Source organism: Nothobranchius furzeri, chromosome 9 (assembly GCF_043380555.1).
Source record: "Nothobranchius furzeri strain GRZ-AD chromosome 9, NfurGRZ-RIMD1, whole genome shotgun sequence".
Classification (NCBI taxonomy): domain Eukaryota; kingdom Metazoa; phylum Chordata; class Actinopteri; order Cyprinodontiformes; family Nothobranchiidae; genus Nothobranchius; species Nothobranchius furzeri.
In genome coordinates, this window is record NC_091749.1 from 58,294,030 (window position 1) to 58,438,208 (window position 144,179).

The window sequence follows — 144,179 nt, forward strand, 5'->3', positions numbered from 1 at the left end:
TTAAAACATTGCTTATTTTATGCAAAAACAGTTACCTTAGAACATTTTTCTCATCTCATACAAAAGGTCCTTGACCTTCAAAATCTAGGGAGCTCTCTTTAGCCTCCCCTGCCCTTAACACAAAACCAGGTCCTCGACCTGTACTTTAGGGAGCTCTCTTTAGCCTCCCAGGGCCTCAACACAAAACCAGGTCCTCGACCTGTGGACTTTTAGGGTTCCCACACCTATGGACTCTCTCGCCAAGCTCTTATATAACCTCGTTATATATTCTATTCGCTCGTCAGCAAATAGTGTGGTCAGCCACGACCTGGAAATGGAACTTTAGGGCTCTTCTAATAACCCTGGGCCACCATCCCTTCTTCTGTACTATTTCCTTATCTCATTTACCATTAAACCATTAGAAAAATCCTCATTTCATTTCACCATTAAACCATTACAAAAAAAATCTCTTATTCTTTCTGCACTTGTCTCCACTTTCGTCTCCAACTATTATTTTAGGACCACAGCTACTATGATTCTGGACACAAAGGCTTTGGATAAATCCAATGAGCAGATTTTAGATAATAGGCTCTGCTTACCTTATTTCCACCGCGGTGTTTTTGTGCCAAGATTGTTCGCTGGGTCAGTGGGTCGAATCGTCCTCCAAAAACTCCTTTTTCTTCAAAAAGAAAAAATCCTGTTCGTGACGCCAAATTTGTTGGTCTTTCTTCTGTTAGACCAAGCACGGGTACGGAGAAGATGGAGTTAAACACCTTTTGAGTTGGTAGAATGAGGAGACAAATGAGTCCAGTCACTGTTTCACCGCTCGAGAGGGGGAGAGCCTTTGCAACACACAGCAGGTCCCGCGACCTGCTCCCATCAGTTGCCTCGGACAGACTCTCGCCGTTCTGCTGAAAACGGCTGATTTTTATTGAAGATTACAGGAATGTTACATACGTAGTTTACCATACACACACGTAATTCTGCCATCTGCACCTGCAGACGCACGTCAGCTAATAGCCTTGTTAATGAAAGACCAATTCATCCCAAGGACATGCAACCTTGAGATGATCAGGACACATCCTGCAACATCCTTTGCTAACAAAGACAGTTGTTCTTGTATTGAGGAAATGAAGGAAGGAACACTTTCACTCCCTTATGCAGCTGTTCAGCTTGAGCAGAAAAGGCACAGAGAGGTTTTCGATATTATAACAAGATTCCAAGAAAAGGCATATAATAATGTATTCATGATAATATATAAGGAGCATAAGTGAGAGATACATATTTGTTCATATAAAAGAGCTTATACTAATATAAAAGAGCTCATATGAGAATATATTTTCAGTCCCGTACATGCAGACTCTAAGGGATAGATAGTAACATATATGTAACAGTAAATGAAACGGTGCCTGACTTTTTAAAACTCCATTTACAACTTAGTGTAGCATCCTGTATGTTGGGGTCAAACTTCAAGGATAAAGAGCTTCGTCAATGTATACTTAGGCCGCGTTCATGCAGGCTCTAAGTAACATTTAAAAGGATGTCCAATAAAAGGAAGCCTCTTCATATGTTATGTTCTGTCTGCAAATATCAGAAAAATGTTCATGGTCACAACTTCTGACAAGCACATAACAAAATGTACAGACAGACTAAAATATATGACGAGGACAGCTTTTCTCTAATCTCCATAAAAATAGATTAATTTTGTGAGCTTCTTGCAGACAGTTTTGCCTTCTTTTATCCGGTCCGTCTCCTGCCGTGCTATATGATTTAATCTAATTTTGCAGTACCACGCTGAAGCCATCTTTACAAGCACATGGACATGATTACTTTCTTCTGAAGAATTTTGGTGACACTTTTCAAAGAAGAAATTCTTGCCTTCAGTCTCCTTGTCTTCCAGGATTGCAATCTAAGCTTTTTCTGAACTACGCATACCTTTTCATTCACCGACAGAACTCTCCTTTTAAGCGTTTTGGGAGACTCTGTGATCTGATAGCAATGGTCACTCAGGATGCTATTTGGCTGTAATGGCACAGCGTTAAACTGACCAGAGTCTGAGTCATTCTGGTGTTGAACACTGTGACCAGAATGAGCAGTATAACACTCAACTGCTGGCAGAGGAATGGCATCATGTGTTACATTTTGAGTAACAAAGACCTCTTGAGGTGACTCTTCACACATCAATATATTGCTCAGATCAACACCAACTTTTATGGCACTGTGTACACCTGCATCTACATCTGCAACCTTCTCAAAACTTACCTTGTCATTCCTACTTACCTGTTCTTCCCTTCTTGGAAGAGGTTTTTTGACCTTAAAGGATGAGAAGATTGTAGGCACAGCTGTGTCCTTCAGGCAAACTCTCCCCTAAAATAAAAAAACATAATTACTTAATAAAAAAAAAGAGATTCACATATACACACATCAGACAAGGTCAGCTTCTGAATCTCAAGAACACACTGGTACACCAGAGCACTGTGTGTGTGTGTGAGTGAATGTGCTTGCGTGCATGCATGTGTGTGTGTGTGTGTGTGTGTGTGCGTGTGTGTAAAAGGCATGTGTAGTGTTTGTTATTTATAAAGCATATGTTGTTGGATTTTATCCAGAATCGAGACTTTGAAAATATATAGTTTAATTACAGTTTAATTTATTTGACGTCTGTATAATGTTTATTATTTTGTTTTTTCCCCTAAATGCCTAACGTTTTAGTTTAACATGAATATTAGTCATTCATCCCAATACATAAAGTTACACATTTTAAATTTTAATAGGGGAAGACTGCAGGAGGGAGCGGTAAAATACAGGGGGTCCCCAGCAAAAACAAACTTTACGAGTCTGATGAAACTTGCTGGTGTTCTTTCAGTAGGCCCGGTGGCAGCTCCAACGGCCCAGTGGCTGCGCTTGGTCAATGTTATCGAGCTCAGTCCGGCTCAGCCGTGAACGAGCCGAGGCGACATCCTGCTCTGCTTAAGAAGAAGTGTTATTTTCCCGCTTCAGAAGAAGCGTCCGTGTTTTTACGCTTTCTCCGAGACATGTCACGTCGCTAAGTTGTTAGCGCCGCGTGCTAACACGTCAATAGTGCAGCGTAGCCTGCTGGAGGTTTTAAGGGTTCAGATGAAAACACCCTACCTCTCAGGCTGCTCACACATCGATATTAAGTTGTCGTTGTTGCGCTCACGCCGTAATACAGTATTAGATGCGGTTAAAGTCAGACATGAAAAACTAAATTTTACATGAAGAAGTGATGATTAGCCTGGTGGGGGAAGGAAAACCTGGCCTAGTAAGCACTGGAGGAAACCCTGTCTAGATCGTCAGCACTCGTTTATCTTAATGCTATTGAAACATGTAAACCAAAAGGCATTATATCCACTGCTACCTTTCTAATTTTAAACTCAGTAACTTCACAGTGCCAGGCCTGCTCCTCCTTGCTGCCCACCGGCTGTGATCACAAGCGACAACATAGTAGTTCCCGCTGCTTCTTCGGGAAACAGCGCCAACAAAAACAAAAAAACTTGGGATCTTGTCGGCGTGGCGGTGGGATTTAAGGGAAACCCTGTATGCCCTATAGACTTCTCACCGAGCTGCAGTATTTCTCCGGTAAGATCTGTCTCCCAGTCCGAGAGCTCCGAGCGGTCAGCCCGCGCAGCAGCTAGGCGCCGCATCGGTCAGGCTGCCCGGCCGGACCGCTGGGGAGTACCGGATGGAAGAATGGAACACAGAAGTGTCCCTCCAAGCGCTCCATCATATTTCAACCCATTTTTATCTTAAATGCACTGGGGTTTAACCTTTTACCCATCGAAATATGCCCTATTAATTATTTTACAGTATTTTACATTTAAATTTCATGGTTAAACGGTACATGCTACATGTTATAGTGATAGTTAGCTAGCTACTTCGATAAACTCAGCTAGTTTAAAGGCGGCAGTGACATAAAATACAAATATAGATTTTAACTTACCGAAAAAAATGAAGTGGAGACTCCTACGATCTATTAGTGCAATTAATACCACAGCAAGTCATTTTGTCCAACAATTGCACCAATAATATCCAAAACAGAATTCACAAGCACAGAGACTCAAAATCCCGAAACAGTTTCCAGGAGAGAACGAGGCTGTACTGAGGCCTTTCCACGGAGCTAGCTCTGTGGTCACGTGGGTCTGAGGCGGCAGTCACGTGTGTCGGATGCTCATTAATTATACAGAATTTTAGGCTTTCAATAGACTTAAACATAAGAGTGAGGAAAAATTTACCCTCCTCAGAGTTGTCATGAGTGTAAACTAGATAATTTAGACAAAAAACATGTTTTGGTACCAGGCTGTAAACATGTTTATTTCTGCTGTGAAAATGGCATTTTTAACATGGGAGTCAATGAGGATTTGCTCGCTTCTAGCACCAGCCCCCAGCGGATGAGGGTGGAACTGCAATTTTTCTTACTTCCGGGTTGGGACCATTTTTAGAGCCGCATTGTGGGGGCTTGGCTGTAACAAGTGAATTTCCCTACTATGGGATCTAAGTCTTTTCTATTCTATGTACGAAATACCCTGCAATCAGCATACAAAAGCATGCTGTAAATTTCATAAAAAGTGAAAAAAATTATCCCCACCCCCCGCCCGCCCGCCCAGCTTTTTTCACCAATCTCACTAGAGAGAGGTGTAGTGTAAGTTCAGGGGAAGTTCTGCTCATCATTACGAGATGAATGCTGAATGTATGCTTGCCCCTCCTGCTATACTAAAGTTCATATGGATAAAATTACTGCCTGCCTGCTTTCTACTAACTAGAAAACATAACAGCAAAATAGCAGATTATTTCTTAAAAATTTTTCTTGAACGATTTATCACGATTTATCATGATTCATTTAATTGTTGTTTCAGTTGGGTTTGGCGCTTCTAAAAACACTTTATACGGTTTTGCCCAGGCTCTGCTGTCTTGTCAAAGGTAAGGGTATAAATTGTGATGCTAAACCTCTTCGGACCTTCATATGGAGACGCTCCAGCTAACATTATTTCTGCAAGAAATGCAACTTATCAAGTATATTGTATAAATGATATAAAAACTGCCAAAACAGTAAAATATTAACTTCTAGTGTCCTTACTGTTCATAAACAATGCAAAAACAGTCCTTAAAGATAAAACAGTCAGTATACCTCATTCCTTGTGAGTTAACCTTACTGAGGCTGTCATATGAATTCACCTCTCTGATTGCTTTCAAGTAATTTTGTTTTCTAACTACTTTCACATCTACTAACTTATCACTTCCCTCTTTTCTGCACTTGACACGCTGTCCGTATGACTCGCATCCACATCCAAGGACGTCCTCAATTAGGTAAACGTCTGATTCGTTAATGATTTTTACCCCTTTCTTTAAATTTAAGGTTGATGTTTCCATTCCATGTTCTGATTCTGTCACATTTAAGGTCGATTCATCTTTGTCTCCCTCTGTACCACAATCGGCATTAGTAAGCTGGTTTTCTGATGGTATTTCATCTGCCTTTGTCACACGAGACATTAAACTAGTACACGGAAGAGGCTCCTTCGTTATGAAAGGGTGTTTTAACGCCTCATCTGGGGTTATTCTGTCTGCTGGATCCACCGCTAGCATCTTCTTAAGAAGGTCAATAAAGGCTTTTGAATCTTCTACTCCAGCTTTGTTTTCTTCATTTGCCATTTCCACTAAATCATCCAGAGAAAATAAATTATTATAGTACGGGTCCAATGGATAACACAACTTTCCTGTGTCTCTTTCGTATTCTCTCGTGGTTTTCAACCTCCAATAATTTCTTGACTGAAACGGCTCTAGAATGAAAAAATCTTTGACGTGCTTACTTTCATGAAGTGCTTTTTCATCAGGCAAACCACAAAGGTTTACAATTACCGTCATTACTTGGTAATCTTTTTCTGGAAACAGATGTGTGGCTAGGTACATAAACGCTAATGTACAGCCAAGACCCCACATGTCTATACTTTCATCATATGGAAGTCCCAAATAAACCTCTGGGGCTCTGTAACCATCAGGCTGCACTTTTCTAAAGACAGATAAGTTAGATGTTCCAAAAGCCAACCCAAAATCAATTAACTTGACCTCAAAAGGCTGCAAATCATTTTTTACCTGCATGATATTATCTGGTTTTATGTCTGAATGGACAACACCAATGCTTTTCAGGCCCCTGAGGGTGACCAACATCTGCTGAGCAATAGGTCTGATTTCATCCACTCTCAAAGCTTTCCAATTCCTTTTTTTCACAAACTCAAACAGTGATGAATGATAAAGTTCAAAAACTAGGCAAATGCAGTCCTTGTACATAAAACACTTAATAAATTTGATGATGTTGTTTTCGTCAGAGTTTAGAGTTTTGAGATGACGGTACACATTTATTTCCTCTATTGCATCCCTGTGCACGTCTTTTCTAAATATTTTAACAGCTACCATCTTATCTGTTCCCTTTATACTGCACTTGACAACTTTAGCGAAAACTCCACTTCCAACAACTTCCTCGATTCTGTAAATATCTGATTGGTGGATAATTTGAACCCCTTTCTCTAATTTTAAGGGCGATGTTTGCATTTTGTGTAAGGCTGACTTGTCCTCATCATCCTCTGAATCACTGAACATAAAAAGCTGATTTCCTGCTGGTGCTTTAGCTCCCCCAGTCATACGAGACCTTACACTAGTACAAGGAAGACTCTCTATTGCGACAGGGCAGCTTTTTGCATCATCTGATGGGATTCTGTCTTTCTCTAATTTTACCTTTGAGATTTTCATTTCATTTTCTGATCCTGTCTGGCCTAAGTCTGACTCATCATTATCTTTCTCTGTATCACTATACTGGCTAGTGAGTTGGCATAATTGTAATATTTTCCGTGACTCTGTCACATAAGAGTTCGTACCAGAAAGGTGCTCCATTGTGATGAATGGGTGTTTTAATGCATCTTCTGGCAGGATTCTCTTGGCCGGATTCACCACTAGGATTTTTTTAAGAAGGTCTATGAAAGATTTGAGGTCTTGAAATTCTGTAGGATTCTCTTCTTCTGACACCCATTTCAGTAGGTCATCGAGAGACTCGATAGTCTCATCCCAGAGTTCAGTTATCTCTCCTGTGGCCAGTTCATATTCCTCCCTTGTATTAATTCTCCAAGAATCGTCAGAGCCATTGTGGAGCTTCGTAAAGAAGAGTCTGACTCTCAAACCCTTATCTAGCAAATCTTTCTCAGGCAGACCGCAGAGCTTTATAATCCTCTTGACATTTTCATATTCACATGGTGAAAACAGGTGCTGACTTTTAAATAAGAATACCATCATACACCCAACGGACCACATGTCTATTCCTTCATCGCGTGGAAGACCGAAATAAACCTCCGGTGCCCTGTACATCTCATTCTGGAATAATGAGGTCTCAGGTGAACCACCTGTCCTATATGCAAAACCAAAATCTATTAGCTTCACCTTAAATGGTTGTGAATCATGATTAACCAGCATTAAATTATCTGGTTTTATGTCTGAGTGGGTAATGCCAATACTCTTCAGAGCTTTCAGGGTTACAAACATCTGTTCAGCGATGGGTCTAATTTCAGCCAGAGTCAGAGGTTTACAGTCTCGCTGTAATAGAAAGTTAATGAAATCTTCATCCAACAGCTCTTGAACAATAAAAAGGACACCCCTGTCGGTGAAACTATCAATAAATCTGATTATGTGATTTTTATCTGGGTCAAGACTACTGATAGCCTTTAATATCTCCACTTCCCGCTCACCATACTCTCTCACTGCTTTGTTAAATATTTTTACTGCCAAATCCTCTTCCGTTTCAACTTTTTTGCACTTTGCAACTGTTCCAACAAACCCCGTTTCTAGAAATTCTTCAAGGTAATATTCACTTTCCAATCCAAAAGTAACCCCTTTATGTATAATTAAATCTTCCTCTGTGTAATTATTTTCTTCGTCTGAAACATTGCCTGGTGTGCCCAGGTCACGACCTGAAGTTTCACGGCTGCTGGTTGAAAAGTCCTCTCTGACAAAACTGTGGTTCAGAGCCTCAGCTGGGGATATTCTGTCTTCTGGATTCACAAATAGCATTTGCTTAAGCAACTCGATAAAAGCTATGACTTCCTCAAAATTATAATCTTCTATGTCCACTTCAAAAATTAAGCAACTAAGAGATTTGAAGTCCTCATAAAATGAGTTGCCACAACAAACTTGTCTCCCTGACTTCTGTAAATATTCCTCTGGAGTTTGAAGACTCCAATCTGAATCTGGTGTAAAAAAATGATCGGTACATTCGCCCTGATCAAGGTACTTTCTGTGAGGCAAACCGTTAACCTCCACAATCTTTCTCATGTACTCATAATCACAGCACGTTGGATAAAGTGGATGGCCAAGAAAAATGAAAGCCAGTGTCATTCCTACACTCCAAATGGCCACTTTTTCATCCAGTTGACACTGTAATAACACTTCCGGCGCACTATATCCACAATTCTTTGGTATGGTCATTTGTGAAAGCATTGATGTTTTTCCAGCCCCATCAAATCCAGTCAGCTTCACTCTAAACGTTTGTGATTCATCGTTGACTACAATAATGTTCTCTGGTTTTATATTCATATGAGTGATGCCAACATTCTCTAGATCAGTTAAGGCTGTAAGCATTTGCCGTGCGAACACTTTGATTTCTTTCATGCTAAGGCGTTTATTAGCTCTGCTTTTCACAAAATCAGACAATCTCATGTCTAACTTTTCAAAGACAAAGCAAAACCAATCTTGGAAACCAAATGTTTCAATGATCTTGACAAAGTTACTTTCTCCTGGATACCGATCTTTGAGATAATGAAGTACCTTTGCTTCATGTTTGTAATTCAAAAGATGTTTCGTAGGAATGCATTTCAAATCAAAGATATTGCCCGTTTCTTCCACTCTGCAACGTGCTAAAACTGCACAGTTAGCATCCACATTTGAGATTTCCAAAACTTGGTAAACTGTAGACTCACTTATAATTGCTGCTCCTTCTGTAATCTTAAAATCTGTCGACATTTTCAAAGCTCTTGTTAAACTCTGAGATGAGCAATCTTCTGAGATGTTCTTGCCTGCAATGCTAAGCTGAACTGACTCCTAATGCTATGATCAGCTATGATGTCACAAAGAACGTCACTGGGTTCGATACCACGTGATGATGCTCCAAACGTTGCTGCGTCACGTTTGCGTTGCGTGCGGGTGTGCGCGACTATCAGTGCAATTTAGGGGAAATGCGCATGCGCAGACCGACTACTACGCCACAGGCTTTGAGATGCTTTTTTTTTTACTTTAAAGAGCTGTTTCCTTGGAGACGCGGTCCGCTGATTTGCCTGAATAAAATGCAAAGCACATATAAAATTATGAATATACCTTAATGTTCATTACCATCGCATTATATATACAGTAATAAGAGTAGGAACATACAATCAACTTTACCATGTTTATTGTTTTAACTTAAGCCTTGTTTTTCTTTTTTTTTGTCAGGCACCATTAAGCAATTTAAAATTGTTAAGGTCCGCAATCTAAACAAGGTTCAGAAAGCATGAAACTTGGGAAAGCTGTCGGATTTTATTCTATTTAGCTATATTTTTTCATTTTTTTTTAATTTAAAGTGATTTCCTACTTAATAGCAGAATGTTCGTCTCTTCACAAAACTTACTGGTCGCCTTCAAACGTTTCACCCTCGTCATGGTGAGCGTGACTGGATAGTTAATCCTGTCATTTACTTATAATCATTTGTTTTATTATAATTTTATTGGTACTTTTGTCTTATAGTCACCATTTTTATTGCTAATCAGAGTTGTTTTTATAGAAATTTAGTGTCACAACTGGAATTAATAAGAGTATTGGTAAAATAATGCTAATCAAAATGTTTGCTAATGTGTTTTTTAGGTAGGAGTTGCATCTGATTTATTGTACTTTTCTTCTTTAAAGCTTCTTTTCAGTAATTTTCTTGTAACTGATTTCTTAAAAATAAAATAAAAAAGCACATTTTAAAAAGGGGAATTGAATTGTAACTATTAATTGCATAAGCGATGCATTTAAAGTGTATAAAATATGAATTGTTTCCCTTGGTTTGTTAAAAAGCACATCATCACTTTAAGTAGTAGATCATGCATTTGAGTATTTATTATTAGTATTAAAGGATTCATTTATAGTTATTATTTTGCCCAGACAGATCAAAACAAATGCAGTTATAAAGAGCTGTATTTGTTACTGTTGGCCAATGTGTGACATTATTTTATAACTTTTTGATCAGATCTGAAAGAAAAGTCTATAAAAACATTGAGATGAGGTAAAAGTAATGTACTCTAAATGTGTACTTTGTAGTACGTGGGTACCAGCCCCTTTAAAGGAATCTACCATCTTTATGCAGATGATCCAACTGTACAACTCTTTCAAGCTGAATGAGATGTCTAAGCTGCAGCTGTTACACACCTGCTTAGACTCTATCAAAACCTGGATGGCTGGGAGCTTTCTTCAGCTGAATGAAGATCAGACTGAGATCCTCATCTGTGCCCCAGACAAGCTGGTTCCCAAAGTCAGCGACTCTCTTGGTCAGCTTGCTTCCCACGCCAAACCTCTGTCAGGAATCTTGGCGTGACCTTTGACCCAGCTCTCACCCTGGATTCTCATGTCAGTTCTCTCGTTCGCTCTTCCTTTTTCCATCTCAGGAACATTGCTAAGCTGAGTCCCATTCTGTCCCGCTCTGAACTTGAGACAGTTATCCACACCTTCATCTCCTCATGCTTAGACTACTGTAACTCTCTTTTCACGTGTCTGAGCAGAACCTCCTGGAACTGTCTACAGGTGGTTCAGAATGCCTGTGCTCGGCTTCTGACCAAGTCCTCCAAACACACCCACATCACCCCGCTTCTCCTCCAGCTTCACTGGCTGCTGGTTAACTTCAGCGTTCATTTAAAGATCCCGGTTCTGGTCTTTAGGGCCTTACATGGACAAACACTATCATACGCTGGTGGTCTTCTCAGTCCGTACACCCCCAGTAGGTCCCTGAGGTCCAGTGACCAAAGCCTACTGGTTGTGCAGCACCAGACTAAAGACCAAAGGTGACAGATCATTTGCTGCTGTGACCCCCAGACTCTGGAACTCTCTCCCCTGAGCCTGAGATCAGTGGACTCAGTGGACTCCTTTAATAAGCAGCTGAAAACTCACCTGTTCAAGCTGGCTTTGGCGTGACCTTCGTCACCACCCTCTCCTTATTCCGCTCTTATTCCACTATTCACTGATTCCCTCTTTCCTATTCATTTTCTCTCTTCCTTTCCTTACATTATTATTTTATGTTTTTTAATCACAATCACAATTTTTTTCTCATTTCGAACATATTTTTGATCTTTTTATTTTTTTAAAGCTTTTTTGTACTTGAATCTATTTTTTGTTGTTTATGTGAATGTGATTTTTATCTTTAGAGGCACTAAATAAGAGATTGTTTTCTTTCTTTCATTTCCGCTCTGAGAGAACACAAGCAGCTTATCTTGACTTTTGAGAAGCTGGAGATAAAAATGCTGATTCACTTTTTTGTTTCTCTTCCTAGCCTGCGGTAGCTGTGTGTAACGTGGGTCAGCTGGCTGTCGACCTCGTCGTTTCCACTCTCAACCTGAGCAGAGTGGGTTACTTAAACACAGACTGTCTGATCCCGATGGCCGGAAACGACCCGTACAGCAGCTCAGGAGGATGCCGAGGCGCTGCACTGTCCTGCAGAGGGTATCGTCTCATTACTGTCCTTTATTGGATCTAGAACTCTGCAGGGCGAACACTTCATTACTTCCTGTTAAAAATGAAAAATGTTTTGTTTAGTTTTCACAGCAGCAGAACAGATGTTGGCAGTTCTTCAAGTCAAAGTGCCGATTATTCAGGTGAATTGTTTATTTTTTTCTTTTTTCAGTAAGTTTTTATAACATCAGCTGAATTAATATCCTATAAACTTTGTTTTCACTGCAGATAAAGTCTAAGAAGTTCCGTCAGATGCTCGTTTCCTGGATCAAATCCAGCGGCTTCTCCAGGACTGTGGTCCTCTCCAGCAGCCACACCTACCAGAGGGATGACCATCCATGTTTTTGTCTACCTCAGCTGTTTAAAGTCTGTTCTAAGTGCTGATGAGTGAAATATGCCTGTTCAGGACTCCCTTGAGGTATCTTGCAACCCCGTCCCTGTTGAAGGTGAGCGCAGACTCTCTGAAGACGCTCGGCTGGAGGGACATGGAACTAGTGCCGGCATTTCCTGGAGTGAAGGACGCCAATGCAGAGCCAAGACAATGCATCCCGAGAGGATCACCAAAGGGCTTTACTCCGACAGGTAGAAGGAGAAATGAAATAACAAATATAATAAAACCTGAGGAGACGTTTAATGACTCTCTCCTCTAAAGGTGAGAGGAAGACAGCGGGGTTTGACTTTTTTTGTGATGTTGGGAGTATTTAGGCACTTAGGACACACCAAACCAAACGCTTTATAAAACCAATTTGATTCTGTTAATTACTTTGCAAACTTGGCTATTAGAATTTATTCAACTAAATACAGTGCTCATTCCAACTTACTGTTTTTAAATAATTTAACCTTAAAGAGTAACTAAACCCAAAAGTAAACTGTTCTTTTTACTTATAAACTGGGTCTTTACAAATGCAATCTTTCTGTTTCTGTGCATTTTTTGACACATTTGTGTAAACTTGATTAAATCTAGAATCTAGGTCTAAAAACGTCTTAGTGCTGCCCCCTGTGGGTTGAACTGTGGCTACTGCATTTAAAATTTGCAATTGACTGGGGCTGGTGCAATGTCACGTCATCAGTACCGTGTCCTCCCACTCCCCCTCCCTCCCAAGATGGAAATTCCCGGCACTTGGCCATGACACTCCGTGCCTCCTGGCAACTCCCACAATCATACCATATTTCAAATCTTGACTGGGTTGGAGTTACATTTTCTGATAGTGTGCAGTCCCTCTTGAAGATCCACGATTTAGTCAATTTTAAATTAACCAAACTATGTATAAAGCATCTTTTGCATCTTTTGCCCCGCCATGTTCTAAACTTATTTCAAGATAAAGATTCTCATAACTACAACTTACGAGGGAGCAAAAAACTGTATCAGCCTATAGCCTATAGCACATTCAAATGAATGTGTCTCTCAGGGAGGGGAGTGAAACTGTGGAATAACTTGGCAGAGGAAATTAAAAATGCAGTAAACTTTAAGCAATTTAAAAACCTAAATAAAAGCGATGTGATGACCAGGTATAATGAGGAAAGGGAGGCATTATCCCTACAACGGATGACATGAGGAAAAATCTAATAGCCTTTGAGCTAGGCATGTACAAGGTTAGAATATGGGTGACACAGGTGAAGATAGGTTTGTTTGTTTTGTGAATTCCAGTAATGCAATACTGCTTTGATGGTATTGTTATGGACAAAGTCTGTACAAGGAAGGGATAAAGTCACTGAAAATGTACACTGTATAGAGGAGGGGTATATATATATTTTTTTTCTTCTCTTTTTTATTTCATTCAAAATAAAAACAAATAAAACCTATAAACAATAAGAAATACATAAAAACAAATCAAATTTGAACGAAAAGGAGCAGAATGAAGAAAAACATCTTATAATTTCTGCCCCCTTTTCCAGAAGAAATAATCAATTTATATACAATTTGAATACAATTTGTCAGACACACATACAGATTAATTTTAAACGTTTTCTTGTTCTAAATTCCAGTGCGATCATGATCATTGATTTAATTTACCTTTTCATAATTATTTAGTACACTCAATTTGGTACATTTTGTGAATACATTAACTGACAGTTTTTTTTAATTTCCCTTATATATATATATATATATATATATATATATATATATATATATATATATATATATGTATATATATAGAAATGTTGCCTTGCAGCAAGATGGTCCTGGGTTTGCTTCCCGGCCTGGGATCTTTCTGCATGGAGTTTGCATGTTCTCCCTGTGCATGCGTGGGTTCTCTCCGGGTACTCCAGCTTCCTCCTACAGTCCAAAAACATGACTGTTAGGTTGATTGGTCTGTCTAAATTGTCCTTAGGTGTGTGTGTGCGTGTGATTGTTTGTCCTGTGTGTCTCTGTGTTGCCCTGGGATGGACTGGCAGCCTGTCCAGGGTGTACCCCGCCTGATTGCCCGTTGACCGCTGGAGATAGGCACCAGCCCCCCTTTGACCCTGCGTGGACAAGCAGGTTCAGAAGATGGATGGATGGATATTTTTATGCCTAGCTCAAAGGCTTTATATGTATATATATATATATATATATATATATATATATATATATATATATCGGACCGACGTTTTCTGTCATTCCAGAGCTTTTACAGGCTTTAATAACTTCTCTCTAAACCTCCTTGGATGGTAAACTGATCTGGGTGTTTGTATGTAAACTTTCTTAGAAGTGTACTCGCATACTGATAGCAGGCCATATAGTGTCTGTTTTTGCCACCGTGCATGCGCACAAAGATGAAAAAAGATGACAACATAACTTTTTTGTTTGTTTTTTCTCCATCAGTTTCATAAGGGGACACCTATGTACAAAACACCCTGCAATCAGCATACAAGTGTTATAATTTTCATGAATAAAAAGGTAAAAAATGACCCCCATTGCTTTTTTTTTTTTTTTTTTTTTTTACAAATTGCACACTGTATACAGCAACACTGAAATGAGGTTGCATGTCTGTTTTGTGATTTAGTTTGAAATGAATAGAAAACACCCCGATTTAAAGGCACTGCATCAATCTGAGCAGAACCATCAGGTTTGAGTGGGTGTGTAAATATTTTGTCCACCTGTAGGGGGCAGAAGAGTCACAGTTTCGTGTCTAAATGAGACTGAGGGGCTGCAAGTTCAGTTTTAATGATCTAATTTTAATTGGATAAATTTAGGCTTGATATTTGTAATATATAATTTAACTACTTGGACAAGAGTAAACCAATTATAGCATTTGAAATGTTTAAACATTGAAGTTCAGACTACACTAATAAGGATTTGTGAATTTCAGTATTTTGACTGACACCTGTAAGGTCAAAAGGTGGATAGAAGGAAGATTCCTCCCTGTAGGCTTTTCTCAGTAAGGAGGAATACATTTTTAATGAGATGAAAAATTATGTGCTGGCAGACAGTAACCAAAAATATTGTGAATTATTTGGTTCTACAGGTCTTTTAAAACAAGATGTTCATTCAGTGTGATATTTTATTGAGCTGTGATGAACTGAAAAGAGAATCAAGTTGAGACATTTTGGCAAAACATTTATGTGTAAAAGTTCCCATCTCACCCTCCGCAGGTGGTCTCATCCTTCCAAGCTTGGGTCTTCTACCAGAGGCCTGGGAGCTTGAGGGCTCTGCCAGTCCTCCAGTTTGGGGGTTCCTGCCCCGATGACCACGGTCACCACTGATGTCTTCACTCTCCAGGCTTTCTCAAGTTCTGCTTTGAGGCCTTGGTACTTCTCTAGTTGCTCATGTTCCATTTTCCTGATGTTGCCATTACTTGTTATTGCCACATCAACCACAATGGCTGTCTTCTGTTGTTTGTCCATCAGTTGGCTCCCCATCACCATTTTGTCAGTTTGGATCTAAAGTGCCACAGGAGCTTGGCTCTGTAGTTCTCAACCACCTTAGGTGGTGTTACCCACTTTGACCTTGGGGCTTCCAGTCCGTGTGTGTGTGTGTGTGTGTGTGTGTGTGTGTGTGTGTGTGTGTGTGTGTGTGTGTGTGTGTATGTGTGTGTAAAAACAAGTGTCCCTGACCCAGAGCAGCCTGAACATTAATAATTCACTAAATGGTGTTAAATGGACAGTTTGGTTGATGTGGACCAGAGTTAATGGATGGATGATCTGGTCCTGAAGATCCATCATTAATTCCAGTATCTAATTTAACAGGATTTTGATAAATGTTTCTATGTTGACTAAATGTGTTTTAAATCACCTAAGCAGCTCCTTCATTCATCTAGATCTCTTCACCAACATTTGATCATCAGCTGTTAAATTTAATTCAGAAGCTAAGAAGAAGTTTAGTGTCTATCAGGAAAGACTGACAGCAGATGAGTTTAGTTCTGGAAGCCATTTCTAAATAACCATCTGTTTATTTAATCTAACTTCAGGTGTCTGGTAGATTATTGCCAGAATACGCTTCATATTTATGACAGAATCCTGTTTTGCTTTGTTAGTTCCAACCATGTCTGGAGTCATTTTTTATTGTAGTGATGTAAAGTTTTTTATATGTGAATAGAAAGAATGTTTCCAGGTCATTCAGTCACAAAACTCCTGAAGGAAACTGGGTCTGCTGAAGTAAACTCCAAAAATCCATGTCCAAAAATATCTCTGCCCAGGGGAGCTGTTGGTAGAAAAATGTCAATAATGTTAGAAGAAAGCTCGGGCTGAGAGGAGAAGTGGGGGTGATCAGAGATCCTGCAGTGTGGTCAGCAGCAGCGCCACGCTGTGTGGGGTGGGGGTGGGGGGCATGAATAGATAATCCATGTGTAAACTCGTGGAAATGTCCTGAGAGGTGCTGAAGTGACACAGCAGCAGCAGCAGATGGTCGTTATTTGGAGCGGTGGCGTAACAGGGCTCAGGTGTGTCCCCCAGAGCAGACGTTTCTGACCAATCTCTATACAAGAAGAGGCAGTGAGGTTCAAACACTGATTTATTTAAAGAATACCATCAATCCGTGAGCAGCTTTATGTGTTGTTTAGTGATCAGATGATCAAGAAGCAGAGAGGTGAGGTGTTTTATTTTTCACGCCGGTGGAATGATTAGACCGACCTTCCTTCCTGCTTTCAAAGTCTCCTACAGACTCTGCTGTTTGAAAACAAAGTTTAAGAAGATGTTTTTTTTTGTTCTTTCTAAAGGACAAGTTGTGTTAATACGATCTTAAAACCATCTGTAAAGCTAAAAGTCATCAAGTCTGTTTTAGAGCATTTAATAAATAAAGTTTGGTACCTTTATCAGGCCTTCATTTTAAACTCTGTTTAGTCAGTTCAGTCTATTGATGTTATGCAATGTCTAGAAATGCATTCATGACAATAATACGTTGGTGGGTGGACTGAAAAAAAGGTTCAAGTCCAAACATCGTAGGAACAATGCATTATGTAACATACACAGTAGAAATAAAGAGATTTAAAATCTTTTGTTTGATTCAAGATCAGTTTTACTGTCAGCGCATACAAACGCGTGTTTAACAAAGATAAGAGATTTCTGAATATCTTTAAGCTTCCAAATGAAGGTGATGTTGTCAGTTTTAGCTCTGGATTGGCTTCGACACGCCCTCACACATCCTCCTCTTGTTTAAATCACTCAGCTTTGATTCAAAATGAGCATAAAATCACCTTTTGGATGACAGCTTGTGGTTTTCAACTGCTGCTGTTCTTAAATGTTGGCAACAAAAAAAATCCAGAAATACGTTTCCAACATGATCTACTATGGTGTGCATACATACATTAATCAGATTACACTAAATAACATTAGAGTTTATACAAACTGACATCATGTAAAAACTGGTGCAGCAAACTTTGTAACAGTAATTTCTCAAAATGTTTTCTGATTGCTTGTTTCCAGTCCTTGACCAAGAGTTCTGTTTGAATCAAAGGAGTCAAGTTACAAAGTACAAATACTTTATTACTTTACTTAAAGTGACAGTGTGCATTTTTCCTGGTGATAGGGGCAGTACATACCTAAATCATTGCAAACAAGCTGTGATTTTGTGTCTGAGTAAGATCTTACCAACGGGTGGCCATTAGGGTCAAAAATCCCTGGAAGCTCAATTTTTATCGAGTTCTTTGTCAGATCGTTCAACCTCTAGCAAAAAGACAAGCACATCAGACTCCCTTTCATCCCTGGCGAAGGAGCTAAGAGGTAACTGTATAAAACAACATTTATGCATGGTGAAAGTTTTGTAATTGCTTGTTACAAATCAGTAAATGCCTTTTGTCCTCACAGGCTCACGTAGAAGGAAACTGCATCTAATATGGCGTTGCCCAGAGATTTAGACCCCCATGTATTTTAGACCTGGTATGGTTATATATAACAAAGCCGCTAATAGTTTTCAACTCCGGGGTATCATTTAGTTAAATTTCAACAATATTTCGAATGATATTTCCAGAGATCAATGGTAAAAGAAATCTACACGTTGTCGCTTTAAGTTGAAATTTGGAGTATTTATACTTCAATTTTGTAATGATCCAACTTTACTTTTCAGGTAATTATCTACACTTTCCACTCCTTATATTTTAAAAATGTCTCCTCTTATTGAATTGCACCATCCACATGTGGTTTTTTAAATGTAATTTCTTTGCACTAAATGCATTATTTTCAATGGGCGTAGGTATGTGCAACTGAAGCAGGTAGCTTAGAGTATCTCAAAGTTGTTAACATTCACATCATTACCTCTAGTAAAAGTATTTGTTTGGTGAGGTGTGGTAGTGCTGTGGTGGTATAAACCTACAAACTTAGATTTTACTTTGATACTTTAAGTAGTTTTTACTCCAGTAAAACATTTGAGATGATGCAGTTAAAATCCTGTCTATAGTTCCTGCCTGAAAAAGGAATGTTAAGACTTCTGACTCCTCTGGGTGTTTTACACAGAAAATGTTTAAAGTTTAAGCATGGTGGGAGATATGGGATGGTAGTTACCTAAAATATTTATTTTCTTTATACTGGCATTGGTTTGTGTTACTATCAGAAATTAAGAGTTGGAGCACATTGGTGAGACATCCAAGATGCAAAACCGAATGCGACCGTAGGTCATTCATTCCCACTGCAGTAAAACTGTGTCACTCCACTATCCTGTCACATGCTAACATCAAAGCTATATTCAATACCTGTGCAATACCCAAATACACATTTTTATATCTGTGTCTTAATGCTGTTCTTTATGGAAAGTATTTTCTATTTCCTGCTTTTACTTTATTTTATTCATTTTTTGACTGCTGAAGGTTACGGTAATAGCCTCATTCCCTGTGTATTTACCTGTATTATTATTATTAATAATAATATTATTATTATTGTTATTATTATTATTATTATTAATATTTCCTAACTCTGTAAGTATGTGCTGCCTTAACAAGTGAATTTACCCATTGTGTAATCAATAAATTCTATTCTATAGGTAAAAAAGCCGATATTGAACATCCCAAATGATAATGAAAATCACAATAAACTTGCAAATTAGAAGTTTGAATGTTGCCATTTTAATTAAATCACAGCAAGAGTTAACTTCCTCTTAGTAATTTTCCCAACTTTCTTCACACCCATAAGCAAAGGTTTATGGAAGTGCCTGTCCTGAAGTTTGGAAAAATAAGTCAAAATTAGAGGGATGAGGGATAGAAAGTGCACAAATCCACAGACAAAGTATAGCACCTGCTCACTTTTAGTCTTATCCAATTTTTAAGAAAAATTGAGATGAACAAAGAAGATATCACGTGTTTTATGGATTTCAGCATCTGTGTGGAGCTTTTGTGGGCTATCAGTTGTTTCCCCTCCTCCTGTAACAGCCCACCCTCACATCCGCCCTCTACCGCCCGTCTCCTCCAGCCGAGCCCACTCCCTCCTCACCAGCGGAACCAATGAGACTCAGTGGAGAAATTGCAGACCAAAATCAACCAGTGTTCAGTGGGAGCGGATTAAACAAGAGTTTCCAGGAGCTAGAAGCACCAAGCAGGTAGGAAGAGTGTTTCATTCTTGTTCGCGAGCTTATTTTTTTATTTTTTATTTTTTAGAGAAAATAATCCCTGAGTGATGAATAATTAACCACCCGCTCAGATGCTTTTCTTCTCCGCTGAGTTGTTATCGCCTTCATGTTGTTCATTGGCGCTTTTAAGTTTTGCTTCGTCCACCGTGACGCCGGGTCCGTTTGGGGATGAAGTTCTGAGCAGAACCGGTTCTGCCGTCTGAACCGCGGACTCTGTCCAAGGTGCTGAAAGTAAAAACACGCTCCTGTCCCAGGGATCAGTCACTTTTCTGCGTGTAGGAGACTCAGATGGGGACACTTAGCCCACCGTCTCATACTCTGTTCTCGTTTAAAGCAGCTGCGTCTAACCGTGTTGCTCATGAGCACTTCAGCGGGGCGGCTGTTGGACGGCTTTAATGGGGCGCAGATGGTAAAAATAAAATAACTCATGAAATATTCCAATTTATTGTTAAATATATTTAGAATCAAAGCTAAATAAACAAAGCTAAATCAAAATGAAATATAAAGGAGTTCCTATGATTAAAGGAGCCTACCAAAATAAAAGTCTCTCGTTTAACATCTCGGTGTCCTTTTAGGTTGTGAGATATCATCATAGCCTGTATAATCATGGATTTGTGCAGCCCGAACCCATACAGAAACCTTGATAAATGATTGAATTGTCCCTCACACCAAAATGACTCTGAGACCTCAGGTAGAAGATCTCATCCTGATTTTCTGGAGGGCTGCTGACGTTCAAATTAAACCTAAACAAGGTGTTTAGCTTGTATGGTTAGATTTAACCCTTTTTAGTGCAAGTGAATATATTTGATCTTTTGTGTATGCTTGAAATTGATGTGAATATGGACAAAGTAAGAAAAAGTATATAACAAAACCTAAAATTAAAAGGAATAATGCAGAAAATAATTTATAACCCTTAATATGCTTAAACACTTGCAGTGTAAATCATTTAAAACTATTTAGAAAAGTAAGTCTAGATTTCCACAAATAGGCTCTTCTAATGTCCTGATTTTTTATGGAACAAGAATTCCTCATCAGCTCTTCTTGATCAGCTGTTCCTGACATTTTATGACATTTCCAGTATTTCTGGTCTCTACTTGTTTTTTTCCACTCATTTTCCATCCAGTCCTTGTTCCTGAATGCATGATGTGCAGATTTTTCTTTTGAAAAGAAAAGAACTTAGAAGACAAGTGAAGGACAAAAGTAGTCTCAGGTCTAAAACACAGGGTACCCTTAGTGCTACTGTATGTGAAAGTTAAGTTTTCAAGAAACCTGAAACATGACCTGAGAGATGTGTGATGTTTTTCCGCTGGTTGCTTTTTGTAAATTAACTCGTTGATGCTAAAATAAGATTTTATGTGTTATTGTGGTTTAAGTTTTCATGCACTCATATAAATAAATTGAAACAACTTGTGTCTTTGTCACACGTTAGTGGTAAAAGTGTCCCTATAGAATAATGTCTGCTAAGTTCTTCACCTGAGTGTTTCATAGATCATACTTAAGAGGTCTGATAAACAATAATGATTAGTTTTTTAAACCAAATTCCCTCTCAGTTTGGGCTTTATAGACGTGTCTTTGCAGAAATCTGACCCAGACTCTTAAAAGCCTGTGACCTTTATGTCTTGTCCCTCGTCCCCACTGAGGTGAGATAATCCTCCCCCCCAACGGCGTTGCTCTGACAGGCAGTCGCATCAGCTTATTTAATTATTTTCTCCTTTGACTCAAACAAGAATCTCTGTTTTTGTGACATTTGCACCAAAATAAAAGGGTCTGTCTCGCTTGAATCTGAACTCGGATCCTGCAGCCGATCACTTCATCTTCCCACCCCACCCTAACCCCCCTGGAGTGATACCATCTCACAGCACTGTTCTGCTGGTCGGCAGCTTCCTCTCACCTTGGACCACGATGAATGACGTGCAGGAAGCGACCTCTCCTGCGACCAGCCTGACCGGCCCGGCGACCTGCGTCACCAAAGTGGAGCTGCGAGTGTCGTGCAAAGCTCTGCTGGACCGAGACACATTGAACAAGTCAGACCCGTGTGTCGTCCTCATGGTGCAGAACAACGGGCAGTGGGTTGAGGTGAGCCTCTTGTCTCTCGTTGTGATAAAGATGCTGCTGTGACTTTTGTGACCTCTTCTCCTCTCTTAAATCTTAATGTAACAAGTAGAATCCATCTTCCATCTTTTGAAACATATTTAAAATGACTCATGCTTTGACTCACACATGAATAGAGATGCAGCATCTTTAGTTAATCTGTGCAACAATTTTTTTTCTGCATAAACAAGTCCAAGGATGTTTAGTTCACCCATCCTGAGGCTGAGATTGTAAGATAAATCCTTGCTATATTGTGTAATTATATTTCACATGTTGACATTTCTATCAGTTTTAATTAAAAAAAAGTTATAAAGGCTCAACCAGGAAGTGTATGGATCTGATAGAAGTCACAGCTTGTTGAAACTCTTGGAAAAGGTTGTGTTCTGCAGCCATCTACACCCATAATCAGCTATTTGTTGCTGCAGTCTAATGACATAAGGAAACAGAGAGTTGTCAGCCCCCACAGAGCCATTGTTGCTATGTGTTTAGCATAAATCTGTCTTTCATTGATCCCAAGCTGATCTCCAGTTTGAAAAGCAGGCCTCTCATCTCATTTCCCTCCTAATTAGCCAATTAAGTTCAGGAGGAGAGGCCAGAACTCAGGTCTCCACTAAGTGGGGGACGTGTTAAAGTGTGGCACAGAACATCTAATTATAGAGAAGCCTTAAAATGATAATAATTGTTTTCTTTTTATTCTTTTATTTTAAATTTTTTTTAGGAAAATGGGAGATATTAATTAGCTGCATCTCTGGCAAACGGCTGCGATGTGAGACCTATTTGTTGTAACATTTGGGCTAAATTAATGGGGGAATCTCAAGATGCTATTTATAGACAGGAATGGCAAGAACGATTGGCTGACCGAGCTGTGGAGGTTTCTCTCTGTTTCTGAGACGGGATGGGGAGGTTGTAATATGAGATCACTGACCTGGGCACCATGTCGTGAGTGAGTCGTGGAGGATGGCTGCTTATACTGAGCCAGGATTCTCTGGAGGTTACTTCCTGTTAAAAGGGAGTTTTCCTCTCCACTGTCGCTTTATGCTTGCTTAGTATGAGGATTGCTGTAAAGTCGCTGACACTAGTCAGTGACTTGATGCAATTTGCTGGGTTCCTTATATAGGAAACATTATTTCTGATTGGCTTAATGAACTGACCTGAATTGGAATGTTTATTATGTGAAGTGCCTTGAGACGACTCTTGTCGTGATTTGGCGCTATATAAATAAAATTGAATTGAATGTAGCATTAGAGAAAATAAAGGCTATTTTTAGCTTTGTGATGCAAATTCACACAAAATCTCTCTCTCTCTCTCTCTCTCTCTCTCTCTCTCTCTCTCTCTCTCTCTCTCTCTCTCTCTCTCTCTCTCTCTCTCTCTCTCCACACACATTGTCTGACTCCTGTTGTCAGATCCCTTCAGAACTCGGAGGCACTTCTTCAGTAAATTGTTTACTTACGTCAGCAACTGAGTAAAAACCAGAGCCCATTCATGTCAGCCTCTTTCTTCTCCCTCAGCTCAGGCTTCATGGTCCCGGTGACTTGCAAGTGCACTTATCTCATTAGGACAATTAGGAAAATAAAATCTAGAGTCATGGTGGAGATGCTGTGACATTATTGCATCCAGCGCTGCTGCAGATGTCTTATTTTTGCACGAACTACTCACACAAATCCGATCATTCTGTTCATGACGCTTCAAAAGCAGTGCTGGACGCACCTGCAGGAGTCTTTAGGATTCTGGCTTTGCACCAGCAGCAGAACAGGCATCACAGACTTCATCACAACCCATCTTATACGAGTCTGATTGTATTTAATCAACAAACAGACGCATTCCAAATCGGTGCATCCAGATGGCGCGATGAGCGAGAGAGGCAGGAGGAAAAGAATATCAAGGCCTGCTGTTTAAAGTGCAGCGTTTGTCTGAACTGTCAGTTTTTTGTCAGGAACTCTGGTGGATACTTAAAAACACGTTCATTTCAATGTTCGTTTAAACATTAAAAATGTAAAATCACAGACTGGCACATGCTGAAGAGAAAAAATATTTTGAAACATGTAAAATTAAAAGAGTAAAAGGTGAACAGAAGTAAACTAGAAGGACATTTATGCTTTCTGTGCCAACATAGGTAACTGTAGCGTTCTTTGTTGGAGTTTTGAACTAACATGATCTTATACTGGAACATGGGATTAAAGTCGAGATTTGTTTTTGCCATCACTTCACATTCCGAGTGTGTGAATTCCTTTCAGCACTATTTTGGCTCAATAGCTGTAAAACTGAATTTATGTGTTTGCTAGAGAGAGGTGAAGCAGGCTGAGTCCAACATTGAAATAAGATGCAGACATTTTTGCAATAACTCATTTTTGAAAAAAAAAAATCTAAATTCATCCTGTGATCTTACATGATCAGTTAGTGCTGGGGCTGCGAGCTAGGGACAACTCTCAGCTACTAACGCACTCAATCTTAGCCTAAAACTGGACAGCAGCTCATGAGGTAGAGCGGGTTGTCCAGTAATCAAAAGGTTGCAGGTTTAATCTCGGCTCCCGCCAGAGAATGCTGCTGTTGTGTCTTTGGGCAAGACACAACACGCCTTGTCTGCTGGTGGTCGGCAGTGGCGGCGCCAGGGGGGCGCTGTAGCTACCCCTGGATTAGTCATTGCACCCCCATAGCACCCCCCAAGTAAATATTAGATTTTTATTTTTATTTTTTTTTACAATTTAATTTTAATTGAACGTGTGGATGTGATAATATTTAACATACAAAACAAAAATAATCAGTAAATTATCATATAGATGGTAAAAACGAACTAAAACAGGAAATTGATGTTAACCTTTGACCTCATTTTCCACCTGCGAACGAGTGAAAGGTAGAGCTAGTGGTAAAATGGATCCGTTTTAGTTGCCCAAATTGCCACGGGTTCAGTCAGAAACGAATGAACCTTTGGAAGTGATCTCAGACCCACAAAAACCTACGGATCTGGATGAAGAGAGTCAACCCTCAACCGCCGCAGCAGTCGAGGGTTTTGCCGCTGGAAATGCTAACACTAACGTTAGCTAAACTTGCAACACTATAGATGGTTTTCTGTGTGGCTGTATGTGTTTATGATTTCATGGAAAAGTCAGCGATTGTTCACATGTTTATGATGTATATTAATGATTGTTTCAGGTGTTGTTGAGGTTTTGTGCACGCATGTGTATCTGCTAGTGTTGAAGGTGTAACGTGATGACGGAGCTGTTCCACCAAACCCTGTTTTAGAGAACAATAGGTACGCATGACCACTTCCTTCATAGCACCCTCAATAAAAAGACTAGCTCCTTCACAGCACCTGCAGAAAAAAAATTCTGTAGCCGCTACTGGTGGTCGGAGGGACCGGTGGTGCCAGTGTTCAGCAGCCTCGCCTCTGTCAGTGCGCCCCAGGGCAGCTGTGGCCGCATCATAGCTCATTACCACCAGCATATGAATGTGAGTGTGAATGATTGATTGTGTTATAAAGTGTTGGGGGGGGGGGGGGGGGGGGGGGTTGGAGACTCCCAAGAAGGTGCTATAGTGCTCCGGACCCCACGTGACTCTCAGTTAGTAGACACCATTTTGGCAGGGAAAAAAAGGTAAACAAACACGGATGTAACCATGAACGTGAACGGGATTCGCTTGGATTTTACTTCGTCGGAGTTTACACTTTAAAACCGAAGAAATCATTTTATATAGTCAGAAATTAAATAGACTAAACATCTCTGACCCTTACCGTGCCCCTGGGATACTTTTTAAAAACGCCAGAAGCTGTCGGAGCGGACTACACCGGACCTGGCCGGGGAACCCCTTGGGATTCCCCCGGCCGGAGGAGCTGGGGAGAGGTCTGGGACTCTCGACGCTACTGCCCGCTCCGACAGCTTCTGGTGTCGGAGCGGACTTCTTACTGGACCTGGCCGGGGAACCCCTTGGGATTTACACGGAGGAGCTGGCTCCGGCGGCTGGGGAGAGGGAAGTCAGGGCCTCTCGGCTACTGCCCCCGCAACCCGTCTCCGGATAAGCGGATGAAAATGGATGGACAAATAACAGATTTACACGTAAGTAGTTTAAATAGAGTGCTGTGCTGTTTGAATGTATAAACTGAACGCCAAGAGAAATCACTAGTTTGATTTTTTCCGTGAATAAAATAAATAGGTCAAGCAGGAGCGTCTCAGGATCTGTCTGAGAGCTGTCTCGGTGAGACAGATAATAGCAATCCAAAGTGCTTTTTATGTGTGATCTGACAATTGATCAACCATTGCTTAAAAATTCAATACAGCTTAGCCGGTTAATTGCTGTGATCATAAAACACGTAAACGGCAGCACGCAGAAATCACGAGGCAACATTTTACATGATGTTTACTTGTTGCTATGAGTAATAAGACAGAAAAAGCCACGCCAAAATAAGTTTAGGAAGCCCTCTAAGAATCGTAATAAAAGCATTTAAAATAAATACCATACACAGTTGAGGAAACGTTGGTTTATGTACCTGATATGAAGTGGTCGCTGCATAAGTGAAAACCTTTACTCTCAGGATCCCACAGCTTCATTTTAACCCGGTCACTAGCGCGTTTTATTACAATGATCCAATGTTTGCGGCGCTCCGGATCTTGGGGAATCCTGTAGATGGCTCATTCCTTATGTCGTCCGTGTCTGTTCTGCAACCTGGGGCACAACAGGAATCTACCATATTTCCCGTTTGATTGAGTTTTCTGACAATAACAAATAGTCCAGCTGCCGGCTTCTGCCTGCCAAATGGCGCCGTTTCGATTTGCACTGTTGCATGCCGGGAGAAGTGACGTCAACTCCCGGAGCTCTATACAAATACAGGCCATTTAAAACCTGTAAAAAATGTTGTGTTTTTTTGTGTGTTTGGAAACCTTGACCGACTGTGGACGCTACGTGAATTTACTGAAAAATGAATGAGCTTTTGCTTTTACACTCATAGCGAGGGATTTATACACTCCAGACAAACACATGCACACACACTGATAAGCACGATCACTTTTTTGTGTTTAGACTGCAGGTGAGAATGCTTAAGCCAAATTGGTGCACAATCTTTAAACAAAACCGCTAAACGTTAAATGAAATGTTCAGTGGTAAACGAGCACAGTGGGTTGTGATATTTCTAGAACATGTGCAGATACCTCCATGCAAGTAGGAGGCACTTTGTTATTTTGTTCCCCTCAGATGGGTGGATCAGCACAAGTAAACACAGTCATTCATGAGTCATCACCATTGTCCTACAAAGACATCTTTTTTCTCCCCACATCGTCAGAACTGATGTAAGCAAAAGTTGCTCTGTCCATGCATCCATTCAGTCATGCATCCAGTTTTTCAGAAGACACTTTGCAACGGTGGAACTCAGAATTATTTGCATAGAGGCACAAAAACATTCAGACTCACAGGTTAATTTAAAATCCCTGTTGGGCTTTCACAAGAGCTGGAAAGTATAATCTATGTTTTGCATGAAATAAATTAATAAACACATTTTCATGTCTAACAATAAATCATTATTTTTCATATAATAGGCCTTTTACCAATTAGCAAGTTTAGATATTGTGTTAGGCATTACTGCCAGTTAAGGGGGCCAGGTCATGTTATTTTAAACCTTTGAGAGCAAAGCTTGGCCCAATTTATGATAAAAGATTACCGTTGGCATCAGAATTTGGCATCAACAACATGAAAGCATGGATCCATCCTGCCTTGTATTAGTGGTTCAGGATGGTGGTGGTGTAATGGTGGGAGACATTTTCCTGGCACACTTTGGGCCCCTTAGTACTGATTGATCATCGTTGCAACGCCACAGCCTACCTGAGTATTGTTGCTGACCAAGTCCATCCCTTTATGACCACAGTGTGCCCATCTTCTCATGGCTGCTTCCAGCTGGTTAATGCTCCAAGTCATAAAGCTCCAATCATCTCAGACTGGTTTCTTGAACATGACATGAGTTTACTGTACTCAAATGGCCTCCACAGTCACCAGATCTCAATCCAGTAGAGCCAGTTTGGGATGTGGTGGAACGGGAGATTCACATCACGGATGTGCAGCCAACAAATTTGCAGCAACTGCGTGATGCTATCACGTCAATATGGACCAAAAGCTCTGAGGAGTGTTTCCAGTACCTTGTTGGATCTATACTACCATCATTAAGGCAGTTCTGAAGGCTAAATCTAAATTGGAGTCAGGAATGCTGGCCTTTTCTGTCAAAGCACTAAGAGACTGGAGCAATTTGCTTGTTTCCCTAAGAATCATCACTACAATTCATCAGTTTAAAATCTCTTTGTATGAATATTTAATACCCATCTGTAATAGTTTTTGATTTTTCATTTGTATCTTTCTTTTGTGTTTATCTTTTTATTTATAATTTTTGTTTTCATTATTATTAATATAATATATTATTTATTGTTTAAATATTTTTTATTATTATTTTTATTATTACTATTGTGGTTTCAATGTGTGGCATTGAAATTTGCAATCTTGGTTTACTATTTGTTTTGATTTGTGTAGAGGACCCACTTGGAAACGAGGTGGTTCATCTCAAGTGGTTTATCCTCTCGAAATATAAGTTAATAAATAAAAGTGGGTTCATCCCAGTACTAGCAAGGTGTACCCAATAAATTGGCCAGTGACTGTATATATTACAGAAAAATAAATCCTATTTGTCACAGTCTTTCTGAACTGAAAGCATCATTTTTATTCAGTTTTTTGTCTCCCAAGAATAATTTTATATTCCTTTTAGCATTTTACTTCTAAATTTTAAATATGGATCCCATAGTTAAAATGTAATCTTCATCTGCGTTTTCACATGGAAATAATCCCATCACGAGTCAACTCAGAAGGGAGCTTTTATGGAATGGTTCTGCAGCCTGAAAGGAATTTATTACTTATGTCGACAATATCTGTATCCTATTAGAGTGAAAATAAAACCATAAATCTTGTACCATTTTAGGTGAAAGTATTGGTGCAATGCCACATTTGTGGTTTAAATTATTAAACACGTCTTCACAATTTAAATGAAACAATCCTTAAACGTAAAATCTCCACTTTTGTCAACCTCTCTCCTCCAAGTAAGCCAAAATGAACCAACGACAGTCTTGAAGAACGAGACTGATCCCTCTTAATAGAGCCGACAAAATGCTGAGCTGCTGTTAAAATCTCATCTCTCCCGGAGCGACCTCATCCTGATGTCACAATCACAGAAAAGGCCTGGACCTGCTCCAATGACTGAATAAATGACCCTGAAATAACTTATAGATGTTTTAGATGACCGCTCAGAAACCCTCATGTGTCCTGATGATGCCTCTTCATGGAGTAATTTTCCATCTCAGCCTTTTGTATTTAAAGTCTTTCGTCATTATTTTATACATAAAACTGTTCACGGAGCTGTGTGAGAGCTAAATCCGACATCACAAACACACAGCGCCTCAGAGAGCTCAGCTTTTCCTCGTCAGGCCGAGTCAAAAGACGAGCATGGATGGTTTCTCTAGCTGAGATTAAATGTCAGAGCCCTCCAATCATCTCTCGTGTCGCCCTCTGGATGCAACATAATAACATATGCCCTCTCTGTATTTGCTGGAGTTTCTCAAAATAAGTGGGGAGATGAATATTCTGCAAGTGTTTCCTCTTTTTTGCCCTGATTTCTGATGTAACAAACAGTCTGTGAAATTGGTTTAAAATTGGTTTCATTTCCTCACAGACAACTATTGCTTTGATGATAATACGGTGATTATGATACAGAATATTGGAACGTTTTAATGTATTTGCTGGGAGTGGAAGTTCAAAGTCTCACTGGACGTTTTCCCGCTCAGCTGGACAGGACAGAGGTGATCAAGAGCAACTTGCATCCGGTCTTTGGGAAGGTTTTCTGCCTGGATTACTACTTTGAGGAGGTCCAGAAGCTGCGGTTCGAGGTGTACGACATCCACGGCACCCACAGCATAGGGACCCGTGACGATGATTTTCTGGGAGGAATGGAATGCACGCTCGGCCAGGTAGGCAGATGTTACCACTTATGTTTCCCATTTAGCTTTAGTTTTCAAAAATAAACTGAACAAATGAGCTGTAAAAGCTTCTGTCGGTGCATTTCTTCACCTGCTACTGTGTTTTTGCTGCGGAAAGGTCCAGAGTTAGTGATTGATAACAATCGCTGCTGTTGATGACTCAGATCCCGGAACACTCCTCTTCACTGCAGAGGCCTTAAGGTCAACATTTTGCTTTTCTTGCAGATCGTGGCCCAAAAGAAAATGGTAAAACCTTTGCTGCTGAAGTACGGGAAATATGCCGGCAAATCCACCATCACGGTAGGTTTCTCGCTGTGTGTCTGTGACCTTTCTGCTCTGCTGATCCAAACAAGTGCGGATTAAAGAATGAATGGATGGTTAAATGTTGGTTTTACTTATGCACTTTTTATTTTTCAGGCCCAAAACAGTAGGTACTTTTACACAGATGTGTTTAAAGTAGGTCAGATTAGTTTTCCTGATGTATCTTTTTTTTTTGGTCAGCAAACAAATCTGAAAAAGAAAATCCACACAAAAACATTGTGGATTAGAGAATGAATAGATGTAAAAAAGTAACTGACCCCTAAACACAATAAGTCTTGGCAAAAACAACTGCAGTCAAGCTTTTGAGATAGCTGGTAACGACGTTTAGTCCCACTTATCTTTGTAGAATTGTTTTTGTAGCATTGTAGTGGGGATGCTTTCATCACAGACTATTATGGTACCTTTCATCTCTTTCTCTTTGCTGCATCATGAACCCCAGCATGAACAAAGTTAGGCCTGCCGCACTTACTACAACCGTACTTAAGCTCAGCAAAAAAAAAAAGTACCTACGCCAAGTAGGTTTGTGATCTATCAAACGTGCAGTACGCACAGCTGCACGCAATCTCCACTTCATAAATCAGAGACTGATGAGAAAGGTTCTCAGCTGCTTTTTAGTCACATCTCGCCCTCAACACGCCCACTTTCTACTATAAATGGTCAGTGCAAGATGCCTTGTGGATCTCATGCATATACATAAGCCGGCTTGTTGCAACATTTCGATCCCGACCGCAGATCAAGGAAGCCTTATTTCACAAGCAGAAATTGAGGTACTTGTGGGTGAGGTGGGGAAATAAAAGGAAGTGCTTTTGCAAAACAAATAAGAGAAAATCCACAGAGAGGCACAGCGTTGCTGAAGCCGTCAATGCTGTGAGTTCTGCACAGAGAGATCTGTGGCAGATTTAAAAAAAACAGTCCAATCAGGATTCCATCCCCAGACTCCCGGGTGAGAGTCACACACGCAATCCAGTCAGCCAAACAGAAATCTCCCTTGACGAAGCCAGGGAGTATGATCAATCGGGTCACAGTGACAGGACACACACACTGTCACAGACGCATGACATTCTGTTTCAATCTGTCCCCCTGCTGATATTCAGCGTTCCGTATTCTGCGCCTCAGGTTGTGTGTGGGTGTGTGCGCGTGTGTGTGTGTATATAGGGAGGCTTGTTCTGTGTGCGCATGAAGTGGTGCAAGTGATAATGCTGCAGGATTTCATAATTGTATCCTTCTCAGCAGCAGCACTGCAGGTGCTCTCCATGTGTAAGCCAGGTCCTTAGTCAACTTAAAGTTGTGCACATTTTTCCGCTAAGTTTTCTTTCATAAATCCCAAAGTTTGCGTGGAAAGTTGCTTACGCAGTTTTCCGACCCCATTTTGTGCGTAAGCAAGCTTGATGAACGAGGCCCTTGGACCATGCTATTTTACAACTTCCAGAGCAACAGTAGGCACAACATATGATGAAATATTACCGTTTTTATTTGTGAGCCATTCCTTCAACCTGGAAATAAGCAACTGGATTCGATGAAACCCCGCCTTCAACCGGAGAATTTTCCATTGGAGAGTTTACGCGCGCACACACGTGCACACACGTGCACACGCACGCACACACACACACACACACACACACACACACACACACACACACACACACACACACACACACACACACACTTGGACAGAGAAAAGGCAGCTGGGAGGAATTATTGTCGAGTCCGTCTCTGGATGAAGTAATCCACCTGAAAACACACTCAGTTACTGGTGGTGGGTTAACTAGCAGTCTGTCAAATCACTGTCACGTTCTGGCTCAGCTTTGAGAGCTTCTGAGCTTAAAATCCAACCATTTCTGCTGATTCCTCAGAAAGACTGGACAAGCATCCTGTTCTATCACAGACAAAAATCCACTTTTGGGTTTTAGGTATTGTTTAGAGTGCAAGGAAGACATACGGTAATTTATTCAGGACTGAGGAGATTGAACAGGGAAAGACTGCTTGTTAGTGTTTACAGTCAAGGTGAGAAGGGATCCGGGCTCAAGGCCTGGATGGGAGGAGCGCAGTGTTGTGACTTAACAACGCCCCATCCATCCGTTTGCAGTAGCTTAGCTGAGTTTAACTGAGGCCTAGTCCACATGTAGCCGGGTTTTTTAAAAAAAGGAATATCCGCCCCTCCAAAAACTTGCATCCACACCACCGCGTTTTAAAAACAAACTCTGTCCACACGTACCCAGATAAATACGTTGTTATGGACATGCCAGACCTGTAGGCGGCAGTACTTCCCCCGGTCTTAACCTCGTCCTTCGTCTGTAGTCTTCCGCAAGGAGCAGTAATTCCGCTTGCAAAAACAAACAAGCAGAAAGCGCTTGGACAATTGATGGATCGGGTAGTGACAGAGCGCAGCTCTGAGGGCTTCCATGATGCCGGCTAGTGTAAACACAGGTCGCACACGTGATGTCAGCATTTTTTGTCGCGGAAAGTGACGTTGCGGACCTTAAAACTCCGGTTTTGTCCGTCCACACGCAGACACCCAAAACGGAGAAAATGCAGATCTTCACTTTGCCCGGAGTTTTTAAAAAGATCAGTTTTCGTGTGAAAAAACTCCGTTTTCGTGTGGATGACAGGCCAAAACGTAGAAAAATATCTACGTTTTGGCAGATCCCCGGCTACGTGTGGACAGGGCCTGAGATAAAGGGAAGAAGCTGCTGAGACAGGAAAATGCATGTGTGAGGCCAAGAGCTGCTTCTTTTCACAAGTAAATAAAAATATAACATGGTCAAAATCTCCAAAAAGTGAATTTTGCATGATATAGTCCCTTTAATTCCTATGACGTGCTGCTTTTAGAGATCTTTTAGCCCAATTTGTGCCGTCAGTCAGATTATATTATCATGATTTCCTCTGGTATTAGATACTAGCAGTCAGGTCTGGGTGTGATTAGTGGTGAACTTAGCTTTCCAAATAATGTTGTTAATCACAATTAATCCATAATTTGAGAAAGAAGTAGTTAGTTTTCCACACAGGTCAACATTGGTTTGGATGGTCAAAGCATCATGCGAAAACTGCGTTTTGTCTGATGTAGAACTGTGTTTGCTGATCTGGAAGCTTAAAGTGTGACAAAAGGGCAAAAGCAAAATAAAACTGTAGGAGGGCAAATCACAGCACAGCACGTGTTACAGTTGAAATATCTAAATGACTTTGTTTTTATTCACTGTGGAGATATTTTAATGAAGAGGACTTTTTTAAAGTTCATGAAAGATGAGTCTGCTCTGTTAAACAGAGCACTACAGACACAAGAGGGCATGAAAACCCATAAAAAATGATGGGTGTGTGAGAAATGATGTCTGGCCTTTGGGAGGGAGGTGCTGCTGGTTCATTAAGCACCATCTCCACTGCACTTTAACCCACCTCTCCTAATACATTTATTCCCAACAACATGCTTGGAGGTCTCTAAAGAGTCTTGACTGCACTATTATTTTGCTCGTGTTTAACACAGGTCTGATCATCTTGTATTTTTGCCAGTTTCTTATAAATTTGGCGTCAGAGAAGAATCAAAACCCATTATAAACACAAACAGGAAGTGTTTCCTCATCTGTTTTGGACTCATGCAGCACACAGAGGAGATCCATGAGAGATCTATTTCTAAATTTTAATAAATAAATCTATTTAAATCTGAACCAATATCTTCCAGAAGGGACACAGCATTTTCAAAAGCTTTTTATTTTATTTAAATTTTTTTACCATTTACTCGAAGCAAATAAGAATATATTTGTACGTCTGGAGCTTTGGGTCAGAGTTGCACAATATCCAGGTAATCAGCTGAAGGTAATTACTGGGTTCTCTGCTCATATCAAACAGTTTAGAGGATATAAACAGGGAAGATATTTTTGCAGGTTGTTATTTGTGCTGTGGGCTGCATTATGAGCTCATTAAACGGTTTCCAAAATTGCCCATCCTTGTTTGCAAAGAGATGCAAAGAGCACGACTCCTCACTGGATGATGGCTTCAAAGTGGTCATTCTGAAAATCTGCAAAGGACAACAGGGAAGATTAAATCCAACAGTTAATTTATTACTTCTTAATAATGAGTTGGCATAGCTTTGTTTTCCTGGCTTTTTCAGGCTTTTTAAAATGGAGTGTCCCAGGTGGGGCACTTATGCGTGGGTGGAACCAATGGTCATCCCTCACAAAATGATTCTGTTTTTCATTCTAGTGAATTTATGAGCTCCACATTGTGCCATGACCAATTTTCTCTCTACTTCTATTTCTTCTTTGAGCTGTTTTGTGGTGTTAGTAAGCCCCGTCGGAGGGACCAGTGGCGCCAGTGCTTGGCAGCCTCGCCTCTATCAGCGCGTCCCAGGGCAGCTGTGGCTACATTGTAGCTCATCCTCACCAGTGTGTGAATGGGCGAATGACTGATTCTGTTGTAAAGCGCTTTGGGGGGTTCCAGGACTCTACAAGGCATTATATCAAATACAGGCCATTTATCATTACCACCACCAAATGGAGTGGACTGGGACCATGTTCTAAATACTATTTATGTCAATATGAAAATATAATGAAGAATACAAAAAATGTTCTATAGCCTGGGACTGTAAACCAGTGTTACCCCTCTTTTCCACCAGATGCAAAACAATATAGTGACGTTTTACCCGTGAAATTCCTTCCAACTGGGAGAAATTCTGACATAAAACAGGAGCGAAAGCATTCCCCACAACTGATGCCTTGAGGTCAGAAAATCACAGGAGAACTGTAACTCCATGCATGATTTCAGAAGTCCACACAATAAAAAGCAAGGAGAAAGACAGCAGCATGTATGCAAAAGCTCTGTGGCTTATTTTCTGTTCTGTTTACATTGGCTTCAGTGGTTTCACAGGAAATGACATATTGCATATAACTTTTGTTTTGAAAGTTTCCAGATGTTTTACACTGCCTTTGTGTTTGACTTCCTGTCTGGCCAGATCTAAACTGTGGAGTTTGGCTTGTTTTGGAAGCGTAGAACGTACAAAATAGACTTGAAACGTTCATTTTTGTGACGCGTCCACAGCGTTGCACTTAGCTGCCGGTGGAAAGGACCCTGTCCACCATAACGACGGCTAATTGCCGTGCAGTGCATTTCGCAGCCATTTCGCGCCATTTACACATCTAGTGGAAAAATGGGGTTAAAGGCGTATGCTGCCACCTACTGTTCTGGGGTTTCAAACCCCAAGTCTTTTGTTGACAATTTAAAGTAAGTTTAAATGGGTTAGGGTACCTGGGGTTGCCAATCAGATTTCAAGAGTGGCATGGGCAACCCAAAGCCACTCCCTGGAAATGCCAGCACACCAAAAACAGGTTGATTCTGGGAGTATGTTGGTAATTACACCTGGGTGAGAGACACACACACTAACCAGTCAGTCAAAGGGATATCCCTATGGCCAAGTAGCCGGGGCACATGATCAATTGGGATAACGTGATGCTCACCCTTTACAAAATACAAATTATATTTGTGTGTGGTTGGAGGATTTAATGTCCGAAACATTTTATTATTGGATAATCTGAGATATTTGTGTGACGTTTTGTCATGTTTTTTATTTCTTTAAGATATATTTTTTTAAAACTTGTGTTTTTCGTGTAATGATTGCATTCTGAATTATGTTCCGAAATCTCATTAGATGTTACATTTCAAGTCTTGTTACTGTCTTTGGTTCACATGTGTTTGTGTGTGACGTTTGGGACATTGTTAAGCTATACAACGTTGTTATTACATTCTCTTAATTGCAGTTTTAGAAAGTTGAGCTCAGATTCGACTCCTGAATGCTTATGGCTGCATTATTTAAATGTCTTAGACAAACAAATGAGAAAAAAATACCTTCAGCTGCTTTTATGGAGACAGCATGCAGCTTTTTCTTTTAACTAGCTGTTTTTCTGTCTCGCGGTGAAAAATACTTCCTGAACTGTGACAAACAGATGGATAATCCCAACTGTTATCACAAACTAAAGCAAAACCTCATTTAAAACTACCACATGTTTAAAATCGCAGCCTTGGTCCTGACGAGGATAGAAATCGAATGGCACAGAGACGCATTCACACTCTTTCTACCTTCATGTTTCGCAAAGATGTTCACCGTCTCTTGTTGGTTGTGGAGGCAAACTGTCTGATAAAACACACCAGTTTCCACTTTGCAAGTCATCACTGTCAAGCTGCAGTCATGCTCGTTGCACAGCCACGGTTCCTGCTGCCTGGTGGGAGAGTTTAGTTAGACAACAAACTCTGCAGCTCTGTAAGCGGTGAGAACAAAACAAAAGGAAAAAAGCTCACTGAACCTTAAAAACTACAAACTTTTTCTTTTTAACTACCTCAAAACAAAAAGCATGACGCTGTTAGGAGTTTTAACTGTTGCTCCACAGTGAGACAAGGTGACTTTCCCAACACAGTTTGAAATGATAACTCGGAGCCGGTGGCCTCCAGATTTCAGCTAATGGCTTGGCCAACAAATTTTTTTTTACATGCATTAACTGGTCACGTTGTTGAAAGAGTTACAGTAAAAAGGTCAAACAAAGAGTTAAAAAAACTTCCTGTTAGAAACGTGGATAAAAGTTGAATATTTATAAAGGTCTACAAGGTAATGCGGGGGTGTTTTATTACGTTTGGTCACACAATCATACAGCGGTGTTAAGTCTTGTCCTTGTGTTTGGCTTTAGAATTGTTGTTTTCAGTGCATCTATCAGGTTGCTCATCACAGACTGCATTTATGAGCTTTCCTATTAAATTTGACCACGTCTGATGTCTAGATCACATGAATCCAGGGCAGTATCGACCATTTATGAAATGAAACAATAATCTTTTTACTTTCCTTTGGATCTATTGTCTATCATTCATTTTTAGAGTGAGCATAAACATTTAAAGATTGTATCTCTGAAGGAAAACGGTTTATGTCATTAAATCATTGAGATTATTTAGGGATTATTTCTAAAGGCAGCAAATTCTAATGACAAATCCTTTCAGGTGCATGCTGAGGAAATATCTGGCAACAACGGTTATGTAGAGCTCTCCTTCTGTGCCAAGAAGCTGGATGATAAGGTGAGTGCTTTTTATTTATTAGCTCTAACAGCTAATATGTTATGGTTTAACCTTGGTATTTTTTTAAAGAAATAATCAGAATACATTTTGCATCAATGTGGGTGTGAAACAGAAAAATTAGCTATCTATATTTATGGATCATTTAGTCCCCCCGGCTCATAACGCCAGGAGGGAAATGTGTTGGTGGGTCCACTTTAAGGCAGGATGCTACTGACCTCAGCTGCTCTGCCTCTTACATGCTCAAACTTTGCCAAGGGCATGTTTCAATCAGAAAGACAGCAGGAGCTTACATCCTCTTACACTTCTGATGATCCAAAGTCACACCGAGTTCTCAGGAACGAGCCTCAGGAGTCCAGAGTCAGGGGCTGACCTTGATTCCTTAAGGTACACACAGGCAGCTCATTTAGCCTGGAAACTGTGGTTTATAATTTACCTCGGCTCTGACAGTGAAATAAAACCACTTATGTTGCAATGTAGATTAAAACTAAAGGAATGACAGGATAGAAATGACATACAGGATGTTCAGTTTGCTGGAAATGTTGAGTTTTTGGTTCAGTCCAACAGAGGTAATCTGAAGCGACTGCCTCTGAGGTTTCTGCTTCTTCAAATAAATCACAGCTTCTTGAGCGGTGATCGTTTCTGATAACATGCCACTGAGACAAAGAGGTGCAGGTTTCTATCCTGAAGAAATGACCCTCACTGTGTCAGGTATGCTCAGGAAGTCTCTTTCTGGCTACCACATTGTTTCTCCGTCATTTCAGCCAATATGAAAAAAGAGTAGAGCTTTAAATCTGTTTTTGAAAAATTTGCTCTGGAATAATCACTTTTGCTGATCTGCCCAACACAAACATGGCCGTTAACTATGTTTGTCATCACCGTCGAGGGATGGAGTCAACACTCCCTTGGCTTTAAGTGCTGGGTTGGTGTGTGATGGAGTGATAGTAGTGCCATCTGTCGAATTTCTACTAGACAGATTAAAGATTAAAGTCCCATAGTTTTCAGACACACTGGTATGGTGTGGAGGAAATAGTCCTCTGCGTTTGACCTATCCCCGTGGGGAACAGTGAGCTGCAGACATGACCTTGCGCAGGAACTATTTGGTGGTTTAACCCCGATCCAACCCCTTAAAGCTGAGTGACATTGGGTCCCATTTTTATAAAGTCTTTGGTATGACCCATCCGGGGTTTGAACTCCAATTTCCCATTCCCAGCGCAGACACTCCACCACTAGGCCACTAAGTTGGTAGACAGAGGAAGGAAGTGATGGAGAAACCGCAGAAATACACGAAGCTGTTCCAGTGTTTTTTTTTTTTCATTTTATCTGATGAAACAGATCATTTATTCATTCAAAATGTAATTGCACAAGTTTGTTACTGATAGAACAAACAGGAAGTTTAAGTAACAACACGTAGCTTTGTAAACTTTAAGCTAGAGCTCCATCTTTGATCTAAGTGATTGTGGAGTTTGAAACTTGACGAGTTTCTAATTGGACACCATACAGCTCTCTGCTGACCAGAAACCGCACTAGATAGTTTTGTGGAGCAAGTAGATGTCCTATAGGGTGCTCTTTACCTGCTTTATGGCTGTTAGCTGTTATGCTAGCAGTTAGCATCACCAGTTTGCTGATTGTCGAAAACAGGCACAAGAAGAAGAAAAAAAAGACGTTTACTTTCTTGTCGGCGTCATGGCAGAGCCTGAAAGTAAAAGTAAGAGACAAATTTCTTTGGAGGTGAAGCAATGAGCTAAAACCAGACTAAACATTTGTGACCTGAGTGATGATGACCTGGCTTTGTTAATACTGGACTTGTGACTAATAGTATTTTTTGCCTAATAGTTTGGACCTTTTTACTTTATTTTAGTATTAGTTGGCTCATGTTTGTGTTAGCTTGTTGTTAGTGCTAGCTACAGCAGGCTGCTGCAGGGCTGTTTGCAGATACAAATCAGCTTATCTCATTTTTAACCAGTGTAATATCTGTTGTGCATCTTCCCCTATTTAATATAATATAAATTATGAACTATTTAGTAACAGCACTAAAACCTAACCAAGTAATTATGATAGATAATTAATGATACCTGAAGTCTTTTTTTTGGTATTATCTTTTTTAAATTTTATCCAAATTTTATCCAAACATGAGGCTGTTCTAATGATCCCATTTTGGACACACACTCGTCATATCTTCGGTTAAAATGTTGTGTTTTGTAAGCTGCTGAATAACGGAGAGTCCACTTGTGTGAGACAGGTTAGGTGAAAACGCCAGCCGCTGATGATGACTGAAGGACCAAAAATATTTCTGATGAGCGGCTCACTGGTCCTACCCCCCCCCCCCCCCCCCATTATTTATTATCAGGTCAGAGAATGCATGTCAGTGAACAGAGTTTAATTATGAAATATGATAGATTGTGCTCACCGCTAATGATTAACATCATTGTTAGCCTGAGATTAAATGACATCTGTGCCTCATCAGTCTGTGCAATAGAAGCCACAGGGCTACTGGTTACTATGGCAACAAAGAGAGGATACTACAGCTTTGTGTTGTTTATTTATTTACTTACACCCCACCCCCCCCATGCCTCAGGAGATGTATCTGGCTAATGTGGCGGGAAATGCATCCTTAGCTGTCTTATCCAGTGTACACACACACCTTAGTGCCCCCGTAGCCTTACACACACACACACACACACACACACACACACACACACACACACACACACACACACACACACACACACACACACACACACACACACACACACACACACACACACACACACACACACACACAGAAACAGCAATTATTTGTTTTCCTCCCTGAAGAATGAATTGACCTAAATAATCCATGCAGCCTCTGCTCTCAGACGCCCACACTGAAGATAAGGCTAGAGCACCAAAATGAACAATAAATGTTTTTAATCTAAAAAAGTAATTTTTGATTTACCCTCCATGATGGGGTGAATGGACATAACTGCAGCTGAGATCGTTGATTACATGAGAAATCACGCCTCGCAGAGAAGGAATGTAATTCTTCATTGGCACACTTGGGGAAAACTAATAAAGATGATTTAGGATTGCAAAACGAAAAACTTTATGGACATAAAGTTAATTAGGTTATTTTGCTAAAACAAAAGATGAGCAAGTGTGGCAAGAGCTTATAAAATATTCTTAATTTCAGAGCTGATAGTGATTCCAATAAAGCCACCCTGCTGTGCTGCAAACTAAATGACTGCTTCCCTAACCTTTAATCATAGAGACAAATGCCTCTCCCTCTTCCTCCAATCAGCCCTCTGAGGAATTCATTTCTTCTTTTTTATCTGACAAACTCGGGATACATTTTCAGTTAACGTTTTGGGAAATGCCAGTTACTCATCTCACTTATGTTTTAATAAAATTATCTGCATCCTCACCTGTTCTCATTAAGTTCCCCTCCTGAGCTGCGACCCACCCCTAAACCCACACTCATTAGGGTTTCTATCTTAGATTTGGTTCCTAAGAAATAGACTTCAAACTGGGAACGTCAACAAAGGAGGAGGAAATAATTGTACTTCTGTACTAAAGTCTGGGGAACTGTCTCATTAGCTCCAAATAACGAGACAGTCTGAGCGTGAAGTTGCTCTTCATTTACTTTCAAACAGATTTTGATCTCATACATAAAAAAATTTATAAAATTTTTTTTTTGATATTTTTTAAATATTTTAATATAAATGGAGCTAGTTGCAGACAAACTTTCACCTATATTATCATCATCAGAGACATCCATCATTATGAGACATTGGAACATTTTTATTCCTTCTTCTGCAGGATCTTTTCAGCAAGTCGGACCCTTTTCTGGAAATATTTCGAATCAATGACGATGGAACTGAGCAGCTAGTCCACAGAACCGAGGTAGCTTTGCTGCATTTCCTCTTTATTTTCACCAACAGCTGTTTCTGTCTTTGCTATCTGTGGGTTTTCTGGTGTGCTCCTAATCTTACAGGTGATTAAAAACAACCTGAACCCAGTGTGGGAGCCTTTCAAAGTGTCACTCATGTCTTTGTGCAGCTGCAACGAAGAGCGAAAGCTCAAGGTAGGAAACATTTGGTGAGCTTTTTCTTCACAGTGAAGCTACTGTGGTTTTAATGCCAGCCCCAGACTTGATATTTAGAGGACACATTTCTTTAAAAACTGCACGGCTGCATTTCCATTTCTAAAGTCATGGCATCCATCCATCCAGCGTTGCAATACTTACAATTAAAGAAGTTTCTCAAGTTGGCCATGCCAACTTGAGAAAGCTGTGTAAACATTCTCAATAACACTAAAGGAGGAGTTCATACAGAAGGGGATTGGAGCCACTGAAAAGAAAAACAAAGAAACGAAAGAGAATTCTGACTTTAAACTCAGAATTCTGAGAAAAATGTCAGAATGCATTAATGCTAACACTATTTCACAAGCTTCAACACTGTCAGTACATTCACAATACACACTAATTCTGGTGAAACATCATAAATATTTGACTAGACGTGAAACAGACTGCTAGCATTGTTGCTAACGTTCTCTGCAAATAAGCATAGATTTTATGGGAATAATGGGATGAAATTAGCTTTTGCATGAACTATTTTGAGATTAGAGTTGTTTTCAGATGGCAGTAATCTACTTTGTAACTGACCTAGCTTGCTAACTAGCCATTAGCTTTTTTGTTGAATCAGAAAAATTCTCCAAACTGAGGGTTTAAAGAGCTAACTACAAAAGAGGTGCTGGTGCAACCCGGTGTTATTAATAAATAGCATGGTGGCGCAGTTGTTAGCACTGCTGACTTGCAGCATGAATGGTTGCAGGTTGGAAACTTGGCTGCGGCCTTTCTGCGTGGAGTTGCATGTTCTCCCCATGCATGTGTGGGTTTCCTCCGGGTACTCCGGTTTCCCCCACAGATCACAACATGCCCTATAGGTTAAAAATGGTACGTCACTATGGGTAAAAGCGTCAGCCAAATAAATAAACACAACTAAACATAAAATGTTTCCAAAAAATCCCAGTTCTAATGATCTGAACTAGTGATGCACGGTTTATGTTTTTTTCAACCCGCGAGTACCGCAGATTTGATAACGTCTGACCCGCACCAAATCGCCCCGCATCACTGGGTCTATTTTTACAAACCGCGCCGCCCCGACCCGCCTCATTAAAAACACGTTATTGATTGAATGCACTTTTATTCAGACAAAGGTGCTTAAACAGTCCCCCAAATTGGCACTGGAAAATGGTAGTAACATTAACATTTTTAAAGGCTAAAATAAAAAAAAATAAAAAAAAAAGGCGGATAAAGACAGTTTAAAATTAAATTAAATGAGGGTTATTTTTGTTTGTTACCCTAATAATAATGCAATAAACAAATACAAAAACAGCACCTAGAGCCCCTGCTTGGGCAAACAAAATAGTAAAACATTTCACAACTTTTATCCAACATTTTGAAAGCAAACAAACACATTACCTGTTATGTCCTTGTTTTGTCCAGCCAATGCCGCCGCTGTTGTTGTCTGCGCTGATTACCTTGCTGAATCTTTCCCAAACACGCAATTTAGCAGTTGGTCCCTCCTTTCTTTTAACAATGTAAACTCCCAGATGAATTTTATCCAAAATATCGCCCTCCATCGTTTTGTTGACGTGGCTGCTTGGAGCTCTGGTGCACTTCACTGGCGCTTTCTGTACGTGCTACGTCATGGGGTCGAAGGTTATCTGCGCGTAGTTATGGGGCGACGGTGGCACAGGAGTTAAGTGCTCGCCCCGTAATCTGAAGGTTGCAGTTTCGAGCCCCACTCAGTCTGTCACTGCCGTTGTGTCCTTGGGCAGGACAATTAACCCATGTTGCCTGCTGGTGGTGGTCGGAGGGACCGGTGGCGCCAGTGCTCGGCAGCCTCGCCTCTGTCAGTGCGCCCCAGGGCAGCTGTGGCTACATCGTAGCTCATCCCCACCAGTGTGTGAATGTGTGTGTGTGAATGGGTGAATGACTGGTTGTGTTGTAAAGCACCTTGAGGGGGTCCATAACTCTAGAAGGTGCTATATCAAATACAGGCCATTTACCATTTATGTTTTAAAATGTGACCGTGTTTAAATAACTGTCTTAAATATTGTATTACAAAATAAACATTGATTAATGTCTTCATACTCAGTGTGCATATATATATATATATATATATATATATATATATATATATATATATATATATATATATATATATGTATATATTTCATGAACCTGCCCCAAACTGCACCGCACTGAAGTAAAAATGTATTGAACCGACCCAACCCGACCCGCGTGTACAGCGGTTTAGAAGTCAATCCGCGCATCACTAATCTGATTCTGGCAGAATCTCTGGAGCCACACTAGGCTTTTCATCTCCTTTGGACTTTCAACAGAAATTAGTTCAATTTAAACCACGTTCTTTATTTTAAAAATGAGTGCAGGAAAGCAAGTTTATCATCTGAATTTTATTGATTTTAAAGAGCTACTGGTAATCATTTTTTTAGTTCATTCCACATTTGAACAGAAATATTTTATTATAATTTTACAGATTCTACAGCTTTCCATGAGTTTTATTTAGTAGTTGAAATAATAAAACAATATTTTATAGTGAGAGGGTGCATCTCTCTGCTTTAGGGTGTGACGGAGGTGAGTTTGTGTAAGAAAGGTCTTACGCTCCCTGACCCTATCCGTCACAAACTTTCCCAACAAATCCTGACATTGGCATGTTGAAATGGGCTTGTGCAAGCAGGAAATAACTAGGACATTCGGTCAGCTGATTTTTTTGGTCAAACTGCAAGAGCTAAACCTCGACCTGCGCCGCTGATGCAACCCGGTGTCATGCAGCTGCTCATGAAGGTTTGCAGGATGGGTGCAGCTCTTGTCAGACCTCTAAAACTTTTCCTGTTGGTTTAACTTCCAGTCTATGTTTCTTTACAAGTCTCCAACTGGTTAAGCTGATTATTTCCAAAATACTGCTATTTTTTTTAAATTCTGCTGTTCAGATTTAATTTAGTTTTAACATTCATCCACTTTTTCCCCTCACAGATGATGGTCTACATTATTTTCCCATAAATGACTAATGTGTTGGACAAGTTTATTAGTTTCATAAATCTTCTTTGCTGCTTTATCTTTTCTGTGGTCATAAGAGACATTTTCTAACATCTGCTGATGAGAAGCTGCTCGCTGCATCGTTTAGGGTACAAAAGCTTGCTGCCAGCTGAAATGTGCTAAAACTAATTAATACTCCCATCCGTTTGTGTATTAAAGCCAGGTGGTGACTTCTTTCTCTTTATTCGGGAGGTGTGAAATGTACATTTTGTGTGCAGCAGGAGTAACAGTGCTGTCTGTGTGTGCCACAGTGCCTGGTGTGGGATTATGACTCCAGGGGGAAGCATGATTTCATCGGCGAGTTCTTCGCCACATTCAGGGAAATGCAGAAAATTTCCAGTGGAAATAAGGTCAGTGAATTTAGAAGCAGAACCGAGCCGAGGAAGAGGAAGAGTCGGCTTTGTGACTGCTTCATTCGTTTCCAGTGTGCTTCTCACTTCATGCTCCTGAATCTATCTGACATGAAACGAATGTCACAGTGCTTTTATATCATCAGAATGCAATAAGCTGTTGCTGCTGTGTCTCTGTTCTTCACTTGTTCTCCTCCAAGGTGTTGTGGGATTGCATGAATCCCAAGTACAAACAGAAGAAGAGGAACTATAAAAATTCCGGAGTTGTCATTCTCACTGACCTGAAGGTAGGAAACTGCTGCAGGAACATTTCCTGTGGGTGTCTTTTATCTCAGGGCTGTAATTTGCACCATAAACACAATTTAGGAACACATTCCTTTATCGTTTCAGGAGCGCTTTGAATTTATGGTGATAATCTGTTTATAGGCATTTTTTGCACTTTTACAAGATATGATGCTGTCAAGATATCACTCTGGAGGTTTTGCTTGAAAGAATCTTTTTTTTCCTCCTCTCAGCTCCACAGAGTTTATTCCTTCTTAGATTACATCATGGGAGGATGCCAGATTCATTTTACAGTAAGTTAAACACTCGGGGAACCTGCATTTACCATGTTTTGGAGTGAAATAATCCTTGAAAATTATCTACATTTTACGATAATTGTATTTTATTATGTTTTTGTCTTAGTGTGTTTTTTATGCACCTTTAAAGAACAAATAAAAACTTTTCCCGTCGCGTGACCTTTAGTCTGCCCTCTGTAAGACTCATGCCCATGTTGAGTTAAAGAAACAATGAATAAAACATGATTCCTGATAGATGCAACAGCCTGTATGTAGCTGCTTCAGTTTGTGTGGGTGTAACAAAAACAAGTTTTCACATTAAATCATAATTTATTCAATTATATTCTGTTATTTTCCGACTCCTTCACTTAGAGCTGCTTTAAAAAAGGCAACTGAGTTTTTGCATAAATAAGACAAAAACCAACATGATTTGTGATCTTGCACTCCCCCCCACCCCACCAGGTTGCCATTGACTTCACAGCTTCCAACGGAGACCCCAGGAACAGCTGCTCATTGCATTACATCAACCCGTACCAACCCAACGAGTACCTAAAGGCTCTGATTGCCGTGGGGGAGATCTGCCAGGACTACGACAGGTTTGTCAATCTTGTGTTTCTTGGAAAAGGCTCGTTGGATTCTCCAGGAGCCGTCATCGTGTCCTGATGCTGATGAGAGTTGCAGAGTGCTGCTCTCATGTGTTTTTAGTGGACTCTCCGACTGAAAACAGCCACTCCATCTGAACCACAACAAAAGGGACGGTGATGGAAGCTTTACAGCATGGATAAAAAAATACTGCAGGTTATTGAAATTCTGCTCACCAGCTAATGGAGCTGAGCTGTTAACCCCCCCTTATGTTTTCACTGAAATGTTTTCAACATTCTGAGTCCTCCCTGCCTGTTGAGCCACTCTGCAGCTCCACCAGGACAATTAAGTGAGGCAATTTTGTTCTCTTAACCCTCTTTGTAAGTAAGGGATGAGAAAATTACTTGTCTGGAGCATCTCTGGCCTCTAATGGTGTTATTTATTCAGGAGACGAATCTGTCCGCGGTGGTGGTTGTTTGCGGCACTTAAAAACGCTGACCCTGCTTTAAGGGTCCACCTATGGTCTGCTCTACCCCTCAATCTCTGTCCATCAATTCAAATCCTTCCGTCTGGCTGCTTGATGGATGGATTCTTTTTCTTTTTTTACATTATCACTTTCAGGCATTTCAATTTTCTGCAGATCCAATTTATTTATAACCAAATACACAACAACTGATAAAAAAACAACAACAATTACATATTTTACTTCAACAGATAATAAATTAAGTTAAATCAAATGAATAAACCTTTCCTCGGTCTGTGAATACAGTGAATTGTATTTGTCTTTTATGAGAAAATCTAGTGCCATTTGTGTGAATACCTACATGAATTACATTAGATTTCATTTTTTATGGTACAATGAGAATTTGACTAAATCTGTTTTTATTTAGCTGCATTTATAGTTAGAAACACAAAAGTAGACTCTAAGAAAAATTAGCTCAAATGACAAATAAATAGAGCCACCACTGTCTACAGTGCTGTACGTAAAGTACGATAAATACATGAAAAAGTTTAAATAAATCATAGAAATAATGACAATAAGAGATCATAAATGCAAGAGCATAGAAATACTTGTAAAAATGTTGACAGCAGGAGCCTCTGGGATATTGAAGAGCAGAGCAGCTGGCTTCAGTTTAGGACCAACGATCAATCCTCTTTTCCTTTTTATGACGCAGTCTGGTAGCCTAGAAATCCAGATGAACAGTAGCAGAAGCAAAATTATTTTTTCCTCTTCTTCGCATATATAGGATAGCTTGCCAGGCTAGCACTCTGGATCTTATGATAATAGTGCCTTTCAGAGTCAAAGGACTTCAAAGTGCTTTACACTACAGTGGTGATGAGCTACGATGACAGACAGAGGCGAGGCTGCTTAGCACAGGTGCCACTGGTCCCTCCGATCACCACCAGCAGGCAAGGTGCATTTAGTGTCTTGCCCAAGGACACAACTGCAAAATTCTCTGTCCAGAGCCTTCCAATTACTGGACAACCCATTCAACCTCTTGAGCTACTGCTGCTCCTTAGTATGACTAAAAGCAGTTGTATATTACATCTCAGAGACCTGGAACTGACATGAGGCTGCAGGAGAACAGACAGGTCCTGTCTGTTCAGCCTTTCAGGTCTAAAAGAGTTTAAAGTCAAAATAAACAGGGAGCCAGAGAAGGTTAGCAAGGGCAGGAGTAATGTATTCACGCCTCTTTGTTCATGTCAGCAGGTGAGCTGCAGCATTCTGAACTAGCTGCAGTGATGAAAGACAACCAACAGAGCTACAGTTGTAAGCATGGGTTACCGTTTCAAAGGCATCAAAAACAAACAAAAAAGATTTCCATAAAAAGTTCAGTTAAAAAGAGGATTTTTTTTTTTTTTACCACAGGTTTAAATTATTTTTAAAATGTAAAAATGGAATCAAATAATCTCCAGATGACAAAAATCAGTGTGAAAATAACTTTGGGTTTCATCAGTAGTAAAAAATTAAGATTGTGGACTGTCGATAACTGAAAAAAAAAAGAATTAAATTTGTTCTGTCTTAACAAAATCCTGGTACCTACACAGATATTTATTTGCTAGCATCTACCACTGACTGAGTTAAAGGTGGATCCATAGCTGACACGGGTCTCAAACCCAGAGGCCATACGCTCCACCGATGTACTCTTTATGAGCGATGTTGTGGCGCAAGCTGATTGATGAACATCTGCAGGTCAGCTACAGGAATTAGACAGGTGTAAACTGGCTAGAGGAAATGCCAGACAACTACATGTTGGAAATGGTGGTCTATGTCCATTGAGGATGCATTCAGGATTAGCACTGGGTGACAGCAGGAGAGCTTTAATCCTGACAGAAATGCCAGTGTGCTTTCTGTGTAGTCTCTGATGCCTTCTTAGCAGAGTGAGAAGTTGGAACCCCAATAGAAACAACAGAGCAGAGAATTTCTGGCATTCTTCATCATTACGTCATAACGTCCACAACAAAAGTCTATAACAGTTTATTTAAAAAATATTCCATTAAAAAAAAGTGGGAAACAGCAAAAACTTAAAAAGTGGGAAATGTAGAAAAAGCTAAAAGTAAAATGTGGGGAATGCAGCAAAAACAAAAAAAAGGGAAACAGTAAAAACTAAAAAAGTGGTAAATGTAGCAAAAACTAAAAAAGTAGGAAATGTAGAAAAAGCTAAAAGTAAAAAAATGGGAAACAGCAAAAACTAAAAAGTGAGAAAAGTTGCAAAAACTACAACTAAAAAAAATGGGAAACAGAAAAAACTAAAAAACGTGGTAAACGTAGCAAAAACTAAAAAAGTAGAAAATGTAGCCAAAGCTAAAAACACGGGAAACGTTGTAAAAACTAAAGTGGGAAAACTGGTCCCTGAAAATCTGACCGAATCTGGTCCCCATGCAGCGAGAGCTAATATCAGTCATCTGTATCCAGAGATTTATTTCAATTACAATGTCTAGACAATTGTCTAATTGTCTAATTACAATTAGACAAAAGTCTGATTTCTAGCCACCTTATTTTTCGGTAGGCTCATAGAAAAACAATGCGAGCAACAACTGGTGAGATAACCAAACTAGTGCATACCCATTGGTTTCATGGTGAGGTTTTGTTGCTAGTAGCGGTTTATTTGTACATTTGAAGAGGATTTAAAACAGTATTTACCCCCAAAAATTGTACTCACTCAGCTCGGGAAGATGTTGCACTGTTGCACAAACAACCAGAGAAAATAAAATTTGTAGCTACAAGAGCGATGTTTATAACATGCACCTCTGAGTAAGAGACAGTGCGGCTGCGAGCGTCGGTACAGTTTTCACTGTCTCCATGGAAACAAGGAATCCAGAGGGATGTGGATGTAAATTCTTAACTTGACAAACACCAAAAACTTTATTTGTGCGTTCCTTTCATTTTGTTGGGAAAAGACCCAGATAGGAACACCCGCATTCTACTTTGTTGTTGGATATGACAAACCTCCGGAGAAGAGATGCTGGGTAGTAAAGAGATTTGATAGCAGTCTCACAAGAGCAACAGATATGATCTGTACAATTTTCTGAATAGATTTAATGTAACATGCATTTAGACTGTCGTAATTAACCCAAAAGGGTCGTCCTGCTGTTTGTAGAAACTGAAACCCAGGCTTGGTGATAAGGGCTTTAAGGCCCTGACTCTCTACATCTGCTTTACGTAAATAAGATTGTGTACCACCTCTTTCAACAAAGCACTTATTGCTAAGTAGCTACTGCTTAAGATTATTTATTGCCTTGCTATCAGGTGTGATTGAGTTCAGAGAGTAGCTAAAATGCTACTGCATGTAAGCTTTGATCAGATTTTAAGATCGTCCTCCCACCCTGGTGCAGTAGGCAGAAGGAGAGTAACGCTGACAGCTGGTGTTCACACATTTTCCCTCTCTAAAAGCCCATTCGAGGATTAGCACGAAAGGATCGCATCGTCCCTATGTAAACAAGCTCAGACCGGAAGTCGGTTGCATTTTTTCACACAAAGACTCATGGTCAATAAGAATAGAGGTGAGGGTAAGAATAAAGACCGTTCAGTTCCTTCTTCACAAAAACAGGCCAAAATAGCACATTCATGTAGGAAGAAAACACATCATTCTGCTGGTTGTTCTCTCACAAAGGAGACATCAAGTTTCTTCAACTCCCCCACTTGAGACAAAGACTCCCTCTTAGTGTATGATGTTAAAACAATTAAACAATTATAAATTACTAAATTAAAGTAACTGATTTTGGTTTATCTGGAAAACGTTACTGCAAAAATGTAACTTGTTAAGTATCTGTTTTGTAGTCCTAGACCAAGAGAGCTTGGCTCATGTCGTCACAGGAAGTACCTGAGATGTGCTTCTGTTTGTAGTGCCGTTTTGCTTGTGTGTCGCTCTCTTTACTCGCTGTGGTAGATTTCCACAACTGTTTCTGAGACCGGTTCCCCTTCCCAGCCGTAGCTCATTACCCCAAACCACAGATGAGATAGGAGCTGACACCAGCAAAGCAGGCACTTCACAATGAAGTGGGAGGCTTTATGGCAGAAGGGAAAAAAATCAGCAGGGTGTCAAATCTGGAAAGACAGAGGAGGTGCAGCATAAAGCCCAAATGTTTGCATGTGGAAGTTCCTGTTGGTGCAAATATAAATACCGGCTGAGATTGTGGAACTATAGTAAATGAAAAATTTGAGTTACTTTAAGGAAAACTGGCAGGCGCTCAGTAATTAACGACAAATGATTCATAATGTGATCTGATTTGAAGAAAACCCATCAGTCATTTGTCGAAACTAAGCCAGATGAGGATTACTCCGACTCCTGATTTATGCAGATCCTCCTATTGAATGTCAGGGAGCACTGTCTTCCTCATTTGGACGCTGAAAACCTGCCTGAGAAACTCTCAGCTCCTCCTGGTAGCTTTATTCTGCTCATGTTAACATGTTTCAGACACGCAACAGCATCATATGGAAACATGCCTCTGGGCAAACGGTGTGGGAGGCCCTTTCCTCTGTAGTCAGAATTGTTACTGAGGTGTTAAAGTGTAGGCAAACAAACCTTTTAGCCTTTAGTGAACAAAGGTGATGTGGGATTTTCGAGTGCATTATGGAGTTGGAGTGACTCGTTTTTGTCTGTGTGGGCAGAGCCTCGGTTACCTCTCTGAGAAGTTACATGTCGCTCTTCACGTGTCGCCTAAAGCGAGACGACATGGACCGGCGTGTACTTGACAGAAAAACACGGCTCATTTGTAGGTTTCTCTGCTCTTTACTGGAGATGTGTCATTTCCTACACAACCAGAGTTCAATGATGTCATATCTTCAGAAATCCTTCTAAATCCCTGCAATTTTACCAAGCTAGCAAATGGCTGGGCTCAAGGTAAACACTCCTATATTTGTCTTGTCTGCAACTGAGAAAACAAAAGGTTTTCTGAGCAAAAGTATTTGCCAAATCTGAATGGTTAGATAAACCGTGGGAATTTATTAATCAGGACATTATAAAAATGATGTATCTTCACCAGAAGTCCAAAATGACTAAACTCTAGCCTCACATTTACAAAAACTGCAGATTTTACTGTGTTGTTATTTTGGAACACAAACAAAGCAAAGCATAAAAGCTGTGTGAAAAAAAGTCTACCCTAGTGAAACTCTCAGTAGTTGTTTTCTGTTCATCAGTCTCTCACGCTGTTGTGGAGGCATTTTTGGACAACTCTTTTTTAATTATGGTGCTGGAGTTTGTTGAGGCTTGCAGACATTAGTTAATGCGCAGATGTGTTTAGTTACAGCATGTCTGTCAGGTTTAGGTCTGGACTTGGACTGGGTCTTTATTAAACTGTGATCCCGTTACTTCCTCAGCTGTTCTATGCTGCTGTGTTGGGATTGTTGTCCTCTTTTGGGCCATCCCCATCTGTACCTGGTCGGCCCTGCCCGGATAGCATAGCTTGTTTACATACGGTGGCCTGGTATTTTTCCGGGCGCACCAAGGCTCCTTCTCAGCCCTCTTCTCGAGGGGGTCTGCTTCAGGCCTACCAGGTCCACCACGCCCACTCTCCACCGATTGGTCAAGTGACGCATTACCCTCCCCTTAAATCAAATCTTCTGATTGGCCTTGCGGTGTTTACATTTAGTATGTGTAATGATGTCACAGAATCGCGCCAAACTTTATCTTCAGCATCGCCATTTTTTGCTTGTGTTCTCCAGCATCTACATGTCTTCTGCCTGCTCGCAGACCTCAGCTTCGACCCCCTGAAGCAATGAGGAGGTTTAAATCGTCCTCTCTTTGCTCGCCGATGACAGAATCCAGCGCGAACTGGACGGTTCTTTGCGGAATGAAAAGATTTTTCAGGGGCTTGCACAAGCAATGTCCACCCACGGCTACAAACGCACCTCCAAACAGTGCCATGAAAAAAAAAAAAACTCAATGCTGAGTACAGGTCCGTCAAGGACCACAACAACAGGAGTGGGGCTGATCGGCGGCACTGGAAATGGTTTGCCGACATGGATGCCATTTATGGTGAGAGGCCTGCGAGTAACGGCCAGGAGAGTGGCGTGGACACAGCCACTCCAGCTTATACTGGCCCTCAGGACAACGGTGAGTGAGCACTTATCATAAGAATATGACCTCTCGTTTGTGCTACACTGTACTATAGTGCGGACAAAATGCTGTGCTAGCTTTGGGTAGCTCTGATATGCGAACAAAAGGCCAGGCTATCTTCAGGCTATTTGTGGTATGCCTACTAGCGACCTAGCTTGTCCATTGACGTCTTCGGTTAGTTATTTAACCCATTTGGTGTTTGTGCAGACTAAGTTATTTATTTTTTCTCTTTATAAAAGAGATAACTCTGGAACTGTGCGCCGGGGAGAGCCAGGACGTGCCCGACACCGGGGACATGAACACTGGGCCCTCATCTGGCGACAGCGGCCGTAGCTGCAGCCCTCGGTAGACGACCAAGATTCCATATACATCTTTTCTGCGTTTATTCATGAAAAAGGAGGCGGGGGAGCAGTATCGCGTCACCGTTGTTGGAGACGCTGGTGGAGAGTGATGCGGGGTTCCTTGAGGCTGTGAGGAAGATGAACTGTCTAACGGAGCAGCACATTGAATCTGAGATGGAAGACAAATGCCTGGAGAGGGAGGAGAAACATCAGGAGAGGGATGAGCGACGAGAGGAGAGGATAGAACAGCGGGAATTCAACCACGCTTTCTTGGATGTGCTGCGTAGTTTGGTGTCTGCGGTTGAAAAATCTACTAAATAAATGACCTGAATGTTTTTTAAATAGAGGTGCAATAAAGTGTTTGACATTGCAACGTGTAATCCATCACTGTGACTGTGTCCATTTCACAGAATGTGAAGTGGAAGGGTCCAATTATAATTTCAATATAAAAATATATGTGCTAAAAAAACATAAACCAGCCTTGGATATTTGCTTTATTCAACTTTGAGATTTATATAGGAATATATACCAGGTAGATGTCATTGTAGACAAGATTAGGTTATATGGTCAGCAGGAGTGTTGAGATGGATCAGAAGCTCAAACGTGCACACCACACTGGCTAAATAAGAACTTTTGTCAGTCAGGCATCAATGTAAACAAGAGTCCAAATATTTATTTGCACTTGCCTTAATAACCAGACTTGAGACATATGGGTAAGCCTTGGATGTGCTTAAAAACAATTGCTTAAGTCAACTTTATCTAGCTGATCTGCATTAATTTGGACACAATGTCCATATAATTTATTTGGATTTAAAAGATTGTAGTTTATTTTTTTTATTCATTTTGTCAGCAGGAGTGTTTAGAAGGATCAGAAGCTTGTATCCAAAGTCAACGTCAGCAATTTGGATTGAATGGTCAGGGAAGAGATTTCCACGGCTTGGCCAAACTCCAGATGGAGGAAAGTCTCAGTACTCTCTCGTCGTGCATGCTCCCTGCAAGCCCTGCAAAAATGTTCCAAAACAGCCCCCTTCCATCAACCACAGCTTGCAAGATGAGTGAGTGCCACCCTTTCTGGTTGAAATAGTCTGTGTGAAAGTTTCTGGGTGCTATGATAGGGATGTAGGAGCCATCAATAGCACCCACACACTGTGGCAAGCCCCACTTGCTCTCAAAATAGGACGCTATCTCCTGAAATTTACCCTCATCGGGTAAATGAATCAGTTCTGGCAACAACAATGCTTCTGCAGCAGCACAAAAGTCCTTGACACACTTGGCAACAGTTGAGATGCCAACACCAAGCATAACACTGATGGGTCTGTGATCTAAACCTGTAGCAAATTTGCACAAAGCAATAGCCACAATCTTCCTCAGAGCCACACACTCACGGAAGTAAGTGTCTTTTCGCTGCAATGCTGGCCGCAGTTTGTTGCACAAGAAAATGAACGTCTCCTCGGACATTCTGAAGTGCTTCAACCACTGTGCCTCCGTGTACAGAGGCACATAATTATCCCGCCAGTCAGAAGATTGGCTAAGTGACCAGATTGCGCATCTGCGGCTGGAGCGCTCCAAAATAGCCATCTAAAACAAATGAAACGTATTTTATTAACTTGAAGTGTAGTAAACACTCACACTAGAATTAGAATTTTAGCAGTTACCAGGATGTGTCGTCTGCGTTGTCGTAATCGCAGCAATTTGTTGTGCTGCTTCACAATGGCTTCCTGCATGCCTTGGCGACGCTTTGCAGATTTACTCCTCCTCTCATCCCTCCTCAGCTGGCGAAGGTGATGCCTTTCGGCCTGTCTAGCGCAGAGTCTGGCCCCCAAAACGAGCCACAAGCGCAGAACCAAGAAAAATAACACCACAAAGTTCTCCATTGTTTACAACACTACACACATATCAACACACGGCGGCTCAAATGGTCGCTGATAAATGACATCACTGACATCTTTGAGCCAATTTCTCATTCCGATTTCTGGAGATCGCCCGCATGCTCAGTCATGTCCGCATTCCAGAGCAGGGACGTGAGGAAGGTGAGGAATCACGGGGGGGTGGGGGGGCCGCTGGGGCTGCCCGGGCCGTGCGCAGCAGGTACGAGTGGAAATTTGACATTTTATGACCCAGTTTGGTCCCAGTTTCAGCTGTCATACAGATGCCTTCAGATTTGACTCAAGAACACTTTAGAATACAGGTAGAATAGAATAGAATAGAATAGAATAGAATAGAATAGAATAGAATAGAATAGACTTTATTAATCCCAAAATGGGGAAATTCACTTGCTACAGCAGCACATACACTTTAGTCCACAGAGGCATTCATAGTTGACTTGATGTCTGTAAGGTGCCCGAATCGTTACCCTTCCAGCACCGTGCTGACAGCTGGTATGAGGTGTTTGTGCTGATTTGTTGTGGTATGCTTCAAACATGGTGCTGGGCATTATAAGTGAACATCTTTACTTTTGTCTTATGTGTTCAAAATGAAATGATCTAGAAGTCTTGTGGTTCATCCGAATGCAGATATCCTGAGTCAAGCTGTCACGTTCTGCCCAGATATGTTAATGCATGCAACTCCCCAAACAAGCCATACATGTTATGCAAGCCATACATGGGCTGCATGGTGGCGCAGTGGTTAGCACTGTTGCCTCGCAGCACGAAGGTCGCAGGTTTGAAACTCGGCTGCGGCCTTTCTGCGTGGAGTTGCGTGTTCTCCCCATGCATGCGTGGGTTTCCTCCGGGTACTCTGGTTTTCCCCACGGATCACAACATGCCCTATAGAATATAAATTGTAAGTCGCTTTGGAGAAAAGCGTCTGCCAAATAAATAAACATAAACATGTTGAAACATCATGGCTTTGACCTTTAATTTACTAACTGAGACCTGTTGAGTTGGATGGATCTCTTGTCTCCCCTTGGCTGCAACCAAAAACAAGGTCATCGATCTGATGATGTCTCTCTGTCGGAGCGCCAGATTACCCGAAATCACAGCATTTTTGCCGTTTTTAAAGTGAAAACACAAAATATTTATAAGTATGCAAAAACAGTTATGAAACAAACTGCTAATACAAGTTTTTAGTAGCAAGATGAAGTTAAACTTGTCAGTCGGAAGTCGCTTCAGTTGAAAGTTATCGCCTGTCTTTCTGTAAGGCTGCATCCATCAAACTCTTCTGACTGTCTGAAGTGGTGTCGGCTACTCAAACAGCACAATCAGCTCTCCAATCACGGCTTCTTAACACAGCAAACAACCTCAACATCTCCTTATTTAAAGATATCATCTCAAATGTTTGGGCCACAAACTGTGACACTTTAATCTGGAGATTTTATTATGGATTTGCTCTGAGCTGCAAAAAATGGGGGAGATTTTGTCAGTAACAAAAGACGTGATATACAGCAAATGATCAGATAACACAACTGTCTCTGGGCAGTTACAGATGGAGGGAACACCATGTGACAGCTTTGCTTTCTATCTGAAGGCCACAAAATCATAAACCTTAAAATAAAATGAAAAGAAAATTCAAAGGAAAATACAAAACAGTTGAATTTCTGATGCCAAGGCAAACATCACTTTGATTTGCACATTGCACCTTATTTACTTGAAAAACAGTATAGCTCACAACATATGACAAAGCATTTATTACTAGGGATTGTGTCGTGATAAGTTTGATTTTGATGCTGAATTAACCTGTAGAAAACAACACGGACTGGTTCAGATTTTTAGGTGATGCATCAGAAGAAACCAAACAGCAGATGTGACTTAAATCAATGCACGAATAAGCAGAATTTGTTTTTTTAATCGACTGAGTGAAACTCTGTCAGGCAAAAAAGCTCCAGATGAACTGATGACAGCTGTGGAATTAAAACAGATTTCTCTGTTTTAGATTTGAAAACTGGCTCGCTAGCCCTTGACTTGACTGGGGGGTCTTAGCACACCTCTGTTGTTGCTTGGCTTCCCGAGGCTGGAGGCCAGAAGGGGGAGCTGGCCATCTGGTTGGGGTCTGGGGTGGTGGGTTGCTTTGCTCAGCGTTGGGCAGGGGTGCCTGCTCATCATCACCCCAGCAGAAAGGGGCGAACTCTGGTGACCGGTGATGGTTGTGCCCTTTGTGCAGCAGTACCGGGGCCAGAGTGAATAGGGTGTGTATGGGGAGCGTGAGTGGGTGTCTAGCATTCATTTTTGTAAGTCTTAGGTTTTATGTGTCTGTGTGAGCATGAGGGAGGGAGTGTGTGACTGTGTCTGTGTGTGACTGTTTATGTCAGGTGGTGTCTGGGACTCCTCCCCTCACCTGGGACTTATTGTGTTACTACACATCTTCGCCTGCCCTCCCCCTGCCACATTTGGTGCTGAATGTGGTGCCTTGGTCAGCCCGAGTGTTCACGGCTCCCATGTCGAGGGGTTTAAGATTTTCGGCATCTGTCTGACTGATCCCAGTGGCTGCCTGGTGGAATCTGTGTCCCTGGGCTCTGTTGGGTCCCGGGCCGCTGGGATCCAGGCTTGGCAGACTTGGGAGACTGCAGGCGGGCCTGTGGGCTTGCCACTGGCGTCTGCTGGGACTCTGTGACCCCTCGGGGCAATCCTCTCGAGAGGGGGCTGGGGCTTTTCTGGTTACAGTCTCCCTGGGTCCCTGTGCTCTGGGGCAACTCCTGGATCTCTGGAACTTGGAGCTCCCTCCATCTCCTGCACATCTTTGGGGAGCAGATCTGTGGCCCCTCACACTCTATTGGACGCTCCTATAGTGAAACCTTACACATACAAGCGCGTGAGCACACACAGGTGCTCACATGGTGCTCTCATAAGTATAGACTTGGGCATTTTCAACACTTGTCTTAAGGCTATGGTTGGCACTTAATGCACTGTGATTTATTATCATGTGACTGTTCAGCAAAACAATGTTGATTTCATATTTCCTCATGAGGTTGACGCAGTGATAGCTTGCTCCTGTTGTATTGTTGTGTGTCCCTTTTTTCTCTCTCTCTCTTTCTGCAGGTTGAGAAGCAGATTCTTGTTCATCATTGATTGTTTATTTTTGTGGAACCCCCCTCCACCTCTTCCTTTTGTCTCTTCCTTTCTCTTTCACCTCTGTCTCCGTGTCTGGTCAGAATTAAAAAGCATCCAGAAACACTAACAATAAAGTTTTTAGTATCAGGCGTGACATTAAAGCAGAAGCTTTGATATTCCACCTGAGATTAAATCTGTAAGGCTTGTCACCAACATTCAGACATCAATTCTGTTTGCTTCACAACCGGAAAGGATACGGGAAAAAATAAGTCTTTAGAGCCCACGCCCAATAAAAAACATGAATAAATAAAAAAGAATAGAAAAAATAAAATAAAGAAGTAAAAATAATTTTTGACATAGGATGTCACTTGAGGTTGTCAAACTTGAAAATATGACTCAAGAAACACTTTAGCAGATTGAAATAGGCTGTGACACCACATGTCCTTAAGGGTTAAACTGGTCAAGTTTGCACTTTGCTCCTTGTTACACAGTTTGTGAAAAATTTTGAGTATTTATTGCAGCAGTTCGCATCCGGTTCCTCCTTGTGTTTTATTTTCCTTAATTTCAGGTCACACCTGTCCTTCATCAGCCAATCACCCATCTCTCTTCTGTTCATCCTTGTTTCCTTTTATCTAATTATAAGATCACTTTGTTACAGTCCCTTTTTCCTCCGGATTGGGTTTTGTTTTGCCTCCATGTGACCTTCTTAAAAAGAAAAAATAACGTTAAATTCTTCCAGTCTGGCAAATTTTTTTGCTTCTTCTTTTTTTTAATAGATAAATTAGAAAAGTATTTCAGAAAATATTAACTTTTTGAAGTCACATTAAACCTGTAGGACACAAATTAAAGTAATTACTATGTAACTTTAGCTTCCATCTGTTTTTTTTTAAAGTTTTGCAAAGATTAAAAACTGAGTTTAAAAGAACAAAATCCAGAATGTGAAAGAAGAAGTGAGGGAAACTGGTGAGAATGCTGTAATGAAGAAAAGAGAACAGCAAATAAAAATTTGCAGGAAAAACCAACTTTATTTTAGCTGGTAAGTCATTTTTTGTGTTGCGCTTATGCTTGGAGCATTATAGCGTTTTCCAAAGCAGCATTCTGGCAATTCCATTTCTGTTTATTTCTAAAAACAAAAACAAAGAAAGTTTAATTTCAAGTTCTAATTAAAACCCACATCAAATAATACAGCAGACATTAGGTGCACCTCTCAGTATGAGTCCAGCTTTGTGTTGTTATCTAAACAATAATGTGCACCCTGGGCTTTAACTAGCAGTGCCCTGTGGAGCAGAGCGGCCTCTTGCAGCTCTATCTGCCCATCTAAATGGCACAATGAAACACGGGGAGATGAAAGATGATGAGACGCTCTTTGAACAGGTGCAAATGCTGGCTGCAGGGACCGTGGGACAGACTCCAAACGGGTATAAAAGCTTTTAATGTGTTATGAAATGCAAACAAGCAGGAGGTGTGACCCTGGAAATGGGAACAGATGGAAAAGCCACCTATATTTTCCAGTTATGATTGCATTGCACTGATTTAATAGATTTTTCTTTGTGTTTTCAGCGATAAACGATTTTCAGCATTGGGGTTTGGTGCCAGAATCCCTCCAAATTATGAGGTGAGTGTTTCTGGTCTGGTTTTGTGATTTAATATTATTTCCTGCCACTGAACTCGGCATTGACGTGAACATTTGCAGACTGTGTGTTTATTTGTGCTCTCTCTCTCTCTCGCTCTCTCTTTCTCTCGCTCTCTCACTCTCTGGGGCTCGGTATTTTCCAGATACCAAGCAAGGAGATTTCCATGTCCCACTCTACCACGCATGCATTTGTCATTCTGTCAAACTTTCACATTTAAAGTTAATTACCAAGTGTATTTTTATTCACAAGTGCCTTGTCCCAAAATACCAACTTGTCTTGAGTAAATACCACGTTCTGCTGAAAACGAAGTTGCAGACTGTTGAGTTGACGCTCGCTTTACATAAGATGCATGCATTTGTTTTAGTAAATTGGACTTTAAAAACTGAAAGCTCTCACTGACTCCTATTAGCACCCTGGGGAGAAGTCTGAGCTGCGAGGAGCGGCCGTGCACGAGTGTGTGCACACGCAAACACACACAGATGAGAACACCACTCGATAATGCATCAAACAGGAGCGGTCTGTGTTTAATGCAACTCCGTAATGTGCTGTGTGTCGGCGTGAAACACTGATAATTATCATTTCAATCATGCAAAGATTAGCTGCACAGTTAATTCATGTTCTGTACTTCAGAATTTACCGTGACAGTGATTGCCTTGTAGGGGTCAAATTTATCTCACTATGAGCTGGTGACACGTTGAAGTTGCTGTTTCAGCTGAATGTTAATTAACTCATTATACTAATCATGAACTGTGCTATGAACTAGAAAGCTACAGGCTCTGCTGCAACATGCTTACATGTTTGACAAATTAATCTCAGAGATTATGAGTTATACCTCATATTAACAAAAAATAAATTAAATAAAAAGAGGTAACCTGAAAGCCCAGAAAGAGGCTCGTTGGTAAAAAAAAATACAATTATCCCTTGAGCTGCCCATTTTGTTTCTAACCTTTCAAATTTACAGCTAAATAAGATTAAGTAAAAAAATTGCATTGAAAATCAATTGAACTCTTCTTATTTTCACATTTGCCCCCGTTTTCAAGTGCTCGTGGTTTTGTTAAATATCATTAAGCAGATGCATCTACAGTAGCAAAAGTTGTGCTTGATCACTGATAAATTATTCATTGCAACCGGAATACAATCATGAAATTCTTAAAACTATACTCTGATTCGATCACGTGATCGGAAGTTGGCCCCGATCATGCAATTTTCAAAGGATCAGAATCAGGCGAATTAACCATTTAAAACAACAAACATGACTTTTTTAAATCATCCTAAAATAGAGACTTTCAAACAGAAAAGCAATGGCTTACTTTTAAGGGTGAGTGGTATGGAAAAAAAATCATAACACCATTTTGTTTTTGCAAAATCCCAATCCCGATTTTATCAAGATTATTTTTCAATTTCTACAATTCAGATGTTTTAGAAGTTATTTACCAGTGAAATACATAAATTTAAAAGCATACTACTTCACACAAAATAGAATAAAATATTTCAAAATCCTAAAAAATAGATCTATCTATCTATCTATCTATCTATCTATCTATCTATCTATCTATCTATCTATCTATCTATCTATCTATCTATCTATCTATCTATCTATCTATCTATCTATCTATCTATCTATCTGTCTGTCTGTCTGTCTGTCTGTCTGTCTGTCTGTCTGTCTGTCTGTCTGTCTGTCTGTCTGTCTGTCTGTCTGTCTATCCATCCATCCATCCATCCATCCATCCATCCATCCATCCATCCACAGTTGAGAGCTAGAGACATGTCTCAAATGTGCGCCCATAGATGCGTCCAGAAAGAATAGCACTGGTGACAAAACGCAAATAGATGGTTCTAGGATCTCCGAGCTTTGGTAGATTTGTAATATTAAAGGTGTGATTGACTGAAAAACCATTTTAAAATGATTATTTCTGATTATAATCCATCGCTCTGTGTTTTTCATGTAGGCTGATTATGAAAATATTCTCCTACACCTATCTCCTGTACTAATTTCTGATGAAAAATAGACGATCAAAATCTAGGATTTGAAAATCCTCACAGATCTATCACACTGAATTGGGTTAGGGGACTCACCGATCTTGATTCACTGCGGGGAAGACTGTTGTTGTTTTAACATCCAGGAATCAACAGCGGATGTCTCGGCTAGCTTAAGCAGGGTATCCGCGGGTCCTTAAAAAGTCCAAATTTAAAGCCATAAAATTCCTTAAAAATTACAAATAATCATTAAATACAGTTTCCAAAGGTCTTAAATTACCAAAGACCCAATAAACAAGATTATGTTATTTCTATAAAAATTTTGTGAATTTCTAGTTAGTGTTCAGCAATTTTTGTGTATGAAATTTGCAAAATCAAAACCGTATACATTCAGTTGGTTGTGAAAGGGGGCTATTTTTAGACGAGCACATTAGCTGGTTAAGCTAGTGGGAGCTTGCGCCATGGGGAAGTGCACATTTAATGGTAACTGGATGGCTAATCTCACGTTCTTTAAAATTCTATCTGTCCACAGTTGAGAGCTAGAGACATTTCTCAAATGTCCCACAGCTGCTTTCATTTAATTATATATATTTATAATTAATGTATAATTATTTAAATTTTATCTAGCGGTGACTCATATCCTATCATCCAAAATATTACCAGAAATTATGTCTTGTCCAGAGAAAAAAATCTATCATGTTAAGCTAAATTCATGATGCATCCTCTGGTCAGGATTACACTCCCGCTAATTGGGCCTCACCGTTCTCCGTAGCTGTTATGTTAAGGGAGACAAGGCAGGTTTGGCTTGTTTTTGACACCCATAGTCTCTGTTTAACCGAGAGCAAAACTTATCTCCTGTCTGTTCGAAATGTCTCCCCAGCCATCATTAGCATCTACAGAAAGGATTCATCACTAAATCAAACACATCAGATGTGTTAATGATCTAAAACATGCAGAAAACATGCTAGAAGCCAACTGCAAAAAAATGTGAACATCCCTACTTTAAACAGTCGTTAAATACATCTGCGGATATCAAACTGCTCACTCATTTATGTACGCACTCATGCAAATTAATTTTGGTGACCAAGGCAACACAAATGCAGCAGGTGTATCATTTTACCTGATTGAAATACTGTAGATAAAAGCAAACTGATAAACTGTGTTGTGGTTTCAGTTTGAGATTTTTCTCTTCTTGATTGGTTTTGGCAGCAGTAAGTTTAATTTACATGATTTAGTTTAGAACAGATGTCATCTTAAATCACTTTGCAAAGTTACAGTCTATCTATTCAATTGAATGAAAATCATTTGATTTGTGAGAATAAATGCAGAAATGTGTTGTATCAAGGGGTCAGCAGCTAAACACGCTGTTAGCTTTCACACAAATTATGAAAAATGGATCAACCCAGTGTCAAAACCAGCTTCTCATTATGTTTAGTTTCTCAACAGCTTCTCAAAATTTTTATATATTTTTTTCTTTTAAAGCACCAGCTGGAGACGAGTCAGTTGTCACTGATCTAGCTGACAGTTGGTGTATGTAGAATCAGCAAGACCGGAGGGGTTGCCAATTAAACAGTAAAGTGATAAACACATTCTAACTGATGTTTGGACGGCAAGAACAGACCAGGTGACTAAAAAAATAAATACAACTGGAAGAAACTAAAGTAAACATGAGACAGTTGTATTGTTGTATGAATTCTTTTTGTTTTTCTTTGCTTAAAAGTTCTTCTAAATCTTAAAATGTGCTGAATATGAAAAAATATTTAAATTACTGCCGGGGCCACAAAAAAATGTTACCACCAAAAAAAGAGTCACTCTAATATTTCATTGAATCGCCTTTAACTTTAATTATGGCATGCATTTGCTGTGTTGTTGTTTCGATAAGCTTCTACAATTTCACAAGATTTATTTCCGTCCAGTGTTGCACGAGTATATTCCAAAATGACAATACCAGGATTCATCAGGCTCAAACGGTGAAAGAGTGGATCAGGGAGCATGAGGCATCATTTTCACACATGGATTGACCACCACAGAGTCCAGACCTTAACTCCATTGAGAAGGCTTTGTGCAGCGGTCAGACTCTACCATCATCAATGGCCGTGTTTTCATTAGCAGGAACTTCAGCATAAATTCTGGGAGGGGGAATTGAGAGGGAGATACAATGGCTCATTCCTCTCAACTGTTGTGTCTCCATTCGAATTGAGTCCCTTTCAGGATGTTGCACAGACATCAGCATTTCGCAACTGCTTCGGTATGGATTGATTTCACTGATCAGCACCAAATAGCATCCACAGTAACATTATTACCATTAAAGGTTTTATTATGTCAAAGTATTTCATAATTTGATCCATTCGGAGCACAGAGCACCTGCGTTATGTAAAATGTGGCATTCCATGACCAGAAGAAGATCTGTTTTTTATGGCACTCTCTGAAACAAAGCCCCATTAATTACGTCGCTGTGGGGGAATTTCCTTGTGCTTTCTGGTGTCAGGAGTTTAATAAAGACCGTTTAAAAACAGTGCTTATTTTCTATTGCTTCCATTTCTGCTTCACAAGCAACTCTTTTATTTTTACAAATGCTGTTTGCTTAAAACAGTATCTGCGGATGCAATTTCCTACTGAGCTTCAACCAATCAGCATGAGCTAACCAAAAGTTCTGCTCAGCTATTCCGCCAGGCCATTCCGAGTACCTAACCCTGATCAGGTACTCAGAAACATCTTTTGTATATTCATTCTGTGTTTTTCTTCTAAACGCTTTTTTAAGTATTTTTTTTGTACACAGGAACTTTTTTTTAACTTTGCTAACAGTTTTGATCTTCTTCAGAGGTAGCCGCTAATGACGGCGTCACTTCCTTCTCCGTGGGCAACAGAGGACAGTGTCGCCTTCCGCTGCCCACGCTCTTCTCACCAATGACACAGTTCCATGCATGATGCAGACCCCCTCGTCTCTGTTCATGGTTCTGCGCCCATGTCTCCATATTTCTATGGCTTCCTTAATCCATCTTTTATATTTTTGTTGTTCAGTGGTTATGATCCTGGGCTATACAGGGTTATGGGTTATATCTTTGGGCGACGGTGGCACAGGAGTTAAGTGCTCGCCCCGTAATCGGAAGGTTGCAGGTTCGAGCCCCGCTCAGTCTGTCGCTGTCGTTGTGTACTTGGGCAAGACACTCAACCCACGTTGCCTGCTGGTGGTGGTCGGAGGGACCGGTGGCGCCAGTGCTCGGCAGCCTCGCCTTTGTCAGTGCGCCCCAGGGCAGCTGTGGCTACATTGTAGCTCATCTCCACTAGTGTGTGAATGTGTGTGTGAATGGGTGAATGACTGATTGTGTTGTAAAGCGCCTTGGGGGTTCCAAGACTCTAGAAGGCGCTATATCAAAATACAGGCCATCCTTGTGTTGTCCCAGTCCATTATATGTTTGTTTGTTTGTAAAGCTTGGTTGAGGCGGCAGACCTGCCTATTTAAATAGGTAATTGTATGGTGTATTATATATTTTTGTCATTTGTAAATGTATGTAAATTGTACTAACTATCTGTCTATCTATCTGTCTATCTATCTGTCTATCTATCTATCATCTATCTATCTATCTATCTATCTATCTATCTATCTATCTATCTATCTATCTATCTATCTATCTATCTATCTATCTATCTATCTATCATCTATCTATCTATCTATCTATCTATCTATCTATCTATCTATCTATCTATCTATCTATCTATCTATCTATCTATCTATCTATCTATCTATCTATCTATCTATCTATCTATCTATCATCTATCTATCTATCTATCTATCTATCTATCTATCTATCTATCATCTATCTATCTATCTATCTATCTATCTATCTATCTATCTATCTATCTATCTATCTATCTATCTATCTATCTATCTATCTATCTATCTATCTATCATCTATCTATCTATCTATCTATCTATCTATCTATCTATCTATCTATCTATCTATCTATCTATCTATCTATCTATCTATCTATCTATCTATCTATCTGGTTTTCGCTTGTGCAGTGAGTGATCTGTTACGGCTAATTTCTTCATTGTGCTTTCTGCTTCTAGTCTTGTTGCTCTTGTGTGTCTTTGGCTTGTTTCTGTCTCACACCCCTTTCTATGTTCTGTTGTTCGTGTGTGAAGTTGGTGTCCGGTTTCTCCTATGTATGTTTTGTTACAAAGTTTGCAGTGTGGGTGCAGGGAGGGTGCTAGTTTAGAAGATGCTCTCTGAAGAGCAGGGTCTTCAGGAGTTTCTTGAAAATTGAAAAGGAAGCCGCAGTTCTGGTAGTGCTCGGAAGGTCATTCCACATTTGTGGAAGGATGCATGATGTTATCATGTTTGCTCAGTGGTATAAGGTATGGTATATGGATTTTTGTTCTAAGTCCTCCACGAAAACCTCGCAGAGGGTGGCTGATAACGGGTTACCCATGGCGAAGCCTTCCAATTGTTAGTATATTGTTCCATCATATGTAAAGTATGTGGAGTTAGCTACCAGTTTTATCAGTTGTGCTATGTCATCTGTCTCGGCCCCGCCGCTCCGGTCATCACAGGATCGTCGACTAGCAGTGCCTACACCACACTCAGGACAATCCAGACTCTTCTCGTGCATCGTTCCACAAATGAGGAATGGCCTACCAAGCACTACCAGAACGGGGACTTCCTTTTCGACTTTCAAGAAACTCCTGAAGACCCTGCTCTTCAGAGAGCATCTTCTAAACTAGCACCCTCCCTGCACCCGTCCCCCCTCTCTACTGTCCACTTCTTGTTCCCTCCTCTCCATGATTCATCATGCTGCCTCACTGCCACCTATGACTGACTGGAAATTGTTTGTTGTTGTTGTTGTTATTGTTGTTGTTAGCCTCAAGGGCAACATGCCGATTATCACTTGTAAGTCACTTTGGACAAAAGTGTCTGCTAAATACATAAACATATACATCTGTTGTGAGGTTTTTCCTTTCGTGTAGAGTTTTATCCTGTCTGATTCTGTTTACTGCTGTGTCGGTGCTTTTTTGGGTTGGTGTTTTTGTGAACAGGGATGCAGCGTCGTGTGAGATTATCATGCCATTGTCTTCTATTATAGCCTTTTTTAGTTCTTTTGCCAGTTCTGTGCTCATTTTTGAAATGTTTTAGATAGATGCGATTTTCTGTTATTTAGCCTTTTTCTTGTAGTGGTTTCAGTAATATTTGTCATGTTTTTTTAATGTCTTTTTAAAAAATTTTTTTTGTATATATTTTTGTTCACTAGCATCTGTTCCATCTGTTGATAGATTTTTCTTTGTTGATTATTACTGTCGTTCTTCCTTTGTCTGCCGGTAGAATAATGATGTGTACATTTTTGGATAGTACTGTCATGGCTGTCCTTTCTTCTTTTGTAACTTTACTGTGATGTATTTTGCTGTTCTTTAATATCCCAACTACGTAATTCTGCTTTCGTTCCATCATCTGTGATCTGTTGACATACCATTTCTGTTGCTACATATGGTATATTTTCGGTGTTATTGCAAAGTTTAACTCTCTCAGGCTCAAAATAAGTTTTGATAAAAGGATGAACACCCAAGTCCTTCAGGGGTTCTTCTGAGTTAAAAAATGCTCATGAAATACGTATGTGGAGTAACCAGGTAGGCAGGTTTTAACTGTTGCAAATCTGCAACGCCCACCTCCAGAGGGTTAATCCTTTTTTTTAATATGCTTTCTTCAGCTTCTGTTAGCGTGTGTTGTGAAATATTAGTATATATAATATATATGAGTTTTGTGTGGTGTTTTTCTTGTTGATGAGTTTGGTTAACTTCTTTATGTGTCTTTCTTTTACTTTTATAAATTTCTTTTCTTGTTGTTCTGTCATGTGTCCTTAATTTGTTCCTCTGTTTTTTCATCGAGTTTGTAATTCCTTTTTAAGTCCAGGTGTCTTCTTTTCAGTTCGTTTTTCACTTGTTTCTGTTTGGCTGTGATGTTTTTTGTCCTTTCTCTGAGTAGTGCTTTCTGTGTTCTTTCCATAATGTGCTGTGCTGTCTATTGGTGTTTTCAGCTGTAGGTTTGTTGGCGTGATGTTTCCGTCTCGGTATCTTTAATTGAAACGAAGGTGGTTCCTTAGACATGCTTGTTTATGATGTAAACATTCCAAACAGTGGAAGTCCTTTGTCCCTCATCATTTCTTAAAACATGTAACATACATAGGAGAAACCGGATGCCAACTCAACACAAGAACAAAAGAGCATAGAGAGGAATGTGAGAAAACACACAAGAGCACCAAGACAAGAAGCAGAAAGCACAAGAAAGAAGTCAGCAGTAACAGACCACTGCACAAGAAAAAAAACATATAATGGACTGGGACAACACAAGGATCATCACCACCAAACAACAAAAATACAAAAGATGGATTAAGGAAGCCATAGAAATATGGAGACGTGGGTGCGGAACCATGAACAGAGATGAGGGGGTCTGCGCATTAGATCATGCATGGAACTGTCATTGGTGAGGAGAGCTCTGAAGAAGATCGCAGGAGCAGGAGTGATTGAAACTGTTAGCAAGGTAAAAAAAATAAATAAAAAAAACCTTTCCTGTGTTTAAAAATATTACCTAAAAAAGAGGTACTCAGAAAGTTCCTGAAAACTCCATTCGGCTGGCCCAGTGACGTGGAGACACCCGAGTTTTTGTAATTTTACACAGAAGATCTGATAGTGAAAATGCACCTAATGCAAGATCTTGGTGAAAATTTAATGCCAATTGTTTGGAAATAAACCTTGTGACATTGTAGAAGCTCATCAAAACAAGGCCACAGCAAAAGCGTGCCATAATCAAAGCTAACGGTGGTCCAACAAAACAGAGTGTGTGCAAAGTGTTCCCTCAGTCAAGAAAATACAGGAACTTTTTTTTCTCTGTCTTGGTCACAGGTGTCACATGACTTTGCCATTAACTTTAACCCAGATGACGATGAATGTGAAGGTAAGGTGGATCCATAGTTAAATACACATGAAAGTATTACAATGTAAAGTTCTTTAGAGTCTATTTCGATGTTTCCTTCGTTCTGCCGTCTTTGATCAGGCATCCAAGGAGTGGTGGAGGCATACCAGAACTGCCTCCCAAAGATCCAGCTGTACGGCCCAACAAACGTTTCACCCATCATTAACAGGCTAGCCAAGGTGGCAGCAGGCGACGGCAACATTAAAGATGCTTCTGTGAGTCCTCCTTTGGTCTCTCCAGGAAGATCTGGCTGTAACACAAGTGTTGAAATGCTACCATATGCTGTCAAAGCAGATGTGTGCAGGGAATTCCAATTATTTCAATTTTGCTGTTCTGATGGTTTTATTTTACTCTCCGTTTAGTTTGGTTTTTGTTTCACTGAAATTTTCAAGTTATTTTTGGCATCCTGCACTTGGAAGTGATGTTGGAGTTCATGAGTCCCTTTTTATTTTCCTTAAAGTCTTTTGAAAAAGCAGCACGTTCTAGCTTAAAATGTAAACAAACGGGGTCTGACCTGAAAAAGCGAGCCATGAGAACCAATGGATTCATTTTTATTCTTTGTTCATGCAACTCATTGGGTTAAAAGATTACACACACACACACACACACACACACGCACACACACACACACACACACACACACACGATGGCGATTAAAATAATTTCCCTATTTTAGTGTAAAATCGTATTAAACAGGTAGATTTAAAAAACGTTTTAGTGTTATAGTTTGGAATTATACATGAACTTGTTTTCCTGGTTCTTTTTACTGATTTTAGATGGTTTTTAAAAAGCTGCATGTCCCCCTAATGCAGCGGGGTAATCAGCTCAATCAGCTGCAGGTGTGTGGAGGGTGTTGGCCTTTATAAGAAGTCCAGTGTAGGAAAATGAGTCATTGTGTCGTCGTAAGCAAACAGCCCTGTGTCTAGGTCTAGCAGGTGGTTTTTACCACCCTGCCAGCGCTGTGTTACAGATGTTTTAGCAGAAACATAATCAATTGAATGAAGTTTTTTGTTGACCTGTAAAGAGTGTGCTACACTTTCTGAAGCTTTAATATTTTAAATCTTCTTTCCTAGTAATCAGCACCTCATTAAGGTTTTCATGCAGCTGTGTTTAGCTTAGGATTAATGAATTTTCCCAACAATAGTTAAGAAAGTTTTACTTTCTGCAGCATTTTTAAAAATCTGAACCTCAGCTATATCACTTTAAGACTCCTCACATCATACCTTCAGTGTAATGATGACATCATTCAAATGAATGACCAAATCAATTACAGTTACTCTTTATTGTCATAGTTCAGATTAAAACAACACTCTCGTGATAATCTGGATTGTAAAATGACATAAAATCATGCTAAAGATGTTATTCATGGGTTGACACCTGGCTTTGATGTCAAACTGAAATGTCTTGTGATTGAAGCTGAATCTGAACACAGATTAGAGTGTTTTGTTACATTATTTAATGTTCAAACTAAATTTCATTTTGATTTAAAGCCAAACCAAACTGCCTGTTCTTTAGCCTTCATTATGGGTGACTGAAAGCACCTTTTTACTTTTATGTTTGAAGTTTAGGAGTTCTAATGTGAAGATTTTAGACTCCTTGATGCGTTTCCTGTAATTAGTGTTTCTTTTTGACTTTTGTCCAGCCTTTGAGTGTTTTTGCCCCAGGGCGTGTGTATGACAACAGAAGCTCAGCGGAGGCTGTAAAATAATCCAAAATGCCATCAAAGTCTTGCCTCAGATGACAATACACGCTGAGAGATGTCCTTGCTCATGAACACATATTGGTGGTAGAGTAGTTTCACAAAAATTAATTAACACAGTTATTGTCCTCCATGCAGCGATACCACATCCTGCTCATCCTCACAGACGGTGTGGTGACAGACATGGCCGACACGCGTGAAGCCATTGTTCGAGCCTCCTACCAGCCGCTTTCCATCATTATCGTTGGCGTGGGAAACGCAGACTTCACAGACATGCAGATTCTGGATGGAGATGATGGAGTCCTGCGGTCACCGAAGGGTGAACCTGTTCTCAGAGACATCGTGCAGTTTGTGCCATTTAGAGACTTCAAAACGGTCAGTGTTTTTTCTCCATCTGTCACTTGTTCACTATCAATTCACTTTTCAACCTCGTGGCATCTAACTGCTTTGAAGCAATTGAATCGAATTTTTTTTCTGATGCAATACCCGCAGCTAGTATAATTTAGAACAGGGTTATTCAATTCTGGTTCTGGAGAGCCAAGACCATGGTTGCTTCAACACACCTGGTTCAGTGATTGAGTCACCCATCAACATCTCCTCCAGAAGGTTGTTGATCACTTATTGATTCAAACCAGATATTTTGCTGTAGGGAAACATAGAAAACATGCAGGTAGTGTTCCTCAGTCATCAAACATTCATCGAAATATTTTGCTCCATAAACGAAATTTAAAATGTTGGTACGAATGGTCAAAATCCTGTTTTATGAAACTTGCGGTGGCCACTTGTACGCATGTTCCTCCATAGTTGTCTGTAGATATATCCCATCTGTGCATACCCAGGTGCTCGTGTCTGTTCATGGTCACTTACATACAGGAACACCCTCAATTGACCATTTATGGTCACACTATGTCCTCAGTACGTGAAGGGATGGGGAGCCTAAGTCACTTCTGCATCATGGATCCCCAGAAGAACAAAAAAGTGAATGCAAGTCAACGGGGCAAAAAACGCTATTTTCTAACCCGCTTTGCCTTAGGCCCTGGATCGCACATGTGTTGTACTGCAATTTAAATGAAAGGTAATGATGGGTGTTTCGACCATGACAAGTTCGTAATTAGCATGACTACAAACTAAAAATTGGCACGTTGCTTATCAATTCAATTCAGTTCAATTCAAAAATACTTTATGAATCCCAGAGGGAAATTAGAGTTTCAGTACACACAATTCTGAGATCAGACAAACATGCATAGACACATGACAAGAATTGTGACTGTGGTCATTCGCAACCCGAGTCGCGCTACGTAATAGATCTAGAAGGTTTATGTGAGGACAGAGTCAGGGGGAGGGAAAAAAAGTCACTTCAGAGTTACCCTCAACAAAGAGGGCAGCGTTGCTATGCAAAAAAACACCTCAGACAGATATGCTCACAGACTTCAGACATTACACAACAGAAGTGTCCACTAGGTGGGGAGGTAGGGTTGGGACTCTCCTCACTTCAGTGCATGCAGCCGCATGAAGCAGCGCTCATCACCTCCGTTTGGACAGGGGAGGGAGATAATAAGTTAGAGTGCACATTGACTGCTAGATACGGTTCCACGGCCTTCACCGGTTGCAGTCCCGCCCAGGCTGCGATAGGGAGAAAGAGTTTCCATAGCGACGGCAGCACTCCACATTTCTTCTGAGGGGAGTTTACACTTCAGCCTCACAGGCTTCAAGGGCACCAGATTCAGATAAGAATTGTTTGGGGACAGACAGAGATAATTTCCTCTCTGCCTTAGAGTTCTGTTGGTCTTCAACCCCTCTAGATCCAATAATGGTGTAATGAATCTATCCCAATCCGTGCTGATCCGTCAACTCGCTCCTTGATGGAATCCACCTTCTGTGCCAGAGCCTGAATCTCAGCCAAAGGTTCAAGCTGACGACTCATCTCAACAATTATATGAGTTTGTGTGTTCACAGCGCGATGCATTCCATCCCTGAGCTCTGGGATTGAGCCAATATTCCTCGAAAGCTCGTTAATTTTCTGGTAAGCCAGGTAACCGCTCAGGCCAAACAGCAGGAATCCCGACACCAAAACTATGAATATCCAGATGTTAAGTAATTACATGTGGGGTAATATTTAATCTCCATAACCCTGGAACCTGAAATAACACACATGACAATAAGGGAGACATTTTACCCTGAGTCCCCAAAATAATGGAGAGTTAATGCAGGGAAAAACCTCCTCCGAGGCTTTTCCCCCGTCACTCCCAAGTCTCCTCAGTTTCCCAGGGGCTTTATTCAGCAAAAGGATGGGGGAGAAGGCGGGCCTTCTCAGGTTACAGAGGTACAGTTTTCAGTTGGAAACCCACAATCAACATCCTTGCTCAACCTTTCATGAACAGCAACAGTTGGCAAAAACAGAGATTCATTTTGTGTTAATAACACAAAATGAGCATCTTTTAGGCCTCAAAAAGGTACAATTATAAAAATACCCAACACCAGACATCTTCAGAATCCTCTACAGACAGTTGAGAGAGGCATATCAGGTTCCACTGTTTCCAGGAGTCCATGATATACCCAGCTGGCTCTGTCCTAGAGGGACATCCGGGAGCCCCTTCTCCCGTTCTCATCGTTGAAAAAATTTTGCCTTGAGAGACCAACTGACCAGATCCATTTTTAATAATTTCCAGTCTCCAGAAAAAATGTAGAAAGCGCCGTGCACACAAAGACAGGACAAAGAGCCTTGGGATGAGGAGGGAGGGAGGGAGAGGAGAAAAAAAAAGCGTCTGCACTGTCCAAGAGCCGGAAGAAAAAGACGTCACCACATAATCTGCTCTCCCCTAACGTGGCTGCTACTTACCAAATGTGCCAGATTTAGAGTGGCTCTTTCCTTCTGTGGGAAGCTTGCTGAACTTACAGCCATTTCCCCCAGATTTCTCCGTGTCTGGTTCGATGACGTCACTTTCGTGAAGCACATTTGTAGTCCTGGACTTATTTTCACACAAAACCTAAAATATCGTTCCCCCATTCAAAAATAAACACGTCCCTGGTATCAAAATGTGTCTTTAAAATTCACAGACATCACGTGTGAAGTTCATGGCACAAAACAAGCGGAATTAGAAAATAGAATTTTTAGCCTCTTTGACTTGTATTCATTGTTTCATTCTTCCAGTGGCCCATGGTCCGAAAGTGACTTAGGGTCCCTATTCCCTGGGCTTTTCCCGAAAAAAAGAAAAGAAACTTTTATTGACAGCAAGATCAAAGATGCTGGCTGTCGAAGTGCAAAAGAACAAAACAAGTTGCAGAGGTTATAAATGTGGTTGGGACAGAGAGAGGTCCTCGTCAGAAATAAAAAAAAATTTGAATGTGATAAATCGTAGAGGAATGAGTTGTCATTTACATTTGATGAGTCGTTCTGTTTGGAGTTTTATTTGGAAATGTTCGAGAGTGCAGCCTCCTCTGAGCTGTCATTCAGACTTGTTACCTTGGCAACGCGGAGTGCATGATCAGGGAGGGTTCTCATAGTTGTAAAATAAAATATGAACTGGAATCGAATTTGTCTGTCACTCCACAAAGAGTCCCAAATCACAGCATAGCTCCAGAAGGATCTCCTTTAGGAATCAGAGCAGTGCGCTCACGGAGGAAGTGTCCCCTCTGGGCTCGAGTCTCTGCCAAATGCTCCCAATGATGCAAGATCAGTCATGTTACAATGTCTGTCAGTCACAGGTGTCTTTTATAGGTTTTAGCGCCAATTATGTGACACAGCTGTTTTTCCACCTTTTAATTATGTAATGGGTAAAATACTTTATGGATGAGGAACATGTATAGATGACGGAGACATTCAGTATTGTGGTTCCCTCTTCCTACTACTAGAACGTGTGGTTGATTTACCATCCAGGAGAGAGCAGAGAGTGTCTCAGCTAGTAGTAGCTAACCAATAGCATTAGCAGCTCCACCACACAGCTTCAGAATTGAGTTATTTGTTGAGATAAAACATCGACGTTGGAGAGCAAACAGAGTCAGTGGTAGAGTCGCGTTGCTGTTAGCCAATTAAAAGGCAAAGATGTCAGAAAATCAGGAAATACGTCTCCAAATCCTGCTGTCTTCTGCTCCTCACTAAGCTGGCTCATGCCTCTTTCCTGAAACAAGAGCACCAGAGCTTTTTTCATAAGGCATTCATTTATACTAGAGATCACCACAAATGCATTAAAAAAATTAAAGGAACTTGGACTTTAAAACTTTCAAATATCATCTGGCTTTTAGAATCACAATATATCGTATTGCCTCCTCTGTATTGTGATTGATGTCATATAGCCAGTTTCTTGCTAATACACACTCTTCTATTTAGTTAGGCTCTCATGAAACAATCAGTTATATAGAATGTCTCTACTTTAAAATGCAGATGTTCCAGTGTGTCAGTTATCCTCAGACAACCAAAACATTAATGGTTTAAGATGTTTCTTGCTGTATCGTGAATAAGCTAAAGCAACAACGATGTAAACTTGGAGACTTATAATCATTACCAGAGAGTGGCGGTTTGTGATTCATTGCCTTTACTTTAGTGTTTGTTTTGCCTTCCACTGAAACACTATACCTTTTCATTTTGCATATACAACTCTGCAGAAATATGTGCACTGATAATGGTTTGATGGCTGTATGCGTGTGACTGATTTAATGAGACTCTGGGATCTCAGAAATTCCCACTCCAGGGTTCAAATGGGCAGCACCAACAGGAGAATTCACAATGACTATTTGTTTTTGTTTTGCTTTTGTGTTCCGATGTTGCATGATTTAGATAATGACATGTTCTGGGCTTTCTCCATACGCTTTCCATTATTCTGATTCAGGTTCATTTCAGTGTCATCAAAGGATGCTGTTCCAGAACCGTTACAGCTTTAAAGATGTTTTTATTTTTATGGCTCATTAGTGGACTTCCACAAACCCACTGTATTTGTCTTTTATCAGCGCAGTACAAACCCGTCTCGAGTTAGAAACAAAATTTAAAAATGTGTACATGCATATACGTATATATATATATATATATATATATATATATATATATATATATATATATATATATATATATATATATATATATATATATATATATATATATATATATATATAAATATGTATATATATATATATATATATATAAATATATATATATATATATATATAAATATATATATATGTATATATATATATATATAAATATGTATATATATATATATATATATATGTATATATATATATATAAATATATATATAAATATGTATATATATATATATATATATATATATATATATATATATAAATATATATATATATATATATATATATATATATAAAGTAACCATTTAGTTTTATTTTAATAACCCATGCTGGGTGTGGCAGAGTGAAAAATGAAAAAGTGTTATGCCTAATCAGAAGGACGTAAATGCATGTAAAAATATGAAATGACATCATCGAGTGCCACTAACAATCTATCTGACTTTGTTGGAGAGGAAACGCAGCCCAGAGAGGCCTACAAGGGCTGGATCTAGTAACTTTAAAGTCTCATGTCTGAATAATGATTCTCTAAGGATGGTTCAGAGTGAAAGCAGGGTTAAAATGAAGCCACAATGGTGGACCGTGTGTGGATGCCTAGAGCACTGGTACTCACATTTTGACCCCTAATATCACCAGCTTAGCTAAACAAGCTTTGCTAATGAGCTAATTAAACTTAATGCCCAGACATACTAATCTAGTTTCTAGTATCTCTTGTAATAATTGTGAAAAAATATGCTATTAGCTATAGTTTTGTCATTTCAGTTGATTTCTAGGTATCTCATGAAAATGTCTCTGCTTGGTAGGGGCGTCATGTTGGTTTAGGGGATCAGAAGAAGGCATGTGACTTCACCTTGGAAGGACTACCTGATCCCTGTTCAACCAAAGCAAGACCTCTGTCCAAATTCTCTGAAGTTGTTCTCCGTCTGGATTGGACTTTGCCAGAGCTGCTCCTTGCCTTTTATCCCAATAGTGGTCTTCCTCGACAGGATCTGAGTGTGTAGTTATGTAGACGATGGTGTTTCAGGGTCTAATCATTGCTTCTTTGCAGATGATGTGGTTTAGTGTTTTTTGAATCCAGGATCTTTACCATGCACTTGGGGTTCACAGTTAAATGTGAAGTGGCCACAACTCCTCCTAGACTGGAACCCAAACCAAACTGGAAAAAGCTTGAGTGCTCCTTCTAGGCTGGGAAGGAGTCTAAGAAAGGAGTATCTTGGTATCTGGTTGTGAAGGGATCGGGGCTTCATCTGCAAATGTTTCTCCCAGTCTGTCGAGGTGCAAAAAGAGCAGAGCTGAAAATATAAGCTCTCAATTTTTTGAACCAGTTTTCGGAACATTTGACAGTAATTAGATGTTGTGATGGAATGAAAAAGATCCTGGTTACAAGCAATTGAAACACTCTTCCTTTGATGCGTGGCTGCACTCTTCAGCCTTTGAGAGAGTGACCCCTATGTAGTGTTAAAGAGTTACAATTTAATTAATGACCATAGACATTAAAGATCCATATTGAGTATGGATCCCATCTAATGGACACTGGGTTATTTAAATCAGAAGAGTGGTTCATTTTATTACAGGGAAATTAAACACTTTGCATGAACTGAGAGACGAGAAGAGAGAGAGACTTTCAAACGTTAAATTTATTATCTAAATAATTTTAAACAGTTTAACAAAACTAACTCTCTAATGATGGATGTTTGTGGAATGAAATGTGAGGTGAAGTGTGTGTTGGTGCAATGTCAGTTCAGAACCTCCGTTCTGGAGAAGCGAGTCTGAGTGGGAGATGATATTTTGCTCCTAATCGATCAACGTTTGAACCGTGGTCATAAAAACATGCGATGCCATTTGTGTCGCATCCACATACCCTTCAGTGAGACTCCTGTACAGATCAGGATGCCAGGTTCACGACCTTCCACTGGTATTGGAGCCAATGAAACAGCGTCGACAGCACGACAAACCAGTCTTTGGATGGTCTCCAGGTAAAAAACGACAGGTGTTTCACAGCGTCAAAAGGGACCCCCCTTGGGTCAGCTGTCATGTTGTGGGTCAAGAGTCTATCCCAGGACATGCAGAATCAGAGTCAGAGTCAGATTGTATAAAAAATAATAATATTTATTGACGAAACGGTGAACTAAGGGCGCACTGGAAAATCCAGCGGGTGCAGAAACGGGAAGCAGCATCTAGAGGGAAAAGTAGCAGAGGTGAGTATGGGAGTTGTAGAATGGCAGGGGAATTGCTGGCTGAGGGACTTAAGGCTTAGATAGATGAGAAGCGTGTGGGAGGGGTGAGCCGGGGTAAGTCCAGGTAATGATTGTAGAGCGGTAGAGGTGAATGAGGAATGGGATCCGGACCGGTGTGGTTCTGGAGAGGGAGCGAGAGGTGGAGGAGATCGGGTTGGCACTTGGAGGAGGGTGAACCAGGAAACGAGCCAGATAAAAATCCAAAACGGGACGGGTCTTCAATGAACGAACTCGGCACCCAAGACCGCTCTTCGGGACCGTAGCCCTCCCAGTCGACAAGGTACTGGATTCCTCTGCCCCGACGACGAGTCTAGGATCTTGTTGACCATGTAGACCAGACCTCCCTTATAGAGCCGAGCAGGAGGAGGAGGAGCCGGAGCAGGACAGAGAGGACTGGAGACCACAGGCTTGACCAACGACACATGAAAAACCGGGTGCACACGCAGGGAGAGGGGAAGGTCCAAATGAACCGTAGTGGGAGAAGGCACGTCCAGAACCTTGAAGGGGCCAATGAAGCGAGGAGATAACTTGCGGGATGAAGCCTTTAAAGGGATGTCCTTTGAAGAAAGCCAGACCCCCCTCTGTTCAGGTGTGTAAACCGGAGCCGGACGCCACCGGCGGTCTGCCAACTGTTTATTCCTGAGAGCTGTTCGGTCCAGTGCTGCCCTGGTGGAGGCCCAGGCGCGTCTGGCACCGCGGAGGAATTGAGGTAATAGAGGTTTGCTGGGGAAAAAGCGAAGGTTGGTATCCGAGAGACGACGCAACGCAAAAGGTGACTGACCTGTGGCGGAGGATATATGGCTATTGTGCGCATATTCAACCCAAGGAAGGTGAGTACTCAAAGACGATGGATGAGACGAGCAGACACAGCGCAGCATGGCACCCAGCTCCTGGTTCATCCGCTCACACTGTCCATTGGTCCGAGGGTGATGTCCCGAGGTGAGCGCCACCTTAGCTCCTAGGGCCTCCGCAAAATCCTTCCACACCCTGGATACAAATTGTGGTCCACGGACGGACAGGATTTCCTCTGGGATGCCATGGAGATGGAGGACATGCTTTACCAGGAGCTGCGCTGTGTCTGCGGAGGAGGGAAGAGATTTAAGTGGGATCAGATGACAAGCCTTAGAAAATCGGTCGACAATGGTGAGAATAGTGGTGAAACCGTTTGAACTAGGCAGACCACATACGAAGTCCAAGGCTATGTGAGACCAGGGGGCGAGATGGAGTGGGTAGTGGATGGAGAAGACTGGCTGGGAGGCGATGGTCCCCCTTTTGTTGTGAGCATGTATGGCAGCCTGAGATATAGCTCTTGGTGTCTTTGAAGATGGAGGGCCACCAGAAGGTCTGTCCTATGAGTGCCACGGTTCGACCTACTCCTGGATGTAAGGAAAATTTGCCTGAGTGTGCCCAGTGTATTACCTTACTCTGCATGTACTGAGGTACGAACAGCTTCCCCGGAGGACCGTGGTTGGGACCAGGGTCCCTCCTTTGGGCCTCCAAAACCTGGTCTCTGATCTCCCACGTAACACTTCTGAGGATACAGCCAGGAGGTAGGATGGTAGCAGGCTCTGCTTCCTGATCAGGAGCGTATTGTCTGGACAGGGCGTCTGGCTTGGTGTTCTTGGAACTGGGGTGATAAGAGATCTGGAAGTTAAATCGTGAGAAGAAAAGAGACCAGCGGTACTGGCGAGGATTTAATTGCTTGGCTTCTTTGAGGTAAACCAGGTTTTTGTGGTCAGTCCAGATGATGAACGGATTCTCCACCCCCTCCAGTCAATGCCTCCATTCCTCTATTGCCAGCTTTACCGCCAACAACTCACGATCACCCACGTCGTAGCGACTCTGCTGTGGTGAGGCGCCGCAAGAAGAAGGCGCATGGGTGGAGGCATTGGTCCTTGGCAGACGCTTGAGACAACACAGCACCCACTCCTGTGTCTGAAGCATCTACTTCCAGCGTGAACTGTCGCTGAGGATCCGGACGGTGCAGGATGGGGGGGTTGGAGAACTTCTCCTTCAGAGTTTGGAAGGCAGATTCGGCTTTTGAGGACCATACAAAAGGCTTATTTACTGAGGTGAGACTGGTAAGTGGAGCTGCTGTCTGACTATAATTTCTTATAAATCTTCTATAGAAATTAGCAAAGCCCAAAAACCTCTGAAGTTGTTTTCTGGTCGATGGAGTGGGCCATTCCTTTACTGCTTTGACCTTCTCTGGATCTGCCTTCAAATGCCCGCTCTCAATGACGTAACCTAAAAACTTAACTGTGGTGACATGAAACTCGCACTTCTCAGCTTTAACATAGTCTGTTTTCGAGGAGACGCTGAAGTACAGCTCTCACGTGTTGGGTGTGCTGTTCCATGGTCTTTGAGAAAATCAAAATGTCATCGAGATAAACTGTAACAAACTTGTTAATAAAATCACCCAGAACCGAGTTCACTAGAGATTGAAAAACAGCGGGAGCGTTTGTTAATTCGAATGGCATTACCAGGTACTCGAAATGTCCCAATGGAGTCTTGAATGCAGTCTTCCACTCGTCCCCCTCCCTCACCCCCACCAGGTGGTAGGCGTTCCTGAGATTGAGTCAGCTGAAAATGGCTGCGTCCTGGATAGGTTCAAAAGTGGAGGAGAGTAGAGGCAGTGGATACTTATTGCGAATGGTGATCTGGTTCAAACCTCTATAGTCTATGCAGGGTCTCAGTGTTCCTTCCTTCTTAGGCACAAAAAAGAACCCAGCACCCAGGGGGGGAAGAGGAAGGTTGAATGGTACCTGCGGCAAGACAGTCCTGGATATACTTCTCCATGCTCTCCCTCTCAGGCTTGGAGAGATTATAGAGACGGCTAGATGGCAGTGGGGCCCCAGGTAGCAAGTCGATGGTGCAATCGAAAGGCCTGTGTGGAGGCAGAGAAGATGCGCGATCCTTGCTAAAAACCAGCTTGAGGTTGTGTTAGATCTGAGGGACAGAAGATAGATCAATATCCTCCATAGGAGGCGCAGGAGGACTGCGAGTGAGCGAGGAGACAGATTTTAAACATGTTTGGGAACATTCAGGGTTCCATCCTAAAATCTTTTTTTCTCTCCAGTCAAGGATGGGATTGTGGCGAACCAACCACGAATGTCCCAAAACTAGTGGCGACTGATGAGGGAAACACATAAAAGCTCAAAGTCTCTGAGTGATTACCTGACACCAACAGGCGGATGGGTACGGTCTTTTGGGTGATTATGGACAGACCTTGGTTATCCAGTGAGGAGACAGATAGAGGTTTAGACAACCTGGTAGTGGGAATCCTCCATTTTGTCACCAGCTGAGGGTCTAAAAGAGACTGCTCACATCCAGAGTCCAGGAGAGCCTCGAGAGATATCTGTCTAGAATCAATTATCAAAATACAGGGAAAAGAACACAGGGAGCTAGCAGAGTCTGAAAACCCACCCACCAGTAGTCCTGGTTTTGCTGGTGGGCTCCCCCTTTTGACAGAGCGGGGCAAGTGCTACGAAAATGTCCAGCCATCCCACAGTACAAACACAGTCCTGACCTGATCCGATGCTCTCTCTCTTCCTGAGAGAGACGAGTTCTCCCCATCTGCATAGGCTCCTCTGCAGAGGGGGAGTCCATTTGTACACGTCCTTTAGCTCCATACACTCTCTCATGCGAGGAGGAGACCATGGGCTCCGACTCACGTCTTCTCAGCTCACGGTGCCGTTTGTCGATGGAAATAGCCAGCTGTATAAGCTCCTCCAGAGAAGTGGGTTCCTGGCATAAAGCCAGCTGGTTTCGAACTCGATCACTTAGGGCCTCAGTAAATGCTCCGATGAGGGCGTCCTCATTCCAAGAGGTCTGAGCTGCAAGGATCCTGAATTCCACAGCCAAGTCTGCCACCGATCTCCTGCCTTGAGATAGATTCCATAATTTCTTTCGAATGTCAGAAACAGACTCAAAGCTCCCAAAAGTCAATTTAAAATCAGACAAAAAAATCACAGAAAAGACCATTCAAAAAAGAGTCATTATGGCTTCTGGCCTCTGCCCAACGTAGGGCTCTTCCTCTCAACAGCCCCACGATGTAGGAGATCTTAGCCGAGTCTGAAGAAAAGGCTGTAGAGCAACGTTGGAATGCTAGTTGGCACTGTAGTAAAAAACTGTGGCATTCCTCAAACTCACCATCGAAGGTGACTGATGGCGGGGATGGAGCAACACGGAAGTAGGTCTCGTTCCAGGACCTTACTGTTTCCGGTCCAGGACTTCCGGCGGCAACCTGACCTACTGCTGAAGGTTCAGCTGAAGGGGGTGGCTGGTGTGTGTGGGACAGGGCTTCTTGAATTTGACAAACCATATTTTCCAATTGCTGATAATGTTGGTTAGCTGCTGTAAGTTGTTCCATAAGTAAAAGGAGAGTTTGTTCCTGCTGAGATAAGCGATGAGAGATGTTAGAGAGAACTGATTCTGCGGGGTTAGCGTTTTGGCCGGATGATTCTGTCATGTTGTGGGGCAAGAGTCTAACCCAGGACATGCAGAATCAGAGTCAGAGTCAGATTGTATAAAAAATAATATTTATGGACAAAACGGTGAACTAAGGGCACACTGGAAAATCCAGCGGGTGCAGAAACGGGAAGCAGCGTCTAGAGGGAAAAGTAGCAGAGGTGAGTATGGGAGTTGTAGAATGGCAGGGGAACTACTGGCTGAGGGACTTAAGGCTTAGATAGATGAAAAGCGTGTGGGAGGGATGAGCGGGGGTAAGTCCAGGTAATGATTGTGGAGCGGTAGAGGTGAATGAGGAATGGGATCCGGACCTGTGTGGTTCTGGAGAGGGAGCGAGAGGTGGAGGAGATCGGGTTGGCACTTGGAGGAGGGTGAACCAGGAAACGAACCAGATTAAAATCCAAAAAGGCGTCGGGGAAAACTCTGATGATTATCCAGACCTGAGGTGGGGTAAAATCCAAAAATAGAATTAATCCAAGTCACAAGAGAAATACACGAGAGAACAAGAGCAGAGATAAGCGAGGGCTAGAGACTACCAGTCAGTAGTTAATCATCCAGCGTCGAATCATGTCCACCTTCCTCCTTATAAACCGGCCCGCTGATCAGTTGATTGGAAACAGCTGTTGCTCCCTCTCCTGAAACCAAAACACTCAGAGATAGTGAGATGATGAGACGAGTACTCACCCCGGCTCATGACATCAGCAGGTTCAGCTTTTATTCTGAAGGAACCGTTGTTTGTTGATAACAACGACAGGATTTCCCAGCTTGGCAGCTCTTAGCTTAAAAAGGAAAATATAGATGGCCGGTCCGTACATTACTTAGCATGCGGTGAACTTCAAGGGATCTTGAGATCTCGTTGAATACTGGACTTAAAATGGCGTTGGACTGTTTTATTAATCTTGATGTTTATGATTCTGGACGAATCAAAGCTGACAGATTAAATAAACACCACAGAGACTCTGCCTCGCTTCAGACGTGAAGGTTCTGATTGGATCAGTGACAACAATGTGTCAGCGTGTCTAGTGGCTAGAATAAGTCATTTACTTATTAAAACATATTAATCATAATATTGTTATTTCACGGATCTGTCACATGGTTATTATTGACTAACAGTTGTTTTGATTAGCTTTTATTGAAAATAGAGTTCTTTGGATTTTAATAAAAGAAAAGAAAGCAGTCTTCATCTTCTGTCTTCATTGCTGGAATGTAAACAGTTTAGAAGTGAATGCATGACCTTGAGGCTGTTTCTTGCACTCTGGCGCTATGTCAAAGGGACTGTGGAAAATATTAAATAACCTTGGCTGAAATAGCTCCTTCATTATGTTACAGCTACCTAGAAGCATCAACAGCGTAGAACGGCAGCTGACCAGTTTACTCACCAGTTTTGCTGTGTGCCAGTACACACCGGGACAATCTCAGCGGCAGAGCGGGTTCTCCGCCATGATCCTCTGACTCGCGGGATCACGAAATCACTTGAGTCTTCAGAGGTCATGGTTTGTTTATGCCATCTACCATTAAACCAAGAAAAAGGAAATCACTTTTGATATCATTGTTTGATGTCATTTATGATGTTGTTCTTCTCGACTGCCAGGATTAAAGTCACGATAAACACATTGTTGGACTTCTCGAACAATGCAGGAACTAAATAATTCGTTAGGTCACTTGTATTGATGTAATATACTTAGATACGAAATTGCATTGCTGCAATAGTCGTATCTTGAAAGCTACTGGAGGTTTTACAATGAAACCGTGTGATTTCCTGTCTCGCCCAATGTTAACTGCAGAAGATTGAGGTATCCCAGAACTGGCTTGTGGCAAAGTAGAAACCAATCTGATCTTCAGTGGCACAGAATGGCGCAGCACAGCCTGACAAGTTGTCTCTAGTCTTGTCTAAAAACGTCCATGTCGTGGCAGGTTTGAATCACCCCCACAGACCACAGTATAATGGATTCTGATGCAGCGACGCTTCGCTGCTGTTCCGTGCCGCTGATGCTTCCAGTGTGAAACGGGTGAGGAGCTTCGTCATCTGGGGGAGAATTAGAGTCTCGTTAGATCTTTTACCTCCGTGATCTGGAACTTAGATAGGTGGTGAAAAAAAAAAACGAATCTGTATTAACAGTAATGTGTAATTTTAACAAGACGAACACGAATTATTTTGAATTTGTATTTTTGCTAGCAGCTACCTCCAAATGGAACATGGCTGCGGTGCAGTTTGTGTTGTGGCTCAAATGCACGTTCATGCTTTAATCTATTCATATGTGAACTGGATGGTAAATTATGACACCCTGCACAAAACACCATGCAGTTATTCTGAAGGGAAAGTTTCACATTTTCGCCGGCATTTAAAGCTTTTTGTTTTACTGCATGTTGTAGTTTTTAAGATGACGGCTTCCAAAATGCAAATGTCAACACCAGACTAATAACCTGCTGAAATTATGAAAATCAAAAAGGAATGCATATATATATATATATATATATATATATATATATATATATAGTTATATATATATATATATATATATATATATATATATATAGTTATATATATAGTTATATATATATATATAGTTATATATATAGTTATATATATAGTTATATATATATATATATATATATATATATATATATATATATATATATATATAGTTATATATATATATATAGTTATATATATATAGTTATATATATATATATATAGTGTGGCCAGGTGTGTGTTATTCCCTCATTATCCCAATTACAATGAGCAGATAAAAGGTCCAGAGTTCATTTCAAGTGTGCTATTTGCATTTGGAATCTGTTGCTGTCAACTGTCAAGATGAGATCCAAAGAGCTGTCACTATCAGTGAAGAAAGCCATCATTAGGCTGAAAAAACACAAGAAACCTATCAGAGAGATGGCAAAACATTAAGCGTGGCCAAAACAACAGTTTGGAACATTCTCAAAAAAAAGGAACGGACCGGTGAGCTCAGCAACACCAAAAGACCTGGATGACCACGGAAAACAACTGTGCTGGCTGACCGAAGAATCCTCTCCCTGGTGAAGAAAACACCCTTCACAACAGTTGGCCAGATCAAGAACACTCTCCAGGAGGTAGGTGTACCTGTGTCACAGTCAACAATCAAGAGGATACTCCACCAGTGTGAATACAGAGGGTTCACCACAAGATGTAAACCACTGGTGAGCCCCAAAAACAGGAAGGCCAGATTAGAGTTTGCCAAACAACATCTAAAAAAGCCTTCACAGTTCTGGAACAACATCCTATGGCCAGATGAGACCAAGCTCAACTTGTACCAGAGTGATGGGAAGAGTATGGAGACGGAAAGGAACTGCTCATGATCCTAAGCATACCACCTCATCAGTGAAGCATGGTGCTGTAAGTGTCATGGCGTGGGCATGCATGGCTGCCAGTGGAACTGGTTCTCTTGTATTTATTGATGATGTGACTGCTGACAAAAGCAGCACGATGAATTCTGAAGTGTTTCGGGCAATATTATCTGCTCATTTTCAGCCAAATGCCTCAGAACTCATTGGACGGTGCAGATGGACAATGACCCAAAGCATACCACAAAAGCAACCAGAGTTTTTGAAGGGAAAGAAGTGGACTGTTTTGCAATGGCCAAGTCAATCACTTGACCTGAATCCGATTGAGCATGCATTTCACTTGCTGAAGACAAAACTGAAGGGAAAATGCCCCAGGAACAAGCAGGAACTGAAGACTGTTGCAGTAGAGGCCTGGCAGAGCATCACCAGAGATGAAACCCAATGTCTGGTGATGTCTATGTGTTCCAGACTTCAGGCTGTAATTGACTGCAAAGGATTTGCAACCAAGTATTGAAATGTATGTTTGATTTATTGTTCTTATTCTGTCCCATTACTTTTGGTCCCTTAACAAGTGGGAGGCACAAATGCAAACTGTTGTAATTCCTACACCGTTCACCTGATTTGAATGTAAATACCCTCAAATAAAAGCTGACAGTCTGCAGTTAAAGCACATCTTGTTCGTTTCATTTGATATCCATTGTGGTGGTGTATAGAGCCAAAAATGTTAGCATTGTGTCGATGTCCCAATATTTATGGACCTGACTGTATAGACATTGACAAACATAATTGAATTCATTTGACACTGAGAAACTACTCCAAGCATCGCTCATATTCCGTGGAGTTTTTCCAGATTAAATAATGTTTCAGGCTTGTTGTGACATTGCAAGTTTTTCTGTGTTTCTTCTTGCAGGCTTCCCCTGCAGCCCTGGCCAAGTGCGTCCTGGCAGAAGTACCCGGTCAAGTAGTTGAGTATTTCAGCCACAAGGCCATCCCCCCCATGAGCCCGATGAGAGAATTGCTGAGCCCCATCCTGAGCCCAGTTGCCACCACCCCGACAGAATAATGGGCCGCTTTGTTCCTGTAACGACCTTTGAGCACAGTGCCAGTCCGGCCGACCAATGGGGGAGGGTGAAGATGCATGTCTTTCACCACTTTGGACTAAAACTGAAGAGAAAATCCTTCTCAACATGTTATTTATTTTTCACTCTCAGCAAAATGTTTACACAAGGACAGATTTCCAGAGGTTGTGGTTCATATTCCTGTGCTCAATGTGGACTGAGCACTCATACCTGACTGACCATCCAGCTGTTTCAGCGCCATGAGTCCTGATTTTTGAGCATGTTGGGCCAGACCCCCAGTGATTTCAATTTTTGTTTTTGCGCATAAACTACAGTATCTCACTTTAGTCTAATATGTTCCCCTTCTTCCATTCAATATTTAGGTCATTTTTAAACACACTGCAATCCGTATTGAATTGTTGCTTGACAATATTTAATCACGATAAATGAATCACGGAAAATGCTGCGGTTTATTAATCAGACTTTTCTGAGTGTTTTTCTGGGAGAAAGATTGGCCTTAATTTAAAATACAGTGTTTTTCCCCATAAAAGCTCATAAATGTAAATCTAATCATGGAAATCGGACCTTAGCAGACACTGTAAATATATATTTTTTAAACTTAAGGCTAAAATGTACATTTTGTTCCAGTCATTGACAATAAATCAAAAACTGCCCTGCAGGCATGGACGTAGTTTTGGGGGTGGGGGCGGGGGGCCATGACCCCTCCTCTCCTTCACTGGTGGAGCACTAGGACCAAGCAAAAAAGAAAACAACTGCTTGTGTTGAAGCCTGTTTCCCTTTAGACCCATCCATAAGCTCATCTATTGGCTCTGCTGATACTTGCTAACGTGTGATTGGCTGTTCCTGCCACCTGTGTACTTGACAGTTCTGCATTCTTGACACGGCATAGAAGAGCCTCTAGAATGTAGTTTTATACATATTTTTAGTATACTTACTGTAAAGACCCCCCCCCCCTCCCCGTCCTCATACCAGTTGTGTCCCCCCACTTCTAAAGTTAAAACTACGTCCATGCCTGCAATTGCAGTAAATGACATCTAATATTTGTAAAATAATCATAAATAACACATTCTAAATAATCATTGTGTACGTTTAGTTTAAAAAGCCACACCATCTCCTTTTTCCTTCCTCAGTTTCTCAGCTTGAATTTTGTAAATCTGCAAGTTGAACAAAAAGTTTCACTTTTTCAATACCTTCACACATTATAAATTGTTATATCAATCGACATGGCCAGTAAGCTGTGACGCAGATGATCAATGGTTGCACCTATTCTTATTTTTTTGTCAAGTTGCTCCCATGTACAGATCATGCCTCCTGCATGATTTCTTCTCTGAACTGTCGTGTTGTCATCCTTTTGTCAGTCATCATGCAGGCGGCATCTGCTGTTAGTTTCACTCTGTATTCGAACCAAATGTTACTTTATGCTGCTTTTTTATGCAATGTAATTCTTCAAGTTTAAATCAAAAGAAAAGTACAACGCTGATCAGTTCTTGCTGTAACGTGTTCATATTGATTTCATTCACATCCAGATAATAAATTCTTGGAAATGATTATTGCCAGATTCCTTTAGTGTTCATCACCATAAAACAAGTGTTTCCCTCAGCGCAAACTGCTCTCCTCAACCATTTATTCAATTACTAATTAACTTTTGCCAGCAGGATGTGGGTTATGAGAGAATAAATGAGGATTCTTTATTGTTTTCTTCTGCTGATATCTATATAGTCAGGGCTGAGTCGAATTGCCCCTGCAGAGTTTAGAGTGCAGCATGTAATCTAAGACAGAAAAGATTATTTTTAGGTCTCCTGTTATCATTAAAAGCACTATAGCTGTCTCCTAACAGCAGGTCGTTTGAGATGCTGCTTTATTACCTGCAGAAAGGCCAGCTTCTAAAATCATCAGAAAATGAAAGAACATGTGTCTAAGTTTATGACGCTGTCTAGATATGTGAAATAGTCCTGATTTATTTCCACTAAAATGTGTTGTTTCATCCCCAATTATTTATAACATGCAAATTTGATCTTTAAGTGATACTTCACTTCAAACCATTTTTACATGATTATTTCTGATTATAGTCGGTCACTCTGAGGTTTTCTTGCAGGCTGAACATGAAAATACTTATCCTGGCCTGCCAGACTCATCCTCTGTTTAATTCTTCACAGAAAACTAGTCTGGTTACTCACAGGCAGAGAGACACATGAGGGGCGGGACTAGCCAGCTCAAAAATAACCAATCAGAAAAAAGGCGGAAATGCCAACTGTACCACGCAACTCTGTAGTTTTTTTAGCTGTAGTCAAAGTAGCGTCTGGCGACAGCGCAAACAGTTTTCCTTAGAAGAAAGGCTAATCTTTTAGCGCTAAAGACATGCCCAAGTTATTTAGAACAGAGGAAAAGGCTGCAGCAAACTCCGCTTCAGTTTTTCTTGTTTATGAGACACTCAGCGTTGTGGTGTGCGACGTCCACGACGCTGTAGTTGTTTAGCTGTTGTCAAGAATGGCGTCTGGCGATAGCACAGACATCTTTCTTTAGAAGAAAGGCTTTTAGCACTTCTACTTGTTGTGGTTTTAAAGACGTGTTCAAGTCATTTAGAACAGAGGAAAGAGCCGCAGCGAACTCCACTTCAGACACTGTGTTCATGAAAAACTCAGCGTTGCGGTGTGTAACGTACGATACTCAGCGCTGATTGGCTCATTTAGACTTCTAAGGGGGTGGGGTTATTTGAATAGGAGAATTCCGGGCTGGCTGGTCAGGCTAGAAAATAGTCTCCTACACCTATCTCCTTCATTAGTCTCTGTTAGAAAATAGATGGTGAAACTAGGGTTTGAAAAGATCTACGTCACACTGCCACTTAACATACATGGACCCACCCATCTTTACTCATGACAGCGAAGGCTGTTGTTGGTTTAGCGTACAGGAAACAGCAGAGAACCTTTTGGCTAGTAGAAGCTTAACGTTAACATTAGCAACTCCACCACACGGCAGAACTCTTTCAGGCTTGTGTTATTTGTGGGAAAAAAACGTCAACACTGCAAAGCAAATGGAGTTAGTGTTGCTGTTATCCAATCGGAGGGGAAATGTCCAAATGTCAGGAAATAAGACTTACAGTAAAATCCCACTGTGTTCAGCTCAACTCCAATCTGGCTCACTTCTAGTTCCTGAAACAGGTGCACCAGAGCTTTTTTTCCCTGCTTGACTACGACTTACAAGGCATTCATTCCTACTAGAGACCACTGGAAATGTAATAAAATTATGAGAAAAAAACATCACTTTAAAATGTAGAACTAATATTGGTTTAATTGATTTAAATCTATAGTATTCAGTGTTATTAAATGAGCTATCCTTCAAAATGCATGACATTTGGTTGGTTTTAGTTAGACATTTTTAAAATGACAATTTGTAAGTTTTTAACAGATATTTCAGTGTTTATAATTAGGTTTCAGCTATAAAGAAAATATTTTACCGCTACAGGTCAGCATACAGTGCTGCTTTCAGAGTTTTTGTTTGAACAGTGAATGACAAAAATGCTTCTCTGTTTTCCAGTTGAATTGTTCACCAAATCCTTTATTCTGGTTGCATTCTGGGCTTTAACAGCAGAAACACCTGCAGTGTTTACAGCTGGCGTGTAAACACCTTGCCCCTGAGCTACAACCATTTATCCAGCTTTGCTTTGCCCTCTGTAGCCTCCCTGGCCCTTCCCAGACACCCACTATTGACTTCTCGTGAATGCACCAAAACGCAGCTTCCTCGGCTGTCTGAACTCCTTTTACAATCAAATGTTGAAGGTTCTTGTGCCGCTATGGATCACAAGAGGAGACCTATTGATTCAGCAGGCCTGGTTTTGGAGTCGTATCTGGTTACTGGGATGTGAATAACCTTGGAGGGAGTTTGGACTGAAGCTGAGTGCAGATGGATGCAGAAATGAGGTGATTCGCTGTTGGCTGTGAGGAAAAAGATTATTGAAAACTTTCTTTTTCTGTGTGAATGATTATTATATTTAAGTAACTTATCTGCTATTTTATGCATTTCTGTCATGCCAAAAGGTTTATACTACAACAATCTGCCATTTTCTGTTATATATTCAGACAAAAAGCCACTTTAAGGGAAATTTCTAACAGTAAGCAAAGTGCTAACACCAGTTTCTTTTAAAGAATATTATTTGAACATAAAAGCTACAAAGTGCAGCTTTCGACCAAAATATCCCAGTTTCAGAAGAAACTGCAGACTTTAAACGTCTAAAATATCAGCGCTCAGTTTTTTTAATTTAAAATCTTTTAAATTGCCCCATACTTGTGTCACGATCACTACCTGCCACTCAAAATGTATAAAAGATAAAACTTTTATTTAAAAGTCGCTGAATATAAACTAATTAAAAGTCATTTGTTGTGAGTTAACATTTCTTAAAAGTAAAAATTAAAAAGTTGTAATTCATTGATTATTGAATGAGTTAACTTTCACTTCAGTGAGCTATGAGAACTGGCCGTGGTCCTCGGGGGTTGAGAATTAGAGTTTTAAATGTGTTCAAACTTCATTTGGCTTTTGTGGGTGTGTAAATCTAGATGAGTGAATGAAAAATGTTTCGTGGGGCAGTAGCTTCTTTCTTGATGCAACAGGAAGTTATACTTTGTAACAGTTTATGGTTATTGTTCAGGAGCATCGCTGATAGGCAAAAATGAGCAAGTCATGGTTTAACATCATTTGCTCTCTCTCTCTCTCTCTCTCTCTCTCTCTCTCTCTCTCACACACACACACACACACACACACACACACACACACACACACACACACACACACACACACACACACACACACACACACACACACACACACTCCTGATGAACATCAGTGCTCCTCTTTGTCCTTCACCACTTCAGTCTTAGTCTTGCAGAAAAAAGTTTTTAGTCCATAAACATTTTTGCAGATGGTTTAGGCATCAGAAAAAAAAGCCCATGCTTTATTTTATTTCTTTAAGGAGAAGAAAGGGATTTATTGCATGCTTATTTTAATGGTCGAGCTTTGCTGTGCATCGTTCCTCTGGATTTGATGACATGCTAATGTGCAACTTTGCATTTATGCAAACCTCTGCTTCTGTAGTTTACACACTCTGACTTGTAGCTGAATAAATAAATCTCATAATTTACCTCAAATTGTTTGTGAAAATTATTTTGAACGTAGACTTCAACATGTGTTTTTAATTATCCAAAACCAGCCACAACACTTCATTTTTTGATCTAGTTTTCTTCAAGCTTCTGAAGGTGTTTCATTACTCAGCTTGCCAAATAAATTCTCCGTGCAAACTGCTGCAGAGAAAACGAAATGAGGGGGAGACATAGAAATGTAATGTGTGATTTCCTGTACACGTTTGCATTGTGCAGTTTGCTGATGCAGTGCACACTTTGCATGAAAAGAGGGGCCAAACATACTGTTTAATTCCATCAGACAGTTCCATTCATTTACCGGCTATTGTTGAGAGCGCTGGATAACCAGTTGTTTCCATGGTGACACCTACTTGAGAGAAGACACAGACCTTCATTTCTGTTCGATTCAGGGACAAAACTGCAGGATTTGCTGAAGACCGAGTAAAGAGGTCATCCACACATCTTTATGAGGAGAGACGGGTTTGATTGTGTTGACTGCTGCCTTTGGCGAGGCCACTGAGCGTCCATCGGGGCTGAGCGCCTCAGCTGAGTTATTTGTACAGTCTTTGTTTGTGTCTGATTTATGGCTCTAATTAAAAAACACTCACCACTGCTAAACATTCACTAGCAATAACATCTACTGCAGGCGTGCGCCCTGGGACAAGGTGCTGTAGTTAACTGGAATCACCTCCTCGCCTCCACGTTACCAGATCGTTTTTTTATGCCTTCGAACTGAGCGCAGCTTCCCTGGGACCCGTACAACGTAGTTCCTTTAGGCAGTATGTTGGCTTTATTCTCAGAGGCTGATTTATTCCTCGTAATAAGGAAATGACTAATAAGAGATGGGACATCTCACTTGTAATTCCACCGATCCTAGTGGGACCAGTGCAGATCTATATAAAATGCTTCCAGCTAATGCTTCTGACATTGTTTCTCACTGACTTTTCATTCCTCAGGTACTCCAATCACACAGTGCTCTATATAAACATGCCTATTTACACAGAATCACAAAAACCCCCCACAGAAATTAAATTTCAGACATTAGATGGAGATGAAAGTTTTACACAACCCAAATAAAATGTGGATTTCATGACTAAAACGGAAAAGAATAAACATAATACGCTCCCAGTCAGCTGCTTACTGAGCATGCTCGGAGTTGTGGCACCTACGTGTCAATAAAGGAGTCATGGAGGGGATTAACACACACTGATAAGGAGGAAGAGAAGACAGCGCCACGTTTGCAATTTGTAGTAAAAAGTGCTGCAAAGGCACGAACTGTGATTCAATTACTTTGTCACCTTCCTGTTCCCTCTTGCACATCCTTGTTATGTCTCCCTTTTTCAGTTTTCACATTTATTTGGACTCAATGGTCATTGTTGCTGCACGATGGGGGAAACAAAAACTCTCATTATAAATACTACGTTAGTTTTCCCTTAAGTGGCAGAGCTGCATGTTTCAGATAAATACCGCCAATGTGCCAATTAAGTCACGCCATTTTTTTCCTGCAAATAATTTCTGCAGCCCAATTGCCATAGTAAAATCTAAATGCCAAAACTGGAGGCAATTCTTAAACAAAAGGGTCCATCATGACGTTACATTGTTTTGATTTAGCTTGATGGCTTGTGGGAAATAATGTGAAAACTTGTCGGCTTATTTCACACCAAAACTTTTGATTTTGCAACAACAATGAACAAATATAGTTGTGGTGACAAAAAATAAATCAATGAATCCATTCTAAACAAGCAAAAATAACAATAAACAACAAACACGTGATAATGGTTTTCAGTTGATGTTTTTCTTTTATAAGTTTTTTGGTCTAAAGTTACATTTCCTCAAAACAACCAACAAACAGGAATGATTTTCTCATTTTTTCTGTTCAAATTCAGACTCGACTCCCCGAGTTTATATTCCATCCTAAATCTCATCTCTCTTTGACACACCTACAGTCCTTCTGTAATTTAGTTAGGCTCCAGAGTGTCTGCGGACCAGCTGGACTGGATTTTGTTAGATGCTTGGTGAAGTCAGAGCAGAGACGGTGGTGGAGAAAAGAGAAAGTAAATGAATATTTATGAAAGAACAAAATCACCATCCAGCATAATAAAGTGGTAAAATATCTGAAAATTTTTTCTTTTGTGTTTAAAAGCTGCCTTTAGTCACCATTGTGTCTCTTTTTTAAAGGTGTGGGACAGTCGTTTATTCAGTCATTTGCAGCGGTCTCCAGAGCATCGAATCCATCTGCAAGCTTCGGCACGGAGTGAAGCGGGTTATTGTGGACCGATGTGTCCTGAGATATGTGTGCAGTGTCAGGCGAGCGTTTCTATCACAGGCTCATGTCGGCGGGTTGTGGCAAACTAAAAATGACAAACATAGCCCCCCCCCCCCCCCCCCAACAAACAAACAAACAAACAAACAACTGCAGTGGCCTGCCCCATTCATGTACGGGCACTGCTGTATCATCATGTATAAATACAAAAAATACACTTAAATCCAAATCAATATGCAAATATGAGTCAGGCAATAGAAAACAGCATTACAGCAAAACTGAGTACAGATATAATATAAATCAGCAGAAACAAAACAATTACAAGTCGGTGTCCCATGGTCATAAACAATGCAATGGAATAGGCGAAATGATAAAATAGCCAATATACACCCCCTAATTTTAACTTTACAGGAACATTAAAAAAGTTGAAGCTAAAATGAACTCAAATGCTGCAGCACAAATATTTTTTACCACCCTCTCCATGTGAATGAATGGGACATTAACATGAACCAAGACGAAATAAAATTAATGATGCAGCCTGTGAGTATTTTTTATTTTTTTCCATTGAGGTGTGATGTATGTTTTATACAGTATGTTTTATACAGTATGTTTTATAGTACAAAGCAGTGACATGAGAGAAGAAGTGCAGGTTTGTTATCTGATCAATATGCTCATGAAACTGTGTAACCTTGAGAGGAGACTCTATAGGCGTATTGCTTTCACACTGTCCCAGTGCCTCTGCCGGTAATGTTTTTCCATCATGTGGTGCAGCTCAGTGATTTTAGTTTTTGCTTTGTAGCATCACATAGCTCACACTAACTAACACTTAGTAACTAGTTATAATAGGAAGACTACTAACACCACAACAGATGTGCAGATATTGCATTTGCAAAGAGAAGTTTGTCTCCATGGCTCTTTCTACAGAAATAGCAGGCACCAACCATTTACGTGGTGTTATGTTACAAAAATGATTCACACACCGATTAAAAACAAAGACACACTGCAATAATTTATGTAATAATATTGTGTAGCAGCTGTTTTGGGATTGCTGGAGGATGTAGTTAATGCAAAATAAGGGCAACAATGAGTCACTGCTGATTTTCTGCTCCATGATGATAATTGGCAATTATGTGTAAACCAGGTTAAATGAGCTTGTGTACACACTAATCATGAGAGGTAGTGATCAGCACACACAGGTTTTCAGAGTAGGACAGATGGTGGAAAGCTGAGGCTGGTGGTACAGATCAACGTTAGAGTGTATGGAATAATGTGCTGTTTTCACTCTCATTTGTATGCAAACATGAGCTAAATTTAAAGGTGCATTATGTAGAAAGGAAGTTAAAAAGACATCCTGTGGTAAAATTTTGTTACTGCAACCACATTAAAAAACTCTGGAGCTTTTTGCTGGCCGTCGTCAAATTATAATTGTTGGAGCTGCAGTATTAGCTTGCAGGAGACATGGCAACCCCACGCTTACTGATGGTAAACAGTAGTTACTTCTCTTCTTCCCTTGTTTTGAAAGGATAAAAACTGACAATCCAGCAGCCAGCTGGATATGAAATATGTTTCAGTATAACCTTCCTTCCGAAATGACTGAAACATTAGACTCTTTTGGGATTTTCTCACTGTAAAATTCTCACTATATTATTACATACTGCACCTTTAATGTGTGTTCACTGTTATTAAAACATGTTTGGAGACTTTACAATGAATCAAAGCATTATGTTGCTTATTTTAAGGCAACATTTCAACTTGTAAATTTTACAGTAAATGTCCTTTGTACGTTCGTTCTGTGCATTTCATCCAACTGCATTACTTGGTTCTTTTGTTAACACAGGAAAAGAGTTGTCTTTACCTTGTTTCGCTGGCATTTCAGCTAACTCTGTAGCCTTCCACAGAGATTTGCCGCTGTTGGCGGTGTCACTTCCTTTTCTTTCTCTGCAGAGGGCAACATTTTCCTCTGCTGCCCGCCGATAAATGGAGACTTGGCCATGACATGCAAAGGTTAAGACCATCAATATATATATATATATATATATATATATATATATATATATATATATATATATATATATATGTGTGTGTGGGGGGGGGCGGGAGATGATAATGTAAAAGTATTGCCCTTTAAATGTAATACTATTTATCTTTAAAAAGAAAAACTCTAAAAATGTCCTGTACAGCAACATGACAGACGAATCGTGGTCTGTCTGCATCTGCTGAACAGATTTGCTCTACCAAGAGGAGCCTTTTGTGTACGAGGTTCCCCTTGAATAAAAGTTTATGTTATTGTAATATTGGTTTGGGTTATGTATCGCCACATTAGCATGTAAATGCTGAACCAATCTGGAATAAAGAGGGTTGATAGAGGACAAACAAGTAAATAAGAGAGGAATATAAAAACAACTAACCAACATAAAAAAACAGCAACCAGCTGCTGCACCTGTAAAGAAACATTTCTAAGGATGTGAAGTGTGAGACCACCAAGGATCAGGTGCACTCTGGATTCGCCCCAAGCACCAGGAAACCAGCAGCCACCACAGAACACAGAACCAACTCAGACCACCTCCCAGACAGCCGAGCACCTTGCTACAGAGAACTCAGCAAGGCCACATCCAGAACCGGGCTGACACAGGTCATGGGCCACAGGACACAGGAATCACACAGCAATTCCACTTGAAACAGAAATATATTTTTTTTTCATTTATTTCATTCAAAATTAAAACAAATAAAACATATAAACAGTAAGAAAAACATAACAAAAAATCTAATTTGAACGAAAAGGAGCAGACTGATGAAAACATCTTATAATTTCTGCCCCCTTTTCCAGTAGAAATAATCAATTTATATATAATTATCATTTGTCAAACACACATACAGATTCCTTAAATTAAAATTAGAATCAAATACAACTGTTGTTCAATGTGACATAACTGTCATGATTATGAGACAGACTATTAAAATGTTGCCATTTAGCCAAAGGTGGACAGTTGAGTTCTCTAGCATAGCCATAAGCCTTACCCCAAAATTCCACTACCTCCGCTCTGCTGAGCTCCGGCACGAACTCCGCAGCAAAATCGGTCCCGTTGTACTCAATCAGAGCTGTTCCACCACTGCGGCCGTGCGGCGCAATGCGCCGCCCGCCGTTCCGCCATCCGGCAAAAATAGGATCGATTCTATTTTTGCCGGACGCCGGAGCACCTCCGCAGTCAATGGACAGCAATCACAACCGCCCAACAGGAAAGGGAGCAAGCAAGCACAACTTCCGTTATTTCACAATAAATCGATAAACAAAAAGCATTTTTTGTTTCATATGCACAGGTTTAACAACTTTTAACAACTATCAATGGCGGCTGAACTTTAAATGCACAAAAATAAGCCATAAATACAGTTTCTACTATCAAAGTAGTCACACTTTGTTGATCCAAACACTGCTGCTCTCTCAACACAAATGATGGGCAGATTAAACAGTTCATTTCGATGCTTCTCCCACACAACGGGTGTTTGGATCTAACTTCCACGTTCATTGCTCGGACTGTGTCGCAAGATCTCGAAAATCCCGCGCATGTCTGTTTGCGCACCTCAGGTCTCCGCACCGGAGCGGAGCCGTTGTAGAGCGGGTACCAGTAAAAATTGAGTTCGGAAGCGAGCGGATGCGGAAGGCGGGGGCGGAGCGGAGCGGAGGTAGTGGAATCTTGGGGTTAGGAGAGTATAAATGCAGTGTAGTTACTAATTGCTTCAAGTTTTCAGAAAAAGATGATCTTTTCTTCTGATTTATTTTCTGAAACAACTCTTTTGGAACACCATTCAAACCATCAAGAAGAGAGGCACATTCAGTTGATATTAGAAGTTTCTTCTGAAGAATTTTGGTGACACTTTTCAAAGAAGAAATTCTTGCCTTCAATCTCCTTGTCTTCTGGGATTGCAATCTAAGCTTTTTCTTTTCATTTGCCGACAGAACTCTCCTTTTAAGCGTTTTAGGATACTCTGTGATTTGATAGCAATGGTCACTCAGGATGCTATTTGGCTGTAATGGAACAGTGTTAAACTGACCAGAGTCTGAGTCATTCTGGTGTTGAACACTGTGACCAACATGAGCATTATCACACTCAATTGCTTGCAGAGGAATGTCATCATGTGTTACATTTTGCGTAACAAAGACCTCTTGAGGTGAGTCTTCACACATCATTATATTGCTCAGATCAACACCAACTTTTATGGCACTGTCTTCCCCTGCACCTACATCTGCAACCTCCTCAAAACTATTTACCTTGTCATTCCTACTTACCTGTACTTTCCTTCTTGGAAGATGTTTTTTGACCTCAAAGGAAGAGAAGATTGCAGGTACAGCTGTGTCCTTCAGGCAAAGTGTCCCCTAAAATAAAAAATAAATAAAATGAAAAAAAAAAAAGAGAGATTCACATATACACACACATCAGACAAGGTCAATTTCTGTATCTCAAAAACCCACTGGTACACCGGAGCACTGTGCGTTTGTGTGTGTGTGTGCGCGCATGCTTGCGTGCATGCATGAGTGTGTGTGTGTGTGTGCGCGCGTGCGCACGTGCTTGCGGGCATGCATGTGTGTGTGTGTGTAAAAGCCATGTGGAGAGTGTTTGCTATTTATAAAGCATATGTTGTTAAATTTTATCCAGACTTTGAAAATATATATTTTAATTACAGTTTGATTTATTTGACACCAGTAGAATATTTTTGTTAATTTCTCCTTAAATGCCTAATGTTTTAGTTGAAAATGAATATTTTTCATTCATCCCAATACATAAAGTTGCACATTAAAGACTGACAAAAAATTAATTTGTTTATCAGAATAAATATCCATAGAATTAGATGGAAATTAATAACGTGATTGTTTCCCCATCTACACAGCCCTAGTCACAGGCAGTTCAAGGGAGGGGGACATTTTTTTCTTGTTACACAGCAATGTAACATCTGTATATTATGTAAGGGTTAGATAAATTGAGTGCTTTAAGCTCAATATATATATTAACTCAACTTGTGGCCAATAAGCTGTAATACTCTTATTTAAATATAGAATATCAACCTGCTTGGTCTTTATTTGTTTTTAGTCAGAAGATTCAAGGATTCTTTATTCATTAGGTGATTGTACACACTTTGCTTTGATTCAAGAAACAGTCAGGTTTATAAACAATATAAGAGTTTATTTTACAAACAAGTAAGACTTGAGAAATTAAACTATTATTTACTGTGAGTGGATGCGAACTAAAGGGTGGTGTCTGGAACTTATGTGTAATTATAATGTAGTCAGAACCTCCGTATCTCAGAGAGCTGAGTTCTGGATATAAAAGAATTTGGTTTGCGTTAAGCTATTAAGTTAACTCTTATCAAAACCCACATCCAGACGCTATCTGTGTGTCTACATTACCCGGATTCAGAGACCCTCTTGGAGGATCTGAAAGTGAGAGAGGTCGGATGACCGCTGGCACCGGAGGGCTGTAGAATACCGAGGTACCGATCCTTTCAGTCCAGAGATGTCTTGGGTCACGACAAATGGATGAAACCGAGCGTCTTAAAAATAACTCTGAAGGAGTTTTGCGTCAGCTTTGTTCTGCAGGTACTATCTTGTTGTATCAGCTTCGCAGGTGCGAAAAAGGTTTTAAAAGGTTTTGACGACGTGTCAAAATCTTTGCTGATTAAAGAGGTTCTGCTCCAGATGGTCGGTCTGAAGCTTTTTCTCTAGAACTCTCAAACTGTTTGAACTGAACTGCTGAATCACCAGAGTGATCCAGTTTTACTGGCGCAATGTTATGAATTGGTAGCCAACCAAAAGTTGACAAGTTTGAGGAATATTACCAAGAATCTCAGAGACACACGCCTACTTTGATTCGGAAGCTCTGAACTGGGCAAAAGGTTAACCATGTGTCATGCGTTTAACTTAACTTTACTTTGTCCTTGTGTGAATGCAAATGGTGATGACCTCGTCAAGTAAACATGCTAAACATATATCATTAAGCACAGATTAATGAAACATTTCATTGTTTTATAATTATTATAAGTAGCAATAAACAAACTTTTATTTAATGCTTATCTTTAATTTTAAAATCTTCTTTTTCTTCTGTGAATCGAGGAGTTTACTGTATATAATGAGTTGCTCTGTAAAGGGACCTTGATAGGAGAGAATGTTATTGTTTATCTTTTATTATCTCTGTCAGAGCTGCAGGCTTTCAGTCTCCTGTGAGGGAATATATTGTAGGCTGGAGTCGTAGCCAGGTTAAGTTGACCTGGCTGTGGATCTGACCTGCGGGTCTCAAAATCAGGCCATTTCGTGACGTTACAATTATACAGCTAATGCTTCAATTTTTTCCAATCTTAACCAAAATATGAGGTAATGTGTTTGTACCCTGGAGTCCATGGTGAAGTGATGACTCTCAAAGTGTTCACTGCACAAGCGGGAGTGTGAATTGGGAGTCCAGCACTCTCTTCTTTGGTTGCTTGCCCAAAGGTCAAGCCTCTCTGGATCACCTAGAGGAAAACTTCATACAAAGAACTACTTAAGCATATGGGTTTAAAATACTTAATAGCTTATCATGGCCTGTAGTTAAAGGTTGAAAATTAGGATAAAGAGTAATACAAAATGCATACTTTATAAACAAATATATAAAACAAAAAAGTCGAGTCTATTGCCTTATTGGATAGGATATGAACTGTTTAATAATAAATTTTATTAAGTAATTTCCATTTTATTAAACTGCCCTAGTTCCCATGAGAACAGGGCACCCGGTCACGGCTCTTTATGGACAAAATAGTTATTTAGTCGCTCCCCACCAACACTATTTTACAAATGTGCAAAAAATAAATAAATGAGCGAGTTTATCTGATGGCATACAGACTTCTGGAGACTAACATCAAGCCCTATCAACCAACTCACCGAGCTGCAGTATTTCTGTGGTCAGGTCTCTCTCCGAGTCCGAGAGCTCCACAAGCAGTCAGCCCGTGCAGCAGACAGGTGCCGAAGCGGTCAGAGATGCGCCAGGCTGACTGCTGGGGAGAACCGAGTGGAAGAATGGAACACAGAAGTCTCCCTCCGAGAGCTCCGTCACATTTCAACCCATTTTTATGTTAAATGCTCTGGGTTTTACACCCATCGACATTTACCCTATTAATTATTTTACCGTATTACATCTAAATTTCATGGTTAAACAGTACATGTTAAAACGCTAGTCAGCTAGCTACTTTGATAAACTCAGCTAGTGCAAAAGCGGCAGTGACCTAAAATACATAAATATAATTTTACTTACTGAAAAAAATGAAGTGGAGACTCCTTGGACACTCTATTAGTGCAATTAATACCGTCATTTTGTCCAACAGTTGCACAAATAATATCCAAAAAAGAATACACAAACGCTACAACTAATGGTCTAAGTTCAGAGACTAAAAATCGCGGAACAGTTTTCAGGCGAGGCCGAGGCTCAGACTGAGGCTATTGAGGCCTTTCCACGGAGCTAGCTCTGTGATCACGTGGGTCTGATGCTCATTAATTATACAGAATTTTAGGCATTTAACACACTTAAACTGAAGAGTGACAAAAAAATTCATCCCCCTCAGAGTTGTCATGAGTGTAAACTAGATCATTTAAACAAAAAACATGTTTTGGTACCAGGCTGTAAACATGTTTATTTCTGCTGTGAAATTGGTATTTTTAACATGGGAGTCAATGAGGATTTGCTCGCTTCTGACACCAGCCCCTGGTGGATGAGAGTGGAACTGCAATTTATTTCTGTTCCGCATTGGCCTCAATTTCAGACCTGCATTGTGGGGGCTTGGTTAAGACATTGTCCACAGCCAGCTTTATCAATCTGCTACAGGTTAACTGTCTGGTTTCCAAGCCAGAAAACATACTGTTTATAACTTCGCCACCGAGAGGAAAGCCATGATACAATCCCATCTCCTGACTTCCTTATCTGCTAAAAGTCACAAGACAAGGCTCCTTCAGAAGACGAGACTTTTATACTTTAATAAAAAGAATCTTATTCTGGCTCATACTTAATTACACTTACATAGAACAATGAACGTTTTATCTAAAGTGAATTTATTAGGACTCGATTGCTTTACAGTAATAATGAATCAAAATAACTGTTTATTGTTCAAATACATTTTTTCAGATCTTAAATATACCAAAATGAATCAACTTGATGATTTAATAATGATTTTACTATCAGTTATGTCACATAAACAAATGTATATTTCTTTCACTGGGGTTCTTAGAGAAGGATCTGACTTCAGCATTGACCCTGTTATGACCAGAAATCCAATTGGACCTTTTGAGTGAAATTGTTTCTTCTTGACTTTTTTGTTCCTCAACCTGCAGATGATTTAGGAAATTTCAAATGACTGTCTGAATGCGTCCCACCTGAGCAGCGGTGGCAGCCTGCAAGAGACCCTTATGCAGTTCAACAACTCAACCACATTTAACAAGGGAACGTTTGAATTTTCTTATTTTGCTATTAGAATCCGTTTTTGCTCAGATGTAGCTTTTGACAGGGGAACAAGGCAGTTTTGGCTTGCTTTTAGCGTTCGTCTTATTAACACCTTAATCTAACTGCTGACATGTCTCCCAGCCCTTCTTAGTGTCTACAGGAGTGATTCATCACTAAATTAAACTAATCGGCTGTGTTCATGATCTAAAGCATGCAGGAACCTTGCTGAAGGCAGACTGCAGCACCAGGTATGTCAGCTCCATTTGTTCGAAGTCCCAACAGAGCGCCCGCCAGTCTGAAGTTGCAACATTTGGGCCACAGGGAGCGATAGGGGCTGGGTGGTCTTTCATTAACCCTGTAAGGTGTCATTTTAACACATACTGGCTTAAGAAAATGATTTAAAAATATGAACAGTTGCAAAATATCTATTTAAAGGCACATGGGTTTTGTTCAGCTGTTAAACAGCCTGTTTCAGTTTATACATTGCTTTCAATAATTAGCTGCTCAGAAAATGTTTAGTCTCACTTCCATTCCTTCTTGTTGCATTTTGAAACTCTACTTAGAACGTTGTTAAGATCCACCATGTGAAATATGATTTTTGGCCATTTTTTAAGTGGTCTTTTGAATTTTGATCAGGCTGCATGAGGAGAGAATTTCTCCATATTTTTCCCACAAGATCAATGCAATGTGAAATTAAAAGTGGTGTAAAAGTTTAATCAAATATAATTTTGTATAATTTACTCCAGTTTTCCTACCATTCCAAGATTTTGTTCCTTGTAATGCAGCTTTAGGTTGAAGTTAGTATTCGTCTGACTTCTTGGTATCAGCAGACAGTTGCATATAAATAAACAAATTAGAAGGACTAATATTAAGCATGCAACAGCTGCAACGCTCTACTCCACTTGGCACAGCTTCTGGGTTTTCTGTGCAGTTGACTGATCTTTTCTTAAGAGGCCGTAATGACCCCAATATCCTTTTGCAGTTTAATATGCATATACAGATTGGAAGATACATTCATTGTAGTGAAAGGTAATTGGAAGAGAATCTGTAAACAGTACGGTGTGTGCAATTGGCTTTGTTAGGATTAAGTAGTGATTGGTTGTATAATTTATCTAAGGAACATTCTTCTCCCCTGGATCTATTATTGTCTTCTATCAGATTATGAAATGTTGGTTATCTCTCTTGAATCAGGAGATTGGTATTATTGATTTGTAATTCCATTTTAGAGCTCTTCGGTGAGGCTGCATCAGAATATGAGGTGGATTGTCACTCTATTTTCCCATTGATTGGTGATGTCTCTAAATACCTTCACACTGCGTTTTTAAAATCTCTTTTAACACCAGGCTTGCTGACCATTAAACAGACAATTCTTCATTTTTGTAACAGCATCCTCTACTCTCTCTCTTTTTAAATATGTTTGTAAAGATTTTTTATTTTCTTATGGTTGAGTTTTGCTGAAAATTACCATATATTTTATATAAATATTTAAAAAAAATTTACTCAAAGCTGTCACTGACAACTAAAGAACAGCAATATCGGCGAACACAGGAAAACGTTAAAAAGTTTTCAGTGAAAGAAATATTCAGTAGCTGGCCTGTGTAACGTTTAGATAATTTTTTATTTTTAAATGTACTCACTCTGATTTTCCTTTTTATGTGAAAGCCTTGTTAGTTCCTGCAATCCCTGAGCATTGTACAAGGGGTAAATATTGTTCCTTTTAAGCTTAATATATTACCTTTACTTATGACCAATAAGATGTGATATTCTATATAAATATTGGATATCATCCTTATTGTTCTTTGAATGTTTAATCAGAAGAATTAGGATTATTTGCTTTTTCAGTGATCAAAAACACTTTGTATTAATTCAGACAAAGTCAGGTTTATAAAAAGTAAGACATTAATTTTCTAAACAAATTAAAAACAAGACAAGTTAAATAAGACGAATGTGATGGATGAATATAAGTGGATGGAATGTGATGTATGATGATCGAATGGTGTGTGTTTATCAGAACCGTGTATCTAGAAGAAACTATGTTCTGGGTGTGAAAAGAATTTGGTCTGCATTCAACTAACAAAGCTGGTTCTTATCAAAACCACATCAAATGCAATCATCCTGTGTCTACCTCACCCTTTTGGAGACCCTCTTCGAGAATCCGGAGGTCAGGAAGGTTGGATGACCTCTGGGCACCGAGGTTCAGTAGATTAACCGCACCACCAACTACTCCAGTCCAGAGATGTCACCAGGCACAACAGGTTGGAACTAGTTTACGTCTAGGAGGACTCTTAAGGAATCAGAACAGTATCAGCTTTGTTCTGCAGGAACCGTTTGCTGTGTCAGCTTCAGCGTGTAACAGGTTTTGACAGCTTGTCAAGAGATGCGGTGGTTAGAGAGTTTCCTCTGGTGGCCAGTCCGGAGTTCTGCTCAAAAACTAACTGAATCACTCAGCAAGTGATTCTGTTTTAATATTCCCATATTATGATTACATGGCCAGTCAGGAAAAAAGAGGTTACGAGATGTTAATAAGCAAACCTCGGAACACACGCCTTTTCCAGATACAAAAGATGCTCTGATTTGTGGATAAGAAAATATCTATGTGCAGTGACGTTAACTTGAATTCATATCTTATGAACATTGTGTATGAGTGTAGATAATGATTCACTTGTTAGCCAAACATTACTGATCACAACATCAAAATGTTTCATTTTAATATTAAAATTCATTTCAACTTCATTGAATTAGGCCCAGATTAATCAAACATTAATATTATTATTCATATAGCATTTGTTCATTCAACCATATGTTTATTTAATGATTATTTAACTGATGAGTTGTAAAAGTTCATCTTTCCTGAGAGTGTGCAATCCTGCAGCCTTATCAAAAGAAAGCTTTGTTTGGGAACATAGGCTGACATCTTGTCCCCCTGAAATGTCAACAAGGACTGCAGAATCTTCTGGGCTTGTTGGAAGATAGAACGTAAAATCCACTTTAGAGAATGTAATTATGTCTACAGATGACCGGTGGCACATAGGTCAATATGTAGGTGAAAAATGACCCTTTCTGGACCTTGCAGCATCAAACTCGATCTAATGATTATCTGTCATTTGTTATTCCCCGGTTTAGAAAAGAAGTGGGGAGACATGCCTTTTGTGTTTAAGCTCCCTCTGACTGGAATACGCTACCTTCAATCTTGGGGTCCATTTCTTCAATTAGTCTATTTAGAAATTGTCTTCACGAGCATTTGTTGCCTATTTGTGATTGTTTTGCTGTCAACACCTAATTTGGACACATCTGCATGTGTATACTGGGTCTGCTTTTAGTATTATACGTTCTAAAGACGACCCTAGCTATTATTATTGGTGAGCCATAGTTTAGCAGGACTTTTTGTTGTTGTGTGTGTTTTGTTTGAGTTAGTGATTGTGTTGTGAAATTACCCTGCTGTCTTATTGTCACACCCTGTCCAGTCTCTCCATTCTGTTCAGCCATGTTTCTCTGTTAATTGCTCCCACCTGCCTCTCGTTTTCCAATCACCCAAGCTCCCAGCCCTCTTTTATTTAAACCCCTCCAGTTCTGTGTCTCTTGTTGGCTCATTGTTTCCATGTCCTGCGTGCGTTTATCATTAAAAACCTTTTACATTTTCCAGTTTGTCTGCCTGCCTGCTTCCTCCCCAGCATTTGGATCCTCACCTCCGCTCCACTCACCAGCGCGCCTGACACTTATCTGTATTATCTTATCTGAGGACCCGCTCAAAAATCAGATGACACATCTCAAACGGTTTCTATCCTCATAAAATATAAGTTAAATGATAAATAAATTAAATAAAATGATTTAAAATACATGGGCAAGCGGGTTCAGACAATGGATTTATGGATGGATTTAAAATACTTAATCTCTATGTTTGTACATCTCAAAGCCCCTTTGTTCTTCAGTTACTCAACCCAACTGATATTTTTCCATTTACCCGTTCATACTATAATGGATGATAATGAATTACATTTGAATGAACGACCAGAGATATTAATGATCCATATCTAGTATGGACCCCATCTCTGGACACTGGGCTTTTTAAATCAGAAGAGTGGTTCTTTTTATTACAGGGAAATTTTAATACACTTTGCATGAACTGAGAGACAAGAGAAGCGAGAGAGACCTCCAAACGTTTAAGCAAATTTTATTATCTAAATGATTTTTAAACAGTTTAATAGGACTAACTCTCTAGTGATGAATGCTCATGGAATGGAATGTGAGATGGAGTGTGTGTTGGTGCGATGTCAGTTCAGAACCTCTGTTCTGGAGAAGCAAGTCTGAGTGGGAGATGATGTTTTGCTCCTAACTGATCAACGTTTGAACCGTGGTCAGAAAACACATGAGACACTATCTGTGCCATTCTACATTAGCCGTCAGTGAGACCTCCGTCTTCGATCAGGCTGCCAGGTTCACGACCTTCCAATGGTACTGGAGCCGATGAAACAGCGTCCTCAGCATGACAAACCAGTCTTTGGATAGTCTCCAGGTAAAAAGCGGCAGGTGTTTCACAGCATCAAAGGGACCCCCCTTTGGGTCAGCGAGTGCAGCTTTTATTCTGAAGGAACCGTTGTTTTGTTGGTAACAATGACAGGATTTCCCAGCTTGGCAGTTCTCAGCTTAAAAGTGAAAAGTACAGATGGCCGGTCCGTACTGCACTTAGCGATGAACATCAGGGGATCTTGAGAGCTGGCTAAATACTGAACTCAAAATGGCGTTGTTCTGACTTATTAATCTTGATGTTGATGTAACCCAGAAGCTAGAACCTTAATGAGGTATTAACTAATTGGCTTACTAATATGATCCATCCTCAATTTAGATAAAATATAAAATATAAATTAAGGAAATTAACAATACTAATTAATAGATATCTAATTAACTAATAGATAATTTCATAATGAATTATTGGAAGGGTGAATATCTAAAATAACGAGTTTAATATTAAACATCGGTTAAAACAAGAATCTTGAACATCACTAACAGAAACAGAAGAGGAAAGCTGTATACTATTGGTCCAGGTGGGAATCTGAAATTTCATTGGCTGAGAGAAATAAGTCCCGCCTCCGCGAAATAAAACCGTGCGACGCAGCTGAGCGAGAGGAGAGACAAACGGCTGTGCAGCACGCAGATACAGAAAGCAAAGACTGAGCGGTTAGAGAGAGAGAGAGAGAGAAAAAAAAACAACGGTCGAGGCCGTGAAGAACCCTGATTTGGGTGCCGCATAGATAGAGGGAGAGGCGGACTTGACTCCTTCTAATAAGAGCTAGGAACTTGGAACCAACGCGATTTGTGTGGAGACGACAGAGTGAACCAATCCTCTGTAGGAGGGAACCGTTGGAGCGCGTTGGCTGGGTTTTTTTTTTCCCTTGGGTTTGATCCCGACTCCTATGATCACTCACTTGGAACGAGAACTGGATTTCTTCCTGACGAGGGAGATGGCGAGCCTTAACCACTGAACGAACCAGGACATCTCAAGTAACTGAAGAGCAGACTGCTCTCTTCTGTGAACAATCTCAACGGTGCGGTAGGAAAAAATCGCACCACCGGACTCTGACTTTCACCCCAAGCGTGGGGATTTGACTTGACGCCGGCTGACTTGTGACTCATATGATCAAATCTCATACCGAGCATTTTACTATTGTCGATTGTTTTCATCTGTTTTTGTGTGTTATCTTTATGTGTTATATTTCCCATTATTATTAAAATTTAGTATATAAACCGTTTCATGCTATACCCGTGACTCCAGTCATTCTTAAACAACCTCCAATTCTCCCCGAACCTAATTATTGGCCCATTTGTTTATTTTTTCTTTTAATTATCTTATTGTATCCTGTAATCCGGTTACATAAAACTTGGCGAGCCAGCCAGGAGAATTGTAGAGTTGTTACCTTAGCTAACCATTGACTGACATCATAAGAGTGCCTGGAGGTCACAGTGGTTTGCCATTTTGGCATTATTGGTACTTTTGAGTGTTTTAAAATGGAAGTTGTGAAAACAGAAAAGGTCAAAGTTTCAAATGCTGTTTTAATCAGTGGGTTAACTGATACAGACCTTGATAACGAAGTCTTTGGGTTTATGGAAGGATTCGGACCAGTTAACAGGCGCATTAAGTTACCAAACTGTGATCAGATTATTTTGGAGTTTCAACATGAAGCCACTGTTAAGGAATTAAAGAAACAATGTTTACCCTATGACAAACCTTGTACTAGGAACCCAGATGTTTTCTTCCATATTCAAGACCTAGCCAGCGCGTACAGTCTAGAAACTAGCACATCTGCCACTGATGCCTATCTGTCAGAGCTCAGGGACATAGCTGCGCGTAGCAATCAATCATTTAAAGACCTTCTAATGGAGGAACTGGCAAAAATTGGGGAATCTTTAGGAAGGGATACCCATGCATCTGAACCAGTCACTGAACCAGAGCCAATGCTCCATAGTGACCAAGTTACATATTCCCTGCCTTTAACACCAGAAGTTAACTATATGAACAACTCAAAGGACAATTGTCCACCTACAGAGACTGGAAAACAAAACCCTTGCATTCCACCAAATCTTTTAAACACACCTGAGGTTCAGCGAGTTATTGTGGAACACATTGTTAAAAGCAGTGAGGTTATCCCTCCGCCTACTTCACAATACAGACTAAAACCGTTCTCAGGGCGAGTTCCACACCCTTCTTTTGAAACTGACTATGATACTTGGCGTAGTAGTGTAGTGTTATGCATAAATGATCCTTCACTCACCAAGTCCCAAATTGTACGAAGAATCGTGGAGAGTCTGTCAGCCCCAGCAGCGAGCATCGTTAAAGCTCTTAGTCAAAAATCCGACCCGGAAACGTACCTTGAACATCTCGATTCAGCTTACGCGGCTGTCGAAGACGGCGACGAGCTCTTTGCTCGCTTCTTAAACACAAACCAGGACAGTGGTGAAAAACCTTCCGATTACTTTCAGAGGTTATACACCTTGTTAAACCTAGTTATTCAGAGGAATGGAATTTCCTCCAGTGACGCCGACCAGCAGCTGCTCAAGCAGTTTTGCAGAGGCTGTTGGGACAGCTCGCTGATTTCAAACCTGCAACTCGAACAAAAGAAAGACAACCCGCCTCATTTTACAGCACTTCTCCTCAAACTGCGCACTGAAGAAGACAAACAGGCTACTAAAGCAGCACGCATGAAACAACACTTAGGGGCACAACGAACTAGAGTGTATTCAAATGTGCAAACAACATGCTCTCAGAGTAAAAACACTTGTGAACTGGAAATAGATGATAACTGTGATGACTTACGCAAACAAATCGCTGAGCTCAGGAGCCAAATTGCACAGCTTAAGGTTAACAACACAGATAAAAAGGCAAAGAAAACTCAAAAAGAGTCAAAACCCCGTGTGGGGACTAAAATTCCAGATGAGCCCAAACAGATTCAGCAGATAACAGCAGTGGTGCCCAGACCAAAGCCTGGATACTGTTTTAAGTGCAGAGAAGATGGGCACATAGCTTCTAGCTGTAGCAACGAGCCAAATCCAGCACTAGTTGCAACTAAAAGACTTGCTCTTAGACAGAAGCAGCGCGAGTGGGAGATGTCAAAGCCAATTGCTAAGTCTCCTCCTTTAAACCGGTAGAAGCTCCTATCGTGGGACAGATAGGTGCTAAAGTAGAACCAAGTCCCTCTAAGGAAAGGACAGAGAGACTTTTTTGCAAGCCAGTTCATGCTCATTCAGTGCCAAAACTTCCCAAAAGATTAGTGGGTGGGCGATGCACAGCTACAGTCTCAGTTAACAGTGTTGAATGTAATTGTTTACTGGATTCAGGGTCCCAGGTAACCACCATTGCCAATTCTTTTTACCAAGAACACTTACCTGACCTCTCAATTAAACCCATCAGTAATCTGTTAGAAGTCGAGGGCGCAAACGGTCAAGCAGTTCCTTATTTAGGATACATAGAGATAAGTGTCACATTTCCAAAAGAGCTCGATCAGTCTGGACTTGAGTTACCTACCCTTGCGTTAGTGGTTCCGGATATAAGCTCAAACTCTGATACACCACTACTCATTGGCACAAACACACTCGATCCTTTGTATGAGCAATTGTCTGCCAATAACTTACCTGATTCCAAGGCACTCTCTTATGGGTACCAACACGTGCTAAAAGCCTTAGCAGTCAGAAAAAAACAAAGCAAAGATGGACGAGTTGGTGTGGTGAAGCTTCGAGGGAGAACCCAAGAAGTTCTCCCTGCAAATAAAAAACTGTTACTAGAAGGGTTTATGCAACCCAGCCAAAACAAGCATGAGCCTTATGCACTCATTGAACAACCCACCAATGGTTCTCTACCAGGGGGTATAATTGTAGACTGTTGCCTCATTTCCTTACCTTCACATGGTCCATACAAAGTACCTGTTGTACTAAGAAACGAAACTAACCATGACATCACATTACCCACTAACTGTGTGATCGCTGAGTTAGTTAAAGCCGATCGTGTTATGCCATATCCAGAACCTGACAAAAGTGATCAGAAAGTACTTGCGGCATGTAGTTCGCAGCAACAGACTTCACCTTCAAACCCTCCTCTCAGTTTTGACTTCGGTACTTCGCCCTTGTCCGAAGAATGGAAAGGGAGGATCACCAACAAACTTAACACTTACTCCGATGTGTTTTCGCACCACGATCTTGATTTTGGTCATACACAACAGATAAGACATCACATCAACTTAAAAGACGAGACCCCATTCAAACAGAAATCTCGGCCGATCCATCCACATGATTATGAAGCCGTGAGAAAACATTTGGAAGCCCTCTTGGAAACCGGTATAATAAGAGAGTCGGAGTCTCCATTTGCCTCACCAATAGTGGTAGTTCGGAAAAAGAATGGTGAGGTACGTCTATGTATAGACTATAGAAAGCTTAATCTGCAAACCATTCGCGACGCATATGCCCTGCCTAACTTGGAGGAGTCCTTTTCTGCTCTCGCTGGATCACAGTGGTTTTCTGTGATGGACCTCAAGTCAGGTTACTATCAAATAGAGATGTGTGAAAAGGATAAACCTAAAACTGCTTTTGTTTGCCCGTTTGGGTTTTATGAATTTAACCGTATGCCACAAGGAATAACAAATGCTCCAAGCACTTTCCAACGGGTTATGGAAAAGTGTATGAAGGACATTAATCTGAAGGAAGTGTTAGTTTTCCTAGACGACTTGATCGTCTTTTCCAACTCCTTGGAAGAACACGAAACCAGACTTTCTCACGTTCTTGAACGGCTTAGAGAGTACGGACTCAGGCTATCACCAGATAAGTGTCGTTTTTTCCAGACATCTGTGCGTTATCTTGGACATATAGTATCTCGAGATGGCATAAAAACCGATCCAGATAAGGTGGAAGCACTCAAAACATGGCCGAAGCCTCAGACTTTGAAGGAACTCCAATCTTTCTTAGGATTTACCGGTTATTACCGACGCTTCGTTAAAGATTACTCAAATATTGTCAAGCCACTAACATCTCTCACGGCTGGTTATCCACCCAAACGGAAAAACTTTAAAACACCACCATGTAGATCAAAGTACTTGAACCCCAAAGAACCCTTTGGGAATCGTTGGAGCCAAGACTGTGAGAAGTCCTTTCAAACTATTATTGAAAAACTTACCACTTCGCCAGTTCTTGGCTACGCTGACGCAAAACTCCCATATCTAGTACACACAGATGCTAGTACGACCGGACTCGGTGCAGCGCTATACCAAGTGCAAAACGGTGTCACACAGGTAATCGCTTATGCAAGTCGCGGTTTAAGCTCTAGTGAAACTAGGTACCCTGCGCACAAGTTGGAGTTTCTAGCCTTAAAGTGGGCCATAACAGATAAGTTTCATGACTATTTGTATGGGAACACATTCACTGTCATTACTGATAATAATCCGTTAACTTACCTCTTAACAACGGCAAAACTCGATGCAACGAGCTATCGTTGGCTAGCTGCGTTGTCCACCTATAATTTTGACATCAGATACCGTGCAGGTACACAGAACGTTGACGCGGATGGCCTGTCTAGGAGGCTGCATGATAAACCTGAAGACAACTCAAAATTCACTGAGGAATGCCAACGACTAGATGAGTTCCGATCTCATCTTTTATCCTCTGTCAAAGAAGTCGAGCTTCAACTTCAAGCCGAAGCAGTGAAGGCAACATGCCAAAAGCACATGGTCTTGGATGAGACTGATTCTCCTTGTGGTTTAGTTCAGTCACTTGCCATGTCTGCAGCGGCCATTCCAGACCTATTCCAGTTGGAAGACAATAGTGACAGTTTCTTTGCTGTGCCCAAGTATAACCATGCTGACCTTGTCTCCTTGCAGAGGAAAGATCCAACCATTGGCCGAGTCATTCAGCTGCTTATGACTGACAATAAACCGCCAACTGATACTATTGCAGAACCCCCGGTGGTTCTTAACCTTTTGAGAGAGTGGAAACGGTTTGAGTTTCAAAATGATTTACTGTACCGGAGACGCCAATTAGGACCAGAGACATCATTGCAGTTAGTCTTGCCTGATTCATTACGTTCAACAGTCATGCAAAGCCTACATGATGATATGGGGCATCTTGGGGTTGAACGTACGACAGATCTCATTCGGTCCCGTTTTTACTGGCCAAGAATGGCTAGTGATATCGAAATCAAAGTTAAAACTTGCGAAAGATGTATCCGTCGGAAGGCCCTCCCTGACAAAGCTGCTCCAATGGTGAGTATTACCACCACCAGACCTATGGAGTTAGTTTGCATGGATTTTCTCTCCATAGAACCAGACAGTAAGAACACTAAAGAAGTCTTAGTGATTACAGACCATTTTACAAAGTATGCAGTGTCCATCCCAACCAAAGATCAGAAAGCCACCACCGTCGCGAAGAACCTGTGGGAACATTTTTTAGTCCACTACGGGTTTCCTGAGCGTCTTCATAGTGATCAGGGACGGGATTTCGAATCACGTACAATCAAGGAACTTTGTTCTTTACTTGGTATCCGTAAAGTCAGAACGAGCCCTTATCACCCTCGTGGCAACCCCGTTGAACGGTACAATCGTACATTACTCAGCATGTTGGGAACTTTACAAGCCACTGAGAAACATCACTGGCGCGATTTTGTAAAACCACTTACTCACTCGTACAATTGTACAAAAAATGACGTGACGGGATACTCTCCCTACGAGCTAATGTTCGGTAGGCAGCCTCGGTTGCCTATAGATATTGCCTTTGGGTTACCGCATTTGAACAAGCCCTCTATAACTCATTCTCAGTATGTTAAAGAACTGAAGAGTCATCTGGAACAGAGTTATGACATTGTCATAAAAAACTCTCAAAAAACAGCGAGGAAGAACAAAGAACGGTTCGACAGAAACATTCGTGAGTCCACACTAGGTGTGGGAGATCGTGTTTTAGTCCGAAATCTTCGCTTAAGAGAAAAGCATAAATTAGCAGACAAATGGGAGCAAACAGTGTATATAGTTCTCAAACAGATGGAAAACTTGCCAGTATACACTGTAAAACCAGAGAACGGAGAAGGACCCAACAGAACACTCCACAGAGATCTTTTACTGCCTTGTGGTTTTCTCTCTTCATTAGAAAATGAAACAGAACGCGTTACGAAACCTAGCAGACCTCATACAAGACAGAGTTCAGCCTTAGAACCTGACCCAGATGAGCCACTTGACGAAGAGGTAGATGAGTTTTATTACTCTGATCTTCCACAAGTGCTAAACCGACCATCCTATCAAATAGCGGTCACCTTGCCAAATAGGGAACTCATAGCAGATTCAGGACCGGTAAATAATATTCCACAACAAAACACACTATCCTTACACACAGGGGATCGCAAGGAACCAACCTTAGCTGGTAATGAAAATGCTGAATTGTCCTTACTTGACAAAGGCATCAACACCGAAACATTCTTACCTGACAGAATGAGTGAAACTGCGACATTCTTACCTGAAAGAGTGAAAGAAGCAGCAACATACTTACCTGAAAAAACGAAAAAAAACGAAGTATACTTACCTGACGTAGAAACGGGGGATGAAACTAACACAAACCTACCTCAATTGGATGGTGTCCTAAAGTCGCAGCAACGTGATGTAAGTTTTGAACCCATCATACACGATCAGACACATACATCTGAAAAGACCAAAGTCTTAGAGAATAGCTCATCAGCTCTGTCGGAAACAGGGAGCTCACTTCGTCCTGTCTCAGTTGAGAATCAAACCGAAACGGATGAGCATGATACTGTGCAACCAGAGATGTATGTCAGGAGATCTGAACGAAGTAGTCAGCCTCCTCAAAGACTAACTTACTCTCAATTGGGCAATCCACTAGTGACCGTAGTTAGGTCCCTTTTCCAAGGACTTAATAAAGCTTTTATTGACTCTCTTACTCAAGAAGTTGTGTACCCCGTAGAAACAATGCACAGGGACGTGCATGATATTTAATGGGGGAGGATGTAACCCAGAAGCTAGAACCTTAATGAGGTATTAACTAATTGGCTTACTAATATGATCCATCCTCAATTTAGATAAAATATAAAATATAAATTAAGGAAATTAACAATACTAATTAATAGATATCTAATTAACTAATAGATAATTTCATAATGAATTATTGGAAGGGTGAATATCTAAAATAACGAGTTTAATATTAAACATCGGTTAAAACAAGAATCTTGAACATCACTAACAGAAACAGAAGAGGAAAGCTGTATACTATTGGTCCAGGTGGGAATCTGAAATTTCATTGGCTGAGAGAAATAAGTCCCGCCTCCGCGAAATAAAACCGTGCGACGCAGCTGAGCGAGAGGAGAGACAAACGGCTGTGCAGCACGCAGATACAGAAAGCAAAGACTGAGCGGTTAGAGAGAGAGAGAGAGAGAAAAAAAAACAACGGTCGAGGCCGTGAAGAACCCTGATTTGGGTGCCGCATAGATAGAGGGAGAGGCGGACTTGACTCCTTCTAATAAGAGCTAGGAACTTGGAACCAACGCGATTTGTGTGGAGACGACAGAGTGAACCAATCCTCTGTAGGAGGGAACCGTTGGAGCGCGTTGGCTGGGTTTTTTTTTTTTCCCTTGGGTTTGATCCCGACTCCTATGATCACTCACTTGGAACGAGAACTGGATTTCTTCCTGACGAGGGAGATGGCGAGCCTTAACCACTGAACGAACCAGGACATCTCAAGTAACTGAAGAGCAGACTGCTCTCTTCTGTGAACAATCTCAACGGTGCGGTAGGAAAAAATCGCACCACCGGACTCTGACTTTCACCCCAAGCGTGGGGATTTGACTTGACGCCGGCTGACTTGTGACTCATATGATCAAATCTCATACCGAGCATTTTACTATTGTCGATTGTTTTCATCTGTTTTTGTGTGTTATCTTTATGTGTTATATTTCCCATTATTATTAAAATTTAGTATATAAACCGTTTCATGCTATACCCGTGACTCCAGTCATTCTTAAACAACCTCCAATTCTCCCCGAACCTAATTATTGGCCCATTTGTTTATTTTTTCTTTTAATTATCTTATTGTATCCTGTAATCCGGTTACATAAAACGATTCTGGACAAATCACAGCTGACAGATTAAATAAACACCACAGAGACTCTGCCACGCTTCAGAGTGAAGGTTCTGATTGGATTTGCGACCGGAATGTGTCATGATTAATTATCTTTTGTGTATCAGCTGACTAGTGGCTAAAATATGTCATTTCCTTATTAAACATTAATCATAACATTGTGATTTCACAGATCGGTCACATGGTTATTATTGACTAACAGTTGTTTTGATTAGCTTTATTAAAATAGAGTTCTTTGATTAATTAAAAGAAAAGAGTTCATTCTTCATTCTTCTGTCTTCACTGCTGGAATGGAAACAGATTAGAAGTGAATGCATGACCTTGAGGCTGTTTCATGCACACTGACACTGTGTCAAAAAGAACAGCTGTTAGAGGGGAGAAATGTCTCCTTCATCACGTTACAATACTGATCCCATTTGTGTCATGTTGGGAGGAGTGGAGATGGTAGACCATGTGTGGTGGAGAGTTCAGGAGGCAGGAGAGCAGGCACGGATGAAAAATAAAAATGGTTTTAATGGTGGAACGGGAGCGACAGGACAAAACAAGCACATGCACATACAATGATCCGATGAAGACTGGTACAAGGAGGGAGGTATAAATACACAGGGAAAATTAGGAACACATGGGCAGGTTAACGAGGGGCAGGTGAGAACAATAAGGTCTAATCAGGGCAGGAGAGAGACACAGTCAGGAAGGCAGGGGCAGATCGTGACAGTACCCCCCCCCCCCCCCCCCCCTTAAGGGGCGGATACCAGACGCCCACAACGCCACATAACACAGGAGACTGGGGACCAGGAACACTTGACTCGGGGGACCAGGAACACTTGACTCGGGGGAACCAGGAAACACTTGACTCGGAGGAACCAGGAAACACTTGACTCTGAGGAACCAGGAAACACTTGACTCGGAGGAACCAGGAAACACTTGACTCAGTCCGGGGTTGCAGAGCAGGGGCCTCTCGGTTAGGCGGCACAACTCTGACTTACATAGTTTCCCAGAGCTCAGACCAGGGCCGCAGAGCAGGGGCCTCTCGGTTAGGCGGCACAACTCTGGCTTACGAGGATCTCTTGAGCCAGGACCAGGAAACTTAGACTTGGGAACACGAACTCTTGACTCGGGACACAGGGACTCTGACTTGACACACAGGAACTCTCAGACGTGACACACAGGAACTCTCAGACGTGACACACAGGAACTCTCAGACGTGACACACAGGAACTCTCAGACGTAACACACAGGAACTCTCGACTTGACAACAGGAACAGGAAAACTGCAGCAGCCGGGGTGGGACCCAGTAGGAACTGCAGCAGCAGGCGTGGGACCCAGCAGAGACTGTAGCAGCAGGTGTGGGACCCAGTAGGAACTGCAGCAGCAGGCGTGGGACCCAGCAGAGACTGCAGCATGAAGGACCTGCAGGCACAGACCCCGCAGGCGTGAACCAGGAAGCAGGACGAACAGCAGGAGCGATGCGAGGAAACCAGGAGCGGTAGCAGGTACTCGGCAACAGTCCTGAGCAGGTGCACACCATGACTCGACTGGATCCAAAGGCAGAGGCATGGGTGAAGGGAAGCAGACATGCAGCAGGAAGACCAGCCCTACCACTCCGAAGAACGCTGGCGTGCGTAGGGGTTTTTACCTCCATCAAAAAGCTCCAGGAAACAGCAGCTTCTGTGAAAAACAGGACGGGGCAAAACGGCAGGAGAGGAGAATGACCCTGACCACCCCGAAAACAGATAGGATGCGCCAGGATCTCCCAGAGGGCTCGACCACCCCGAGAACAGGTAGGATGCGCCGAAAAACAAAACTCCAGGCCGAAATCTCCCTCCGCTGAAACAGGAGAAAAAAGAAAAAATAATCCTCCAGAACAGAATGTAACGCTCACCACAGGTCCAGGTTGGTCGGATCATTCTGTCATGTTGGGAGGAGAGGAGATGGTAGACCATGAGTGGTGGAGAGTTCAGGAGGCAGGAGAGCAGGCACGGATGAAAAATAAAAATGGTTTTAATGGTGGAACGGGAGCGACAGGACAAAACAAGCACATGCACATACAATGATCCGACGAAGACTGGTACAAGGAGGGAGGTATAAATACACAGGGAAAATTTGGAACACATGGGCAGGTTAACGAGGGGCAGGTGAGAACAATAAGGTCTAATCAGGGCAGGAGAGAGACACAGTCAGGAAGGCAGGGGCAGATCGTGACAATTTGGACTTAGTAGGGTTGTGCTTAAGCTCCTTTTCACATTTTTATTCATTATTTATTTGCCATGGTTTTGGCTATATTATATTACAACATATTGTTACCTTTATCTATCAATAACACAGAAAGAATGAAAAGTATTTCATTTTTTACTGTCTCAAAACATAAAGAGAAAAATTGAACATAGAATATCTTAATGTTTTCTGTATTATTCATGCTTTTTAAAGCAGAAAGTAGAAAGCCTCTGGTGGATCGCTGTAGGAGATAAATGGGCTTAATTTTGTCTTGAGCTCAGCTTTGCACAGCTCTTCATCCCAACGGACAAAGGTACAGGGAAACAAAATAACAAAAAAGGAAACATGAATAACTAATTCCAAGACTGCCTACACACATTGGAAGTTTCTTGTTTCTTACCTTTGAAGCAAACTTCTTTATTTATTGTTGATAGATTGCACAAATGTTCAAAAACATTCATTCATATGGTAATAAAGTTCAATTAAATTTATTTAAACAAAAACACAAGAAGAAAGATAAAATCCCATTCAGACAAAGCTTAATTTAAAAAGACCACCTTTAAAATGGTGTGATTGACAGAAAAAAGATTTTTAATGATTATTTCTGATTATAATTGATTACTCTGAGGTTTTAATGAAGGCTGAATGTGATAATAGTCTCCTACACCTATCTGCTGCATTAGCTTAGGAAAGAAAATAGAGGCGATGAAAATCTAGGATTTGAAATGTCTGGCAGATCTACGTCACACTGTGAACTGAACTTACCAATACTGAACTCTTTTTTTTTAATTGAAAGCTGTTGTTATTTTAGCGTCTAGAATCAGCAGAGAATGTCTCTTTCAACAGCAGCAAATTGCTCGCCTTAGCAACTCAAACACAGCTGAAGTTCCTTCAGGCTTGTTATTTGTGGAGATGGAACATCCATGTCCCCGAGTAAACAGAGTTAGTGGTAGAGTTGCATTGATGTTATCCAATCCGAGGTGAGATGTCTAAATATCAGGAAGAGTCCAAATCAACCCTGATTGAAGCAGCTCTGATGTTGCATATTTTGTCCTGCTGGGCCAGAGATTTGTGGGCTTTTTTGTACCCCGAGTTATTCCTGTAAGGCATTCATTGCTCCTAGATGAAATCAAGTTTATTTGTATAGCACTTTAAATGCAACAAAGTGCTGTACATAGACATATAAGAACAGAAAATGTAAGTAGTCAAGTAAAAACATAATAAAACATAAAAAACAATATATTAAAAATCAGACATAAAAATGGTAAAAAGCAGGACTACCAAGTCAACTAGGAGTTCTAAAAGCTGTCGAGTGCAAATAGATCTTCAGTAGCTTTTTAAAAATGGCAACAGATGACGCCTGCCTAATGGAGATGGGCAACATATTCCACAAAGGTGCGCCACTGCGAGACACCTATAACCTCTTCTCTGTAGCCTTGCCCTATGTACACTCAACCTATGCTGGTCAGCCGACCTTAATCCACGAGACAGGACATATGGCATGACAAGTACAGATAAATAACTAGGAGCAAAGCCATTTAAACAATTGTAGGCCAGAACCAAAATCTTATATTACACAGAACTTAACTGGGATCCAATGCAAAGAGGCAAGAACTGGAGTGATATGATCAAATCGACATGTGCCAGTCAAAAGACGGGCTGCAGCATTTTAACTAGCTGCAGCCTAGCAATACATCCATGATTAACACCCAAGTAAAGACTATTGCAATAGTCTAAACAAGATGTTATAAATGCATGGATAAACTTCTCGAAATCCTTCCTAATCAACAAGGACTTCACCTTATGAAGGTTCCTTAGGTGAAAAAGCATACACGATCCACATTATTGACTTGAACATCAAAATTAAGCTGAGAATCTATCTTAACACCCAAATTAGACACAGCATCCTTTGCATCATATGAGAAGCCACTCATAAAAGACTGAGTAACTACAGGAGCATCACTCGGTGCAGACATAATCAACTCAGTCTTAGAATCGTTAATCTGCATAAAATTACAACCCATCCAATCATTACCCTCAGGAAGACATTATAGAGCTACTTCCTAAGCTTTATTAGGAGCGTAGACCTGACAGTCATCAGTATAGAAATGAATGTCAAACCTCCACAAAAATAAACAATAATGAACAAGAGCCTGCTTCTAGACCTGCAGAAAGAGAAAAGAGAAAAAAATAAATAAATAAAAAAGGGACACAACAATACAACAAGATCAAGCTATCACTGCGTCAACTTGATGAAGAAATATATAATCAACATTGTTTAACTGAACAATCACACGGTAATAAATAACAGTGCATTTAGTGCCAACCATTGCCTTAAGACATGTGTTGAACGTGCCCAAGTCCATACTTATGAGAGCACCATGTGAGCACCTGTGTGTACACGCGCTTGTTTATGTAAGGTTTCTCTATAGGAGCATCCAATAGAGAGTGTGAGGGGCCACAGATTTGCCCCCTAAAGATGTGCAGGAGACAGAGGGAGCTCCAAGTCCCAGAGATCCAGGAGCTGCCCCAGAGCACAGGAACCCCAGGGAGACTGCGACCAGAAAAGCCCCCGCCCCCCTCAAGAGGGGCAGAGGATCGCCCCGGGGGGCCACAACAAGCAGCCGGCAGAGTCTCGGGAGATATCAGCGGCAAGCCCACAGGCCCACCCACAGCCTCCCACCCCCAAGCTGGCCGAGCCCTGGACCCAGCGACCTGGGACCCAGGGGCGACCACCCCCGCCGGGGACCCAGCAGAGTCCAGGGACCCAAACCCCACCAGGCAGTCACTGGGATTGGTCAGGCAGAGGCCAAAAATCTTAAACTCCCTGACCCGGGAGCCAAGACCCAGGCAGACCAAGGCACCGCACTCCACACCAGGTGTGGCAGGCAGAGGGGAGAGGGGAGATTGCTATAAAGTCTGACACTAGTCAGGGACTATGCAATCTGCTGGGTCCCTTATTTTGAAAACTTTTTATGTATTGGCTCAATGAACTGAATTGTATTGGAATGTTTACTGTGTGAAGAGTGCCTTGAGATGACTCTTGTCGTGATTTGGCGCTTTATAAATAAAATTGAATGCATGTGTTCTTAGATCATTTTGCTCATCATCATCATCTCCCAACGCTCATACTTTTGCATTTAGGTTTGATCACACGCCAAGGCTCAACTCCCAGTGCTTTTAGTTCAGTCCCGCTGTAAAACCTGACACAACCAGTCACGATGGGACCAGATTCAAATGGGATTTTTTTTAGGTCATATAACAATTCTAATCTCAAACAAATGAAAGACATTTGTGTAAATGTTTTTTACCATTGATTATTCAAATTATATGACATAAAATTGCCAAGATACTCATTTTCAATCTTTTAAAGCCATATGCATTTATTTATTTCACCCAAAATATTTATCTTGAAATCATGAATCAGATTTTATACTAGACCCTGAACAAACTGCAGCACAGCTAAGGATGTGTACTGAGCTACATCAACCCCTGGGGCTAAATCACAGGCATCCACTGTTTTATTTATTGTCAAAAAATTGTGGCATTATAGTTTTGTTACCAAAACAAACAAGTCTGTGTTCTAAATTAGCCAACTTCCCAATTTCTAAAGATGGAATCAATGGTAAAAAAATATGTATATATATATATATATATATATATATAAACTGTAGTTGATGAATTCAGTTTTAGGGTTTTGACCAATTTATATATTACATTTTTTTGTCTTCTTTCACTGTATCAGTTTAGCTAAACATGATGGGATATGCTGAATTACACCGTAAAAGATTCTGCTGCTTCGATTACCAAAAGCCATATAAAATAGATGATGTTCTTCATTTTCATCATAAATTCTACTACTCCAGAAAATGGGACAGCTAAAACAGAGCAGCTATATACTTAGATAATTATGAAGTAAAACGAGCTGGCTCCTAGTATCAGTGGTAAAAGTGTAATTAGACATCATTATGAGACATCAGGCAGAGACTCTTTATTGTTCCTCTGACCTTTTTGTTGATTAAAATTACCCTGCACTTCTCCTTCACTGGTAGCTTTTGTCCTGATGTCAGACACAATGGAATAGAAACAAAAAGTAGAATTTCCACATAAATGTGCCGGGTTAAGATGGATGGAATTAAAGCAGCTTTGTTGATATAAAGGTGAATAAAGTATTTTAATTGAAGTGTTAAAGAGAACATAGCGAAAACATTATGGAATGCACAGGGCAACGTACACCAGATTTATGAAGGATTTTGCAAAACAGAAAATAAAAAATTGTAATCAAAATTTACCATCCAAAACTTTAGTTATTGCAACTCAACAAAACAGGAGCTTTACTCAAGCAACAGCTGAGAACATTGCATTTTGGAACAAATGGAACCACTTCTCTGTGGGATGTCTCTCCACACCGAAGAAGAGTTTTCGTGCAGTGAGTGACAATAAGTCAGAAAACAACAGTGAGCAACAATCTGTTTACTGAGGCTGTAAAACACAAAGAACTGATTATTGCAGACACACAAGCTTTTTTAAAATCTACAAATTGGCCCTAACCCAAAACATTTCAAGTTGGAAACAAACTCTTTGCTAATGTCGTCTTCAACACTATGAGGAGATTTCAACCATTGAAACCTGTTACAACCCCAGTCTCTGGTTATGAAGGAGGCAATGAGGCCAATACATCCTGAAGTGCACAAAGACAAGTCATTAATGCTGCACTAAAGAGGTTTTAACACTTTAAGCTATTCCTTTAAAATAAAACATTACCAACTTCACCTTAAGCCAGTTTTCGAAGGGCACTTCTCAGCCTAAAACAGCTCTGTACAGCGCGGGTTAAAGGGACTATAAGGAAGTTTGGCAGTCAAAACATGTATAGAAATAATTATTTTCTTCTTCATACATTCTCCTGCAATGCCCTGGTCCTGTAGAATGAGCCCTGGAATTTTTACTGTGATTGACTGTTTTTCTGTAAAATCACAGAAAAAGAGAGCTGCTCGGGTCGAGCAGGCTGCTTCATGCACGTTCACGCTCAGGCATAGCCCATAGCATTTGCTATCAGTAGCTTTAGCGGCAGAGAGAGAGGCAGTGCCAACTCAGCGACTTTGTCGCTGTTCCTAACGCCTAGTGATGAACCTAGCTACATTTCTGAAGACCCTTAGCTACTTTCTGTAGAACTTTCTTCTAGATATTTCCTGCAAATTAGCAACAAAATAGCCATTTTCGCTCTGAACCGTTTTTTGGATTGACGTTGTTTCAGCTGTCATCAAGGATATAAATGGTACAGATAGAATGAACATCAATGGAGCTTTAGCTCACCTAGTAAAGTGTCTGACTCTCATGCAGAAGACCTGGGCTTGACTCAGTTGTGAACATAATTTGTCATTTTGAGTTTCTTTTTTACATTAATGATATTTATTTTTTACAGTAACAAGATGCCCAAATTTTTATTTGAGACTCGCCGAAAGGCATTGAATTCACGAATAAAAAAGATGTGGGTTCAACTTTAATTTTGGAACAATTTTTCAAGCAAGGGAAGGAAATGATCTGAGCATGCAGGAGGACTGACCCATCATAAACCTTTGTCAGCTGTGCTGAAGAGAAAGGTACAGAACCAAAAAATTTAATTAATTAGCTGCGTGTTCTCCTGTCCTCTGTCCTCCGGGCCACACACACACACACACACACACACACACACACACACACACACACACACACACACACAGGACCGTCTCAGCTGTTATTTTTCGTTAAGGAGTGTGCACGCTGTACGTGCACACCTCACGCACGAGCTTACGTTTGAAGCTGCAGTTACGCGTTAGGCCTGAGTGGCGATCACGAGCATAAAAACTTCAAACTTCCTTAAAGTCCCTTTAATTAAGCTCATCTGAGTGTAGTTGAATTTCCCTGCCAAATCCGTGACAGAAAGTAGGTGCACGTGGGTGGTGGTGGTGTGTGTGTGTGTGTGTGTGTGGGGGGGGGGGGTAGTGGCACTTGAGTGGGGTGAGGGTAGAGATTGGGGTTGTACGATCTTCACTCCACACAAAATAACTTGAGGATATTTGTTAACAGTGTATGGTGATCTATATGTTACACAGAAACACAACTCAGTAAAATGATGGTGATGTTGGACATTATGCTTGGTTTTATGGTGTTTTGTCAGACTCTGAACCAGGAAATGGGTGCAGGCCGTGAAGCAGCAGGCAGAAAACTCAGTGCTCCAATCAGTGACTCCACCACCTAGCCAATCAGTGGTCACAGTCGCGATGCTGGCTCAACTCAGTCTTGCCAGGAACCTCAACAGAGCAGGGACGACACATTGGGGAAAAGTAGAGAGAAAATACAGAACTGTACCCTTGGAAAAGGTGGATGGGCTGAGCTGCACTAGTCCAAGTTACTATTATGGACCATTCCCATCTGTACCGGGTCAGCCCGGGCCGGGTAGCCCCAGTCGGCCCCAGCCTGGCCCGGTTGATTCCACACATCCTTGCCTTAAGTCCATGTGGGCTGATTCTACCCACCAATCAGAGGCTTGCTCTAATGGAAGGTGTGAATTTGCTGTCAGCAGTGGGTGTGTTGGCCCTGGTCGGCCTGAAGCAGACCCCCTCGAGAAGAGGGCTGAGAATGAGCCTTGGTTGGCCCGGAAAAATACCAGGCCACCCAGATATGTAAACAACCTACGCTACCCGGCCCGGGCCGACCCGGTACAGATGGGAATGGCTCATAAGTAGTGCCCTTTTAAAATCAGCCTTCTGCTGACCAGTAACTGCACCCAACAGTTTTGTGGGCTGGGCAGGTTCACTAGAGAGAGCCTACTTTACAACTCTTAGCTGTTTACCGTGGCTGGCAGTTAGCTTTTCCAGTTAAGAACCACCATAAATCTGGCCATTTGGTAAGTAGCAGCTGCGTTATGGGAGAGGGGATCATGTGGTGTCATCACATTTGCAATGTGCCGATTTCTAGTTTGTAGTCATGCTACTTACGTACTTTTACAAGCTGATGAATCTCAAAGTACGTGACTGGCGTGGTCCAAACACCCATCATTAGTTTTCATTGAAATTGCAGTACGACATGTGTGCGATCCAGGGCGTAAGGCAAAGCGGGTTAGAAAATATTGTTTTTAGCCCCGTTGACTTCCATTCATTTTTTCGTTCTTCCGAGGGCCCATGGTCCAGAAGTAGATGGGCGTGACTTAGGCTCCCTATTGCCTGCTGGTGGTGATCAGAAGTACTGGTGGTGCCAGTGCTTGACAGCCTCACTTCTATCAGTGCGCTTCAGGGCAGCTGTGGCCTCAATGTAGCTCATCACCACCAGTATGTGAATGTGTGTGTGACTGGGTGAATGACTGATTGTGTCTCTTGGGGGGATTGAAGACTCTAGAAGGCACTATATCAAATACAGGAAACATTTACCATTTCACTTACACCACCACATGCCAGCACCTCACCATCCACAGAGTGATAGACTCATTGAGATCTATGTAGAAACAACCAACAAACTCCTGAATTTGAGCAAAGATTTCTTTCTGAGTGCTTTGAGAAACAGAAGCACATCTAATAATAACTTTAAATCCCTAGTTACTCATGAGTCACCACTTGAAGTTCATTTTCTCAAGTGCACGTCATCGGCTGTAGCCTGAATTTGTGAACTGGATGCACAATTACGAGAGTTCGACGACAGCGGTGACAAGAACAGTACTACAACGGATCTACTAAGTCACTTAAGCAACTAACACAGAGTTTGAGACTTCTAGAGCTTATGGAGGACTTCAAGCCTGCAGAAAGACAGGTTCTTGTTGTATGCCACAACAGACACCATCTACTGCAAACCAAGAAGACACAGAATCCCAAACTCAAACAGCAGACAAAGTCCCAGTGTCAACTCCCATTCTCTCTTAGGATGCATCCTTCCCTTGAAAGGTGTTGCCTGTGAAATCCTCATAATGAACAGATTTTAAAACTGCCTATTTCATCTAAGGCAAAAATTATTCACCACACAACGAAGTCGCTGTGTCACAGCTCTAATGCTTTAGTTTTACTTGAGAGAGGTTTGAAAGTACAGAAAAATACACCTCCAGTAAATCCTTTGTGGGCTTATAAAAATAAGGATTTACATGTTTATATTTCATGATTAGATCCATTTGTCAGCTCTGGAGAAGGTGTTCTTAAAGCTGAGGACAAACTACAAGACAGATGTCAACGAAACATTCTGAGACAAATGGTGCGCACCAGAAGGCTGGTAGTATTTATTTAGTGCTGTCCATAAGATGGAGCAGTCTGTCTGCATCCAGCACATTCATTGTGGGAGTAATGCAATGCTAACATTTTTCATCCATTGTCCCTGAGCAGCATGTGAGGGGAAATTCAAAATAAGATGTATCTGTTTGAATGGCCGCAGATGGTAAAGTACAAGCCTGTGACAGAGGAGCTATTCATCAGAACAGACAAGCACACCTGTCACTGTTTTTAATGTCAGTGTCTCCATTAATCAAATCCTATTTCTTAATTTAAGGAATAGCAAGTGGAATACAATTGGAATAAGTAGCAACAGAGAAGGAAGAAATTAAAACTGTGAGACAGATCAAACACTTTTGTGATGCACCCATTTGGAGAAACAAAATCCTTCTGATACTGGTGCTGGAGAAGACGTGAGAATGAAGATCTTAATGGTTCAGGATGGATTAGAACCTCTAATAAAAGTTATCAGTTCCATTTCAGTTCAGAAATCAGATCTGGGAATGATGTCACTCCCAGCTGAAGTCTTCCAGTAGTGAGTCAGAAAACCAGAAAACAAGCATTAGTCATGCCAACAACAATAATGGTAATAATAATGTTTTATTTTAATGAATGGAGGTACAGGGAATGTAGCACTATGAATGTAACTGATCTAAGAAGATACAAGCCAACAGAAGTGTAAATAATTAGGTTACTGCTGCAGCTACTGCCACATTTCTGCATTGGGTAATAAGGGCAAGTGATGTTTGGCTTTCAGACTTAAAATTCCTACGTTGGGCATTTTTCAACAGATTTTTCTCACTTAGAACTCAATAATAATAATAATAATAATAATAATAATAATAATAATAATAATAATAATACATTTTATTTGAAGTGTCTTTCTAAAAACTCAAGGTCACTGTACAATAAGAGGAACTAAAACATTCGAAAAAGCACAACAGAGGAAAACAATTACAGTGAATAATTAGTAAATATAAAACCACGATGAAACACATAAAATACATTTACAGTGAAAAGGCTGTCTTGAACAGGTGAGTTTTGAGTTTAGCCTTGAAATGGTGAAGGGTAGTTGTATTCCTGAATTCAGCTGGTAATGAATTCCAAAGGGATGGTGCAGATCGGCTGAATGCTTGACTTCCCATGGTGACAAGACGAGAAGGGGGATTGTGCAGGTTGATGGAAGCAAAGGATCTGAGCATGCGGAAGAGTGTAGATACTTGTAAGAGGTGCAAGAGATATGATGGGGCAAGGCTATGAATAGCCTCATATGTGAGGAGTAAAATTTTGTAATCAACTTTTAATCAGCAGCCAATGAATGTTTATGTTTATGTATTTAGCAGACACTTTTGTCCAAAGCGACTTACAAGTGATAATCGGCATGTTGCCCATGAGGCTAACAACAACAATAACAACAACTTGACATCAATCATGGAGAAGATGGAACAAAGAGTGGACAGTAGAGAGAGGGGGGGGGGGACGGGGGGGGGGGGGGGGACGGGTGCAGGCAAGGTGCTAGTTTAGAAGATGCTCTCTGAAGAGCAGGGTCTTCAGGAGTTTCTTGAAAATTGAAAAGGAAGCCCCTGTTCTGGTAGTGCTTGGAAGGTCATTCCACATTTGTGGAACGATGCATGAGAAGAGTCTGGATTGTCCTGAGTGTGGTGTAGGCACTGCTAGCTGACGATCCTGTGATGACCAGAGCGGCCGGGCCGAGACGTAAGCCTTAGCAAGAGGATTCAAGTAGATGGGAGCTGTACCATCTCAGACTTTGTATGCTAGTGTTAGCAATTTGAATTTGATGCATGCTGCTAGTGGTAGCCAGTGGAGCTCAATGAACAGAGGGGTGACGTGTGCTCTTTTTGGCTGATTGAAGACCAGACGCGCCGCTGCATTCTGGACCATTTGAAGAGGTCTTACAGTACAGGCTGGAAGACCAGTTAGAAGAGCATTGCAGTAATCGAGGCAGGAGATGACAGTAGATTGCAACAGGAGCTGGGTGGCATGTTGTGTTAGGTATGGTCTGATCTTTCGTATGTTATACAGCGCAAAGCGGCATGAACGAGCAACAGAGGCAACATGATCTTTAAAGGTCAGGTGTTCATCAATCACAACACCCAGATTTCGAACTGCCTTTGAAGGAGCCAGAGATAGGAAGTCATTTTGGATTGAGATATTGTGCTGTATGGATGGTTTTACTGGGATGACAAGTAGTTCAGTTTTAGAGAGGTTGAGTTGGAGATGGTGGGATTTCATCCATTTTGAGTAGCACTGTGAATTGTTATCCAATGAAGATGCTGGATAACAAGGGTGGCGTGACCAGAGGAGGGTGTTTTTGTGATTATATGAGCAGCAGATTTTTGGATCAGTTGAAGGTAATGTAGAGACTTCTATGGCAGACCAAAAAGGAGTGAGTTATAATAGTCTAGTCGAGAAATGACCAAACTGTTTACTAAAATTGTGCTGTAGTAATTAGACAGAGATGGACATAGATGATAAATAGTAAATAATTGATAGTAAGCTCATCCAATGACAGAGCTGAGATGAGAGTGGTAGGAGTGCTGTTTAGATTTACCCCAAAGCTCTTAATCTGATCTAAGTAGTGTTTTTTATTGCCAATGAGAACTTTGCGGCTTTATTGATGATTTTATGCCCATGAGAAACCCTTCAGTTTTGTCAGAGTTCAGCTTCAGGAAGTTGGAAAAGAATCAGAACTTAATCTCTGCAAGTCATTCAGTGAGTGAGGATGGTGGAAGCATGGTAGATGGAGCAGACTATATAACTAGGTGTCATCAGTGTAACAATTAAAGTTGATACTAAGTTTACAAAAGAATGAACCAAAATTGAAACAGCTAAATTATGAATGGTAGGGGGCTGTGGGCAAAACCTTGAGGAACCCCAGATACTACTCAAATTGGACTGGAGATAATTGTGTTCAACTTAATAGATTAAATTCTATTTGTAAGATTTGACTTGAAGCAGTTGAATGGAATGCAATAGATAATTATCGCAGATCATCTATCCAGGAGGGTGGAGTGACAGATGGTGTCAAATGCAGCACTGAGGTCAAGGAGAACAGGGATTGAGCTCAAGCCTGAGTCAGCCGCCAATAGTAGACGAGCTGTTTCAGTGCTGTGGAGCTGGTGGGAACTATGTAAACTATTAGAAGATAAATGATGATGGAGTTGTCAGGCGGATTGGTTCGGCGTCTGCAGTGATGCGGACGCTGAGCCGATCTGTCGTGGGGAAGAGTGAGCTGAGCCAGAAAGCCAGGCTCTCGATTTACCGGTCGATCTACGTCCCAATCCTCACCTATGGTCATGAGCTTTGGGTAATGACCGATAGAACCAGATCGCGGATACAAGCGGCCGAAATGAGTTTCCTCCGTAGGGTGGCCGGGCTCAGCCTTAGAGATAGGGTGAGGAGCTCGGACATTCGGGAGGGACTCGGAGTAGAACCGCTGCTCCTCCGGATCGAAAGGAGCCAGTTGAGGTGGTTTGGGCATCTGGTCAGGATGCCTCCTGGACGCCTCCCCGGGGAGGTGTTTCGAGCATGTCCTGCCGGCAGAAGGCCCCCGGGGCGACCCAGGACATGTCGGAGAGGTTACATCTCCAATCTGGTCCGGGAACGCCTTGGGGTCCTGCCGGAGGAGCTGGTGGACAAGGCCGGGGAGAGGACGGCCTGGAGCTCCCTAGTTGGGATGCTGCCCCCGCGACCCGGACCCGGATAAGCGGAGGAAGACGACGACGACAACGACGGAGTTGTCTAGAATTTTTTAAGGCTAGAATTTGGTAAGAAGCAATAGGGTCAGCTCTGTGTTTTGTCAGTAAAGGGTGGATTACTGCAGTTTTCATAGACTGATGGACAGTTTCAATAGAAAGAGTAAATAATCAACACAATTGACAGGTTAGAGCTAGGGTCACGATGAATGGGGACCTATGAGTACTAATAGAATAAATCAGAGCAGCAGAAGCATGAAGACGATCATAAATGATTTTAGTACAGCTTCTGGACAAAACCAAAGATTTTAGAGCAAAAGTTGAAGAAATAATTAGGATGAGCCTCACTTAGCTAGGGGCTGCTTTCTGGTTGCAAGTTATAGAGTTTAATTCAGCTGATTTTAAGTTCAAAAGTGTGCATTTATCAGTCAATGTAATTCATCCCTTTAAAATCACATAAAGTGCATACAGCCAAACGCAACATAAACTCTATGCAGCTTATGCATTTACTGAATTTAGTTTTCATTTCATGTTATGGATTAGGGTTGTCACGGTATGAAAATTTAACCTCACGGTTATTGTGACCAAAATTATCACGGTTTTCAGTATTATCGCGGTATTTTTTAAACGGTGCTGCATATGTTAAGAAAGCATTGATAGTCCTGTTCTACCCAAACTGAAATAGTTTTGAAAAGGTTTAACAGTGTTTATTAAACCTAAAATAACACAAAGCCTTTGCAAAAGTGCAACTTTTCACAAGTAAAGGAACAAATAGCTTATTTTTCTGGAACATGTTACAGTAGTCAGTGCAGGTTTAAATTATACAAATCCAAACATTCAAAACATAAACAATATGTAAACAAATCAAAGAAACACCACTTGTTTTCGCATATACTTGTTTTCTTCATTATCAAAATGAAAATCTAAAACTCCAGTCCACACTTGACTTGAGCACTGTACAAGTCAACCTTAAAAAATATGTATTTAAAATAAATAGCCACTTTAAACAAATTACTAAAATAACTACTACACTATGTAATCAAATCCAAATGTTCAAGTATAAATGGCATTGAATAAGTAAACAAATCAATGACAAGGAACTAATTGTATATTTCTCTTCATCATCAACAAATAAGATGCTTCATCCAGCAACAGGGTGTCCATGACACGGTTTAAATGCTGGCAGAGGGCGCTGCGGCTGCAGTATATAGTGACTCGTTGCATTCTCCCTCAACCAAAAGTCCTCACGTCATGAATTTAAGCTAAAATGCTAATGTTAACTTACCTTGCACTGGCTGTAGAGACGTGGGTGATGGTCACGCAGATGTGCCATTAGATTCGAAGTGTTGCTGCCTTTTGCAGACACTTGTTTCCTGCACGTCCTGCAAACGGGATAGCCGTCTTCTATTAACTGTCCCTCAGCATTTTTCAGAAATCCAAAATATGCCCATACTTCCGAAATAGTCTTCTTTGAGGGCTGATGGATGTCCTGTGCGCTGCCTTCTCCTCCTTCGGCCATTATTTCAGCTTCAAAGTTTTGGTGCTGTTGCAAACTAAAAAGTGCGCGCCGCGGGAACTTCAGCTGAAGCGACGGTGGCTGGTAAGGGTCACCGCGCCGAAACCGCGGCCACGGTAAACCCACCGAGATAATTTAGTTTTTTAAAAACTGGACGGTTATTTTTATTGTCAACTTTTTTACCGGGGTTTACTGCTATACCGGTTACCGTGACAACCCTATTATGGATGTAAGTACAAGTTTGTGCTTGACGTTTCTGTGAGCAAAAAATAAATAAAAATCCTTGAATGTGCATGCATTTGTTTCTCAGTTTCTGAGCACTTTAAAAATAGTAATAGAGTAAAATCTTCATGCTGACCTACAAAAACATCCTGTGCACATTTGTGAACGGGGTTGTGTTACAGTTGTGAGGATATTAGAGAGGCTCTACCAGTGATTGCATCATGTGATATCATTGACTGAAACTATAGAGGTAATATCTCCCAACAGGCTAGGTGTGGCTCGTGCCCTTTGGATTTTCCTGAAGAAGGCCAGCTGAGTGTAGGAAAGACCTTCTCCCACTTTGTTCACCTTTTGCAGCAAAACACAAAACCACAACAAAGGAGATGTGTGTGCCGCTTTAGCTGCAAAAGTTCTGCACTCATTTATTTACTGGAATTATCACACAATGAGCTGAATTAAAATAACATAGCCATGCTTGTTCATTTTTTTAAACACACTTTGATCCTATAAAATCTACAGTTTTGTGATTTTAGATTTTATTACTATTATTCTTTATGGAACGTTTTAATTAAACTGAAAACACGGAAGGTCTCTGGTTTAATCTAGGTTGTTCACATTAAGAGTCATAAACTCAGAGAGGAGGTTTGTTGGTTAGGAACAGAAACTGTTTTAAATCCTTTGAGAGCTTGGTGTTGGGTCTGTTGCTCACTAAACATTTTCACATGAAGAGGATGTTGAAGCTTAATCAGAAAACAACAATCTGCTGTGACTTTATTTCACTATCCCATGTCCCACACTCAAGAACCGAGTCTTAATAATGTGTTTTACAAGCAATGGATCATAGTCTATGATATAATGATAGGTTACACAAGAGAACAGAGCAGAACAATTGACTTCTTTCTGTCAGTGAGTACATTTCTTTGGTAGATAATATGCTATAAATATTAATGTAATATTAGCATCGCTACCTTGACTTTTGCACATAAGATGGGGGAATATGCATTGTTTTTATTGATTGTAAATACACATAATTTTACAAACAAGCAAGCACATCCCTGCTGAAATTAGTTGGAAATTGTTTTTTATGTAAGAAAATAGCTAATCAAAGTGGTTGCAGGACAAATATGATGAACTGGAGCTGGTTTGTAGAGTTCAGCTGTTTTTTTAGGACCTGATTTCTCCTGTTAAACCCAGTGTTGTTAGATAAGCAGAAACCTCAATACATTAAAAAAAACTATGTTGTTGGTTTGAAAAATCCAGAATGAAAGGAACATTTTTATTTTTTTTCTGTTTGGTAAAGGAACAATCCAGCCGTTTCACAATTTATATTTGTTCATGATTCGTTTATGTCTCAACTCTATAGAAGACAAGAAAATACACTGGGAAGCAGCTTTACCAAACAAGTTTGAGAGAAATGTCATGGAATAACATAAATGTGCGGAGACGGTGGCACAGGACTTAAGTGCTTGGCCCGTAATCGGAAGGTTGCAGGTTCGAGCCCCACTCCGTCTGTCACTGTCATTGTGTCCTTGGGCAAGATACTTAACCCCCCTTGCCTGCTGGTGGTGGTCGGAGGGGCCGGTAGCACCAGTTCTCGGCAGCCTTGCCTCTGTCATTGCACCCCAGGGCAACTGTGGCTACATCTAGCTCATCCCCACCATGGCCATTGTTTAGTGTAAAACAGAGCTAGAAGGAAACATTGCCTATTGTCTAATCACACACAATAACACAATGTTACACAATAACGTCAATGCAATATTCAGTATAATTTTAATACTTGCGTGTACCCCCACAAATCACACATGAAATTTCACATAATCAAAGGGGGCGGGGCTTGGGCACTTATTCGGCCAACTTCTTTCTTTCTTAATTTGTTTTTTTAACATGATTTTGGGATGATCACCCCAACGTCACCCCAAAATATCATGATTTTGGGCTTCTCTAACACATGGCTACATTCTTGTGCCAGCAGGCAGGTCCCTTTTTAAACATTTCTTCAGGAACTTTCTAGTTATTCTTCTTTTTTTATAAGTGTATGTGCAGCTGTAACAAGTGAATTTCTCCACTGACTCACCAGCTTTCACAGTGTTGGAGCTGACTGCTTGGCAACCCCCAATGGTGCCCTCTATTGGCTGGTAGATGTAAACGTAAACCCAGTGTTGTGCCATCAGGGAGGATGGAATAACCTGATCATTCAATATATTCAGGTAGTCAGCGGACCTCACTCTTGGAGCACATCCTGTTGCTGAACCTGGACCTGACCAACTGCAACAACACCAGATCATAACACTGCCCCCACAGGCTTGTACAGAAGGCACTAGGCCCATCACTTCATCTGCCTCTCTTCTTACCCTGATGCACCATCACTCTGGAACAAGGTCCACCTGGACTCATCAGACTAGTTTTTAATAATGCGTTGGACAGTTCTGAACCCAGTTTTAGTCCTTTCTGCATCTCCTTAGAAATTTTCTCTGATTGATGCATGCCAACGATCTGACCCTTCTCAAACAGACTAGCATCTTTTCCACCACCATGGTATATACACTTACTGGCCACTTTATTGGCGGCACCTTGCTAGTATCGGTGTGTGTGTGTGTGTGTGTGTGTGTGTGTGTGTGTGTGTGTGTGTGTGTGTGTGTGTGTGTGTGTGTGTGTGTGTGTGTGTGTGTGTGTGTGTGTGTGTGTGTGTGTGTGTGTGTGTGTGTGTGCAACTGGATAACCGCTGCTCATCAACAATCACAATGAACACTGGTGTACCACAAGGCTGTGTGATGAGCCCTTTCCTCTACTCCCTTTTCACCCACGACTGCAGACCTGCTGATGGTTCCAACACCATCATTAAGTTTGCAGATGACACCACGGTGATTGGCCTCATCAGTGACAACGATGAGACCGCCTACAGGGAGGAGGTGGACCGTCTGACTGAGTGGTGCGACACAAACAACCTGCTGCTAAACACTGAGAATACTAAGGAGCTCATCGTGGACTACAGGAGGAATGCTGACCCACATCCACATTAAGGGGACGGCAGTGGAGCGTGTGAGCAGCTTCAAGTTCCTGGGAGTCCACATCTCCGAGGATCTCACCTGGACTACCAACTGCTCCAAGCTGGTCAAGAAGGCTCACCAGCGCCTCTTCTTCTTGAGGACTCAGAGGAAGAACAACTTGTCCTCAGACATCCTGGTGAACTTCTATCGCTGCACCATCGAGAGCATCCTGACCAACTGTATAACAGTCTGGTATGGGAACTGCTCCGCCTCGGACCGGAAGGCGTTGCAGAGGGTCAGGAAAACTGCCCAGCGCATCGCCGGAGCACCACTTCCTGCCATAAAGGACATCTACAGGAAGCGGAGTCTGAAAAGGGCAGGGAAAATCATCAGAGACCACAGTCACCCATCACATACACTGATCACCCTGCTGCCCTCTGGGAGGCGCTACAGGAGCCTCCGGACTAAGACCACCAGGTACCGGAACAGTTTCTTCCCAACAGCTGTCAGACTCCTGAACTCTGCCTCCTGACATATGACCCACATTAAACTCATGGACTGCTTGTATTAACTACAGCCTGTACATACTTATAGTCATAGAATATTCATAACATACTTCATACCGTGTACATTATAACATACATAATAGATCCATTTCTGTAATATACTTACACATCTATATTATTGCTAATATATATTGTAATACTTCTATATCACGGCTAAAGCACTTCTGGATGGATGCAAACTGCATTTTGTTGCCCTGTACCTGTACATGTGCAATGACAATAAAGTTGAATACATGTAATATATGTATATAAACAGGGTTTGAGATGCAAATTTGGGATCTTTTAGCAGGACTAGTTTACAAATCACATCTGACTGTCAGGAGTGCTGTTAGGTTGACTGGCTGAGGTGTGGCCCCACTCTGCACCCCCAGCCTCGCCGTCTGGTCCCTCTCGTGGCCCCCCTGGAGTGAGAGGAGACCTCGGGAGGGATGTCCTCCGGCCGGGTGCCCCGCCCACGAGACGTCTTTTCAACCCCCTCTTGAGGCTGACTCACTGAGGGGCTGGAGGTGATGTCAGGAGAGGTTGAAGAGCTCCCGTGGTGCAGCTCCTGGAGTGGAGCGGCGGGGTCTGGGCTCCCTCCCAGCGCCGGGGACCAACTCCAGGAGAGCAAATGGCCAGTCTGGTGCCCTAGTAGGGGGAGTGGTCCGGCTGCACCTCTCAGCTCAACCTCCCCTCCAGACCCGGGAGGGCAGGGTGGACCACTGAAGCCGAGGCTCGGTGGCGAGGACGCCTGTGTTGAGATGGTGGAGGAGGAGAGGAGTCCAGCTGACAGCTTGAGATGAGCCATTGCAGCAGGTGCTGCCAGGGAAGGATTTCACCACTGGATCCTGTAGTGGGTCTGTTCATTCTGTCAAGAGTGCTGTTGGGTTGAGTGGCTGAGGTGAGGATCCTAACGCAGGTGAATTAAACAGGCAGGCTGGTGAGGACATTTTAAGAGAAATAAATGAAAAGCACGCTGACAAGGAAACAATGAACAGACAAGGAACACAGAACTGGGAGGGTTTAAATACACAAGGAGCTGACATCTAGAGTGAATGGGAGACGACGAGAGGCAGGTTGGGGCAATTAGGAGACACAGGACTGAACAGCATGGGGAGACAGGATAGGTTGTGACACTGACAAGAAGAGCGAAAACTAATCCTTTGCCGTTTGAGAGAACTTCAGCCTGTTTTTATCAGAGATATCTGTTAAATCTGAATCTGTTTAAAAAGAAAAAGCTTTCAAGGTGAAACTTCAGAGGGTTTTTGTTGTTGTCGAAGGTTCTCCTATAAAATATTAGGTCATAGTCTCCTGTACAAGTGGAACTTAAGCTTGAAGCACACATTTGTAAGGTCCATGTTGTTTTTACGTTTTCAGTGGGTGTTACAGCAGAAGCTTCCTGATTGTAGCAGCATGATGTGGTTTTCACTCCCTAAATGACTTCATGGATGCACTTTAACTACTTTACAAGCCTCTGACATCTCTCCAACCCCCCATTTCTCCACCATTATTGGATTTTGATTTTCAGGGCTTTCATTTTCCTGTCATTGTGTCAAGCTCTAATCTAGTTAAACATCATCCCACACACCACTTTTTATTTATTTTTAAACGTAACTGTACATCAACTTAAAAAAGGCCTGACAGTTGGAAAGAAGGTGAAACAATAAAAGATCTAGGATGCACTTTGTGTTCAGAAATAATACGAGAGTTCAGATGGCGCTCGCGCGGGTGCACACAGCGAGCTGCTCGTCCTCTTTACGCAATGGAACCTTGCGTTTTATTGGCTTTTATGTATTTTTGTTGTCTCTGATGCTTTTTCTGAACGGTGTGGCTTCTCTGGTGACTTATGATCGAGCTGAGCTGCTGAGGCTTCGTCCTCCTGTTGATGTAGCAGGCGCTGCGCACTGGGAACCTCACGGATGGCGTTGTTGTTTGGACTGCCCGTGTGCGCTCTCCCCCCAGCCGTGATGTGCCGGCCTTCTGTCCGCCCCAGCTCGAGAAGGAAGCAGAAGATGGGGAAAGCAAGGTAGCCGGCGCGTGAGACGTTGGGCTGGACTTCCTGGATCCCTGAAGAAGCGGCTGGTCCGATTCAGTCCAGCTTGTGACCCAGTGGTTCCGAGACGTCTGATGGTTTACTCTGCATCCTGCCTTGTGAACTTGGCCGCCTTTGAGGGTGAGCTGGCACTGCGCCACGGCCATTTGGCTCGAGGACCTCGCCAGAGTGGGGATTGCTGGGAGAATCTACGCTCGGTTACGGGCTCTGAGTTGGAGGAGACTGTGCCTGTGCGCGATCCCGGTGCTGCGACCCGGTTTGGTCTGGTCAATGCCAGGTCTGTGCTGAACAAAACTTTTATTCTTTGGGATTTTTTTTATTCAACATGACTTGAGTTTTCTGTGCATTTGTGAGTCCTGGATCCCGTTTGGTGACTCAAGTGCCCTGCTGGAGCTGGTACCACCTGGCTGCTCAATCAATCAATCAAGGCTTTGTTTATAGAGCGCCTTCCGCAACCCTGTCAGGAAGCCCAAAGCGCTGAAGCGCCTAGATAGCGGGGCAGAGGTGGTGGGCTGGTTGTTGTTTTAAAAACCAGCTTTCCTTGTAAACTGCTTACACCCACCATTTTCTTCTTTTGAACTGTGCCTGTTTGAACCGCGCATCTCCCTCCGCCTGCTCGTTGTGCTGATGTATCGCCCTCCAAAGACTTACTCTAACTTCCTTAATGATCTTGTGGCAGACTGCATCCTAAAATATGACTATGTCCTATTTTTTGGTGATTTTAACATCCATATCTGCTGTCCTGACAATGTGCTTGCTAAAGGTTTTTTTAATTAGCTAGATTCATTCAATTTAACTCAATATCGTCCCCAACTCATGGCAGGGGTCACACCCTGGACCTGGTTCTCTCTTTTGGTCTCCCTGTCATGAACCTCGAGTCTTTGCCTCCTGTGTTCTCTGACCACTCTCCAATACTTTGTGATGCTACGTTGACATGTCCCGTCCCTGTGTGTGAAGCTCCAGCTACTAGGTTCAGAGCCCTGGATGCAGAAATTGTTGCAAAGTTTGTGGACTGTATGTCTGTAAGGTTAGAGACCTTTAACCCTGATCCATCTAACACTGAACACTATTCACAACACTTTGATTTACTTTGTAATCAGGTCCTGGACATGGTTGCCCCATCAAGCTTTGCAAGTCTAGGCCTAGGAGGGAGCTTTGGCTCTCTGATGTCACACGGGCTTGTAGGCGGGCGTGTAGAGCCTCTGAGAGAAAGTGGAAAAAGGATGGCCTACAGGTCTCACGTGAGTTGTTCAGAGCATCTCTGGTTGCTTATCAGGATGCTGTGAGGGTTGCTAGAACTGCCTATTTTGCAGACATCGAAACAAACTCTAAGAATCCCAGGATTCTCTACAAAACACTGAACTCTGTTCTGGTGTATCAGGAGCCTAGCTTCATGTCTCCTACAGCTGCTGGAAACTCTGAAGATTTTCACAAATTCTTTGTTGATAAAGTATCGGGCACTAGAGCAGCTATTTCTGGTAACTCTATTGACCATGTTCCAGTTCCTCCATCACCACCCACCCTGAGCTTCCTCAATACTGTTTCATATTCTGAGCTGAGTAAGCTAGTTGCGAGGCAGAAGCCATCTGGCTCTCCACTTGACGTTCTGCCGCCTCGCCTCTGGAAGGCTGCCTTTCCGTGTCTTGGCCCATCACTTGGTCAGATTATCAATGGGAGCCTCAGCACAGGTGTGGTCCCAGCTGCTTTGAAAGCAGCAGTTATTCGGCCGACCCTGAAGAAACCTGGTGCTGATGTCTCTGTGATCACAAATTACAGGCCTATCTCTACCCTGCCTTTTACATCAAAACTGCTTGAGAAAGTCGTTTATCAGCAGCTGGTCTCACATTTAGCTGGCTCAGATCTGTTTGAGGTCTTCCAATCAGGGTTCGGGTCTGGCCATAGTACAGAGCCGGCTCTACTGTGTCTTAAATGATATCTATCTATCACTAGATCAGGGTACATCTGTGGTGCTTCTGTTGTTAGATCTGATGAAATCTTTTGACACGGGTGACCACATGATTCTACTCGATCGCTTGGAACGATGGGTTGGGTTCAAAGGGTCTGCTCTGGATTGGTTTCGATCGTATCTCCACAACAGGACATTCTGTGTTCAACTAGGTGATGCGTTTTCTTCTTGGGAGGGGCTCCGCTGGGGGATCCCGCAGGGATCGATCCTTGGTCCTCTTTTGTTTGCAATTTATCTGCTTCCTCTGGGGTCAATCTTTTGTAAACATGGCCTAGCGTTCAATCTCTATGCTGACGATTGCCAGATTTACTTTCCATTGTGTCAGGAGAAATGTCTCTCAATCCAGTCCTTTGTGTCCTGTCTTAACGAGGTGAAGTCTTGGCTAATGGCCAACGTTCTGCATCTGAATGAGGAAAAGACAGAGCTCATTGTTTTCACCCCAACAGCAGGGCTGTGGGTCGTCATGTTGATCTTGGCCCTCTTTCTCCCTACTGAAAACCAGTTGTCACCAATCTGGGGTGAAAATTGACACTGGACTTAAATTTGATGCTCACATCAACTCTGTGATCCAGTCCAGTTTCTTTCATCTGAGATGCCTTGCAAAAATCAAGCCTATGCTGTCGAGAGCCCACCTGGAGTGGGTACTCCATGCTTTTGTAATTTTGAGGCTTGATTACTGCAGCTCTCTATATGCAGGGTTGTGTCAGTCATCACTGCGCCACCTACAGATTGTGCAGAACAACGCAGCCAGTTTCCTGACTGGGACCAGAAAACGGGACCACATCAGTCCGGTTCTGGACTCCCTGCACTGGCTTCCGGTCTGTTATCATTCACACTTTAAACTCCTCGTCTTTGTTTACAATTTCTTCCAGGGTGGCGCTCCCCCCATCTAGCCACACTCCTGAACAGACATTCCCCATCACGCGCTCTGCGCTCCTCTGACCAAGGTCTGCTCGCTGTCCCTCGTTCTAGGTGTCGTACTCGTGGGGATCGGGCTTTCTCAGTCCTAGCACCGTCACTCTGGAACCAGTTGCCACCCTCAGTTAGGCTGTCCCCATCTCTCCCAGTCTTTAAAAGTCACCTAAAAACCCACCTCCTCTGCTTGGCGTTCCCTGAACGTGTTTGAATTTGGCCCTCTTTTATGTTAATTTTATTTCCCTGTTTTCATTGGTCTCTTTATCCCTTATTTTACCCATTTGTCTTCTACTTCAATGTTTTACCTGTTTTACACTATTTGAATAGCTTTTATTTTCAATTTCTTCATCATGTTTCACATTTCTCTTGCACCTTGTTCAGCACCTTGGGCTTCCCGACAGGGTCGCAGAAGGCGCTTTACAGTATAAATAATGCTTTGATTGATTGATAATACATCTAAACAATGAAAGATTTGCATTGCGCCGTTTTTAAACCTTTCTTTGGTGTAACATATTTACCTTGGTTAAATCTAAAAATATTGTATGTCTGGTTTCAGAGAATAAATAAAATACTGCATCTCCCATAGCATGGAAAAATTTCACACAGATATTGTGCAACGTTTGTTTCAGGTTTAGATATTTAGTTTTAAAACGAATCAGTTAGAAATGCAAGTTAACTTTCAATATATTTCACTTAAATTTGACCAGAAGGTTTTACCTCTTAAAATGTCTGCATACTGTAAAATGTGGACATTCTACAGGCTGTACAATAATTGACAATCATGCATCGGAAACTTTTGTCTTATTGAAGACTTTTAGAAATTAACATAAAGCACATATCAATCTTTCTGCTCTTAACAAACAACGGGCATTACTATTGGTCCACTGTCCTGTCCCAAAGCTTTCCCAGGCATGCAGTTTCCTTCTGTTTTCTTATTCAGTCCAAAGACACATTGGGGATTTGCTGGCTGCCCCCTAGTAAATTATTCCAATGTTCTAAAAATTGCATTTGATTAGGTGGGATTTTCTAAACATGCTTGGTTTACATTTACACTAAGAGCATTTGATTTTTGTTTAACTGCTATGTTAAAGGGAAACTATGCTGTTTTGACTCGCTTTTAGCACCCCCTAGAGTCAGTTTCAATTCACTGTTGTAAAACCAAAAGTAAAACTCTTCTTTCTTGTCTTTTCAGCATCTTAGCCCCAATCCCAGTGCTCGCGCTGTGCCCTGCAGTCTTCAGCAAAGTGCACTTGGAGAAAGTGCTCAGTGAGGCTTTGAGTGCGTGGTACAAAGGTGTGAAAATAATTGCCAAATTGAGACGGGGAGCATTGCATAATTGATTGCAACACATACCGGGATGCTGGTCGCTGTTATACTTTTGGAAAAAAATGTAAAAAACTTTAACAACTATCAAACAATCAATCAAACAATTATTTGAAATAATGTAACATTTGTTGCTGATTTGTCTAAATGTTTTAGAGCATCAACTAATTGTCCTAAAATTAACTACTTTAATTAGAAAATACATTTTTTTTAGAAACGGAACTTGAGCCTGTTCTCCCGCTTGAAGAAGAATGCTGAAGCCACTTCACAAAATGTCAGCAAACTAAATATAAACACATATTTAAGATGACACTTGTCTTTAACTCCTGCTATTGACTTGCATCCTGATGACTTTGATCACTAAGCCTCAAGCAGCACCTGCTGGTGGGAAGGGGTTGTGATAGGGGAGACATCAGAGAGCAGGGTCATATCTGTGTAGAGCTACTTAACCTTGAGTGGAACTTGAGCCTGTTCTCCCGCAGTAATGGATTGTGGGTAATACGGTTTCATTTGTTTCATTCATTCATTTGTTTCTTTACAAAGCACCTTCTATGACCTTATCAGCCAACCAAGGTGCTGAACACAACCATAAAAATCACAATAGGAACAAATATAACACTGTGTCATTAAAAGAAAGATAAAAACTAAAAACAATCATAAAAACATTAAAAGAATGTTGAATAAAAACATAAAACTGACATAAAAACATATTAAACCAGCTAAAAGACAACAAGGACAATGAAAGATCAAGGCAATGTTGCGATCCTTAATGTGAATCAAGGGCGCAAAAGAGGAGTGATCAACTTCCGCGCTTGAGAATCGGGACACACTACACACTCGCACCCCTAGTCGGGTTCGCGTAAATGAAGGGCACAAGTGTGGAAGTACGAGTATTGTTATTGGGCCTTAATCTAACTGCTGAAATGTCTTCTCAGCCTTTCTTAGTTTCTACAGGATCAGTTCTGTATTAAATCAAACAAATCAGCTGTGTTCATGACCTAAAACACGCAGGAAACCTGCTGGGAGCAGACTGCAATGCCAGGTAGGTCAGCTCCACTTTTAACAGCGACCGGACGGGATACTCTGAAGTTGCAAGTGCCGTATTCTGGCCACAAAGAGCGATGGGGGTCTGGGTGACATTTAATTAACTCTGTAAAGAGTGATTTTAGCACATACTGGCTCAAGAAAATCGTTTAAAAATATGAAAAAGTTTCATAGTATCCATTGAAATAACGGTTGTGATTTAGCAAATTTTTCTTAGCTAGTGTATACTTTGGCCACAAATCTTATATATATATATATATATATATATATATATATATATATATATATATATATATATATATATATATATATATATGTTAGTTTTGGCTCAAACCAACCCTCCCCCAGAGTGTATTTGTTCACTTTTCACACTTTTCACGACTACATACACATGGCCACTCATGCAAATTAGGAGATGGCAACATGTAGCAACAGTCAATTCTCACTTTTTGACTCCCAAAAACATGTATGGTTTAGATGCATCCACAACCATACTACAGTTAGTGGCAGACACATTTACATGTAGCATGTAAATGCATGAAGTAAATTGTAAATTTGGCAGGAAATGTGGATGTAGCATGGCCTACATCCTCTCTTGGTAGCTGGTAGCTTAATCACTCGTCAGAACGCTGAAGCCACTTCACAAAATGGCAGCAAACTAAATATAAACACGTCTTTAAGATGACACTTGTCTGTAACTCCTGCTATTGACTTGCATCCTGATGACTTTGGCCACTAAGCCTCAAGCAGCACCTGCTGGTGGGAAGTGGTTGTGATTGGGGGGACATCAGAGAGCAGGGTCATATCTGTGTAGAGCTACTTAACCTTGAGTGGTGCATCAACAGACACTTTTCTTCTCCCCTCTGCTGACAGTTGATTAACCATCAGCCTTCATTAAGAATTCAGTCTGATATGTTTGAAGACATTTTTAAAACTTTATATTTATGTTGGATCTGTCCTTTGGGACTATGCCGTGATCAGATTATCCAAAGGTGCATTCTATAAGAAGAACCCTGAAAAAGTACAATGAGCCTGTTTCTTTTTATCTTTATTATCAGTATTGCCTGGCTTTATTGACCTTAGGTGTCATTGCCAGCGGTCAGACTGTCTTTGTATCTATGGGTGTGTGCAATATCGCATATCGCATTTATGGTGAAGATTGTCAGATAAAACTGCACATTTTGTTTTACTGTTTGTTTGGAGCTGCTTGTCAGGAGCAAACAGTCAAGTTCAATGCAACAGAACAACAGAAATACGATGAACTGTGACAGATGAAGCATCGGAACAGTGTCCATGTAACATCAACGCAAAGGAAACATTCATCACATTGAAATCTGTGTGTGAATGCCAACGTGCTGCTCATCCCGCTGCGTAAAGATCCGTGCAGAGAAATTGTCTTCAAGGGTCTAATCAGTCAGACATTCGTGTCATTAAAAATAGAAAATTCTGACAGAAAGGATTTACACCCACTTCATTAACTTCAAAATATGCCAGTACTTAAACAAGCAGGCAGCTTGACCTGGTGAAGACGAGCTTATTATCTGTTAATGTGCATGATATATTTTTTTACATAATGTAACACAGCATGAACAAAATTCCAGCAGGCTATTTAGATTCCATGTTACGATAGGAAGAGATATAAATTGCTTTAAAGGGGGTTCATTGTTTAAGATGTCAGTCTCAGCCACTCAGCTGGTTAGTGAGTTCGTACATGTAATAACTTTAAAAAATTACATTTTTGAGTAGATCTTTGATTAAGTCAGGAAAACACATTTAAAGGTCATACCTGATGGAAGAAAAGCTCAGATGTGCCTGTTTTAGGAACTAGCTGAATGCCACATCCGATGAGAGCTTAATGCAGCAACTTTTAAAATCTTATATATTTGTACATCTCGCTTCTGATTGGCTAACAGCAACACAACTCTACCTCTGACTGCTTTGCAGCGTTGATGTTTTATTTCCACAAATAGCACAAACC

At 41.2% G+C, this 144,179-nt stretch overlaps 1 protein-coding gene and 1 pseudogene across 1 annotated transcript; both read left to right on the forward strand.

Moving 5' to 3' along the window:
* Nucleotides 1–9,283: 9,283 nt before the first annotated feature.
* Nucleotides 9,284–12,090, forward strand: LOC129153114 (proteasome assembly chaperone 2-like; annotated as a pseudogene).
* A 71-nt stretch (nucleotides 12,091–12,161) lies between these two features.
* cpne7 (copine VII) lies at nucleotides 12,162–87,569 on the forward strand. The gene is made up of 20 exons (XM_070554982.1): nucleotides 12,162–12,288; nucleotides 14,513–14,587; nucleotides 14,694–14,770; nucleotides 15,283–15,438; nucleotides 19,525–19,651; nucleotides 21,562–21,757; nucleotides 29,575–29,757; nucleotides 29,992–30,066; nucleotides 37,057–37,131; nucleotides 40,927–41,010; nucleotides 41,102–41,191; nucleotides 44,482–44,580; nucleotides 44,781–44,867; nucleotides 45,096–45,155; nucleotides 45,600–45,733; nucleotides 59,166–59,220; nucleotides 68,112–68,163; nucleotides 68,263–68,396; nucleotides 70,019–70,255; nucleotides 85,851–87,569. Exons 5-20 carry the CDS (start codon nucleotides 19,557–19,559, stop codon nucleotides 86,001–86,003), a joined length of 1,809 nt encoding a protein of 602 aa, XP_070411083.1. The 5' UTR covers nucleotides 12,162–12,288; nucleotides 14,513–14,587; nucleotides 14,694–14,770; nucleotides 15,283–15,438; nucleotides 19,525–19,556; the 3' UTR covers nucleotides 86,004–87,569.
* Nucleotides 87,570–144,179: the final 56,610 nt, after the last annotated feature.

What these genes read in the sequence shown, in the direction of transcription:
- cpne7 (XM_070554982.1), top strand. Translation starts at nt 19,557, where the DNA reads ATGAGACTCAGTGGAGAAATTGCAGACCAAAATCAACCAGTGTTCAGT. An exon ending in AGCTAGTCCACAGAACCGAG is followed by an intron (nt 41,011 to 41,101) that starts GTAGCTTTGCTG and finishes CTAATCTTACAG; the next exon opens with GTGATTAAAAACAACCTGAA. An exon ending in ACGAAGAGCGAAAGCTCAAG is followed by an intron (nt 41,192 to 44,481) that starts GTAGGAAACATT and finishes TGTGTGCCACAG; the next exon opens with TGCCTGGTGTGGGATTATGA.